This window comes from Xyrauchen texanus, chromosome 3, assembly GCF_025860055.1.
Source record: "Xyrauchen texanus isolate HMW12.3.18 chromosome 3, RBS_HiC_50CHRs, whole genome shotgun sequence".
Taxonomy (NCBI): Eukaryota; Metazoa; Chordata; class Actinopteri; order Cypriniformes; family Catostomidae; genus Xyrauchen; species Xyrauchen texanus.
In genome coordinates this window covers 22,590,641-22,697,656 of record NC_068278.1, presented here as the reverse complement: position 1 = coordinate 22,697,656, position 107,016 = coordinate 22,590,641, and the positions used below count along the sequence as shown (strand labels likewise).

At 37.9% G+C, this 107,016-nt stretch overlaps 1 protein-coding gene across 6 annotated transcripts; it reads right to left on the bottom strand.

Annotated features, from left to right (window-relative positions):
• Positions 1 to 9,102: 9,102 nt before the first annotated feature.
• mef2cb (myocyte enhancer factor 2cb) lies at positions 9,103 to 92,984 on the bottom strand. Of its 6 annotated transcripts, none has more exons than XM_052101828.1 (11): positions 92,821 to 92,984; positions 83,395 to 83,504; positions 54,312 to 54,504; positions 42,908 to 43,111; positions 26,091 to 26,237; positions 24,522 to 24,666; positions 23,428 to 23,502; positions 15,516 to 15,688; positions 13,954 to 14,083; positions 12,449 to 12,584; positions 9,103 to 9,750 (listed from the first exon to the last, which is right to left on the bottom strand). In XM_052101828.1, exons 3-11 carry the CDS (start codon positions 54,363 to 54,365, stop codon positions 9,402 to 9,404), a joined length of 1,413 nt encoding a protein of 470 aa, XP_051957788.1. In that variant the 5' UTR covers positions 54,366 to 54,504; positions 83,395 to 83,504; positions 92,821 to 92,984; the 3' UTR covers positions 9,103 to 9,401. The 6 variants fall into 6 exon arrangements, with proteins under 6 accessions (XP_051957788.1, XP_051957797.1, XP_051957822.1 ...); XM_052101837.1 differs by lacking the exon at positions 92,821 to 92,984 and adding an exon at positions 92,597 to 92,710; XM_052101862.1 differs by lacking the exons at positions 83,395 to 83,504; positions 92,821 to 92,984 and adding an exon at positions 82,298 to 82,653 and having other exon boundaries at positions 9,103 to 9,654; positions 23,455 to 23,502.
• Positions 92,985 to 107,016: the final 14,032 nt, after the last annotated feature.

Below are 107,016 nucleotides of genomic sequence, written 5' to 3'. Positions count from 1 at the left end.
GATTTTCAACGAGGTCACGTCCAATGACGTAGCAAGCCTATCGGTTACTTGCAGCCATATTTAAATACATCAGGGAAATTAGCGCATCAAATATGCAAATCCCCTCAACATAGCCTTTCTTTCTGAGGTCGGAGTAATTTCTCCTCAGCGGCTTCGTGCACGTTCGTTTCTTTTCGGGAAGAATATGTAAGTTGCTGTTTTTTATATTAAAAGGAAGCACCTGTCTTTCTCGTGAAAACTGGACCCTATGCAGTCAAGAAGCGGAGACTGTTTGCCAGGGAAATCGCCCATCATGCATAATGAGACGCCTGCTCCTCCATTCTTACATCTTCACCGCAGTTGGTCCTTGCGTGTGTATTATTTTTAATATTGATGCATATTTAAAAGGTATATTTGAATTTGGTTTGCATTCACGGTGGATACGTTGTCGATATAACCTTTTATTTGGTAAAGGCTTGACTCTTCGGGGAGCGGATTTTATATAGTATTTTATGTTTTATTGTTACGTTTTAACGATTAGAGAATGTTCCTAGGACTTCAGACAAATTTTTATTCTTATTCTTTCGTTAAGATCCGTTATTTGATATATAAATGCTATAAAAATGCACTGTACGTATTCAAAAGCATTATGAGCGCACAAAGAGATTTGAACGTCTCAGACAAAAGGGACAAAAAGCGTTGTGTGTCGTTAGAATATCATTTATTTAAAACATCTCCTCACATTCAGAAATAGTCGGATGAAAACTATTATAAAGGATAAAGTTATTTTTTAATTTATTTTATAAATACAAATAGTGAAATGCATATCATTTGTTAGTCGTCAATACTAACTAAAATTAGTAAAATTACATTTTTGCAGCTTTCACTTGCAGTGTTAACGCTATATGTCCGTTTTGATGAATCACTCGTCTTCAGCCATTTCCCAATTTATACATAATAACTCATAAATTAATATTCTGTGAAAAAGCCTTCCCATAATTTCTTTATTTGTGGTAGTCTGGAAAATTAACTTAAAATCAAGAGAAATATTCTTTAAAAATGAGCTGTCACACGAAAGCTTCTAACTTGCCATTTACACAAACATCATTTACCTTAAAACTTACCTCTAAAAGCACCATAAGTCTCATATATATAAAAATATCCGTTTTCCTATTAATATAGGCTAATTGCGCTCACATGGGATAAAACGACTCTTTTGCGCAAACATCAGCATCGCTCCCTCCAACTCGAAAAGCGTCTGATCTTCATCTTGTGAACCTTTTGCTCAGCTGATCAGGCACCCAGTAGAAGTGGTCAGAGGGGCACGAGTAAAAATTATTACAACACGTGCTGTCATATATGCTCGCATGTTGTCCGCCTTCAACTTCAAATTGCTTGCCATATCTCTTTTTATAAATAGATGTCAAGGAGAGAAATTGGACTTACTTGGACTCTGTATGTTCTCATCTTGGTGACTTGCGGTCCGAACTCCGAAGTTATGCGGCACGTGTGTGTGATGGGCTGCGCCTGTTAGCAACACAGCAGGACCGCGATTACCATACGCCTGCATATTTAAAACCTTTACAGAAAAGACATTCAAACTTTCCCACAGCTTCGTACTAAACTGTGAACGGAGGCAAAGTCTCACCCTATTGACTTGTATAGTATAAGCATGCTATATAAACGAAATTTAAACATTAAACATAAATTGTTATCTTCACGATTGTTGACATGAAATAAATTCTACGCATTTTAACTGTTTTGTCGTTTACACGTCTTGAAGACTTACAAGACTAAAGTTTGATATAAAGTTAGGCCCAAATCACTATAGGCTATTTTGGTATTTTTTAACTGAATTTTCAAGCATTCATGATAAACCCTCAGCCTATAGGCCTACTTGAAAAAATGATAATCGCTTTAAGACTGTTAATATTACGACTGTCTCATGAGCTTTTGTACGATGTTTGTATTCACTCACTCTTTTTCACACATCGTACATTAGCTTAAAAAGACTAACTTTCACTGGATAAAACGACCGACAGCATTTTATTTCTTGTGACCAGTATTTTTACCCATTGTTCTGCTTTAAACCTACAATCATGACAACACTCGTTCTAAGAAGAAAATGACACATTTAATGCCATTCATGATTTCCGAGGTTAAATACAACAGATAGATAGACAGACAGACAGACAGACAGACAGACGATAGATAGATAGATAGATAGACAGACAGACAGACAGACAGACGATAGACAGACAGACAGACAGACAGACAGACGATAGATAGATAGATAGACAGACAGACAGACGATAGATAGATAGATAGATAGACAGACAGACAGACAGACAGACAGACGATAGATAGATAGATAGACAGACAGACAGACAGACAGACAGACAGACAGACAGACGATAGATAGATAGACAGACAGACAGACAGACAGACAGACAGATGATAGATAGATAGATAGACAGACAGACAGACAGACAGACAGACAGACAGACGATAGATAGATAGACAGACAGACAGACAGACGATAGATAGATAGATAGATAGATAGATAGATAGATAGATAGATAGATAGATAGACAGATAGATAGATAGATAGATAGATAGATAGATAGATAGATAGATAGATAGATAGATAGATAGATAGATAGATAGATAGACAGACAAGACAGATAGACAGATAGACAGATAGATCGATAGATAGATAGATAGATAGATAGATAGACAGACAGACAGACAGATAGATAGACAGATAGATAGATAGATAGATAGATAGATAGATAGATAGATAGATAGATAGATAGATAGATATACAGATAGACAGAGTGACAGAGCAGACAGATAGATAGACAGACAGATAGATAGATAGATAGATAGATAGATAGATAGATAGATAGATAGATAGATAGATAGATAGATAGATAGATAGATAGATAGATAGATAGATAGATAGATAGATGTTTTAAATACAATTGTTTAGATCTGGTGGCTATGCAGTGTATTCACAAATATATTCATAAAGGTTTGTTACATTTAGGAATGACAGTGATATTTTTTTCTTTTTCAAATAGGTTGTAAAATTAGCGAGGCTAACTTATCTTTTATTTTGTGTGTATTGTGACATAAAATCCAATAACTATTGATTAAACACTGATTTCTTTAAACGTGTAAGATACTATTTTATTAATAATTTTCATAAAAAAGTATATTCTGTGTGACATTTCGAGCGGTTTAAACGTATTGCCTCAGTTATGAATTCCCTAAAAAATCACTCAACGTGAGACTTATGAAATGATATTTTTTCCTGAAGCATTTTGTAACACGTGGCGGCATCTAGCGGTGAAGTCTAATACTCTGCGGAGAACTGGTGCAGAAAAATAATATTGCGAATTACTGTGAGATGGGCTTGAGCGAGAAGAATTTAATGTGACAACATTACCCATAATTTGAAAAATAATCCAGAACCATTATTATAATTATTGTGCCCCCCCACCCCTCAAATACGAACAAAACAAACCAACGGATGTGCTTTCTCAATAGCAAACTTAATATTTTCAGATGTTTAACGTAAGGTCTAACAATGGTCAATTATAAGCAGACAGAAAATGAAAATAAATAAAATTAATCAATGAAAAAGTTACAAAAAAATACCGGATCAACTATCTGAGATGTTTGCGTTCATTTCGTAGACCCTTCAGTCTTTTCTTCGTCTTCTTCCGTTTGGGGAAATCAAATCCATCCTAATCGCGCGCATAATAACACAACGATATTTCACCAAATATTTATCCACATTTTTGGGGGTATGATGTATATCTTTGTTACGTGGCACCGTGATACTTTTGTCAGCCTCAACTTTTTATTATTTGCAACTATTTTCGCTCTTGTTGTAAAAATATATCACAGGCCTAGTTGACGGGAATTACACACCTGCAAATACAGTATGAACTGCAAATATATGAATGATTTACATTTTATATGTGCCCTCTTTCTTCCTCATAGTGGTTATGATTAAGTCAGAGCTCTCAGTAAATAAGGCAATGTTATGGTTAATAACAAGGTCTTTCATAGACATATTTTCGGGGGGAACATTTTAAAAAAATTCCGGACTAAATACTGCTGAAGTGCGTTTGAATTATGCTATACTGCAGGTCAATAGTCATTTCTTCAAATTGTTTATTACACTGTAATAACAGATTTCAATCATATAACAATGTAATGTAGGCCTATTAATGCGCTATGACCATCAATATAGTTTAAATAATGTCAATCGTTCGACAATTTCAGCTTCATGAAATAACTTCAAAGTAAGTAGACTTGATGATGGTCAAAATGAGCTGCACATGTCCTCCGTAGCTTTTTTTGTACAAGGCCTTTTAATCATTTCATCGAATAAAACGTCTTTGAGATGTTTCTAATATTTTTATGGATTTCATAAAATCCAGATGAAAAATATTAATTTTGTTAATACAAATATGCGACTGCTAATTGTCAATTATTGTCGCCAATGTAGGCTATCCGCAATAACAGTGGCGTATCGCTGATAATAATTAATCAAACATGAATTAAAAACCTACTTCTGATGGGTTTTAAACATAATAAATATTGTTTAACTTAAAACAAGCACTGTTAGGCCTAATTATATTTTGGTGTCTTAAAATTCCGCTATTGTATGTTTTTGATCATTTTCAACATGGCCACCAACAGCTTTAAAACTCAGAATATCCCTCTTCATTTAGCCGATGTCTGGAATCTCATTGGACATGTATGATCTATATTTCTGTTAAGCACCTGCCAGATTTTGTTTGTTATTGTCGTGAAAAAGTTGATGTTCGACATACGTTTACTTCTTACAATATAATGACTCATTTGTGATGGAATTATATATATATATATATAAATGAATCTTTAAAATGCATTTTTTTATGCTTCACTGGCTATTAATAACAACGCATTTATTTATTTTTTGACGTGCTTAGAAAGTACATATTTATTAAACCCTATAATGTTTCAAAAACCTCACAAAATGTATATTTATAGTAGGCAATATTTAGGCTTTCAATATCAAGTCTTTCAATGTCAAATATAAAAGCGTGCTTTTGATTTATTTTATGTGCGTGTGTGTGTGTGTTCAACTACAGGCTACTTTTGAAAGAATTGTGAAAATGTAACTCAGCTAATAGGCCTATCTGTGACACACTGTGTAGCATTTTGAAGGAGAGGAAAATAACCTGTTTAAATGATTAAACGTTCAGATCATCTGTTTGTTGTGACTTGATTCTTGGTCATCTCACACGTTTGAAAATGTTTCTACATGTTAGTTCTGATGTATTTATTATATGCGGTACAAAATATATTTAAATAATAAGTGTGGGCATTTCACTTCTGCAAAGAGCATGCATTGACATATCATTTACATACAGGCATGTAACATCTTCATAACCTCACATTTTAGGGAGACAAAACGATATGTTAAATATATGAATGTGTCCACGCAGAGCTGGTGATCAGAATTTATGTAATGGAATTGGCATCTTTTGTCCAATGGAAATGTTTTATCACTCTGTCTTCAGTACGGATGAAATATTGAATGAATAGCGCGGTGTGGGCAAGTAGACAGAAATACATGAAACGTGTTGTAACAGATTGCAAAGTGTAATATATTCAAAACAAATACAATATAAATGAAAAATATTGTGTGCTGTAAAATTCATGTGTAGCCTATTTAACATCAGATATGAATGTATCGTACGAAATTTGACTGCAATAAAATAAAGGCGATACTGCCCGTCAAAGATGACTTGAAAAATTAAACAAGGGTGACATCTTGTGGCCAATAGGATTCATTGTCTCTTCAATAGCCCCGGCACAAAGGTAAGCGATTCAGTTGTAATGGTTTAACATAATAAATAAATACATAATTTATATTCGGTGAAAATTTTGTTCTTATATATATATATATATATATATATATATATATATATATATATATATATATATATATATATATATATATATATATATATATATATACATAGAGAGAGAGAGAGAGAGAGAGAGAGAGAGAGAGAGAGAGAGAGAGATGAAGCACCTTTGTTGCAATGTTAGTAAACTGATATATTAGCTTAATGTTCATGAACTAACATATTTCCCAGAAAAGATTTGATAAAAGTCCCCTCCTGTTTAGGGAATAATATAATATGAATTGAATATGAGGCAATATTAAAAAGAAGTGGAGAATTGCTTACATCAAGCTGAACTCACACAACAATGTGTATATTTTGCAACCAACAAATGGGCTAATTCCACATCCACATTATAGCATCAATGTCAAACAGTATATGTGTACAACACTACTTTCTGTAAATGGTTTATAGTAAAACATGTGCAGTGAGGTAGGTGAATGCATGATGAATATGACCTAAAATTGAATTCAACCTCAAATGATGACCATCGGATGATGAATTGATGATTTCTCTGGCATATCATTCACCTGCCTATAACTAAACACCATGTGCTACAAAGCCTTGAGTGTGTTAGTGTATTTGAAGATCATTATAATAATAGCAAATGATGATCACATCTGTGATGCATTATTTTTTAAGGATTTTTAAGGTACTGACATTTGTTCAAACTGATCTGATCTCAGGCCTTGGTGAAGCCTTAAAAGAAAAGACATATTTTGCTATAATAACAACAACACATTGTAAAAATATATCTGATACTGATGAATCAGGTGTGATGTAATTCAGTAAATTGTAGCCTACAACATGCTCACAAAATATATTGAGGAGAGGGACAGACCACAATAAAAATCACAACAGGACGTCTGTGTAACTAAGAAAGCCAGTAACTTTACTGAATTCTCTGCAAAATACAATTTTTTTTTTTTTTTTGTCCCAGCAGGAGAAACATTTTTATTTTTTTTAATCCATACATTAATTTTTACTACATACAGCTGAATCAAGTCCCTTGAGATACAGAGATGTGGTTTTAATTTAATGACATCTTGTCTTCAAGTGGCGACAAAGTCCAGCTTGTGCCGCTGAAAGCCTCTTTCTCCTGGTTAAAAACAAAATAAAACCAAAAAGACACACGTTTCTTTCAAACTTACCCATTGTAGGTTTATACAAGCTACATTTGTTACTACAGAATTTTTCAGCATTTTTTTATTTTTTTTTTTATTTTGTTATTTATGTACTTAATGGAAACAGTACTAGAGAGAGAGACAAAGTGTGTGTGTGTGTGTGAGCGAGAGAGAGAGAGAGAGAGAGAGAGAGAGAGAGAGAGAGAGAGAGAGAGCGAGAGAAGAAATCAAAATAAATAAAAAAGAACCGGAGAGCCATATATGGACTTTGAAATCTATATCACAAACAAAGTCATTTTTTTCACAATACTGTACACATTTTAGGGATGATCACTCCAGATTCTCAACAAAACCAACTCATTGAAAGGTAATCTGAGGCACTGGGAGGTTGAGTCAGAGGTACCAGCCACTAGCATGAACAACTTGTGAAGAAACACAATGGTCTCAAATCCAGAAAGGATAATGGGTTGGCAGACATAACATCACTTTTCTTCTTTGGTAGAAAAAAACAGACTAACAAATGTCATGTCAATATCACAGAATGTACAATGATAGATTAATATCAATTTAACAAAACTAGCCACAATCCACTAAATGATGATACAAGATTACACAAGCAGTCATGAGGTAATTATGACTGTGCTGTCTTATATTTGAATTTTTCAGTGCAACGTCAATCAATGTGACACTGGAAATAATAATTTGAAAAACAGAGAGGTTGTGAGAAGATCTAGACAAATATCTTGTGCTTATTAAAAGTCCAAAAAAAGGAGCCATGGGGCATATTCATGAGTCCGTCTAAAAGAGGAACTTGAAACTGACGTTCTAAACATATTTGCTCCTGAAAGACTCAGTCCGGTGGAGAGAGAAAAAAAAAGTAGAAGAAAAAATACAATTAACATGTGCAACTGCACATAATCCCACACTGGGGAGAAAGAAAAAAAGTTATGACCATAATTATTTATCATATATATTCATATATTAGAAAGCTATACACAAGCAATGTTAATTTCACAGATTAAAAAAAAAAGATTCTTAATATTATTATTCAATATACTTAGAAATACACGTTTAAAAACAAAACCTCTACAAAGAGAAAGAGAGAGAGACGGAGAGTGAGAGAGAGAGAGAAAACATTGAGCAAAGCAAGGGTTCACCATCTCATATTTCATGGGTTAGGGTTGAAAAGCCCAATATTTCTCATCATTACTATCATTTCTCATATAAGCAAAGCTATCAAAACATATTCTGGCTCTTATAAACTACAAAAAGCCACAAAATGCTTTGCATTGTATTCCTTTTAATATGAAAATATAAGCAAGTATATCATACATTTTTTTTCCTCTTTTTCTTCTTTTAATACTGAACAACAAATGAAGTTTTAAATTTCATCAGAATGAAGTAACATGGCTCTTAATTTAAAGTCCTTCATCTACTCAACACCTCTCTCTGTTCTGCTATTGATTCTTTCCTTCCTTCAGCAGGAGAGTTTTCTTTTTCCCTTTGGAGGTCCTGAAACACCCACTCCCCCATAACTTAACACAGGAACCTGCACATACTGTATATCTATACAATCCCTCAAAATTCTTGCATAACAGTTTTGCTTGTGTGAAATCAACAATATTTATCAACCTTAACCCATCCCCATTGTCCCTGCCTTTTCTCTATGTACAATAAGTTGAACCTGCAACATGACATTGTCACCCATAACATACATTTAGCGAAGGGGCCCTCTGAAGAGAGTGGCACTAAAAAAGGAATCTGTACATACTGTTCTGGTACAAGAACTCAAGTGCTAAGCTGTCACTTCTGCGATACACTCTCTGCTGTACGTGTCCTGTGGCTAAATATCACTGAGGCAAGTTTAAGTACTTTTACAAAAGAAAATCCAAGAGTACCTGACACTTTTTGTTGGTATGTTACTCTGCATACATGTACACCTACACAAGTGTAAATATATATGCATATATGGTAATTCGTTACATTTTATTCCACAAAATGCACAAGTTATGCATATTAACCCCACCCACTAAGCCCTCCCCAACCCTGTTGTACTAGAGATCTTCTTCCCTTTTCCCTCCCATAGACCCATCAATCACAATATGTATATGAGACACACTCTGACATAAAAAAAAAGTTACAGGTAATTTAGAGAGCAATTCTTCCCCTCTCTACAGCAAAACAGAGAATAGGTGGGAGTAATGATTGTGACTCGTCAGCGGCAGAAAGAAAAAGAGAGTGAGGTGGTGCCATGGAACCACATCGGGGAGGTCAAGATCAAGGACGGGGCTTTCCACGGGTGTCGCATCTCATGTGGCCCACCCTTCTAAAAAAGGCGGACTCGCTTGATGGATGGGCTGTCTTGCTCGTCTAGGCCGGGTCGGCCCAATCCCAAGGGCGAATGGAAGTCGGGACGGTGCTCATCGCGATCGCTGCCCTCATGCGAGCTGCCACAGCTGCTGAGACTGTCAGCCGGGGAGCGGCCCGAGTCCTGTAGCCCCTGTGGGTGTGGGCCCTGGTGCTGCTGGTGGGACGGTAGCGGGCAGTAGCCGGCGGGCGTGCCGCTGCTGGAGCGATCTCTAGGAGGAGAAACAGGTTCGGACTTGATGTGCAGGCTTTGAGTAGAGGGCAGGGAGAGATTTGAACCCTGACATAAGTGAGTGCTAGAGCAATTTCTGTAGGAAGGAAAGGAAATGAAGGGGATTACGGATCATAAGGAGTGCTTGTGCACTCCTGTACACAGGTGGCAAAGATACTCACAACCAAATCACTGACATTTATCTTGTATACTAAAGTGTGGATATCGCAGAATGAGAATTATATTTGAAAATATGTAGCAAAATATGTACAAATTCAGAGACTGATTTTAAAGGTCCACTCAGTCAAATTTGTGTTCATGTTGCACTAGTGGCGTACATGCAGCATAACGCAAAATCAGAAGTGGTTGGTTACCAATGTGATTGTAAAAATTTGCTATTAGCAGTCAACCATGATTACTTTTTTCATGAGAGGATTATTAATTTAAAGCAAGTAATATTCAACCATTTTATCTCAACATGGCTGCACTCATGAAAGTGTGCCCAACACCATATGTAACCATATGCTTTTTCTATAAGACTGAACTGACTAGAGTATTCATCTCATGTTAATGCATATAATTTTAAAGCATATTCTTTCAAAAATACTATTCCATTAGCTTCTGTTGAATGTCTGGCGTAATAGCATTGGGAGACCACAAGGGGGTGATATAATATTTACTGAAGCAGGTCGCAAAGTACATGTATCGCAACATAGGATGGGTATTTTAGAACTCCTTGTACAGGATGCCTACACAGAAAAGTTACAAATATTTTTGTACTTCAAGAATGAAAGTGATGTTGATGAGTTTGCAGATTAGTGTATAAAACTGGTTTAATGGCACAGACTGAACTATATATCCACTTCGCTAGCTAATTTAACTTTGACATCAACACCATAGATGTCTATATAGCAAAGTTCAGAGACAAAATGTACAAGATGGCTGCGCGCTAGTTTCTCTGGCACATAAGGTGAATAGCTATCAGACAGTGACTAATGGTGAGTTTACACTACACGATTTTAAACCCGATTCTCGCTCACCAACAGTTTTGCAGGAATCGCCGTCAAAAGCCTTAAATCGTGGGCAAATCGGATATCGCTCCCGTGAGCAACGTGATTTGAGAGAAGCGCTGAGATATGTTAAATATCTGGACCAGTCTGCGATTCCAAATCACGCAACGTGAAACGTGTTTTGACTGAATACAACAGCAGCTTTGACCTACAGCCAATGAGAGAGCAAGAAACGAGGCACGGGAAGTTTCAGTGGGAGGAGTTCTGATGTACCTGCAATAGAACATCAACTAGCATGGCTGGGGTATCAAGAAAGTCTCATTGGACCGAAGAAATGGAGGGAAAATTAGTGGAACATTGGCAGGAGCACCAGTGCCTATTTGATGTTTCATCTGAACTGTACCACAACCGGTCGGAGAAGAGAAGTGTTGGAGGGAAATTGCCAATTCTCTTGGACAGTCAGGTAAGAAAATAGGTAGATTTTACAATAGGATGTACTTTTTCATATTGTAACCAATAAAATATATGATTAAACACATATACATCATATTCTGAAATGCATAACATATGATCATGTATTTGTTATTTGTATCTCGTTTAACTTTGCGTGTCTTTGAAAGTCATGTAGTGTGTAGGAGCCATATGGTAATTAGATATTAATATAATATTTTAAGGTAGGAAGTTAGTGTATTCTTGAATGTTTTTCTCATTTGTTCATTATAATGTGTTCAAATGCCATACTCTTATCCTTACAGTATTTTACGCATTCAATTATGTTAAATTGAATGCTAGCCTACTTCACTAATTTCATTCATTATTGTCTATCAACCTCAAATAATCAAATGTGATGACAAAAATGATGAAAAATATGAACGAAAAATAAAACCTAAAAATAACCATTAGAGAACATTCTGCATTTGTGATTTTAAGGTTGAACCACAAAAACTCCCTGCAGTGTTCTTGGAATGTTAGTTTATGGTTACACAAATACAACCTGAAAATAACCATTAGAGAACATTCTGCATAAGTGCTTTTAGGGGTCCACATAAACACCTGTCTTCAGTGTCCTGGGAAGTTAGTTTATGGTTTTAAAATATAACCAAAGGAGAATTGGTTCCCAAAAATTAACCAAACGGGAACCATCTCCTAATGTTTGGGGAATGTTCTGTGTTTGCTGGGTCCTTGTCACAGACTATTCACCTTAGGCTTGCTCACTTTATTTTTATTCTCTGTAAAGCAGATCTTTGTCTGTGAAAATTAGGCATATTACACAAATAAATTATTGAAAAAACAATTGTTGATTTATAAACATATTACTGCTAAGTTTAGTTGACTGTGAGTTATGAATTCTGACTTTTACTGGGAAGAAAATATAGAAATTGGACCTTTAAAATGTTAATTGAATACCACTGTCCTATTTGAACTTGTTTAATAAGGCCTAATTAATCACACACACACACACACACACACACACACACACACACACACACACACACACACACACACACACACACACACTTTTTGATGTTCCACTCTAGAAATTTTACTTTAATCCAGGAGGCACCATTGTAATCACCGGGAAAATCTTCCGATTAGCGATGCATGAAAAAAGCATCAATCCCAAGCCTAGCAATTAAAAATATACTACTGAGTGCACCTTAACAAGAGAGGTTTATTTTTAGTACAGTGACAAAGAAAGGTAAGATTAAGAGAAAGTTGCATGTAATAAACGATAAAGGATAAGAATAGGTTATTCAGTGAGTCTTTGCATGTATTTAGACTTACCCCAGTTGACTGAGAGCAGAGTGATGCATGTTCTGTATCTGATGTTGTTGCCATCCACTCATTGAGCCCAGATGCAGAGTGTTAGCACTGTTAAAGCCAGATATAGAGGACAGATCCGCACTGCTCAGAGAATATTCTAGAAGAAAACACATGATCACAGTTAACATTTGCATCCTAAACCTGTTTGACTTCATGGTACCCCACTGACCAAGACAATATTCACAGCCCCCCCCCCCCACCCCCACCCCTCTCTCAAAAGAATTGTTTGAATTTTTCACCAGTGAGAAATGTGTTGCCAGTTTACGTCGTAATCCCTGATTTCTTAACAGTTTATAGTTATTAAGTGACTAAATTATTTTTATCTAACTTCTTTTAAATAATTTCAAGTCATCTTGTGGCCCTCTTGTGGGCACTGTTGTGAACTACGGTCAGAATTTGTGTTGATCTTATGGATAACAATGTATCCGTCTGCTGTAGAGATAGAAACATTACATACAGACTAGACAATAAATCAGTGAGATCCCACATACTGTAGATATAGTCTCTGTTTAACAAATATATAAAAACATAATAGAAATACTATAAGTAATTAGACATAATTACAATTATAAAGTTAAAAAAAAAAAAAAATAAAAAATGGATTACTATAGTTTACAATGATGAGTCATAGACGGACCAGTCTTGGAGAATGCACAATAAATGAATTCATGCGTAATTAAATGTGTAACCTTTTATTATTAATATGTAATATTTTTATTATTAATATATACAACCTTTTATTAATATTTGTATGATTATTTATTATATATTTAGAATTCACAAATTCATTTGTATTATAAATAAACATTCCATTTACTGAATTTATGAAGATAAAACATAATGCAGTTTTTCATAGGAAAGCTTTCTAAACATTCTGAATAAGGCATGAAATAATAAATGGTGTTAATTTATTGTATAGTGTTAGTATATTCCAGCACAATAGAGCTGATCAGCCATGACGTCAATTTGTAGACGAACCTGGAAGGCTAATTCACCATGGGTTCCCTCTAGATTTTCCTATGGGTTTTTATAATGGGGTTTTTTAACTTATGAGTAAAATAAGGCCTGTGGCATACATTACTTGACAACATGTAGACGCTTTGTTCTACAACACAAATTACACACAGTCATACCTCAAACATGAATTTTGAAGCCGCCATGTGTTTTTAGTTTTTTAAGATGCAATTCAATACTGCTTCAAAATTAATGTTTTAGGAATGACTGTGTGTTGTTGTAAGCAATGTTTACCACAGACCTTATTTTACTCATAAGTTCAAAACCCCTGTTATAAACACCCATAGGAATATCCCAAAGGAATCCATCGCGAATTCTCTTGTGGTTTTTGGACTACAACCTGAACAGCTCTATGTAGGTGAATGTTGTCTCAGGGGTTATTCTGAATATGTTTATTTTTATTCATATTATATATATATATATATTTTAATGACAAATAGATTTCGACCTACCAGTACCATATGAGGTGGAAATGGCTGAGGGGTAGCCACCCATTCCCTGCCCTGGTAGAGTTGGTGTCGCTACAGAAACCACAGGAGTTGCCAGTGACTGCGCAGACTGAGAGTTGTTTATTCTCTGATTCTATAAGTGGAAGATCAGAGAAGAGTAAAACATGAATGCATATGACTTGTCAATTTAGCAGGACAGAAAATATCTTTGTGTGCATCTCAAACAATGCAAAGTGAATGAGCACAACTCCCCAAAATTATGAAAGAGGAAATAATCACTTGACATGAAGCACCACTGAACCCTCTCAACCTATGATTTACAATCTCTCACAGGGCACTTGGTCGCTATAGAAACTCAAGGTCTCCTTGGCAACAGAGGGGTTGGAGGATTTGTTTTACTTTTTCGTCTTGCTTGTATGAATGCTGAAAGATGTGACAATTTTGGGTTTATTTTTTCGGTTATGAAAAAATTGAAAAACAGTGGGGGTGGATTTCGCTGGCAGTGCAATGACTTAGATGACCAATAGATGTCACTATGGAACTGTGTAGCGTTCCTCTTCTTTTCTTTTCATTTCGTTGAAGCATTTCTACAGGTCACATGTGCATATGAGTATTAATGAAATAATATTGGATGCACTATTGACATTTATACTTTTATATACTGTATTGCTCTTTATGAAGATGAATATTTACCATCTAGAGTTAGACACCACACACACGGTGTCACCATTTTATTTTAAAAACTTGATTCTTTAAAATAAATTAACAAGGCTTAGAATCGAATTTTAAGAAATGTATAAAATGATGGAATTTTAGCATTTTATTTTCTGACACTGGTCACTTGTAAAAAAAAAAAAAATTATAAATTTGGCAGCCTTTTTTAACTGAATTGTCTTCCAGTGGATTTAAAGTGCATTCAATCTATACTTTTGATCAGTTTGATCAGTTCGAACCTGTGACCTTATTGTTGCTTGCACTATGTTCTACCAGCCGAACTACAGGAAAAATTGACTTATAATATGTCTATGAGGATGATGTCTATCAGCCTATGTCACTGGTTTAAGTGACAGTCTCACTTACCAATAGAAGGTCAACATCCTCAGACTGATGGCAGTAAAGGGAGGGGGATAAATCCAGAATTAGAGTAATTTGCTGACAGTTGCAGTGAGTGAAGCTGATGGTGTGTGATGTGTGTGGCACTATGACACTATAATAACCTATTGGCAAGCACTTTCCCAAACCCAACCAAAGCTGAGGAGAGTATTCAGGATGTTTCTAACATGAGTCTAACCTTGGCTTATCAACTCATGACTATTGGAGAAGCAAGGAGAGGAGAATCACTAGGGCTCAGGCATCATGTCTGTGACCAAAGGCCGCAGAACTGTTATGGCCAGTAGTCATAGCCACTTGTATTTACAAAGAGCAATACTTTTAATGAGATGTGCTATACATTTTGCCAAGGGAAGAGGGTCATTATAAATTCTCGTTCTCATTCTCAGCTCAATCTACACGAAATGCTCTCCGCGGACCATGTCAATGAAGAGAACAAAATGTGATGGACTTACATTTGAAGGCATGTTGTTCTTGGCGCCAGGTGGGATGAGCACACGCAGGTCAGGCTTACGGCTGTTCATGCCCAGGTTAACCGGAGGAGGGGACTTGGCCTGCATGCTCTTGTTCATGCCTCCAGAGGACACCAGCAGTCCAGGAGAGTTACGGTGGTTTCCATAGCCATTTCCTAATGAGAAACAGAGAGAAAGAGAACAAAGGATTAGAAACAACAGTGCCAAATTCATTACATAAGGCTTTCACCATGCCACATGATTTAAGTAAGCTTCATTTCCCTCTCTCGCCTCCACCAGAATGCACCATTTCCAGTATCATCTATTGTGAAACTTCCATTGAAGTTCAGCTTTTTGTTTTTAAACATGAGTTTTGAACAGACTCATGTCAATTACTTAAAGTTAATTAGAAAAAAAAAACTATTTCAGCTAAGCTGTGTTTGAGGAAGTGGCCATAGGCTCTTGCACCTGCATTTGTAATTATGTAAGACCCCGGTCCAAGGTATGAAGGCTTATGTTGAGCATCCTGTAAATAGTTGTTGTTGGTAATTAGTAGGGTTGAAGTTGTGTTTACAGTTCTGACTTGAGATACCCATGCTGTTTTGTGTTCAATTACAGTGTTTCACTTTTATAAGTCACCATCAATGAGATAAGTGGAGTGGTGGTGGTGTAGTGGGCTAAATCACATAACTGCTAATCAGAAGGTCGCTGGTTTGATCCCCACAGCCACAACCATTGCGTCCTTGAGCAAGGCACTTAACTCCAGGTTGCTCCAGGGGGATTGTCCCTGTAATAAGTGCTCTGTAAGTCACTTTGGATAAAAGCGTCTGCCAAATGCATAAATGTAAATGTAAATAAGTGTTCCTTTTAACTAAGGTGGTCTAAACACGTGGTCATTGTAAAAGCGCAGAAACTATAACTCTGATAGTATCTGAAAGAAGATGTTTGAGACAGCCAAATTACCCATTATGTTCAGCTGCAGCAGGACTATGAATTTAAGTTGAAGAATACTGATTTAACCTAAAAAGAGTGCAGCAAATCTCATGGTGTATTTTAATTAACATGAATAGGTTGCTTTGGATTTACTCAATATAAATGAGCTGTTTTAACCCAACAATATGCCATACCCATAATATGTATTTATATATACATTTTTTAAGAAAACAAAAAACAAAAAACAAAATAATAATAAAAAAACTATATATATATATATATATATATATATATATATATATATATATATATATATATATATATATATATATATATATATATATATATATTTATTTATTTATTTAATTTATTTTTGTGTATACCATACAATTATATATAATATTAAATATTTTACATGCAGCTTTTTTGATTTCATATTAATGGAGAGACTAAATGGGATTTTTGTACTTAAAACAAATATTTGTCATACCACAGAACCATTTAATGAACTATTGCAGGCAAAAAAGTGACTGAAAATGAATTAAGAATAAAAATATCTCTCAGATATACACTTTTCCTTACACATTTATATACATTTTAACTTAATCTTAATGTCTGTGGACATGTTATGCATCAACTAACCATGTGCAGTTAGCTTTAGAGTTAATATTTGGTTTAAGAATTTTTCTGTTTCCTAACAAACTGTTTCAGTATCAAGGCTATTTAAAGAATTTGAGAGATGAGTAGGGAGATAAAGAGAAAGAGAGAGGAGAGAGATGAGGCTCATTCGTTCCTCGTGTGGTTTTGTGGTAAGGAGGCAGGTGTTTGATGAATAAAGACAGGTGGCCTTGGGTGTTTTAAGGGCATTTGTAGTACTGATTTCGAAGAGTGAAACAGTAAAAACATGATATTTTTTAAATGTTTTCTGTACTAGTTCATTTGTGTGCAGACTACCTCTGTTCAAATGAATTCCCTTATTTGAAAGAAGATCCATTACAATGAATTTACAAATTACATATATATAAAAAGTAAATTAAATAAATAAATACAGTAGAATGTACATGGGAGTGAGTAAATGTATTTTGTTTGATATTCCAGTCATTTTAATATCTTATATTTTATATCTGGAGCGCATGAGGAAGGTTGCCAATATCGCATCTCATTTCCCAAGGTAAGCAGTTTCTATTAATGACATAAAATGCATGCCCCTTAACTACTGACAGTCAAGGCTGTCATTTGGCAATCAATGCTAAATACATGTGTGCACATGTGGCTTTCACTTATGACTACCAGAAGTCGATCAGACAAGCGATTTTTATTCATAATCCACAACTGGTAGCCTGACTTCATCATCTCCACAGAAGTAGAGGGTACAATATAATAAAAAAAGAGGATGGATTGAAGTAAAGTCTTTGTTTCACCATACATATAAATTGCCCTCTGTTCTACTCTGGTAACCATAGAAACCTCTGATTTCATGATGTGTGAAAGATTAATTAAAGGGGTGCATACAGTACAGTACATCTAAGCCAATAAAGAAACACACGGACCATTCAGATCACAAGTCAGGGTGTATTTAACAACCAGTTGATAGCGATTAGCAATACCACCGAAGAGTTAAAGTGACCCTAAGAGAGCAGACAGACAGAAAAGATGAGTTCACGTAAGGGCATGTGCTAGACACCGGTGATGAATGAGCCACAGCTGCTTGATTTATGCATCAGAAGAAACATAGCTGGGATTCAGGTGGCCAATAAAAAAAGCATTGCACTCATTTCTCATGCTATTCACTGACACATTTACAGTATAGTGCCTTTTTTATAAGTTTGAGTATGGCATCTCAAAACCAAAACCTGTGCACTAGGCTATTTGTTTCAAGGGATAGTGAAATTCAAATTCTCTCATCATTTACTCACCCTCATGCCATCCTAGATGTGTATGACTTTCTTTCTGGGTGTACTATCCCTTTAAACTAGTAGGTCTCGCGACCTCAGAAGAAGTTACACATACCCATCCTGATAGGGTCGGTAAATACACATAAACAAATGCATAGCACACATGCACATAGTTGTGCATTATTAGTATAGCAAAAAAGAAAAAAAAAACAGGCTTATAAACCTTTAAAGGGGATGAAAAAAACACCCCCTTTAACAATTTCTAATGTTGTCCATTCAACCAATCAAACAGTATTTTGGTGCAAATGCATCTGTCACTGCATAGAAACTAGCCAAATTAGGCAGTTGGCAACATGGACAGGTTGTGTTACAAGCCCTCATCCTATGTGCACAATTAAGCAAGGTAAAATCAGACCCAGGCTAACTTAAATACATGCAACAAGGATAAACATGGTTTATGCCGAACACAATGTGTTTTATGTAGTTAACTATTGGCTACCTAGAGCAAAACCATCATGCTGGGCTTTGGCAGTTCATGGTGATAGTAATACATTTTAATATTTGCTATGTGTTGGGTCATCGCTTGATTTAGAATGCAAACTTGCGTCCTGAAATAAAACCAGTTGAGAACCGCTGCACTATAGGCCAATACAGTGTCCATCCTCTAAAAGTTTTCTGACTAACATTGTTTCCCTTGCAAAAGCCACGCATCTTTTCCCTGTGTGCTTGAGGCCTAGCCATAGCCCTCACAATGGGGAAGTACTAAAATTATAGCTTCCCAGAAACTAGTGGTCCCCTCTTCACACACAAATCGCCTGATGTGTACAGATGATAAAGGACCCAATTCTATTTCTGGGGCTCCAAAGAGGAGGCTTAGCTGTAAATGGGCTTGGCCTAAGTTTCCACTTAACGTTAAAGCAAACTGACCGTCTAGTGTGGTTTAGCACACACTCGCTTTCCCTGCATATTGAACCGTCTCTGATTTCTTATTGTGGTCTAACGGCCTCAGTTAATCATCCTGTTGTCCATGTTTGTTTACTCGTTGTTGAGGTTTCAGCCTGGCCCTGGCTCTAGCAACTGAAAGAATTTCACATGCACAGCTAATTCAATGACTGGTGATAAACTGCTGAGGTGTGGTGAGAGTAGATATCTGCGAGCAGTCAGTTAACAAAAATTTTTTATCATACTGTCTGTGAGACCCAAAACCACCCCTTAAGAGGTAAAAAGTTTGGTCCGCTTTACATTGTCCGATGAGCTGGCCAACCTTCCCATATCTCTTAGCTTAATGCAATGGGTCACACATGCATAAATAAACATAACAGGGGATTTGTGGTTGTCTCGAGAATGGCAGGGTGCTGTGCACACACAAGACCATAAGCAACGGACATAATTAAGTTCATTTTGAAGCACTCTGTGCCAAGCATGGAATCAAAAAGATTTGAAATACACTGTAAGTTTATATATGTGTATATATAGTCCAAATATTTACATACATAAATACAGAGCATAATTACATAATATAAACTGTAAATTAGAGATGTCAGAATGAACACGTTAAAACATGCAAGATTAACAAGTTCATTTTTCTTAATCACGATTAATGCATTTACTGTCAATACAGCATAAACCAGCATAAAACACACACACACACACACACACACACACACACACACACACACACACACACACACACACACACACACACACACACACACACACACACGTTGTGTTTCCATGTTTTATGGGGACTTTCCATAGACATAATGGTTTTTATACTGTACAAACTTTATATTCTATCCCCTAAACCTAACCCTACCCCTAAACCTAACCCTCACAGAAAACTTTCTGCATTTTTACATTTTCAAAAAACATAATTTAGTATGATTTATAAGCTGTTTTCCTCATGGGGACCGACAAAATGTCCCCACAAGGTCAAAAATTTCGGGTTTTACTATCCTTATGGGGACATTTGGTCCCCACAAAGTGATAAATACACGCTCACACACACACACACACACACACACACACAACAAAGCTTCTGTGTCAAAGATAAAATGATGGAGAAAGGACCTCTTAACACAATTTGATGAATAAAATGAACCCAGATGGATCTTGTTATAGAAATAAAGTATTGTTCAGACTATCTAAGGCACGTTGTAATCTCCACAGAAGCAGGCAATTCTTAACTATCACCAAAACGCAGAATGAGACTTTTTTTTTTCTGCAAGCGCTTTTCATGTGGAGTTCAAAGCGGAGCTTGACACACAGTCACATTCTACCAGCAGATTAATATTATGGAGGATTAAGAGATTTAATGTCCATTGCAATGAATATGTAAACTATTAGGAGACTAGTTATTTCAATTAGTCTTTCTCACAGTTAGATTTTGAGAAACATATCATGCTACTTGAATTCGTGCTATTTTAGTGCATTTCCATCTTTATACTGTGGAAGGCTTTGTTTGGAAAATTATAACAAAACATTATTGTTACATATTGTTTTATTTTCTAAGAAGGAACTAAATGGATTTTGACAGGAAAAGAAGTATATACTGTATATATGAGTCAAAATCCAACACTTTCAAAACTACAAAACATTATGCGATTAATTGCGATTGAAATTTTAATCGACTTACAGCACTAATATAAATATGTCTTGATGTGTGAGGTGATTGTTTGCCATTGAATGATGGTTCACTATGGGGTTTTTCTTTTCACATTTAAAGTTTTTGTGCATCTTAGTTTCAACTGATTGCAATCAATCTTAAAAATGTGGTTACCACAATATTGTGTAACTAGGATACAAGTCCACTCAGATACACTTACACTTAGTGTATCTATCTCTCTCTATTAGTGTTTAAATTAATTGTATTATTTAACAAATAGGATGCTATAGTGTTCCTGTAGCTTAAATGATAGAGCAAGGGTTTGATTTCCATGGAACACGTGAACTGATAAAAGGTATTCCTTGTCGCTTTGGTTAAAAGCATCTGCAAAAAGAATACATGTAATACTATAGTTCTTGGAATCAACTAAGGCTGTTCAAAGACAAAAAAGACTGAATATTGATGTTGCATTCTCTGTCAGACTATTAATACTGAGGGCACTTGAGCATTTGACTCTCTTCAACTCTTGTTTCCAGAGTGGCAGCCTACATCAACTCTACACTGTGCCCTCTGTTAGCGTGTGCGCCAGCACAATGGCTTCATTTGATGGCAGTAGACCTTGAATATGGATAGAAGGGCCACATTAACAAGTGGCACTTTTGTGCATCAGAGACAGTGAGAAGAAGGGGTCAGTTGACAGGCCTTCCCCTTCCCCTCATACAATGGCCACAGGGCCAGACGAGGTTACCCAGCTGTGTCTCAGCAACCCAGAAGCCAAGTTCAAAGGAACTACTGTCCTGCTTTAAATATCCATGCCATGCTTCTGTAGTGACCACTAGTTAGTGGTTGAGACACACACACACACACACACACACACACACACACACACACACACACACACACACACACACACACACACTACACACTATGTTAGTGCAGCTATCATTATGAGGACTCTCCATAGGCATAATGATTTTTATACTGTAATAACAACATAATCTATCCCCTAACCCTACCACAACCCCTAAACAATACCTTCACAAAAAACCTTCTGCATTTTTACATTTTTAAAAACATATAGTATGCTTTTTCAAGTGATTTGCATTATGGGGACACTAGAAATGTCCTCATAACCCACATTTATAGCATAATACCCTTGTCATTACCAGTTTGTAAACTTAGAAAATGTCCTCGTAAACCACCCAAATCCGCTCACATACACACACACACACACACACACACACACACGTCCGCATATACCAAGAGACTGCGGCAACCACAAGTCAAAGCAGCACTCTGGCTGTATGCTGCCATAACTATCCCTTTCAAGTGGATTGTGCTTGTATATATAAACACATTTTCCAAAAGGATGGTAACTAGACTACTGCATGGTAAAGTATTCCAAGTATGTTTCACTCCAAACATATGATATTTGTTATCCTGCAAAAGACATAAAGCAGAAGAGCAGACTTAAAGGGAAGGTGTGTGTGCTGTCGTGTTCAGTTTGGATCAGACAATGGGAGCTGAAGCAAACAAGCAGAGTAAAAGGGTCAAATAGTGAAGCGTATACTAGATCTAATATGTTTGTTTACCTCTTAAAAAATAAATAAAAATTGATATTTACAAAGCTTATAGAGACATACTTGAAGGGCATATACGGGGAGTGTGAGCATGTGGTTTTGCCAAATCTCAGACAAATTTGGCACCTTGGTTTTAAGGTATTATACACATTAGAATTGATCTTTAAAGATGCTGTAAGCAAGCATGTTCACATTTAGAGTAATGGGCTTTGGATTTCACGATTGCTAATAAACTGCACTTGGGTTCAACACACATCACCGTCTTCATCGTCTGCCTGTCATTGCCAGCCCAACGTTACACAATTCTAAATTGTGTATATAATAAAATATATCTTGAAAGTTTATTTTCTTATTTAATTTTTATTTTTTTTTGTTCTTGTTTGAAGTGCAAACCTCAATATGTTTACTTATATTTAAGTTTAAATAAACTTAAATATGATAATTTTGAAATAAGGTAAAGAATAAAAAAAATATCTCTTTGAAAACAAGTCTTAATATTTAACACAATTTTAGTGAAGTATATTTATTTTGTTTTATTGATGTTTAGGTTTTATTTTATTTTGTATTTTATTTTGTGTTGCTCCATAACAACTGTGTGGAGGGCAAAATGAGGCAAGTGTTGAAATTAGTCAGTTAGTTAGCAAAAAACTACTATTGCGCAGTAATTATTTTGCAAGACTTAAGGTGAACAAACAAAATCAACTATTTCAATTACTGTGGATGTTTGGTTTTAAACCAGTCCAGTTTAGTTAATGACCATAGTCTGCAAAATAATGACTGTGAATACAACCCCAGCTTTACACAAACATCACAATCTCATGAACATTTGTGAGGCTGATTTGAGCAGGTAGAGAATTTGAGCATTTAGTGGTAGTAAAAGTTTTGATGAAGAGAAAACATACTGTAGTATGAGGGGATGCCGTCCTTACCAGCACTGGTGCCAGCGCCAGTGGAGAGATCAGCGCCCATCAGACCACCTAGCAAGAGAAGAGAAAAACACAGAGAGAGAGTGAGAGAGTGAGTGAGAGAGAGTGAGAGAGAGAGAGAGAGAGAGAGAGAGAGAGAGAGAGAGAGAGAGAGCGAGAGAGAGAGTGAGAGACAGAGATTTTAGTCACTTCATTGAAGCTGACATCCATATCCTACCGCAAAATATTCCTTCTTAAACATGTCAGGTCATTTATTCAGCTCCCTCGAGCCATAGAGATCTTCCTCCCAGCGAGTTTAAGAGCAAAGGAGACCGATATAAGGTGACAGAGATGTGTGTGTGTTTGTCTGAGAGAACAAAACACTGTCCTTTTCCACCTCAGCACACATTTCTGAGGGGGAAGCGATGTGGCCGGCGGGGCTCGGCCGTGGTGTCCAAGAAAAAGTACACATTTTTATTTTTAAGCATGCACAGGAGCAAGTGTGGTCAGAGAAATACGGGCTGGGCCAAAACTCATATTTAGTTAAGCGCTCCTGGAATACAGGGCTGATTACATCAGGAGAAAGCAGTTTTAATGACAGAGCTGTGGGTGAAAGACTCAAACTAATGAACCAAGACAACACAACAATGCCAGTGCCAACATGATCGTGTATGAACATCCGTCACTTAGAAATATAAAAATACAGGAAGAGACAGAAATATAGGTAAAAGCTAAGGAATAGAGAGTATTGGTTTTGTAGTAATACAGTTAAACATGGATATTGTATTGTAATTTGTGCTTGTTTGGATAATTTAGGATGACTTTTAAATTGAAAGACATCATAAAATAATTTTTTAACTCACATAACATGATGTATTTCAGAGTGAAAAAGTGAAAAATGTAGAGCAGCTCTTGATTTTAAATATCAGACTTGATTTGATATTTGAAAATGTTGAAAATTGGGCTATGACATTATTGGTTAATATAAATTTTTTACTGCCAGTTTGGGCATTGTTACATCAGTAGAAATGTGTGTGTTTTATTTACAATGAATACACTGATTATACTCTTGAGTTGTATGTGTTATCTACCTGCACTAGGAGGTCTGTGCGTGACTCCGGGCGACATGCTGTTTCTCTGTAGGCCATGGTGGGCCAAGGGCAGCAGGTTATGGTTACCCGAGTAGATCTGGTTATTCATGGGAATGGACATCTCATAGTTAGAAGAGGGCACAGCCTGGTGTGAGACAGATGAAAGATATGCAATTAATAATTAGTCACATAAACTACAACAATAATGGTTAAAATAAAGAGTTAAACACTAAACACAATACAGAAGAGCAGCAAAAAAATAAAAGAAAAAAGAAACAAAACAAAACAAAACAAAAATGAAAAAAGAAACAGAAGTAAAATGTGAGAATATTGTTGATGGATAATCTTGAATGGTTAGTAACAGATTGAATGTTATGATTATGAGAATATGATAATTAAATATGACCAGGACATTTCCTTGACAGGCTTCAAGACACACTTTATATTTACTATACACATTTCCATGACTTCTTAAGACTGTATTCATTTTCATTTACTTTCAGACCTGGAAAACACAATTTTAAATAATTTGATAAGGAGAGGGCTCTTAAAATCTTTTTGTCTACATGAGCGATCATTTGCATGGTGCCATCCTTCCTGTTTGCACTGCTATACTCTGTAACTGGGAAAATATAACTCAGTCACTGTAACCACAGACTTAACTGCCACCATCTTCACCACTGTCAGAGTCTCTCCACTCCACCCAATGCAACCAAATTCACCCAAGCCACTAAATACACTGTAGAGTTCCTGGACATAGTGTATCAACTGTTCTTTAAGAGAAACAATATCGAATTGATCAATATAAATCTAACATCACAACCCTCAAAGCACTTTGCCTCAAGTTATGTTACCCGAGCTTGTAATGGAAATGCTGAGTTTGCGCACACATTCAGTTGATGAATAAATAGTTTTATTTATCTTAATTCTATCCGTAACATTAGTTATGTGTATGCACCTTGATAGTCTCCAATTAAATGTTTTTGCAATTTTCTTTAAAATAATCAGACTGCAGGTTTAAAGAAGATGTCACGAGTCATCTATTATATTTCTGAACCAGTGGAAGACTTTCCAATGCACATTCAACTGGTGGTTTAAATACACTTTTAAAAATCTTAGTGTCAGCCAAGCCTTATAAATCAGAAATGTAATTATCTCCAATGCATCCAAGCATCATGCCTTTCCTACAGTATTTGAGATCTGTATATGTTACATAGGATCAATGCAAGACTTAATTAAGATTAGAATGAACTTCCACTGTTTCTCCAAATAAGCTTGTTAGCTTTGCTAGCTTCTCCACAGATATGCTAGTTTGCCCTCACCTCTTCTCTCTTCACTGTACTTACAGATATCTTCTGAGTGTTGATCATAAGATCAAACTCTTTGTTAATCTGCTTGTATTTCTCCTCCATACATGGAGTGAGAGCAAGAGCAGACATGAGCTCCGGGCTCTCGTTGTCTTTGTTCTTTGTCCGTGGAGGGCGAACAGTAAGACGGAGCAGAGAGAGACAGAAAAAGAGAGAAAGAGAAGGAAGTGTGAGAGAGCTTGTCTGAGATGTTGGTACTTACACAAAGCCTCTGTCTGCTGATCATATGCAGATCAATGTCGTCGTTGATTTTACGGTACTTGTCCTCTGACTCCGGGCTGTGGCCAACTGAGTCATCTGCGTCGGGGTCAGGGCTGTCACAACCATTTAGACCCTTCTTTCTTAATGTCTGTAAATACAAGTTTGCACACATTTCAAATACCAACCATGAAGACCCTCAGGTGGGTTTGCCATGCATATTGAATTTAGACAAGATTAAATTGAAGTTTTCCAAGAGTTGTCTTGTTAATCATACTAAAAAAATAGTCTTGGTGAGACTTAAAAAGTGTTATTAATACATTGCTACAAATAAAGTAACTCAAAGCTCAAGTTTAATTCTCAAGAAATCTTTCATGTCTTGTTTTTATTTAGACTAGTTTCTTAAGGTCGTGTTACTTATATTTATACAATATAAAATAATCATAAATCTTCCTTGTAAGCTAGTTCAAAGTAGACTGTCCAGAGACAACATGATACACACACAGGAAGGGCCAACCTAAAATGTAAACATATCAACATTTAACCAGGTCTGGGTGCCAAAAAGTAAAAATAAAATCTTCATGTGATTCTAGCAGTGAGGAGTGGCTCTAGTGCTCCTGACCACAGATGACCTATCCCTGGACAACTAGGACTAAAGAGACAACAAAGGAACCAAAATAAAAACAATATATAATAATACAAGTATAGTTTTAAAATAAAACAAAAATTGTCTGATGGAGCACAGAAGTTGTGACACGCTTAAGCAAACAAGCTATGAAAGCAGAACAAAATCGTGGCCTCTCCAATCTGTATTAAAGGAGCAGTTTCACTCTCTGCCACCAGATGGCCACCTTCTAGTGGGAATGGCATCTTCCTCTCAGAGTAGATTCAACCTATGAGAGAGTGTCTGTCAAATGGGAAGAGTTATGATTTTGTACATCTCTTCTTAATTTACATTTGTCACCATTTCACTCATTCACTAGAGTAAAAGATTATGCTGTCCTGAGTCTCCTGTCCAAATAAGCCAATAGCAGTATGTGCTGCAAAATTCTAGTTTCACAAAAAAAAATCTTTTGTGTACATGATAAAATTTAGGTAAATTTGAGATAAAAACCTGAGGCACTTTTACAGCCTCATGCTAAGAATAAAACAAAACAACAAAATGCCTACAACTGTCTTGTGTCATTACCTGTACATTGTGCCTAAAGAGTTTGACATCACATCAAAGTGAGACACTTTCCACAGGATCAACTTTAGATTTAAGAGGGAAATCAGTGTGGCGGGATATTAGCACCTGCTAACATATGTGCAGCTACTGCTCTCACACATACAATAGTTCTTCGCTGCCTTCATTTGCCTGTCTGCATCAATCACACAATTTGCTCTGCTGATGTGACTGCTTGATGAAGATGGGTTTCTCATTCTCTTGTCTTTGGTGTGACATGCTTCTATTAGGTGTTTAGGGATTGTGTGGAGGTAGGTACTGTGAGATGATGTAGACTTTTACATATTAAGTTAATCAAATGCTTTGAAGAAAAGTACATATATTCTGAGTAATTGAAATAGAAAATGAAAGCAAAGCTAGATTTAGATAGATATTGTGTCTCTCTTTCAATCATTAAAACAACAAAACCCCCAAAACGTCATGGCTACAAAGACCAGCTTAACCAGCATGCAATTTCCATGGTGGTCTAGGCTGGTTCATGCTGGTAAGTGGTGAGTAGGTGTTAGTCTAGCTGGTGAAACAGCATAGCCATGCTTTTCTCCATGGAGAAAACCAACTTAATAAGAAATATAATGCTCGTCAGCCAGCTGGCTGCAGCAAAATGTACTGTAGCTGGTGAAGCTTGCTGGCGAGCATTATATTTCTTATTAAGTTGGTTAAGCTAGTTAAAGCAAGTTGAAAAGCCTGGTAGGTTCGCCAGCACACCAGAATACTTTGCTTGGACACCAGCACCCAGAACACAACAATGACCAGCAATGCTCATAAGTGACAGATTTGGAATGCTCTACAAAGACAGCAACTTTGCAAGTCTGCAAGGTGTAGAATACTCTAATAAGTGCAAAAATACATTGCACACACATATATGCATACATCCATACATCCATCTTTTGAAGCCACTTTTCCTAGGGTCACAGGTAGTGCTGGAGCCTTTCCCAGCTGTCTTGGGCTGAAGAGATAGTGTGACTGCTATTAAGACGCCCAGATGAGATATTCTGCTCCTCTCTCGCACCCTAATTTACTTGGAAAGAAACCTGCTCAGTGTTTGCACCACCATAGCAACATTTGTGCCCAGTTATCACTCTAATCAAGCTCTTTCAATGTGTTTTCTACTTTTCATTTTATATAAAAAAGTTTTAATAAATAAATAAGCAGAAAATACTTGGAAAAAAGTGTAACATGTCAGCATATTAAAAGCATTATTCCCTGAATTAAATAAATACAGAGCATACAAAACGAAAATCAATAAATTATTGCATTAAATTATTAAGAATTTTTTTCTTTAAATTTATCATAATTTTTTTGTACAACTTTAAAAGAATTACTACTTTACTTTTAATAAATGTACTTTAAACATTTGTAAACTTCTTTAGTTAAGATTCACACCACATTTATGGGACGTTTTAATCAAAATCAGCAGATACAGTTGGATCAAATTATATAAATCTATGTCATGTTTATGCATTATATATAGGGAATTTGGAAGCACAATATATTATTAGCTACACGAAATTTCGAAATTTTGCGTGGCTGATTGGTTACAAATATTTGCTTGTGGTGGCTAATTAATACTGTAGGCTACCTCCCACACTCACGTTCATTCTCAACATCTGTAATTTTATGTATCTGTGAACAGGATGCTTTATTAAATGCCTATTTTGACAGGTGATGGAGTGGTATTGGAGAAACGGAAATGCTGATGCCCTGACTTTCAGAAAGAAAAAAGAAAAATGCTCCTCTGGGCAAACCTCACCGTTTTGCTTCTATTCCTTGTTAACAATCTATATACTTCTGTTATATTAACGATCACATTCACTGATTGGGATGAATGGGACCACCGATGTGTATTGTACGGTCTGACGTAAACTGACAGTGTGCCATGGCGATCTCAGTGCATTCATATCATTCAGTCTGACAAGTAACAATATTAAAGGACTGTAGCTGGCTTAAGTTTAATCCCTAACCCAAACCCTAAACATAAACCAAACCATAAAGTCTAAACCCTTATCCCAACCCTACACCAATCCATTATATTTGAATAGCAAATCAACTTTGGTGTATCAAGGAAAAAAAGAAAAGTACAAGGTTTGGAATGAAATGAGGTTGATCTAAGTCGCACCTAATTGTACGATCGAAGTCATGATACCTTACGATTTTGCAACATAGTCATGAGACTATGTTGCTTTTTTCCATACATTGAAATCGAATTGTGACTATGGCTAACATTCTGCTTAACATAATTTGTGTCCCACATAAGAAAGAAAGCCATATGGGTTTGGAAAACATATGGCATGAGTAAATTTTGACAGAATTTTCATTTTAAGGGGAACTATTTCTTTCAAATGCAGCCTCCATAGGCAGCTCAATACGTTTTGGAACAGAGCAAATGTGTTGCTCCATACTCTCTGTGTCTTGGGTGGTAGTTCAAAAAACTTGGTCACTTAAAAAAATTATTTCACTCAAATAATAAGTTGCCCCCTAACTAGCAGAACTCAGGTAATGACTTGGTAACGTGGTGGGGGTGGGGGAGAGATTATGGTATAGCAGAATTGGCGTTGATCTGAGGCAGTGGAGTGTGAAGAGGCAGAGAAGCGTGTTGATGGGAGGTCATGCTGGCTGAGTGAGCGCTCAAGCAGGGATCGGCAGTTTTAGACTCAGCTTGCAGCCGCTGTGAACCCCCTGAAGGTCGGCCACTATGCCAGTCATTCCACACATGTGCACCTGTCAGAGTGTCTGCATCTGTCACCAGCCCTCAATCTCTAACACACACACACACACACACACACACACACACACACACACACACACACACACACACACACACACACACACACACACACACACACACACACACACATATGTTGTGTTTCCATGTTTTATGGGGACTTTCCATAGACATAATGGTTTTTATACTGTACAAACTTTATATTCTATCCCCTAAACCTAACCCTACCCCTAAACCTAACCCTCACAGAAAACTTTCTGCATTTTTACATTTTCAAAAAACATAATTTAGTATGATTTATAAGCTGTTTTCCTCATGGGGACCGACAAAATGTCCCCACAAGGTCAAAAATTTCGGGTTTTACTATCCTTATGGGGACATTTGGTCCCCACAAAGTGATAAATACATGCTCACACACACACACACACACACACACACACACACACACACACACACACACACACACACACACACACACACACACACACACACACACACACACACACACTTGTTGTGTTTCCATGTTTTATGGGGACTTTCCATAGACATAATGGTTTTTATACTGTACAAACTTTATATTCTATCCCCTAACCCTAACCCTACCCCTAAACCTAACCCTCACAGAAAACTTTCTGCATTTTTACCTTTTCAAAAAACATAATTTAGTGTGATTTATAAGCTGTTTTCCTCATGGGGACCAACAAAATGTCCCCACAAGGTCAAAAATTTCGGGTTTTACTATCCTTATTTGGTCCCCACAAAGTGATAAATACACGCTCACACACACACACACACACACACACACACACACACACACACACACACACACACACACACACACACACACACACACACACACACACACACACACACACACACACACACACACACACACACACACACATGCTGGTGCAGCTATCCTTATGACGACTCTCCATAGATTATTTTAATACTGTAATAACAACAGATTCTATCCCCAAACCCTAAACCTAACCCTCACAAAAACGTTCTGCATTTTTACATTTTTAATAAAATATCGTTTAGTATGATTTTTTAAGTGATTTGAATTATGGGGACACTAGAAATGTCTTCATAAACCACATTTGTAGCATAATACCTTTGCAATTACCAGTTTGTAACCAAAACAAATGTCCTCGTAAACCTCTCAACCCCCCCGGATTGAATCCAGAAGACAGCCATAAATGGATCACCAAACTTGTTTTACCTCTTTATGATGCTTTTCATATTTCTTATGCTCTTTATTTCTAAAGGTAAAAAACACACAGCCAATTCAATTGATTTCCCAAGAAACATAGTCTGCGACTTTCCAAGTTTCCAGTTTTCAAGTCTAAAAATAAGATAGAATAGACAACACTTTGTACTTAAACCAAGCAGCGAGAACATTCTGACATCTTAATAGCTTCAGCAGATGAAAGCTGTGTATTCTTCCATCCAAAACATTATCGATGAGGAGTAATCAATCTAGCAAAGTGGAAAATGGCCAGGCGGGGGTTGGTGGAGAGGGCTGGTTGATAAAAAGATAAAATGCACTGAGAAAGTCAATGGAGAGCTGAGAGGGAAAGAGGTTGGGAAGTTGTAGTGGTTAAGAAAATGGAAGAGATACAGGGGAGGCAAGGAAGGGTGACAGATAGAAAGTAAAAGAAGATCACCTTCAATGGTACGCTCCTAATTAGACTCCTTCACACCTATCTTCTCTCCTGGCTCATTCTGTCAGATCTCCTCTCTAGGCTAAAGTCTAAATAATGGAGTGATATCAACTATGGTTGCAAATTCAGCTGTAATCCTGTCAAAGAAACTCTAGCTCGAGTAGCCAAAAAAGATTCCCTGCTGTCCATAAGACTGATCATTTTAGTGTCCTGTCTCTGGCCTCTCCTCTGTCTGACAAGTGTCTAGTGATACCAGGCCAGACTCGAGAGGGACACTGACATAGATAGACTGTCAGTATTTAGGGGTTATTTTCAAGAGGGTTTCTCCAGCATCCAACTTTGGGATGGAGCTGGCAGGGAGGTCTGGAGAGAAGCCCACACTGAATGTTCTACTTATCGAGACCAGAAGATAGAACAGACAATATTTATTTATATGATATCCACAAGCCTATCAAATACAAAATCCAGCACCTTCTTTAATTGGACAGGGCAATTGAGGTGCGCAAACACTCTCTCCATGCAGAACACATCAAAAGTACATGCGCTGATATTTGTAATGCTGTAATTGACTGAACTTTGCACTCTTGAGGTACTCTGAGGTACAATAGAAACATTTACATTTGATTTCATTAGCTCAGGTTAGTGGATCACAAAAAAAAGACAATTTCACACAAAACTCTATTTTGGGCTTTCACTAACTTTCCTTGCTGAGCACATGTACTAGTGTTTTTTCCACTTATTACTCTCGCACAAATCCACTATGAAGCCACAAACTCAGAGGTGGTCCCATTATGCCTACAAAGATGACATCATGTGCAGCCACGCCTTCACCATGTGTGCACTGCAAGTGTTTGATGTTTGGGCGCTCATGTGTTCTTTAAGTGGGTTGATTATTGAATACAGTTGTACACACTCTTTGCTTCAACTGTCTTGGTGACAGACATGTGCATTCAGTAGGGTTGGGAATCAAGAACAATAAAAAAAATGGAATAACTGAAAGAATTTTATAATTTTTATTTCCGTGAACGGAAACATCAGCATTCTTCCACAATTGTGAATGGAACATGATATAAAACATGTGATACACATGACAAAAAGTGTCTTATATTCTGTCAGCTGTGCACGAGAATCAACAAAACGTTCTATTTGTTGTTCCCACAATTAAAAAGCTTGTACCTTTTCATGCTTTTTTCCAATTTCTTTGAAGACCTTTTTATGCCCATAAACACCAACCAATCAATAAACAAAAATGGAAAACGGTACAGTACAGGGATCAAATTTAGCTAGCCTCCTATCAACACATTATTTTTAAGAAAGGAAACATCGGTGAACATATTTGGTTATTTATTCCAATTTTGTTTATGAAATACAAGGTCAACAACCAATAACACAAGGTCAATAACCGACAGTATGTTTCATCTCATTCCAAGCCTTGATGTTTCTCTATCTTCTATTGTACACAAGAGTGAAAAATCATGGGTTAGCTTTAGGGATTGTTTAAGGGGTTAGACTTTAGGTTACGTTAAGGTTTGGGTTAGTGCTTTAACTTTAGAAAAATATTTGTTTATAATAGTCACTTATAACATTGTTTGCTGGTTTATCTATTTTTCTCTACGAGAGTAAAAGTGAAATGTTTTGTACGAGTCCACTCATACAATTTCTTACGATTTCACAATCTTGTACTAATAATTAAGACTTGTCATGTGATTGAGTTAAGCTGTGGAGTGAATACAATACAAATTGCTTTACAAACATTGGCCATTCTTTCATATTTACTAAAAGAATAATTTATAGAATTGTTACAGAATCTAAATCATTAACTGAAATCGAAATTGGAACAAGAAATGTTGAAAAGTCTGAGCCTTTTTCAATACTACGGACCACAGAGTCTCTCGCTTCTATTGAACATGAGAGCAGAACTTCAGGGAGAGAGCCAGTCTGTCTTGACCTTATTGGAAGCAGATGGTTAGAGTAGATACAGGGAAGCCTCCATTTCATTAAGCATGGTTTGAACATGCTACAGTCGTGTACAGTATTGACACAGAGATGCAGATGACAAGGGACATGGGCTCCATATGTGATTGACTCTGTGTATGTGTACAGCATTATGTTAGTGTGAGGTGGAGTATCACAGAAGACTATCCTTATTTAAACTGTGCCATCAGGCCATTTAGGCTTTGGAATTGAGCACCTCTAAAACCAAGTCCTCTTTACTGTAATTTGCTTGCACTATGATTAAACATATAAGAGACGAAATATAGGCCCTCAATCCCATGGTTAACATAAAGTGTGTCATCTCATATTCTCTCTCCATGGCTGTATTAGTAAGAAAGACAGTTAAGTCATTCATTTGACCTAATGGACCATCCCATACATGCACACAATGGCACTCAGTCAAGCTACACAAAGGGGTACTCATTCCATGGGCATCTTTCCATTTGAAACACGTTGGTTATGTCTTTTTTACTTCTAGATGGACAGAAGGACACCCAACATGCACACACTAATATTCTCATATGGAGAAAGGGCTTTGATTCTGTTTTTTGGACACGATGAGTTAGAATGCGAACACACATGCAATACAGACACAACACACATCAGTTATCAGCCTTTGTCTATGGGGGTTCTTATCAAGCAGCTGCATTACAGGAAGGGGCAGAGGGTATTGAGGAACAATGCACAGGCACCTGACCTCTCTGGCATGACCTTGTGTTTCCACACCCTTCAGGCCCTGTGGGAGGGGACACTGCTATCTACACCCACATACAGAAATAGATCGCTCTTTTTCCACTGACAGTATGAGGGACAACCAAAGAGGACAGTCTTGCTTCTTTTATATGAAACTCTGGGGTTATGCCGATTTAAAATCAGTCTATGCCTTTCATATCCTCATTAGACAGATTATATGGACAAGCTAGAGATGAACTTTGATTCTTTATCTATAAGCACAATAATAAAAGGTTTAATAAGAAGACAAATTTGTTGAATCAGAAAACTTGGTAACCCGGTATACTGTAAATAGATCAAGATTAATAAAACTTTCAAAAATGTTCTTTTTTCATTAACTAATGTTAAAGTATAGAAACCTATTGTAAAGTTACACTTCTACACAATACAATTTGCTTAGTTGTTATGCTGTGGCTATATTCTAATGATGACTAATGCATATTTGGTGGCTTAACACCACTACTGTCTTGAACTTATTGAAAGTTATGTATTTAGTGGAGAGCCCCCATTATATTAACTTTTACTTCAATAACATGGAAGCTTTGGAAAAGTCATCCAAGTTTTCTCTTAATTTTCATTTAGTAGTTTCATCAAACAAGCCTTTGACTTCTCAGTCAGAGCAAGGGAAAAAAAATTTGTATAGAGTCATTAAAAATATATAAATAATACCAGCTTTTATCTCTGGGATCAAATGTTTAGTGGCACCCCCAGGTCTGGCGGTGGAGGGGGTGGACCGCAATCCATGGGCAGCAGTTCATCGGAGGCCTCCTCACAAGCTGTTGAATAAATAGTCTCGCTTACTCACCCTGCCACTCCACGCCTATTCTTCTCCATTTGCTTCGCCAGCGCAATAAGCCAAGCGCTAAATTTAGAAACACAGCACACTATTTTTAGACCACTACCATTTTTTTTTAGACATTTATTAGGGGAAGGATACTAAAAAAAAACCCACACACACAGACCCACACCACACACACACACAAACTGAGGGAGGAAGGGGGAGAGGGAGGGGGCTCCTTATTTGGACACATCTGAAATGCACTAGTTTTTAATGTGTTGCTGTACACGATTTGCAGCTGTTTCCAATCAGAGGGAAGTGTAGAGAAAACACAAGAGATTTAGATAGATAGATAGAGAGAGAGAGACAGAAAAAAAGAGAGAGAGAGAGAGAGAGAGGGTCAGAACATATGTTCTTATTTTTTTCCTCATTGACATCCAGCAGCTATGAGGCAAAAGTTGAACAAGTTGTTGGAAGGCTGTGGGGTCAACTATGATCTAGACTGGATCTAGGGGTGGTGCTCTCCACCAACTGAGTGATGTGATCTTCTATGAAGGCTTAGGAAAGCACATAAAGCAAAATTGTACAGTTATTTTTCAACATGTCAAGGATCTGTAGAAATTGTCTGGCTTGTTTGTGCTGTGAAGACGTCTATACATGGTCTACAAAAAGTCAATCAACCTCTAATATTTGAGTCTTTAACAAAGCAAATTATAAATACACCATAAAGATACCGTTTCTTATAAAGCCTGTATATATTTTACTGTATGTTTTTTAATACCTAATGTATTCATTACTCATTATAATCATTGTAATCCATTACATCTTTTCATAAATAATTATAATTAGAGTTATAAAACATTATAATATTTAATTATATGTGGTTGCAGCTTTAAATAGTATACTGCAGTATAACGCATGACATAACACATAATTTGTAGCATGACATGCTATTAGTGCATTATAACACATTAATTACACCTTTATAATACAGAAGTGATTAACCGAGTAACCGCTGACTGAATATTTTTATAGTGTTTTAGTTGTATTATATGTTTAATATTCTTTTTATTTACTTTGTATAATATATAATACATGTATATGTATTATAACTGTGCTTATAATTACACTCACCTAAAGGATTATTAGGAACACCAGTTCAATTTCTCATTAATGCAATTATCTAATCAACCAATCACATGGCAGTTGCTTCAATGCATTTAGGGGTGTGGTCCTGGTCAAGACAATCTCCTGAACTCCAAACTGAATGTCAGAATGGGAAAGAAAGGTGATTTAAGCAATTTTGAGTGTGGCATGGTTGTTGGTGCCAGACGGGTCGGTCTGAGTATTTCACAATCTGCTCAGTTACTGGGATTTTCACGCACAACCATTTCTAGGGTTTACAAAGAATGGTGTGAAAAGGGAAAAACATCCAGTATGCGGCAGTCCTGTGGGCGAAAATACCTAGTTGATGCTAGAGGTCAGAGGAGAATGGGCCGACTGATTCAAGCTGATAGAAGAGCAACTTTGCCTGAAATAACCACTTGTTACAACCGAGGTATGCAGCAAAGCATTTGTGAAGCCACAACACGCACAACCTTGAGGCGGATGGGCTACAACAGCAGAAGACCCCACCGGTACCACTCATCTCCACTACAAATAGGAAAAAGAGGCTACAATTTGCAAGAGCTCACCAAAATTGGACAGTTGAAGACTGGAAAAATGTTGCCTAGTCTGATGAGTCTCGATTTCTGTTGAGACATTCAGATGGTAGAGTCAGAATTTGGCGTAAACAGAATGAGAACATGGATCCATCATGCCTTGTTACCACTGTGCAGGCTGGTGGTGGTGGTGTAATGGTGTGGGGGATGTTTTCTTGGCACACTTTAGGCCCCTTAGTGCCAATTGGGCATCGTTTAAATGCCACGGCCTACCTCAGCATTGTTTCTGACCATGTCCATCCCTTTATGGCCACCATGTACCCATCCTCTGATGGCTACTTCCAGTAGGATAATGCACCATGGCACAAAGCTTTCAAATTGGTTTCTTGAATATGAAAATGAGTTCACTGTACTAAAATGGCCCCCACAGTCACCAGATCTCAACCCAATAGAGCATCTTTGGGATGTGGTGGAACGGGAGCTTCGTGCCCTGGATGTGCATCCCACAAATCTCCATCAACTGCAAGATGCTATCCTATCAATATGGGCCAACATTTCTAAAGAATGCTTTCAGCACCTTGTTGAATCAATGCCATGTAGAATTAAGGCAGTTCTGAAGGCGAAAGGGGGTCAAACACAGTATTAGTATGGTGTTCCTAATAATCCTTTAGGTGAGTGTATTTGATTAGGTATATTACAGTTTAAGGCATTATGAGTTAACTGCGATGCACAAGCTTTGCCTTTATCATAAATTATATATACAGGCTTCATAGCAAGTGTTACCAGAATAATCTTGACTTTTACTGTATCTCTGAATATTGTGTTTCTGTTTGAATTATAGTATATAGTATTATAACATTAAGGCAATCAAGGCTTAATAAATGAATTTTATAAAAGTCTTCAGTACTCCTTTGGCATTCTGTCGGCGATATACGCATTGTTATCCACAATCACTTCACTGAGGACTTGCCTCAAAATGTCTCAAGGTTTATTTGCTTAAATTAATCCCAAAATCTGGCAAAAACATCCAGCCTGAATGATGGGCTCATACATTATGGCTAGTTACCATAAAATTATTGACTCTTCGCGTGAGCATTAAAAGCGTCTATGTGTGTGCGGTGGTGGATTATGGTGGTATACACAAATATTTCTCTCTATCTGATCTGTGCTTTTTTGTAAGTGGACACAGTTATGTCAGTGTGTTATGTCATAGTAAGCCTTTGTATGTTAAATAAATGGTCACTGAGAACCAGCTCTGAAAGAAAACTGCTTTAGGCTAATGTTCTCTCTGATCTCTGATTACTCAAACTCTAAAAGAAAGCAAGTGTTTTCAAAAGTCAACTGAGGGAGTATTTTACTGAAAAAGCCTGCTAATGTGCAAAGCTTTTAATTCACTCTTTACTGCTTCTTGGAAGAGAAATTAAAATGGAATTCTGTTAATTAGTGTACCTCATCCACATTAAGCATTCTCTAAGACATTTAATGAACCTGAGTTGACCTTCATTTTTTTTTTCTCTCTCTCTCTCTCCCTCTACTTTAGACACATGCAAGTTGAGGGAAGGCTGACGCCTGCAACCCTTCTCACACATCTCAGCACAAGGCAACACATATGAGGGTGAAACATCGTGAGGGAGCTTTGCGGAATCTCATTAACCAAGCAGGTAGTCATTAACAGTGTGACCTTTGGAAATAATCACATGCCTCCCTCCCTGTTGTTCTCTCTTAGTTTGTCTCCCTGTGCCTACAGCTACTGTAAACGCGTTCCTTTCTGTCGCACTTTCATTCAGAAGTTGTGGTGGTGTCAAAAGAGAGAAGATTAAAAGGATCTTCAGATAAAGTGAATCTACGATAGGATGGGTTTGGAAAACTCTCAAGTGTTTGTGTCCTTTTCACAGTCCTAATCCATATGATACGTAAGTGTTGACAAAAGTTTACCTGGCAGCCACAACGTGCTTCCTGTTTGTCGTCCTCATGTTAATCTATCAAATTTTTTGATCTTATTCAAAAAAAAATTCAACAACATATGCTAACCTTTAGTTTTTACTAATTGGTAGGGCTGTTAATTGATTAAATATTTTATCTGATTTATCACACAATTTTCTGTTATTTATCACAATTAATCTTGGTGTTTTCAGGCAATGCAACGAGTATGTCTCCCACACCTGGCTCACCGCTTGCGCGTGAAGTCTCCATTCTCCATACAATAACTCCAGTGTTTATTATGCCCAGGACATGCATCGCGGATAATGAATAAGCATGCAATGCTCTACACAATCTGTTTCTGTGCTAGGTTATGCAGTCGAGTCGAACGTGTACCTCCTGGAAATGTATGTGTGCCAAATTTAGCCACAGGAAGTTTCAGTTGGTGAAAAAAAACCCTGTTACATATTATGTAACATTGTTTACACTTGGCCTAAAATAACCCATATAGTACCATATTTACACACAGTACTTTGTAATTATGCTTACTTATTTATGTACAGAGTCATGCACTTTAACATTACATTTAAACTTTACTTAACATGTTTTAATGAGGAGGAGAAACTTTTACTAAAACGCATTATTTGTAAAGTGATTAATTGAAAACTTTTCATTACATACGCAGCTAAATTTGATAAATAATTAATCCAGAGTAGGCCGCGATTTGACACATGAGCTGAACTCAGTAATTGCATTTTCATGTCACATTTACTTTTTATGACACTATCGGTTAGGTTACGTTTTAGGTTAGGTTAAGGAGGTAGGTTTTGTTGAATTAAAACCCGAACATCAATATAAAAAACTCACTTTTAGTGTCACTGAGTGGACATTTCACTTTGTAACTGCCACAATGCATGTAAGAAGCCACAAAATGCCACCACAGTCACATCAAATTCATGAAATCAGGCTTGTACAACTTTTACTATGGCAACATTAAATGAAGAAAGGCACATCAGCATTCATTTTGAATAAAAAAAACTCAGGAAAGCTGAGATAAAAAATAGACATAAATGCAAAGAAAGTACCAGGGAGAGTGGAGTAGGTTAGAAAAGCCTCTAGCCTCTCATAAACAGCTAAAGAGGCTGGGCAAGCCTCTCACTGCCTCTCTCCCAACAACGCTAATTATCAACCAAAGACATGCTAATTACATGGAGCTTTATTGCTAATGTAGCAGGCTGCTCTTCAAGACGCCCACACGCTGCGCCCAGCTCCCCTGCCTCTCCTTATCCTCCCACTGCACCCCACAGGCACTCCAGGCAAAGAGAGGAAAGATTGCTTGCATTTGTATTTGTGTGTTTTATACGGATGTGTGTCTGTGTGTTTTCTGCTCATTTAAACAATGCTAAATTTGTACGTATAGTCACATCTGATGTCTATATCCTACATGTATGTCTAATGTGTATCTTTCTCACACTTACACACACTCAAATCCTTAAAGACTCTAGAAGCTCAAAGCTGAACTATGGCACTGGTACCCCAATGTCAAGCCCCCCTCTGGCTCACCCGAAGGCCTCGTCCCCATCCTGCCATCACAACAGGAAGTCTGCTTTGTTCCTCTTTACCTCCCACCGCCCACATCCCCTGGCCGTGATGTAACCTAGCAGCAGAAAAACGCGGCCCTGCAGGAGCTCAACACTTCACTGCCGACAAATCAAGTTAGGATGGCATTTTAGCCACCCTTGAATCGATTACTCTAACGTGAAATCTGGCAAGTTGAAAAAAAAGCTACACTAAAGCTGTTGCCTGATGATGGAAGCAAGGTGTTCTTTTTTATTCTCATTCCACTTCCATGTTTTTGAGCACTGATTCTCCCAGTGTGCTTTCTGCTCTAGCATGGTAGAGTGAGCCATGATGTTTAGGACCTGCTTTTTAAGTGGAGTGAAGCACTCGGAAGTTCTTTCAAAAATTGAGACCCAGTGTGTTTTATAATTTTTCAATGCGAAAGTCCTGTGCATCATGTTAAGTGAATTGTTTTTTTTTTTACACACCCTTATGTTGTTACAAACCCATTTGACTTTCTTTCTTCCAAGGAACACACACACAAAAATGTAAACCAAAAAAATCTTATAAACGGATTTGGTTCAAGTCCAAAATGCAGAATGATAGCCTCAGTCAACATTCACTTTCATTGCATCTTTGTTCCAAATAATGAAAGAGACTGATACAAAATCCAGCAATATTTCCAGTGCAATTGTACAGTTTGATTATAGCTCAACTTCATCCATCATGCATGTTAACACTGTCTTAATCATACCATAACTGGCCTCGGCGTTGTGCGCATGTAGATGAACAAAATGGGTCTCCATACTTTGCTTTAAATAACCATGAAACACCATCAGTTACGTGACAGTTATGGGTGCTTCATATCAATATTGATAGGCTATAAACTTCATTTACCATGATGATTCAGATAGATCGCAAATTATTGCTTTGAACATTGACGTGTTTCAAGAGTACTGCATCTATAGCCAACATTTGGAAAGTGATCATTTTTATAAACTTTGCAAGTTCACTTGTAATGATAATCATGTATCATTTCATATTGCTGCGCTGCTCAGTGTTTCTCGTTATTACTCAATGCCTGAGCTTATAGAAGAGACAAACACATTGCATGCACACCTAATGACAGATGGATAACGGACCTTCCAAAAATCCATCTTTGGATTTGAGATGGTATTTCCTAGTGCAAAAAAACCCTAAATAAACTGCTGGAATATAAATCATGTGAGGAGATGGAGTACTGCTTGCCACAAAAACATTGTTATATGTTATGCATATGGATGTGCACACATGGAACTTGCTGAATATGTAAATATAAAAATATATTAAGATGAAGAATTACTAAGCAAATAAAAATAAGTGTACATGTAGCTAAAATGTAGACAAGACTTGGACAAGAGAATTAGAGTGAATGAGACTTGTGACAATATGTCAGAATAAAATGAATCAATCTACAATCAAATGAGTGTCTTAAAATAAAAAAAGCTTGTTGGATTACACTTATAGTAAATTGTGAACAACCCACTTCATAAATGTAATTTTAATTTGAACTTTGTTGATGAATGTGGACCTGTTCTTACAATGTTGCATGGATCATGAATGGGCACACAAATAAACCCTAAAATATCAATAAATACAATGAATTTGACAACATTTTCACATATTGTTATTTGGAAATAATTAAAACAGCACATTTAATAATTTTTGATAAATAGAGTAAGGGGCAGATTCACTAAACAGTTGCGCCACTTTTGCGTGGAGTATTTCAGTGCAGATACCTGCGTATTCAATAACCAACCACAATAATATTTAGTGTGTGCAATCAGCGCTGATATTGCGCTGTGTCTTTAAAATTTTAAATGAATTCATTGTCATTCTGTTCCATGCAAACACGCCTCCTTTCTATGTAAATTAGGCTCCTTAAAGATTGTGCTTCATTCACAAAACTCTGTGCCACCATCAAATGAAAGTAGTCTGTAAAATGAATTTTATTTAAAAGAGATGTTTGTAAACATTTTCAACCGATCGTTTCAATCAACCGATCAAATACTCATCAAATGATGTTGAAGAGTGTTACAACCTGACAAATATCCAGATGCACGGTGTCATCAAGGGCACGTTCTGCATGTATAAGAGATGATTCATGGTTCATGAGTCTGGATCAAAGTGATATACTGCTATATTGCGCTGAGAATCAGAACGCATGATCAGAATTGTGCATACAAATTGCGTTGCATTTTGTGGGTGTGTTTGCACCGTTGTCTGATCTGCATAATACCTTTAGTGAATCGGGCACTTTTTAGTAAATCTGCCTCAAAGTGTTCTGTTTAGCTTATTATGTGTCATCATCACACATAAAACACCTTTAATTACTATACATCTTTAGGTAGATTTGACCCAAAATAACACAACAAAAAGCTATTGTAACACACTTTAAATGTTGGGTCAAAGGGCAAAATCATTTATTACATTCTAAAATGCACAATCGATCACATTTGACTTTTTTAAAAGTGTAAGATTGTCATGCTAGTGTATGTAGATCTGTCTGTCTGATAACTCACCTCCACAATATCAGAGTTGGTCCTGCTCTCATGTGGCTCATTGTATTCGGTGTATTTGAGCAACACTTTGTCCATGTCTGTGCTGGCGTACTGGAACAGCTTGTTGGTACTGTTGAAAATGATGAGGGCGATCTCACAGTCACACAGCACGCTCAGCTCATAGGCTTTCTTCATAAGGCCAAACTTTCTCTTTGTGAATGTCACCTAAAGCAAGATAGAAGAGGAAAAATATGTTAAATAAAGGTCATTGCCTGAAATGACAGTGTAACACAAAGAAATAGCTTGTGGCGTAAAAACAGAGATGGATTACTCTGTGTGTTAGAGAGTGTGTGTTGGCTCAGGTGGTTGATTATTTAAAATATTCCTGACTCTTGAGTTGTCCTAAATACAGTGTTCTTTGGAAAATCAATGATCCTTTCTTTCCCTTTGTGCTCTTTTAAATTATCTGAAAAAAACAGACAATAGTGTAATAAGACTCTTTCCTCTCATAAATCAACAAAGATGACACAGTGATATTTTACAGATTCTGTATTTTAAGCATAAGTAAAATACTTTATTCACTTTTGTTGTTATTCCTAGATTCATAAGAAGAAAAATACCGTTGATATTTGAAATATCTCATGCATGCCCTGCAATAGATTTTTTATGTAAAAATAATAATGTAACAGTAACTCTGTCTGCCCCTCTAATACAAAAGTTCAGCTGTATAATTAGGCTTTTCTATCACAATAAAGGTTAAGCAAATTGGAGGGTAAAAGTCTGTATTACTTGAGGAAATAAGCTCTATGGGAGGCTAATTCTCTTTGCCTGGTGCTTCTGCGTGCAATTATTATTATTTTGTTTAGAATACGCACAGACATACAAACATATGCACACACAAACACACAAAGATCATCACTGCTATGGAGTGTTTGAGAGGCTGTTAATGACTTCTCAGTGCATGTTCTCATCTAAATTAGCAGCATTAAAAATAAGAAGCATCTCTGTCTGACCTCATAGTTTTCATGTCTCTTGAGCACTTTAAGCAGTGCCGGAGAAACCACACACACAGACCAGCTCATGACAAAAACAACACAGAGGAACCTTGAGGCCAAACCACTAAAGTCTTTACCTTTGGCTATTGAGTGAAACCAAATGTCCCTATGCACCTTTTAATTTGATACATGTTCCCGGGCAATCTATACATTATTTATTACATAGTTAAAATGCATAATTTTACAAAATACTGTATATTGTGTATGTGGTAATCACTAAAGCAATTAGCTAAGGAAGAAAATTAGCATGTATTAGCATAAGGTATTACATTCTTTGATGCTGCTAATTTGTTTCTGACGTTGTCATGGTGAAACAATTTAGCTTCTCTGCTATGTTAAATGCAAAATGATGATTGAGTCCTAGTTACATAAAAGGGTAGAGTCTGTTCTTGTTTCAAAATCTTTTTATCTAAATAATGAGTTTTAATAAAAAAATTATGGAATAGTCACAGACCAAAGTGTAGCCTTATAAAACATGAAGGGAAAGAACATTTAAGATAAGTTAGTTAAAAAAGTGAGTAGATGAAGTGAAGTTTCAGTATTTCATTTCATGTCACCACCTGGTTGTCCCTGCTAAATAAAGAAAAAATAAAACTGGTTTAGCTGGTTTCTCAGCCTCTCCAAGTTGGTCTCCAGCTGGACAATAAGGTGGTCTACCGTGAAAAGTGCCTGACCAGACTGTGAGACCAGCTAAGAACAGAAAAGCATCTTAGGCTAATCTTAGCTTAGGTCATTTTCTTTTTCATTATGTATTCATTATGTATTATTTTCACAAGTTGAATAGGATCTTAAAGAACACATCTTATGTTTTGTATAGCTCCTTTTGTGAAATGTGTGAAATAAAGCCAAAGTGAGACTTTTGACAACCTGAGAAAGCTTCTATGCTTTGGCTTAGCAGTTTTGAGAGGTTCTAGAGATTTGGCAAATGTGATAAGGTGTCAAAAGGATACGCCAAAAGCCTGTCATCTGGTTTGTTTGACCTCTAGCATGTCAACAGGTTGAGATGGGAGGAAAACTGAACAGTATGTTTGCTTAACAGACTAAGAATTTTGGCATATCTCAAAAACAAATAACATTGTCCATCATGAATTCACACATCAGAAAAAAATGCATAGTGATTTGCACTGGGCCGCTTACAGGAAAGGGGAACTAGAATCACACAGGCTCAGATATGAAGATATAAGGACCTTAAATAAATCCCTGTGGTCAAGCTACCAACTATGGGCAGTGACATCAACAACCACAGTCACACACAAACACCACATACTAAAGATACTTTACAGATCGTTCATGCTGGTCTCTTTGTAAAACTGCATGGTCATTTCCTCAAGTTAGACTTACCATATACTTTCACTTTGCTATGTATCTAAAAATGTTTAGGTACTGTAAAACCCTGTTTAATTTAAAAATGCTATTTTTACCTTCTGATGCATGGTGTCCACTAAAGTGGACAGATCTTTAAAAGTAATTTTAAACTATTCAGGATATGATGTTACATCCAAACAGCCATTTCTGATTGATTTTGACCATTACCTATACTTCTATATGACTGTCCTCTTTGTGTCTATTATTATTATTTGTATTATTATTAATTATGACAACATAAATTCAACACAGCTGACACATGTCTTTGGATCTCTGGAATCATCTCTTGTAATAAACACATGTGTAACTCTCTCAAAATATAATAATAAAAAAGGGAATTATTATATTCTTGTTTTGGAGTAAAAATTATTTTGAATATATTATTGTATTTATATTTTTTTATATAATTTGTTATAAATATTAATAATATTGATTTAATAATTAAATAACTAATAAAACAATGATTCAAAAATACTATATATTTTCTTCTGTTTGATTTAATCATTCACACATCAGAGGGTTAACAATGGATCTTACAAATTTATATTAGTCATAGTAATTCAGTATTGCTCAAGTCAAGTCTTTACACAACACACATCGTTTCTAAGCAGCTTCACATAAAATGATGCTTTAATATTTTTATATTTTTTTATATATATATATATATATATATATATATATATATATATATATATATATATATATATATACTGTATATTATTTGTCTTTAGAGCCCCAGTGAGCAAGCCAAAGGCGACTGTGGCAAGGAACACAAAACTCCATAAGATGTAGTAAATGGAGAAAAACAACCTTGGGGGAAACCAAGCTCACTGGTTAGTGATTCCAATAAAACAGTCTTTCAGACACTGGCCTACAAGATAGTAGAGGCAAGTAAAGAAATGATAGAAATGTCTCAGCTTAATGTCTCTTCTAATCTGATGATTAAGAACGTTACAATCCTACGAGCCTATCGGGATGCTATACTCTGATCACTATTACCCCAAATCACAGAAGTTCTAGCAAATGATTTTACCCACTCTTTCTTTCCTAAACCACAAAAGTTCTCCACATATAAAACATGCTGATGAAATGTGATCACAAGGGCCTTGAGTGTGATGTTCTTCCTTCTTCTCCTGCTCCCTACCTGCCTCCACAATCTTAATTCTTGTTATCTGTGAAGCTCACGAGCCTTCAGCAAGCCAGCGTGTTAATTGCAGAAAATGTCAGTTACAACACCTCCTCGATGTGGTGAGAGCCACAAAAACGGAGAACCATGCTTCCATTACAATCCTGATTTAGTTTCTTCGAACCCTGAACCTGTTGACCGCACAGTGTCAAGCACTTTTCACGTGGACACAGTCTTGACATGCATGACAAAAAAACTGGCATGTACTGTATGTAGACATAAATGTGTTATTCTGCAAGTAACAGTGAGGTGGGTTTAAACTACTGTTCAAAGCTCTGTATCCTAAATAAATAATCTAGAATAGTTTACTCAGAAATAAAAACCCCTTATGTGGTTTTCAACCCATATGACTTTCTACCGCGGAACACAAAATGTGAATTTTAAGGGTGAGTAGGGTGAGTTAATGAAGACAGAATTTTCTTTTTTGGTTGAACTTTTCCTTTAATGTGTTGTCCCATGAGCTAATCAGTACTCAAAATCACTTTCTACTATCAAATAAAGAATTAAAAAAGTCTAATAGCCTGATTTCCAGCCTTAACTTTGTATGTATGTGTGTGCATTTGCATGTGTGTGTGAGGGGGAGTTGGAGGAGGGAGGTCAGGAAGCACATTTGTATGCATTTCCTCTCATAACAGGAAGTGCCAGACAGCTTCCCCTTAACAATGGCTTCGCTTCTGCTTCCCGCCTCCAGAGCATTTCTTCCCCCGGGGAGTTCCTCTAGAGGACAGAGACAGGGAGGATGAATGTCCATTTGTCACCATCTACCCCTGCACCCTGATTCATTTGACCCAAATCCCCTAAATCTACCCACTTACACTCTATGCAATGGGAATGCTTATGGTGTACTGTAGTCTGGCAGTAAGGTTTGTATTGACAGTAAGGATATTTACATGATGTTAATATGCTGAACAAAACAAATGTTCTCTGCTTCCACTCTTGGAGTCCACTGGACATTTCCCTAAGATCCCTAAGAGATAAGAATAAATAGTACTGCTGTCTATTCCATATCAACATACAAGGGCTTTGGTATTTTTTTTTAATAAAATATAACTACTGTTTATGGCATTTTACAGTAAACTGACTGTCACAACATATGTTTAAGAGTCATGTGACATTAAGCATCAGATTCAAAACCTGATTGAGCATCACTAGCTGCAACAAAGATAATGATTTGAAGGTATGAAAAATTTAAATGAGAACGGTACTGAATAATGCAAAGAAATAACAATTAGCATAAGCAGAACAAAATAATTTTAAGAAGATCAATTCTAAGAGGAGAAATTCGGAGAAGTTAGAATTCGTGGAAGCAAAGGAATTTTTTTGAGAAGATGTTGGTGGAGAAGCAGAAGACAATGGGGAAGATTAAAAGATGAAAAAAAGAAAAAATGTGTTTCGTAAGGAGACAGGCTCAGAGGTAACGATCACAATAGAAAGGTGGGAATCGTGGAGAGGAGAGCAAGGGGTGATGGGATACCCAGAGGGCCTCATTATTTTCTTGCTGTTAATTTTACTCAAACTCTTTTGCACCTTTCTGTTGTTGATTGGAGAGACGCCTCTGTTGTCATGGGTGGCTGAATCAAGCTCCATCTCCATGCCATCACACCATCATGAGGCAAAGATGAAACGAAAGGTAACAGAAGCCTACAGAATGTGTGGTTGTCTACTTTGCCAAGTCAGTAAGAGGGGTGAAAACCACATCAAGTGCATGGAGTGCCAAGTAAAGTAAAGTATGTACACTTCTGAATAAACTTTGATCACATTTGGTTCAGTGAACTTTCACACTTAATATTTCTAATGCAGAAGCAATAAGTGACAACTGGCCATTGCATTAAACCTTTCTGAAGAAAATCATCTTTGCTAATGTCCTCTTTATACAGTAGGTTACAGCCCATGTTTGTACCTCAAAAATATGCTACATCAAAATTAATTGGATTAAATAAATATTTCTAATCATTAAATATGATTAAATTAACCTGATTACAATAGTTTATGCCAGAAAGTGAGTTTTAAGGATTAGATTAAGTAGAAATATATATTTTAAGGTCATAATTGCATTTTACCGTTTTTTTTTAATTGTAGTAAAGTCACTTTTCCCGTACTGTCCTTTACAAGTTAATAAAATTACACTTAATTAAAAAGTTTTTTATTTTCTCTGTCCCATTTTATATTAGGTGTCTTTAACTACTATGTACTACTCATATTAAAATATGAGTATGTGCACTTATTGTGCAACTACATGTTGTTCTGCAAAATTCTCACAAAATTCACATTTGCTGCTACTGAGGTTGAGGTACAGATAGGTTTAAGGTTAGGGGGTTAGGCTAAGGATTGGGGTAGGGTTGGGTTTAGGATTAGGGGTAAGGTTAACAGTGTAACTACAGATGTAATTAAATTCACATACTTTAAATGTTAGTACAATTCAACAATATGCATGCACATAAGTATATTGCATCAAATGCAAAAAATAGATAAAAAATAAAATTAAAATAAAAAGTTCATTGTAGTTAAAGGAAATATATATATTTTTTGTCACAAACACCAGTAGCTCTCAATCAGGGAGCCAGGACCCATTAGGGAGCCTCAGCAAACCAAGGGGGTCACATGATCACTTAAATTATTTTTAATATGTTATGTTATAATAAAAACATTTATTTAAATGTTAGAAACAAAATCTCTAAAAATCTATAATTCTTTGGCAATAAAATATGTAAACAAATCATATCTTAAAGGTAAAAGAGCCAATTGTCATTTAGATACAGACATCGCCTGTCAATCAACTTGAAAACGTGCATGCAGATTAGCTATACAAGCAAAGAACAATAATGATTCCTATAAAGAAGAACAATTAATGATTCCAGTGTTGTCAGATTTTACTGCTGATGTGAAATATTCTTTTTGATTGTAATCTTGACCAACCGTTTTTTAAGATAGGAGCTGCTCTTAAAAAATAGCTGCCCGAGAGCGTCCCAAAGATGGCTGCCAGTGGGCTGACTTTGAGAAAGAGTTTTCTCAAACTAATTTCATTTTCAATATCTACAAGTGGTTTTATCTTAACATATTTAGTCAGGTTTGAGTTTATTCTCCCTGCAAAACAAGGCAAGTCAGTGACAACACAACTTATCCACCCAATGCATAATGGTTTAACCCCTCATGCATCCCTTACCACCAAGTGCCACCTCTGCCCTACCCTTCTGGGTACCGGCCTCTACTGTACTCCATATAAGCCAGTTTCCACTGAATCCACAAAAGTTATGAAACGACTAACTATAACTGACTACCTATAATTTGTTTTAAATAATTATAATTTGGTTTGTGTTCAATGTGTATTCAGCAGCGTGAAAATTAGTCCGTAAGCATGCGCTTGTTAGCAATGTGGCTAACACTTTCATGATACAGGGGGTCCTTTCATATGATGTGCCCAGGAAAGTGTTTGAGTGGCTGGGGGGAAGAAAGCCAGGCTCCTCACACTGATGCCCTCTGTCTGAGCTTCTGGGCAGCCAGTCAATGCCGGGGAGGCCTGCTGGAGGTGCCTGTGCGCAGCACAAGTGTTTTCAGGAGGTGGGCTAGGGAGCCAAAGTGGCCGCCCAAGGCGACTGAGGCCTTGTGCCCATAAGCATGGCGCCAGAGGCAGGGTGGGCCACAGAGAAGCTGCCAATCTGGAAGAGGTGATATCAGCAAGGAAATGATGGGAGACAACAGCCGGGCCAAAGATATCTTAGAGAATTCAGACTTTAAATGCATTTTTTTAAAACAGCACCCCCATTTTTCATTTAAGCAATTTGTGGCCATACTATAAAATAGGAACAATGTAACATTTTGTGGCTTAGGACAAATATTTACCTTTTCATTCTGCCCTATCCAACCATCATGGTTCATCTTTGTCAAGGAACCAATAAGTTAGCTTGGTTAGCTATAAAAAAGTGATGATATAAAAGTTGGATGTATTTGCTAGAATAGAGTGAAAACATCTAAAGAATGTTGTGCTTAAGGTAACACCATTGAAGCAGTCTGTTGTTTATTTGGCTTTTGGTATGGAAAGATTTCCTTAAGAGGAAGTGAAAATATGCACAGCCCCAGCCACGTCGTCAACACATTAAGAGCTGGAGGGGAGAGAAAAATCAAAATGGAAAAGAAACAACCCTTTGTAAGTCAAAGGTCCTCCATTCTTGTCTTGTGATGCTTGTCTTCATGCTTCTCTTGCAGTACAAAGACGTGGGTTGTTTGCAACAGCCTCAAATGAATGGCAGAGAGGACAAGAGTCAATAACAACCACTGTGCCAGCTGTCGAACATGGCATGTGCACTATAAATAGAGTACAATTTATGTTTTCAGTAAAGTATCTACTATCTGCTGACCAAAACTTCTAGGTAGAATTTATGAACTTATTTTTATCACGGTTCAAGATCACAGTAGGTTTTGGCACTGCTTATATGTAAATGAATAGCTCACCCAAAAAGGAAAACCCTGTCATTTACTTACCCTCATGTTAATACCCATGTAAACCCCTATGCAGCAATTTTTTTTCTCCCACCACAGAACACAAGACATTTTTAAAGAATCCTTACACTGTAATTGCATACAAGTTTGTATTGCCTGGGCTGTCAAGCTACAAAAAGGACAAACGCATTACAAAATCCCCCATAAAAGTTATCCATACGACTTGTGTGCTCCATCCCATGTCTTCGAAGCCATATTGGCTTTTATGGACTCTGTTTTTGTCCTTTTAGGAGCTTGAGAGGCCATGGTCACTAAAGAATTGCATATAATTTGTGTATATGCCTAACATTTACAGCAAAATAAAACATTATTGTAAAGACTTAATTTCAAACTTTCAATTTCAAACTAGTCAAAAGTAAATTAATTTATTTGATACTCTCTGTGCTCTCCCTTTCTCCGTTTCTAACCCAAGACCTGGAAATCTGTGGCATTGACTCTCATCAGGTGTCCTTCCTGTATCAATCTCAGATCTTGAAGTCTGGTTGAGGGGAAGTGAGATAGAAACAGAGAGAGAAAGAAGGAGAGGAGAACACTGATAACACCAAGACAGGATGCTCTCTGTGCAATTCGATAGCCTAGCCAAAAACATCCTGACCCCCCCACCCCCCACCTCCATTTCTTTTCCTTTTTCCTTTTCGTCTGCCCTCATCATTAGTAAAAGAAACAGTGATTGTATTTGAACATGCAAAGTAGTATACAAATGTATATGCAGTAGTAAAACAACATTTTTTAAATGATAAGTGCATACGAACTCACCAGAGGAAAACAGATGATACATTTTCCTTTTCATAAACACAAACCTTGAAAATTCATACAATATACAGTATCTATTTTAATCTTGTTAACCTCACAACTTGTTTTTTCTTTCAAAATAAATAGAAAAAGAGAAGAGGGAAGTTTCTGGGTTGAGATCTACCTTGACTCATTCTTTCAGTGTTTAGCATGAGAGCTCACATGCATGTGAGCCTCTGGTTTCCTCAAGGGGGAGAACTTACTCAACCCACAAGTACTGGCTGACTAATGTTACTGTGCCCCTTCCGTCTGCTCCGCCTGACATACCCATTACTTTCCTCTCCTGCGTTTTTGCTTTTTCTCCTCCACTTCTCCACAGGCCGGCACACTATCTTCAATTATTGATCAACCCACCCAAGGTCCAGACAGCAGCCATTAACTGCACCAGTATGGTGTCACTCAGTCATATCAACTGTTAGTCAAGCTCTTTTCCTAAAAGACTGAGGAACTACAATTGTCTGTTTCTGTGACAAAGTGTCATCCTGTGAAAGGATGTGAGGACTCTGGTTGACTGTACAGAGAGTCGAGTTACAACACAAATTAAGGTGAGACATGAAAAGACAGAGAGAAGCACCTTCAAGGTTATTCTCTGTCAAACTGTGAGTGCTTTCCAGTTGTGCTGTTTTTCTGACAGGTCATTTTTTAAAGGCATCTATAAACTATATTTTCTCCAAAAGGGGACAAATGTAAATGTCAGGCCTAAAGAGGGTTTATTGATTTAGCAGTAAAACAAGCTTCTGTGTAACTCGCACCGATACAATCAATACAACTACAGTATCTGCAATATGTGGCTGTTTTTGTGTGTTCATGACTTGATTCTGTTTCTTGGCCAGGGAGGTAAAACTAACTAACAGCATTTTTATTTCTAAATTGTAATTGTATTTAAAAAAAAGACAGAGATAAGATGTTCTTTAAGAAGTAAATGTATGTGAAAAAGTTGGCTAAGAACGACTAAACAAAATAAAATGCTAAATTAATAGTGATTGAACTGTACCGGCAAGGAGGATTAATCAGATAGTTTTACCATTTAGAGATGATCATTTTATAGGGTTAGTCCCCCTTGTCAGTTCTAAAATCTAGCAACAATCAAATGCATTAAAAAATACTATTTTAAAAAACTATTTTAAAAAAATAAATGTTCAGTGAAAGTTAGGATTCAATTTTGTGTAAATGTAGTTTTCCTTTAATTTCAGAAATTTTGTGTACATCTCATTTGGTGTAATTAAAATGTATCATGCATATATCAGCATTATCTGCCACCCAGCTCGGTAGATATTGGTCTCTGCATTTCTCATTGAAAAACCCATATCGGTCAACCACTAAAAAATATTTGATCATTTTAGTGCCATAACTCCATGAAAATAATAATTTGGTGAATTACTAACATAAAAAATATAGCCTATTGAATTATTTATATATCAACATTATCGGCATACCAGCTCTGTAGATATCGGTATCAACACTGGTAATTGAAAAACCCACATCGGTCAAAGCGATACAAATTATTTCATTATTTTAGTGCCATGACTACATAAAAATAATAATTTGGTGAATACCAACATAGAAAAAGATATTGTATTATGCATATATTGGCATTATCGGCCACCCAACTCTGTGGATATCGGCATGGGTCACTGAAAAACCCATATTGGTCACCCAATAATAATTATAAAATGTATTTTATTATTTTAGTGGCATAAATTAATCAACATATTTATTTTGTGAAATACCACCACAGGAAAAAAACAGTAAAAAAAAAAAAATATTATTAAAATATAGCATTATGATGGAACTAAAGTGTTTGCCTTACGTGTTCAATGAGAGATGTCACAAGGCAGGATCTCAACAACCTCTACCTGAAAGCTGAATTTAACTACTAGCTAAGGCAAAAGGGCCTCTTGAGGGCCATCTTCTACATCTGCGTTGACTCTACCTACAGTCCTAATCATGTAGCATCACCCCACCATTGCCATATCCATTCGCCTCGTGTTTGTGTTCTCCACCCACCCTGCCCCATACTGAAGTAATATTCCACTGCCAGAAGCAAAAGGTGGAGGCATGCCAGGTTGACGCCAACAATTAGAGTGAGCACACCTCCTATTTGGTCTATTTTGGCTTAAAATAACACACGTTGGTGTCCCTTAAGCTTCTGTCAAGAAAGCTGTCTAAATCTAATTTAAGGTGGTGAACAGAAAGCCTTTAAAGGTGAACTGTGCAAAAGTAATGTTGGCTTATAAAAACAGGTTTCCTGATCTTCAGTTGGTTGGACCGATAGTCCCGTCCCAAATTCGCATCACTGGTTGTTCCAATGTTGCTGTGTTGGGCTGGTTGGGATGCTCAAAAAAAAAGAAAAAAAAATTGATAGTGCCACAGATCCAGTGTTAAAAATGTCAGGAAACTGACCTACAAATGGCTCATTTATAGTTGACTGGATATTAAGCAGGGATAGAAGAAAGTATTTTAACATCCAAAATATGTATAACACACTTAAACGTAACATTTCTGGACCATTCTTGTCCGCGTGACTCACCTGTCTGTTGCGTTCATCCATAATCCGTGTGATCTGAATCTTTTTTCTCCCCATTGTCCCCGTCTTTTCTTCACTCTCTTTTTCACCAATGAACTTTATGCTTTTTGTCCCTCTTTTTTGTCTTGCACTTCTTCAAACTAGACTTTCTTCTCTCGACTTGCTCCACTCAATTCAAAGATTCCAGTAGCTGTACCTGTAAAAGACAGAGAGAGGTAGGCATTAAGTCAGATGAAATATGGCAAAAACTGCAGCTTTAAAAACACGGAAAGGCAGAGCCGAAGCCACATGGGACAACAAATAAAGACAAAAGAATTTGTCGACATTCCGAGGCAGCGCTGTTTTCTGCCATCAATATCATGCAAATCAGATTCCTGTGCTTCAGCTGCGACTATGAGTGTAGACAGCACTGTCATGCTCTCTTTACAGTCACAGAGAATTTGACAGTGTTTTGGAAGTGCCACTAACTTAACAGCTCTAATCACTTGCAGTGTAACGTTTACTGCCAACTGAACAACAAGCAGCTCTGCTTTCCTAAAAAAAAATACTGGCGTAACATCAGGTAGAAATGTCACTAACTTGTTTTTGTAGAATCGGAACTGAACGAACAGATTGGAATTTCCTTTCTAGCTGAAACTATAAGGATCAGCTCATTGAAGACAACAAGACTAAGGTACAGTGGCAGTTGCTCCAATATATCAGGCTGTACTGTAGAGCATGATTTATTTAAAAAGATGATCCAGGTATCAGAAGATCTAAGGAAGAACCTCAATACAAACCTAAGCCACCCTGATTTACTTCTCGTCAAAGACACTGCACGAGCCAATCTGGAATATGATCACGTCATCACGTCGCAGCTTTGCTCTGCTCTCAGGGACAGAGGGAAAGAGGGTCTTTATCAGGCCCTCATGCTGAGCTCTTTCTGCTTTTGAAAGGCTGCCCTCAACCGAGAAGCTAACCTAGGCTTTCTATAAAGTGCTCGTAGCTTAGATCCACACAGTGTGAGAGCTAGCGATCACAGAACACACGTGTGTGTGTGTGTGTGTGTGTGTGTGGCTGTGTTTGTGTGCATGTGCGCACCTCTTTGGTGCAGTAAAGTAGGCCAACCCGATTCATCTCTGGGAAGAGCGGCAGAAGTGTTGTTGTGTTTTATTCTGACAGTAGAGGTGATAACGTCCCTCGTTATGCAAATGAACGTCCCATTATTTAAGCTCAGTGTAATGCAGTAAAGCTGTCAGTGGTGTCACATTAAAAGCCTTCCATCGCTTTCGCTTTATTCTCCGTCTCTTTTTTCTTCTTCTTTTTGCTTGTTTCTGAACCAGATTTCACCTGCCACGACGAGCAAGAAACATTGATGTAGATATACCTAAATGATATGCTACTCTGTCTGTTCTCAAGTCTATCTGCACTTCCATCCTTCTCTCATTTATCAATAATCAGGTGTTTATGGGTGGAGTAAGGTTTCAAGTGGTTGAGAGACTTTTCCATTTCATACGCGTAAAACCACAAGCAAACTCTAATTCCATTGGCTCAAATCCATCTTCATATTACACGGTGTGGCTAATTGACAAAATTCCACACAAAATTGTTGAATTCCTTTATGGCTGTTGAAATTAATTTGCCAAATACATATATTCTGTGTTACAAATACATTCTTGTGGTGCTATTGATATGTTTACTCAATTGTGCTCAATTGTCGCTAATAATAACTGCAATTAAGTTTATAGTCTATTAGCATCCAAACAACAGTGCTCGTGCTTCAAATGGAGCTGTTAGTGAGGCTGTTAGCGAGCACGTCTTAACACGTAAGTGACGAAATTTGACATGGCTTGATGATTGTTTAGAGGGCCATTGTAAAAGACATAAAACAAGGAGCAAAACAACTCGACTACAAGCTGGTGATAATGACGGTTCGCCTGTGTAAATATTTACCCATCGTGCAGCCAGCAGAACGTGGCATCAACGAGTGCGGTTTCGCGGGGTCACATTTTAAAGCTGATTAAGTAGTTAGCTCAATCAAAACAGGGACTACGGCTCTCACAGGAGCTTCCTCATTGATAATGACAGGTATGTAATCCCTGACATTCTACAGTCTCAAAAGCGAACCTGCTGTGCTTTATGTAATTTTAAATTTATATTTGAACATATATACAAAGAATATAATTCTATAATCATGATAACCTTGCTGCAAAATCAGTAAATATAAATGTAATGTAATAATACCCACCCTTAAGCACTGGGGCAACTGGAATCTACCAAAGCACAATCTCTCTCTCTGTCATCCCACTCCTTTAGATATACACATGCTCATACTCATCTACTTTCAGATTACCACAGATGAGCACAATCCAATTTACACCAGTAAAGACAAACTACAGTACAGACAAGCTGTGGTTGATCAGAAGCCAGAGGTGTTTTACATATAAAAACAGTCCTGTTGCCGCCATACATGCACTTACATAAACTTCTGCAATACACAAGCAAATAACACGAATAATGGGCAAGGCTGTGGTTGACACTCAAGTGTTACTGAACTGTAGCCCTGACAAAAGCATGAAAGCAAATAGTATGTGTGTGTTTGAGATTGAATATGTGTGTTTGTGAGGGTTTTAGTGTTTAGTATGAGCCCTCATGCCAGAGAGGGAGAGAGTGAGGCAGAGACTACTAACAGGCTTTCTCTGCCATGCTGAGCCAATTCACTAATCCATAGCCAAAGCATATGGTGAGGGTGAGAGAGAGAGAGAGAGAGAGAAGGCCAAGAAAGATCCCTCCCCACTAAGTGAACCTCAAGACAGGCTTATTATGACTGGCAGAAGAAAGCATGGAAGAAGGGTCCCCATCAAAGGTTGAAGGGTCACAGAGGTATATGGAGAGAAAGATAATAGATCTAGATCCTTAAACTAGGGATGTGTAAAACTACAATATTCTAAAAATTCACTACATTTTAAAATATGTTATTTAGGGATGTAGTACCTAATATCGTACAGTATTAATAACTACTCTGTCTTTAGGAAGCCCTATATAATTAGGGTTCACCTTAGAACAATTTGACATGTTGTGTAGGGGGTGTTTCCATAAGATGTGTTCTTATATTAAAAGCCAGACAGAATCGTAAATAATGTGTTTTTAAAAGGACACCGTGGGAGGGATTCACTAAGAAAGAATTGTGCTCTGCTGTTTCACTGGTTCAGCACCCGACTGACTTAAGGACAAATGCAGATCAGGCAACGGCTGTGCTGAACACAATATGCACAGTGCAACTGTCACTTTTGTAAATGCTTTACAGTCTACACTATAATGAGAATTATTTACAAAGGAGGCATGTTCGCATGGAAATATACGAAAATGAGTTATCTAAATATTGAAGACGCAGTGCGATTTCAGTGCTGATTGTATCTGCTTTAACTAGATTGCGGGTGGTTAGTAAATAAGACACAGTTTGTTGTGCTGAAATACTAAGCACAAAAGTGGCACAATTTCTCAGTGAATTGGCTCCAGTGTCTTAAAAAATACTAGTTAGAAGAGGAACACTAAAAAAACTAACCAAGCGTAATGCAACACCCAAACATGTCCTTCTGCGTGTCTATAGCAGTGGTGCTTTAAAGGGGATTAATTTAAAGACACAACTTTTCCAATAGGATTTTACTATGCAAACTGTCTAAAAGCTAAATCAAAGCACACTGTCAGCATGCTAATTAATGTATTGACACTAAAAATATATATAAAACTAAATAAATAAAATAAAATCTAGACAAACTAGTCAACCTCACTAATAGACTTGTCTGTTGTTGGATGATGAGTTGAGTTGTCAACCTTCATGACCCATCCCTACACTAAAGCCTTTTGATTTTATATATATTGGGCTCAAAGCAACAGCACAAAAAGCAAATAAAGAACAAAGAAAACAAAGAGAGAAAGAGAGAGAGATGTGAGCAGGTCTCTCTCGAGGAAAGGGAGGAGAGTGTGCCCATCTGCTAACCATGCCTCTCTTCCTCTGCCACAGATGAGAACAAGAGCACAAAGGTGGTGGGGAATAAGAAAAAGCACTGGGGAAAGAGAGAAAGGTGGGGATGCCTGCACTGGCACATCATGAGGTGCTGTGTGTTTTCTCTCATCTTCCTTTTTCTTTCTCCCTTAAAAAACTGGAACTGCGAGGCCAATAAGTAAGTACATAAACAGGCGGAATTCTGGGTCGTCACGTTCCCTAGTGTTATATAAAAAATATATATATATATATATTTTGCATGCGATTGTATTGTCAAAGTCCTAATAAAGTGAATATGACTCTTCGTGCTCAGCGATATCGTTTGTAAGAGAAGAAAAACAAAGCAACTTTTATTTCTCTAAGGGGTCTCGTGTTGAGAATGAAAAATGATTAAGATGCAAATATCATGAATTACATTTGTAAAAAGTACAGAAACTGTATCTGATAATGAAACACTTGTGAAGAGGATGCATGGAAAATTTGATGAGATATACAACTCAAGCAAGTTTCAGTCTCATTGAGTCTTGACACAATCTGTGCGATATGGAGCAGTTGAAGTACAGCCCTGCTGAACTCTAACCAAATTTAGGTAATCTGTACATTATATTTACAATCAGATATGAGCTGATTTTTCAAAAAAAATAGAACTCAGCACAATGTTACCACCCTTCGTATGTTCTCTTCTTTTCCATCCCTTTTACTTTCTTGCTTCTTTTTTTTTTTTTATCAACGCACATCTGCAAGACATTTGGTACAAGTGTGTTTTTTGAAAAAAGGGTAGTATCCTCTATCCTCATATGGAAATGTGGTATTTCCGTATGGAGTTGTGTCTTTCAAAAACATATTACAGGGCAGAAACTAAACATTTTAGGACATGCATAATACATTAAATAAACCCTCACTCCTTTAAAATAAACTTCCATTTCCTTAAAGAGGGAAAAAACTATTTTTAATACGTCTTCCAAACAATTTGAATACAAGGGCATGCTTTTGGACTGTCTTGAATTCTAAACAATTATTCACATTTACATCCTAAGAACTTACATGTTGTAATCCTTGAAACTAAATTAATAATGTTATATACACCCAAAGGTTTCTCTTTAATGCACATATTTATGGTGGTGTGGCTTTTTTATTTAGAGAAGATGAGAGGCAGGGAGGCCATAGCGAGGAGAGGACTGAAGGACTAAGCTGAAAAGTGGATATAAATCTCAGGCATGGAAAAGACACAGGATGTTCGACCTGTACCTGAGATCAGGATCAGTGTGGCAGGAGCCCAAAAATGTAATTTCAGTCATCATTTACTCAACCCGATGTTGTTTCAAACCTGTATGACTTAAATTTTTTCCATGGAACACAAAAGATGTAAGGCAAAATGACAGCCTGAATCTCAATCAAGGCCTGTACTAAAATGGGCCAATGGGGGTGTTTTGATCTTTAGAGTGGGCAAGTGGTAGTCTCTTCTTCGGACAAGAAAATTCTAGAGGGGCAATGCCTCTCCCCCTTACACCTGTCATGGTCTCCAAAAATGTGTCCACGGACTGCGGACAGTGACGCTTTCTGCCTGTCAATCATTTTGCGTGTTTTCATAGTATTTTAGTTGCAGCCAGTGGCACCTGCAGCTGTAGCCATATGCACTGTGTGTACCATGAGCACTCTGACTGACCTAAGAAATATTTACTTTCAGAATATTTCACCAATCATGAAATGCGTCCCGTATTTCTGTTGGATGTTAAAAAGAACTAGTAAGTTTTGCTTTTTTAGAACGAAAAGACTGTCTGAACGGTTGCTGGAAGAAATGCTTTACCAGTAGTTACATGAACGTTACTCATACTCAAGAAAATAAAACAAATGCTTATCTCAAAGTCACCAGAATCGAATGCTTTAGTGTTGTTTTTTGCACACACAAAAAATCTCCTGGAGGAGCATGCCCCCGGACCATCATAGATATAATTTATTACCCCCCACAGATTTATGTGCATACCCTCATATTAAATCCTGAAGTTGCCCCTGGTTGCAGCAAACTATTGAGGCATAATGCATTTTATGCCATGTTGTTCATAACAGTTGTCAGTTGAGGGTGCTATTTTTTAACAAGCGTTTCTGCTATCAATCGTAAAGGTAATTTTGGTAAATTTGGAGTGCAGGGTTTTAGAAAGAGGGGGCATGGCTAATCCAACAGCTCAGTCTTGTGGAAGTATAATGGCTGAAATTGCTAACAGCACCTTTAAGTTGTATTTTAAATTTTCATTTTGGGGTCTCCCAAAATCAGTGCTAGCCTAAAGTGTTGGCATACATTAAAAATATAGCTGTGCTTGCAGATGGATTTTGATTATTGTTTTATGTTTGACACACACACACACACACACACACACACACGTTGTGTTTCCATGTTTTATGGGGACTTTCCATAGACATAATGGTTTTTATACTGTACAAACTTTATATTCTATCCCCTAAACCTAACCCTCACAGAAAACTTTCTGCATTTTTACCTTGTCAAAAAACATAATTAAGTATGATTTATAAGCTGTTTTCCTCATGGGGACCGACAAAATGTCCCCACAAGGTCAAAAATTTCGGGTTTTACTATAAATACACGCTCACACATACACACACACACACACACACACACACACACACACACACACACACACACACACACACACACACACACACACACACACACACACACACACATTATACACTCACCTAAAGGATTATTAGGAACACCATACTAATACTGTGTTTGACCCCCTTTCGCCTTCAGAACGGCCTTAATTCTACGTGGCATTGATTCAACAAGGTGCTGAAAGCATTCTTTAGAAATGTTGGCCCATATTGATAGGATAGCATCTTGCAGTTGATGGAGATTTGTGGGATGCACATCCAGGGCACGAGCTCCTGTTCCACCACATCCCAAAGATGCTATATTGGGTTGAGATCTGGTGACTGTGGGGGCCATTTTAGTACAGTGAACTCATTGTCATGTTCAAGAAACCAATTTGAAATGATTCGAGCTCTGTGACATGGTGCATTATCCTGCTGGAAGTAGCCATCAGAGGATGGGTACATGGCGGCCATAAAGGGATGGACATGGTCAGAAACAATGCTCAGGTAGGCCGTGGCATTTAAACGATGCCCAATTGGCACTAAGGGGCCTAAAGTATGCCAAGAAAACATCCCCCACACCATTACACCACCACCACCAGCCTGCACAGTGGTAACAAGGCATGATGGATCCATGTTCTCATTCTGTTTATGCCAAATTCTGACTCTACCATCTGAATGTCTCAACAGAAATCGAGACTCATCAGACCAGGCAACATTTTTCCAGTCTTCAACTGTCCAATTTTGGTGAGCTCTTGCAAATTGTAGCCTCTTTTTCCTATTTGTAGTGGAGATGAGTGGTACCCGGTGGGGTCTTCTGCTGTTGTAGCCCATCCGCCTCAAGGTTGTGCGTGTTGTGGCTTCACAAATGCATAGCTGGAAATACCTCGGTTGTAACGAGTGGTTATTTCAGGCAAAGTTGCTCTTCTATCAGCTTGAACCAGTCGGCCCATTCTCCTCTGACCTCTAGCATCAACAAGGCATTTTCGCCCACAGGAATGCCGCATACTGGATGTTTTTCCCTTTTCACACCATTCTTTGTAAACCCTAGAAATGGTTGTGCGTGAAAATCCCAGTAACTGAGCAGATTGTGAAATACTCAGACCGACCCGTCTGGCACCAACAACAATGCCACGCTCAAAACTGCTTAAATCACCTTTCTTTCCCATTCTGACATTCAGTTTGGAGTTCAGGAGATTGTCTTGACCAGGACCACACCCCTAAATGCATTGAAGCAACTGCCATGTGATTGGTTGATTAGATAATTTTATTAATGAGAAATTGAACAGGTGTTCCTAATAATCCTTTAGGTGAGTGTATATTAGTGCTGTCAGTCATTTTAAATTTGTAATTGCGATTAATCACAGATTTTTAAAAAGTGATGAAATTTGACTCTAAATATTCTTTTTTTCCTGTCAAAATACATTTATTTCCATCTTAGAAAAAAAAAAATTATACAATGTGTATTGAAGCAAATCCGATGCACTGCATTCTGCATAACCTGTTAATGGCGATAGTACCTAAGCTAATATTTGGTTGTTATATAACTGAAGAAAAGTGGTTAGTATAGTTATGGTGCACATCTGATTTGCATTCCACTTAAATTCCTACTGACTGTAAGTTGAATGTTATCAAAACACTTACAGCCAAGTACAGAGAAACTAAAAGCAACAGTAAGGCACACAGTCTCATTACTTTAAGGATTCATCAGTGTCTCTCTGGGTTCCTCGACACTCATCCATACCCTCAAGACCCCCCAAAATATGACTGGATAGAGAGGCAGGAAACATATGCATAAAGACATGGCATGGTGGAAGGATGTGACATCAGCAGCCATAGACAATCAAAGGTGTAAAGGTGCTTCCTTTCCTAAACTGTTCCAGTGTGCACAAAATGGGAACCAAAAACTCCTGCACTTCCTTCTCCAGGCCAAAAAAGGAGCAAAAAGAAGTAAAGAACAGAGAAAAAAAAAAGAGTTGAGGGCTCGAGCCACCACAGCTGATTGTAAACAAACTGCCCTCACTGATGCAAGCACTGACCAAAAAGGCTTGTGGTTTTTATTGTTGCAAGCACTTGGCCAAAATGATGACCAAAACTGTACTAACTACTTTTTAAATATGATGAAAGAAAAATCACTGCATCTACACCTATATTAGATTCAAGCTCTGCTTATTTTTCAATATATTTAAATATAAGTGATGCATTTCTTTATTTTATCACCATAAACTCACTTCAGCCAGAAGAAGAAAAAAAAAGATGATAAGAGACATTTTCAAAATGTGAGAATTTATTAGCAAATGTGTAGAATTTATGATGAACTGCATTTATGTAATGGCAGTGATTAGTGAAAATCTCTTTTCAGGTGCTAGATTAGGGCACTGGGTGGAGGAATTTATTTATGTGACACAGGGTGCTCTTTCGGGGCTCTCTGCAGCAATACTTTATTAATTAAATATTGCTACATGTACCTTAAATAACATGCCATCACATATTATTCCTCCTAAGTCCAACTTTCTTTGATGAACAGCAAAAATGTTGACATGGGCACCAGATAACACAAAATATAGCATGCTTATGTCAGGTTTGTTATTTTTGGTTTGAGTCAAGTTTTAAATCACCTTCACTCTTTCTATTTCATCTAATTTCTTTAATATGTTGGCTTGACTAAGTATGTTGGCTTTTTCGAAAATCACTAAACCAAAACCAAAATTAGATATATATTCTCTATAAAAAGAGAACTGTTTTAACCAATTGCATCAGTGTTGACTTTACTCTGTGCGCGCGACATGTGTGTGTGTGTTTATTGCCTTGTATTAAAGATGCATTTTGGGCAATCCAATCGCAATCACGTAGTTGGTAATTAGCATCTCTTGACCACTTGTATTGGAATTTCAAGTGGAAGGTCACTGTTTTCATGACTGCATACAATCATTACATCAGTGCATTGTGCAGTGTAAAGTGCAGTGTAACTGCATTTTAAAAAAGGACAAAAAAGCATAAGAACTAAAAGAATGATGAAAGATCCATCTTTTAAACTTTCAGACAAGGCTTTGTCAGGCCAACATCAAAGTGTGTCTTGATACTGTTACCTATCTAGCTCAACTCTTGAGTTCTGAGAGTGAAATAATAAAAAAAGTAAATTCTTTATCATTTTCCAATAACACAGACATATCTTGATACAACAGACAAAGACTCTGTTAAAAAAAGAACAGTTGTATTGCTCTTTAGTATGGCGGCACGTGACATAGTGCCACAGTGGAAAATGGGATGAAAGGGTGTTAACAGCAGTTACATCCTTCACAAACTCAGTAAATAGTGAGGGTGGCCCACTAAAGCCAGAACTGTGGAAAGTGAGAGTTGTCTTTCAATTAGCGATTGGTTATTGGCCCAAGGAAAGCATGAAACAACAAACTGTGTCAACTCTAAATGAAAGAGGTGCGATGAAGCCAGCTGCTCAGCTGAAAGATACACACTGAGAGAATCAAGTATTGACTGATCACTGTCCAATTCTGGCTGGACAGGTGTTACCAAAAAATAAGGCAAAAATGATAGCCCCTGGAGTGGCTTACCCTGCTTACAAGAACAACATAGCTGGTCACCGTCATATGATTTGGTTGTATGCTGGTTCCCTTTATAGTTTAACTAGCTTAAATAGCAATACTCTTTAGCCAGCCAGCTACATTAGCAAGGTTTTACTGGTGAAAAACATGGCTATGCTGGTTCACCAGCTAGACCAGCACCAGACAAGCAAAACCCAGCATAAAACAGCCTGTGCCAGCATGGGAATTTATGGTGATCTCAGCTAGTATTTTCAGCCCAGGTGTTTCAGGTCTCCTTGTGAAGAGGGCAATGGCCCTACACTGGGCATGCAATGGAGATTGCGTGGGCTGTTTTAGGTGGTTTTAAGGGTCAAAATTCTGAAGATGTTAGCTTGAAGTAGTCCTTAGACTTCTGGGTGAGTTCTTGGTATAGTGGAACTGAGTTAAACAAAGAAAGGAGAACTGAAATAAGGCCTACGCTTGTGTCTTGAGCATGAGAGAGAGAGAGAGAGAGAGAGAGAGAGAGAGAGAGAGAGAGAGAGAGAGAGAAGGACAAACAGACTTGTTTGCAGAACTGACAATTTATGTAATTAATTCGAATCATCATCTACATTTCTAATATGGTTTGAATAACTGTATTTCTCAGCATTAGGGGAACCGGACCAGACCCAGGTGTAACCTCTACTCTGATGCACAATGCTTGAGTCCAAAATGGAAACAGGATTAGTTGTTTACACTACACCCTTGATAATCCCACAGAAACATTTTTTTTTTTCCATGAAGAAAAACACACCAAATTAAAGAGCAAGGAAGAATAAAACCCCAGAGGCCCTGAACTTGTAAACCAAGAGGCCCTGAACTTGTCACTACAAAAAGACAAGGTCTGACATCTTCACCCAAACACATTATAAGCTGAGAATGACAATGTCTCTTGATGTTATCCATGTGGTGTTGAGGGTTGGGGGTATGTGACTGCAGACAAAGTCATGTGACATCCCCGCAACACCAGACAGTATACCCGGCTGACCCTCTGATTTTTTTTCATTGCACATTTTCCTCGTACCCTCTTCTCCCTCTGTACCAAGATATTTTAATCAGACTTATTAAAAGCTTTGTTCATTTAGAAATCTCAGATGACGATTTGTTTCACTGTACCCTACAGCGGTCCTGTGAAAAGAGAATTAAATTTGATCTTCTGACAGCAATTATTAAACGCTCCCTCCTGGCTTCAATTAAGCCCAGAGGCTAACACAGCTCACCAGGCAAGAGTGAGGGCCAAGATACTTCCTTTGCCACTTTATCTCTCTCTCTCTCTCTCTCTCTCTCTCTCTCTATCTTTAGATTTTTCATTTGCAACTCTGCTAAATCTTATTGCAATGATTTACAGAGATTGTGGGTTTTTTGGTTCCTTCTTGCAGTGGCTTTACGAGATGCTGGGTGAAGTGGGGGTGGGGGGTGGTGGGATTGGGCGTGGGGGGTTGTTGAGGGGGTAAAGTGGAAAAGGGAAGTTAAGCAACATTTCTTCTGTGTCTATGTCTATGATCGATCAGCAGTGATTGCACTAAAGTTCTCTTTATGAGTAATGTTTCAGTAATGATGGTAAAACATTCTGGTACCATATGTTTCTTTCACATTCACTGTATTTAAAAAGAAACAAAAATGGTTAAAAAGCTGACAGCTATGATAATATCATCAAAACAAAAAGTAATCTGAAGTGTAATGGAATTTTCATAGAGTGGGGTCCAAAAGTTTAAATCCACCTTGATAATCTGGGATTCAAAATCGTATTTAAATCTGAGAAAATTTTAAGCAATAAAAAAAAAGAAAGAAAAGAAATGGAAGCGCAGCGTAGTTCTAGCGGGAAGACTAGCAGCTGTACATCATCACATCATTAGCTGGGTAACTCCTAGCCAATCGCATGTAAGCCATTGCTTTATAAGTCTTCTCACAATCTATCACATTGCTGTTTCAGTGTGCTAACACGGCAACCTCCATCACCCCACCACCACCAGTTGAGCCCCGTCCCGCACGGGGGTAGGCTACACGCCCCTGCCTACTATCTCCGGCGGGATATGATGGTTCCGAGTACAACTCCCTCGGACTGCTAGACAGGGCCTACGCCAAAGAGAGACATTACTTTTCTGATTAACATTCATCAAATAAATGGCATCTTAAACCTCACTCAAGCCTGCGTGTCTCCCCGATAGAAATCCTTTTATGATATGTAATAATTTTTACTTGCTCTGACAAATTAACTTGCTTACATTGAAGCACAAAAGATGCAGTTGGAACATTTTCAAATCATTCTGGGATAGATCATCAGGTTTTGCAAACATTTGTGAAGTTCATGCCATCTCAAGCAGATGTTCTCATGTTAGTTTATACATTTTAAATAATTTACATTTGTACTCAAATTGTTATTCTAAAATTATAATATGTTATTTAAAATATGCATTAAATTAGTAAAATGCTAAATCAAAACATTTTGATGGGGCAGTGGTGGCTCAGTGGTTGAGTTCAGGTTACTGACCAGAAGGTCGGGTTCAGCCCCAGCACCACCAAATCCAGTTGGGCCTGAATAAGTGCACGTAAGTGCTTTGGATAAGCGCTGCCAAATGCATAAATGTAATGTAAATTTAACTCTGTAATGTGACAATACAAGCTTTTGACTGATCTTTGACCTGCTCTGTAAGCAAATGACATGACTGAGAACTGCAGGGGCAAAGTTGCAAACTGACAAAGCAATTTTTCCAAATTACTGTTAACTGCACCTACACTGACCAGAGAAATGATTCAATCCCTGCCCTAACATGCTCTAAAACACATTGCATTTTTTGACCTCCTTGAGGTGATCTAAACTCATCTACACTGATCACAATACACATTTTAGATCTTTCAGGGAGAACATAGTTTGAAGTAAAAACCCACTCAACGAAGATGTTCTTCATATGTTGACTGAGTCTTTTTCCCCACATTTTTTCTCTCTCAGCAGTCCCAAAGCTCTGCGAGGAAACCGAGTAACCCAGATCGGGCATAAGAGGAGAGAGAGACTGGCCCAGACACTATCTCAAATCTCATGCTGCAAAATATTTTGCTATTATTCCCCATCCCCCAACTCAGTTTTCCAAAGTGATGTCACAGTTCAGTTTCATCTGATTGTTGAAAGCATTGCTGTGTTGTTGACATAATTAAATGGGAATCATTAAACTGTCATTATTGCAGTTAGGGTTTGTCTAAACACGAATACACAAATGAGTGGGTGATGCAAGTATCTCTTTCTTCCTCTCCCTACTCTTTAACGCTTCCTTTTTGACACTCTCCCTCTATTTCTTTCCCTCACTTCCCTTAATGCAGGACACAAACAAAATCAGTTACAATTTCTCAACTGCAACCTCAGTGCATACATTAAGTATTTTATATGTAAGCAATATCACACAAGTGCTGTTGTACTGAATGTAGGATGTAGGATTAATAAAATGTTCTCATATATGCCCAGATGTTCAACAACACTTCTAGCTTTGGCCATTGGGGGACAGTAGTTCCCATCTTCCTGGTGTAAGGTACCTGTAAACCCCTTTTGGCATCTTCAACTAGGAGCAGACGGACCAGGCGGCCACAGGCCCAGTCTCTCATTACAGCCCCAGCATGCCGAGTCATACCCACCCCCATGTTTGTAGTGGTGAGAAGAACCACAAGGGGCTGGCACAAGTTACTCCAGTACCGGCTCAGCCCAACCTCATCAAAGCATGCACTCCTAATTTGTCTCAGAAAGCAACCAATTAAGATGCGTTAAGGGACAGGGGAAGGGAGGGAGAGAGGGAAGGGTAGACGGGGCAAACCAGTGAAAAGATAGCATTTGATTAAAGAGTCAGCGCAGCTGCAGTAAATCAAAACGGCCCGGACTTTCAAAGAAAAACCTCAATCATGGACGGGAGGTTTAGAGTGTGGAGCTAGTATGATCTGATAAAGAGCACTGCTGGCTAATCCTTGATGAGAGAAACAACAACAACAAAACCTAGAAGAAAAGTGCAAGTAAATGTTACATTTTTAATTTTTGTATTGAATGGTGGAAGGCATTTACTGGTAGTGTGCTAAAGCATCAAAACATTTCATATTGAAACAGGAAGTTTGGACAGGACATCCTTTTTATTTTTAAGGATGCTCCGATACCAATACTGGAGACAGGCTACTCCATGGCTCATACAGGGCAGTGGTGGCTCAGTGGTTAAGGCTCTGAGTTACTGACCAGAAGGTCAGGGGTTCAAGCCCCAACACCACCAAGACACCACTGTTGGGCCCTTGAGCAAGGCCCTTGAACCTATCTGTTCCAGGGGCGCTGTATCATGACTGACTCTGCACTCTGACCCCAGCTTAGCTGGGATATGTGAAAAATAAATAATTTCACCATGTATATGCAGAAATGTATGTAAAATGTGTGACAATTGATCAATTTATATTTTATATTTTTATATACAAGGAAAAACCTGTCATGAGCATCGAGCTCTCTGTTTGATGCAGATGACAGCGAACAGAGTGCAAATCCTTTGTAGTGCGAGGCACATACAGAGTACATACTTAATTTATTAAATAGCAGACTTTTGCAGTTTAATAATCACTTTGAGTCACATAGTGACAGGCTTTTTCGGACTGAAAAGCTACTGTCATCACACAGAAACACTTCAAAATATATGTAAAAATAAAAAATTGTAAGAAATATATCACTAATGTAAAGTAATGTAATATTCACTATACTACTACTACTACAACTACTACTACTACTACTACTACTAGTCAATGGTAATTGTATTTTAATCATGTAATTAATTCATTAATTAATCTGTGATTCTCTGTTATGCAGCACTTTATTTGACAAAACATAAACCCAAAACTGTATTTTGGATTGTGCTGTAGGGTTCTGTATATAAGCACTTCTTTTGATAAAAAAAATAATACATTATTTTGAAAATTAATAGTTATATTTTAATTTGATTAAAGTTTTAATTCATTCATTTAAACACCATTTTGATGATAAAATTTAAATAATCTGTTGATATGGAGTTCAGAAAATAATCAAACAAAAAAACAGGTTTTGGACTTGGTATCAGACTTTGGTATCGGCGAATATCAGACAGAAAGTATCGGTACTCTTACTCGTTCTCCAAAAAATTGTATTTGTACATCCCTCCTTAAATAAATAAAAATAGCCAGTAGGCATTAATGACGTCACAGCCATGAGCCATGATCTACGATCTACTACTTGGTATTTAGTTGCAGGTTAGGGGGAGGAAAATTCTCATTCTAGAGAGCATTTGATGGGGACAAAAAACAAGTGCTTGATGAGGCATGAATATTTTTGGTCTGCTTCCCTGAAAGAGAAATACTATTTCAAATATTTTAATTATTCACATTTCTGTGAAAAGGTTAAATTCGGTTTAGTAGTACACTTGTGTATACTGTAGATGGCCTCCAAGCATCCACACATGGACTAAAAGCCCCAAAACTCTTATTTTGATTTCATAGGATTTTTAAGCTCACACACCTGATGACTGAACGTGACTTCATAAACAACCCGTTCTCACTCCAAAGGCGTCAAATACTGCCGCTTGCACAAGAAACCAGCACGTCAATCTACAGAAGCCAAATGCACCCTCTAGCGGCTGTATCCGACGCATGCAGAGGGCAGTCTATAAGGGAGGTTTCACTGGCAATTTTAGGATAGTATTGCGTGTTTTTAACCGCAATATGTTTTATTATACTTATTAATATGTTAGTGTGGGTATATTACACGATCATGTCGATTATTTAGATCCCCTAACCCAACCCAATTCCTGAACCTAACCAATTATCAGCGATAATTGGTTGGGTTTAGGGGTGGGGTTGGGTAAATGTAATATCAATAATTTTAATTTACTATGCACCCATCCCCACCATTATGCCTAAACCTAAACAATTCTTAACAATATTAAAGACATAACAAGCAGATAAAAGTAGTCACAATCATTTATTTAAAATAAAAGTGATACAAAAGCACTATTATAATTCCAAACCATACGATAGCATTGTGCGAGAAACAGAGTGAAACTGAAGGTTTTAATCGCTGAAAATCTCCCCCCTCCATGAAGACAGTGCCATCCAATATCGGTAATTGGTAATAAAAGATACATCCAAACTTGAGCTCATCATAATTGGATGCAAGACATGTGAGAACCAATGCTGTTTGACGTTGCGCTGACACCTTCTCCTGGTGGCGATTTTGGAATATGTTACTAGAACGAGTCGAGAGCTGTGTACGGCAGACACCAGGAGACCATGAAAAAACGTACACCCACGCCGTCCTGTGAGCTATTTTTAGTTGACACTCAACACAACTGTGCCTAACACAGCTATCTTAAAATAATCAATAAAGGTAAGTTTCCTTTTAAAGGGATTTTTTAACTATATTTTTTCTAAAACATATTTCATCCTCAAAGTGACATATGCATCACAGGCATTTTAAATGTCCTGCCATGCACCGCTGCAATTCATCTCAGTCTCTCCCTTGTGTAAGCAACAAAATTGTACCTTTTTTTTTATTCACCTTTCAAATCCTCCAAAACGTCTTTTTTACATGAGTATCCATGTGTAACGTGATGTGAGTGCATGTTTTAATTTATTTATTTTTATAAGCTTTACCTAGTTGTTTAGTGGCGAGCCAGGGTTGCATGCATTTGCATAACTTCCTTTACTGTGTGTTTCTTGTGTCTTGCAGCTGTGACGGGCCTGTTTTTATGTGATCAGACAACAGTGACAGCGAAAGTTTTCCGATATGCTAGTCAAACAAAACAAAAAAAGAAAAAGAAAAAAATTCTCTACTTACCGCAAGACTAAAACTAATTTGAGATGCATTTCATGTTATTTTTTCAGGCATTTATATAAAAAACAATCACTCTAATTGCTGTTATTCTGACAGTAATTGTTCACTCTCACTAAATAATGACAGTTTCTTGATTTGAGCTGATAATGATGGAAAGGAAAACAAGGAAAAGCCAGTGCTTACAGCAAGCTCTGTATTAACCAGGTCAGCATGTGTGTTTTCGATCATGATCCAGAGGCTTATCTATACCATCACATTTTTAGGAGGGGGGGTTGGGAAAGTGCAGGCTGCAGAACGTTGCGATTGGGAGTGAAGATTTTTCTCAAGGCTCCAGCCACTCTGCAGCACAGGGACTTGCCCAGCGTTCTCCCTCGGCTCCCGATCCAGCTGCAGTGTTCACATAACCCCAGCTGTCCCCCTCAGTTTATGATAGCATAACTTGTCTCTCCCTTTCCTCCCTCCCCCCTTCCCTTGCGTTTGCACCCTTGGACTTTTCCACTCCCGTCTGCACTGCTGGGCACATTTCGCTCCTTTCTCTCCACATACGTTGTTTTTCTTTATCCACATTGTAGATTTTTTTCTGATTTTTTCTCTCTCCACCCATGAGAAAAGTCCTATGGCTGTTTGACCCTGAGATGGGATGAGAATGCCCACCCCTCCTCCACCAGTCCTCCCCTTTCTCATTCTGGCGCCGACAATAGTGACTCTCCTACTCTCTTTTCTCCACTATCCTCCTATCCTATCCTCCACTCTCATTGGGTGTGCTCCCAGCTCCGGCATTAGGCAGACATTTTTGCTGAGCATTATTCCAAATAAACAACTCATTACACATGTAATTAACCAAGGGGGCTAGCCAAGCATCGGAAGCTAATCCACACTAGTATTCCCAGTCCCTCTCCATTCAGATTCCGCTGGAGGGAAGCTCTGAGAAAAGTGGACTGTGTTCAGGAGACGGAAGAGAGGGAGGGGAAGTGAAAAAGGATTATATATACATATATATATCCCTATCCCTTATTCTCTTTCTCTCATTTTCTCTGTCATTCTCCATGGATTGTGCTCGGCTCTTCCTTGTTTTCTCGATCCTCTTAGAAGTGGGTCATCGACGGCTGCCTAGCAGCATTTTGAAGAACATGAAAAAAAGGTCTGCACTCTCCTTGGCGAAAAGAGTTGTACACTTTTTTGAGTGACCTCCTTATCCAATTAACCTGTCATAAACACATTAAAACAACACATCCAATTCAGGGATAGAGGGATAAAGGCTAACTACTGCTTTATTAACACAAGAGGACAACAGTTTCTTCACCTGTGCACAGAAGCTTGGCAAGGGCAGTTCCTCTTTCTCGCTGAAGATGATAAATCTAATAAGATTAGACATTCTCTATTAACAGGCCTACAGTGCACAGTGCTTTTAATCTGACCAGGGAAACAATAACCAAAGGATAAAAGCTAGCAGCAACCATCCTGATATAATGAAATTATGTCCATTGTCTGTCTAACACTCTGGTGGGACCCACACATGCAGTGCTGTTGAAAGAGATAATCACATTATAATTGGATAGAAACATATTTTAGAGATCTGTTTCCTTGTTATGCTGTGGTTTATACTGCAAATGTAACTCTGTGTCCTGTACAGGCACAATATGACAATGCTGCAAAGCTACAAGTGACAAAAGCAATCTCTTTCATGTTAATTCAGACTGATCGCACTGTGAATTTGGCAACAGTAGGTCAAAAGTTTTGTTGCTAAAATTGGTCTGTGCTTACCAAAATTAAAATCACTGTTCCCCAGTGGACTAAGCTGGAAGTGTTGTTCAATATACATATTGGCATGTGTGAGCTCCAATTTCCAGGAGAAATGTCCATAGAGTTGCGCAAGAAGCTGGTTTCCATGGGACCATAAGCTGTCATTAATTGCACTAGAGGGAAATGTGTTGAATTGATGCAAAAATGTCTGATGGGGATGGAACTTGTCAGTAATTCAGCTGAATGGGGTTGATTTCAGGGTATGTGAACTTTCAGAAGCAATATACACATTTCTTGTGTGATCTTGTTGGTTAATTCTTGTTTTTCGTGTGCAGTAACAGCAAACATTTTGTCAGTCTCTTGGTTTCTATTCATGCGGCATTGTGATAGGTAGCCTCGCCCCTACTAAAAACTAATTGGACCAAAATCCACACCTCATGTATATTAAACATCAAACACAGAAAGAAGACTGTTGTTGAAACATCAGATATTGTATGACCTCAAGTTCCACAAGAAAAACAATGAAAAGTATGCCGTCTGGAGATTCCTCATGAAAGTCATGCAAATAAAAGACATATGTTCCTATTTTTACGGTCTTTAGCTGTAAAATGCGTTGTGAGTGAGCGCGCAAATTAGGGATGGGTATTTATACAGATTTCCAGATTCGATATCGATTCAAAACGGTATATTTGAGCTATAATGTCCCTTTTGCTTATGAAAGAAAATATCTTCCAGCACATATTGTTAATTATACAGGGGAGCTCCAAACTAGGTACATTACGGAAATTAATTTGACTAACTATTAGACCTGTCGCGATTATTAAATTATCGCTTAATCGTGGTTATTTTAAGGGAATATAAAAATGGCATGGACACCATGCCATTTGTGTGTCATTCACACCCAGCAGAGGCTCGTGTCAAACCCCCGCAAAATATATAAACAAATATAAGCAAATATAAACATTGATAGTGAAAGCAAAGCCCTCCAGCTTCACTTTAAATGATCGTGTAATGGCAAACATTCCAGGTCATAGCGGGTTCATAGATGCAGTGTTAATGACATGCAGTGACACAGAGGAGGAGATGCACGCTTACTGTGATCAAATGATGAAACAAATTCTCAAAGTTTTTGCTTCATGAGAAATAAGAGCTCATGGGTTTAATGAAAGAGCATGTCAAAGTGAAGAAATAAGGACAGAACTATTTTAATATTGCATAATATTAAATAGTATAATATAATATTAAATAATATTATATAATATTAAATATATATATTTGATATATTATTTTATGACATTTTTATTTGTATTTTGTTTTGATCCAAAACAACTAAATGCAATTTGTAAATGTAATGTAAATGTACAATTTACCAAAAAGAGAGACATATTTTTAATATTTTTATATTGAATTTGATTTGTATATTGATTGTAATTGATTGATGTCATTCATATGTTTTTAAAGCCTTAAAATGAAATAATAAATCCCCATATTTATTTTATTTATATATTTGAGTTAAATATGTAAAAATTACTTCTTAAGATTTATGAAGCACACACACACTTTGAGAAATATGACATATGGAAGTGAAAAGATCTAAAAAAAAACAATAAATCATCATAGCCCTAAAACAGACAATAAATAATCACAATTGATATTTTATTAGCTTTTCATAATTTTGGTCACCTTTGGCTTTTTAAAAATAAACAAATAAGATATTATAGATAATATATTATTTTTGTTACATGTTTATTGTTTATTTGAATAAGTTTTACTATTAACACATATTTACATTGATTTGATGAACATGTATTTAAACCGTACCGTCTCTTTAACAAACACAGTATTTCTGTAAAGAGTGTCTGTAGATAAACACATGTTAACAAGGGACTCAAATGGCTTCATCTTATCTGTGCCATGTATGATTAGAATTAAATGCTTATGTTTATTATTTATTTATTTATTTAGATCAACAGCTGACTGCAAAGAACAGAAAGGGTATTAAAAGATACATTATTAAATTACATATTACGTTGGTAACGTGGATCTCGTCTTTGGACACACATAGAACAAATTTTACTCTTAACATGAAGTGAAAGGATCTCGCTGTTGAATATTCCAACACTATACCACACAATTGCTGGTGAGTGAAATGTAATAATTTACCAGCCAGCTGCCAAATACATACATTTTAGTCACATAGCGTGAAATTTGGTTGCTAATGCCTCTCATTGTATCAACGGGTTGCACCAGAATTTTGTTGAGCGTAAAGTAAAACATTGATTTTGGGATTTAAGAAGCGATATCAAGGTTGTTAAAATTAAGATCACGATGCATCGGAAAATCTAAATTTTTACCACCTCAGCGCAAATACAGAGATACCTCCAGAAAATTTGAATTTGTTGTGTAGCACAACATTTTTGTTTTCAGTGTGGATTTCAAAATTTCTTGTCACTGGAATCTTGTCGCATCACAAGTAATTCGGCACTTCTCTAGGAAGCCTCAGAAAAGGACATCTTTAAAAGCACAACTGTAACTGTAGACTATTTGTCTCTTTGGTTTTAAAGTTGTTCTAGTCTAACCAAGGTGGTGGATCGTTCTTTCCAGTTTACAGGTGCTAACTAGAGTCCACAGGTCCACACAACCCCTCTAGAGAGACACTAGCAGGAAACTGGAGCGAGCTAGCAGCAATGTTTGCTGAGTCAAACTTAATTATGCCACATCATTAATTCAAAATCTGAACAGTGTTAGCAACAGTACTAGACACATCGCAATGTGTTAAGCGAACAGCTCTTTATGCTGATTAATTGAATAAAAAATAGATACTTCCTAAAGAAAAAACAGTTTGTCAATTGAACTTAAATACTTATTTCATAAGTAAAGCACCTTAACATTTTCACTCTACACACCCTTAAACTAAAACTTGAAATATCTTTACCTAGTGTTGTTACATATATGTGTTACTTCTATAGGAGATGGGGGAACTTCACTGTTCACAAACAGCTTAAGTTTGTAATGAGGAAATATAATTAGCACTTCACTTCTAAAAATATTCCATGATGTGGACATCGCCCTATTAGATTACACTCCATGCCTACGCAGTATTTTGTCTCTCTTCTCTTCACACACTACCTTCTCTTTGCCAAGTGTGAAGGCCATAAACCAGTTTTAAAGCTCATTCTTAAAGCACTCAAGCCTAATGTACAGTGCTGTGACCGAATAAAAAGTAATTGTGCTTTTTTACCATTTAATACGTTTACCAATGCCTGTTAAAACAGCCTAGATCAAAGGCTGTATAGAGAGAGAAACAGAGCAAGGACTATGACATGGATATTAGGTGGTGGGGGGACAGAGTCTCGGCAGGTAGCTCCCTTTGCTTCCTCTTCTATTTATATAACCCGTGAGCCACTCTGATCCAAAAATAAGACAGTGACCAATTTTAACATGAACAATACTGTAGGCTCAAAATCGTAGCCCCTGGCATATATATGCGCAGCACACACACACACACACACACACACACACACACACACACACACACACACACACACACACACACACACACACACACACACACACAGGCAAACAAACACAGGCAAAAAAGTCAATCTCATGGCTGAGCTATTTCTGTTGGAACAGTACCGTTTAGGAAGTGTGGGCCACGGGCCAGCAAGCATCTTAATGACACGCCTGCATCACGCGGTCTCTTGTCACAGGAGCTCCCGCCATTGTTAGGGTTGAGCGCAAGCACGCGCACACACACACACACAAGGTTATTTGTTTTTCCAGAGGGGCTGTAACACAGCAGCTGCAGGTGAAAGAGCCACCTCCGCACTTCACTATACAAAGAAGACCGGACAACACCCTCCCTCCACAGTTCACCCTGCAATGCCCAGCAAACCTTGAAATTTCAAATGAAGTGCTTATTAGTTATGCATATAACTCTGTGTCACACATTTCCTCTCTCTTTTTCTTTCTTTCTCTCTTTCATTCTCTTCTTTTCCAGACGAAGCTTCTGTAATCAAATTAATGACATCATTGTCTGTACTTCAGAGAAACTACAGGAATGAAAGTTAACACATTGTCCCATGGAAAAGAGGGGGGAAAAACATTGAGAGAGTGAGAAAAAAAAAGAAAAGAGATATCTCATAAGTCATTAGCCTGATCTTTTTCCATTGTCCAATATAAGACAAAGCAAAAAATGGACAAAGAAACGGAAAGACCCAGACATCACATACACTTGGAGAAAAAAAATGTTAACCTAATAAAATTGTTTCATGAGGTAACATCTAAATGAACTAGCTTGATTCAACTTAAAATATATACATATATACATTTTATATATATATATATATATATATATATATATATATATATATATATATTATTTAACATTACAGAATCAACCAGAATACATTAGCTTACACCAACAACACTAATTGTAAAGGTTAGATCAGGTATACAAATAGCAGGTTACCACTTTTCATAGTGAAGACATTAAACATTTACTTGTGACTAAAGATTGGGTAATTCACACGAAATACTTAAAGACAGTTGACATGTCCTGTGGTGTGACATGCTATAGTCCATCTAAAAATATTTGAAATATAAATTGAAAGAATTTTTCTACTTCTACTAAACATTAATTTGTTCCACTGAATTTAAATCTAGAACTAGTGCAGGCAAAAAGTGATTAAAGTTTAAAAGATTGATATTGATAAAAAGATAAAAAGTCAGTTGACACATTTGAAAGGGGAAAAAGAAATGCTCGGAAATAAAAAAATCTGAACGATACTCTCATTAGTCTAAACCTGTACAATAATTGTGCTCGGCATTGATTTGAGAATAAAACTGATTGAAGACAGAGCAGACAGCCAATTGCTGAAACTGGCTAATCTGATTGGTTGTTTTGGAGGTGGATGACATACTGTTGAAGGCCCTGTGCAAACGCCACCACAAACATAAAGGCATTAAGTGTCACAATGCCAAGCACAGAGACACATCTCCTCTTCCATTTCACTACTTTTCTTTTTCTTTCTCTGCCTCGAATGTAGAGTGTCCAGCACGGTGCACATTTTTCGGAGCTTCAGCCTCCGATGCTGACAGGCCATTGTTGAGAAAGGCGCAGATGACTGCAGAAAGACACATGTGTGTAGCTTGGCAGGACACCGCTCGTGAAAGCTGCTTTTGCGAGCGCCAGAGCTGTGCTGAGGAGCTGTCTTTGCAAGCCTGGCTGAATGAAATACCTCATCCTCACACTAATGAAAATAACTCTTATTTCCCCCACTCGTTTTATGTTGAAATGCTTTTGAAACACGTCTGTCAATTGTCTCGCAATGGAGATGTTTGGCCTGTGTTTACTACTAAATGCACAAAAAAGTGTATAAAAAAATCTTCGGAACATGTCAAGAGTGCCTCTGTCTTCAAAGTCCATTGTAAGTGCAGGAATTGCTAAAAATATATGCCTTGCCACACGGCACTGTGCTTCGAGCAGCTCCTGCGACAGAGACGTCAGGGTTATGAATGTTATGTGAAGCTGGGGCACAGAGGCCCTTCTGTTCCCCCTCTCACCGGAGAACCTTACAGAATGACTGGGCTATGCTGCCCTACTGACAAAGATAAATTACATTTGCTGGAAAATATTTCAGCATTTTTTCCTCTCCCCTCCCTTCTCGACTCGTCTCCCATTTTTTTTTTGGGGGGGTGGGGGGTTCAGCGTTTTTTTGGCCCACGTCCACCACTGTGCCATGGGTCCCTCTGCCACAAAGTGAGATGCACACACTGTGCCACTCTTTATCACTGAACAACTCTCCGTCTACAGTGTCTAAGCACAGACTCTGCACATTAAAGAAAAGTGATATGCCACCAAGACTGCTGAAATCGCTTGGCTGATTGGGAGTAAAACTTGACCTGATGTGTTTTTATGGTTTATTTGGGTAACAGACAGCATGAAGTCTATGAACTTTGCCTTTTTTAGACTACATATTTTTACTAAGGCCAACTCTCACCGAACTGCAAAAAAAAAAAAAAAAAAGAGAGAGAGAGAGAGAATATAAAAACTGTGTTTATATGAACATGACAAGATAAAATGTGTTACGCCCATGAAGGGATGAACCCTTTTCTAAATAGATGACTGTTTCTCATACTTTTCAACTGTTCTGTAGACTCTTATCTTGCTTAAAACTCTTTATACTTCCCTTCGAAGATACTGACCCAAATGGAGGTGTTTGGATGTCTATTGGAGTTTAAGGGAAGGAAGGCCAGAAGTCTCTTTGCTAGACCACCCAGAGCAGAGAGTGTCTATGGTGAAGAGGAGAGTTTATGAGAAACAGGAGTCACCTTTACCCATCTGATCTTTTCTGAACAGCACCTCTTTTATGTTCACAGTGTGATATGTTGCACACTGACATGTCTGTCATCACAGACTCCTTTATTGACTTTCTCAGCATTCTATCATCTGCTCATGCACTAACACACACTAAAATAGAGTTTTTCTCATATCATGCAAATGCACAAACATACACAACTCTTCAAACTATTTCCGGCCACATACAGGCTGACTTTTTCTGCATACATAATAATTACACACCGCTCTGCATATACCACGTAAGCCCACATCAGATCTTTAGAACAGAGAACAAATGCTGTAAAATTCAATTTTATGCAGAAATATTCTAAAATATGTTTTACAATACAATTAAACATCAAAGGCAGAACTATTCCTCTGTGATCATGCAGCACTCTGGTGAATTAACTCCATACACTACCTTCCACTTTACAGAGAGAAAGAAACTTGCCAAGCGTCACTGCTAATTACGAAATAGAGACAGAAGCAAAGTTAAATTCATTATGCAGAACTCAGCACAGACTAATATGAGCTGGGTACATTCATAATACCAGATATTATAACCTCTTTGAGGGTAAAAAAATATACTGATCTGAAGCTGGTTTATTTGCTTTATTAAACACATTTTTAACCTAGTAAATGAAGCCGAGAGCGTATGGAAAAACTGAAATGAGAAAATGTTTGACTTCATTAACTCAAAATTAACACACTGCTGTGTAATAAAATGGGCTGATATAACCTCTTTTTTATTATTATTCCTCAAGAGTTGCAATGAAAATGAAGACTTTTTTCTCTCACTGTGAGCACTCAAAACTTAGTAGAATACTTTTGGTTGATACACTTACTGTATAATTTATAATGACTTATTTTAGTCAAATAAATTACAAGATTAATGTCAACTATTTACTAAGAATTTTAAAATATGAATTGCTATGAGATATTCTATACAATGCCTCACAGCACACTACAAAATACACTGCTTTCTTAAACTGTGGGCACAGAAACAATAACTCATATATCGACACATTTTGCCAATATGCCATCTGCAACTAATAATAACAAATATTTTTGTTTAAGAGGATCAACTCTGCAAACCATGTACAAACATTTAAAGCCATTATTAAGTACGCCAATTTTTTCCACTTCGGAGTGGCATACAAAGTCTGCCTGTCAATGCCCCTGAAAATCGGCTCAAGTACCTCAGCGAATCAGAGTGACACATGGAGAGCTGATCCCTCTTTAAGAGAAGTGTAAGGCCATGTTGTCACTGTTGGTTTTGTGAATCGACAGAAGCCCAATCCCCGGTGATTTCCTAGAGACGACAGGTCTGAGGAGGACCGCTCGTCTTTGTGTGTGCATATGTGCAGGTCTATGAGAGGACTCTCTGAGTGTAATCATGAAAGTCCACATGCAAGTGTGTGTTCATTTTCCTCTTGTGCAGATTAACTAAACACTAAATCCCATGACAGCAACAGGTGAGACACACACAAACACAAAATACATACAGTACGCACACATACAGGAGCTTCATTGATTGTGTTTGCCTGTTCCGACACTATAGTCTGAAAGAGAGTGCACTTGAGGTTGAAGTGACAAAAATACAATATGGACAGAGAAATGCTATGTGCATTTGAAATTTTGAAGTGCTACTTAAATATTAACAAGAGAACTTGTAACCTGTCATATTCGTTCACAGTTCAATACAGGAATTCAACAGAAAAATCTTTGTTGAGATAAAAAAAAAAAGTGCCAAAAAGCTTTTCGCCTCTAAATTAAACAATCACTTTCATTCATTATATCTGGGTCTGTCTTCCCCTTTACTTGTAGAACTATGCCAATTCTCATATTTTTGCAACTACTGGCTTAATAAGTCACATCAAAATGTAATTAGGTTTTGACAGCTCCTTCCACAAACTCTTGAAAAACTCTTGAAAAACAAAAATGGTAGCTGACACTAATTCACACAGTATAACTCAGTATCAGAAGCTTAATTTATTACAAGTGCTACATTAATCTATATAAAATGTATTTGTCTTGAAGTACTCTTTATTAGATTTAAAATCAACCTCACAATTCTACCTCTATAGTTTCAATGGCATTTAATTGGCAATACAATTAAATAAAATAAAATACAACTAACACATAACTGCTATGTCCTGTGAAGTCTTGTGCATACTTAAGTATGGCTTTATTATAATATATATATATATATATATATATATATATATATATATATATATATATATATATATATAGAGCTTTTTTCTGCTGAGATTTGTTTTGTTTATTTATTTGTGTCTCTATTTGTAAAAGTTAATTCACTAATACAAATTTAGGCTGTAGCGCTTGATCTAAATTCATACATTCATTTTCCCCCCATTTTTTTTTTATAAAACTAATGAAAGTTGATAATAATCGGACGCCTGTTATGTTATTTCATCTATGCATTTATCGGACATCCATATATTGCCGCTCAGCTCTTTTTTACTACATGCATTCCAACCATAAGCATACAAAGGTATAGTATAAGTCTTATCATGAACTCTCAGATTTGTTTCAAACTGCTTTTAAGTATGTTGGTTTACTGTGCGCAGATTTTGGCACTTTGAAAGAGAAAAACTAAACCACGGGCCTCTGTTTAAAATAAAGTCTCGCCATTAGTAGCATAGTTTCTCATGTTAAAAGGGCATATACTACATGTTAGTATTAATAGAAATAACATGTGCAAGTCATTGAAATAACATGCGTTTGTCATGTCAACTTTTTAACGGAGTCTGTAGCCTAACATTCTCCCTCGTGGACTCGGGAAATAACGGCGATATCAACTCAACGCATTATTGTTTGCCTAACACAATCACATAAAAGCACAATGTAGCTACAAACAGAATAATAAAAGCTGATATCAGTGTCACTTACTTCATGGTTTGTATGATGTGCGCCCGGTGAAGTTTGTCCTGCGTGACGGAAGGTGTTGAGCAGCCGGGGTGGACTTCACCGCTTCACACTTATTAAAATCCACCAAAAATCACTAGAACGATAAAAAGTGTCGTTTTATAAATATGTGTTTGTCTAATGAAGTGTTTCAGATGGTGAGGTTATAGCGCTTGATGTCGGTCGTCCACGGTGAGGAATGATTAAGCCGTTATTGCGACTGATGATGTTGAGCTGTGTGCGAGCCTCTCTCTCTCTCTCTCTCTCTCTCTCTCTCGCTCTCTTTCTCTCTCTCTCTCTGTGCGTCTCTGTCGCTCTATCTCTCGGTCGCTGTCTCGCTCTCTCTCTCTGCCCCCACCCCCCACACACACCCCTTTAGGGCAAATAATGGGGTTATATCACCCCAGTGTTTTAATGAAAGAGACACCTTGGTTACTATCGCAAAACCTCCCCATGCCAAAGACCACCTTAAGAATATTTAGAAATAATAATTGAATTCATGTTGGAGGCCTGACAAAGGAATAAAAGCACCAAATTGCATCATATTGCTGTTTTTTTTCTTTCAGTTCCCCAATTTGATTTCCAAAGATGACATTTACATCTGAATTTCCGAATGCAGATATTCCATGGCTTCACAAAACTTTTGCTTTAGAGTTAAACTTAAGTGCAATTTGAGCCACTGTCAGACAACCAGAGGTAGAGGTAAAACATGAAATCAGTTAATGATTTAAACAAACCTGCTAATCTGCTTGACAGACTGTAACTAGACCCAGTGGTGTCAGCTTCGGGATCCCACTTCTGGGTCACAAGACACTGATCTTGAATTTCATTTTTATTGGTAATTTCAATATCCAGATCGTTACATCTTTGGTTCCACCAGCTATGTGAGACCACGTGCTATGTTTCACCAGATTCTCTGATTCACCATGTATTTGACAGTTACTCACATTTTGACAGTCCACTCACTGTACAACCAATCTAAAACATTTTCAGCATTATGAACAGAGCACAGCAGGCTGCAATGTCATTTTTAACCTTTACACCCAATTGAAAAAGCATAGCATATAGCATTCAATACACACCACATTTACAATTCCTTCAGTTTGTCTTGATCTAGCTTGTGCTTTGTCTTGATTTCACCAGGAAGGCCCTCTTAGGTTTCAGTGTGCAGTTTTGGTTGTCTAGTTGGCACCTGGTTAAGAGACACAAAAAGAGAGAGAGAAATTATTTCTGTGTTAATAGCCATTTCTAGGCACAGTGTTCAGGATACACTTCATAGCTGGGGGAACTACAAAAGGAATAATGAAATATATAAACACTGTTAAATATATAAACACTGAGTTGCTTCTTGCATATTCATGTGGTAGGTAAACTAGATAAAGAACAGAAAGAAGAACAGAAACAACAGAAACTTTACTGTACTGTATATCATTGATGTTGCCCTGTTTGACTGCACAAGCCATTTGTAGATTTAACTACAAATTATCCTTTGCTTTTGATATCTCTTTTCTCTTATACTACTACTACTATAACTACTACTAATACTAAAAATAATAATAATTCCTTACATGTATATAGCACTTTTTCAAGGCATTCAAAGTGCTTTACGTAGTATAGAACTCTCATCAACCACCACCAGTGGATTATGAAGAAAATAGGCATTACAAATATTAGCATTCTCTTTGTACATATTTTCCTTGGCATTTCCTGCCATTCTCTTTCTCTTTCCCTCCTTTTTTTCTTTGCCTGGGTCTAACCATTATTTGCACAGTTTTTTTTATTTATCTCAGGTTCTGTCATCAATCTTCAAAGACTATTTTGGTTAGGTTAAAACTTAAACAGATTGATGCATTCCTAGACACAGTGTTTATACACGAAGTAAGAAATTTGGTATTTTGCTACTAACATAAATGTAGGGAATATAGAATACATTGCTACCAACGAATTTGATAATTTCACTAAATCAATTAAGTCTGCTAAGCATTGTGCTTCATAACTAAGGGGGGCCCTACAAAAGTTCTCCCACATATAGATGAGTAATTACATATTGTTAAGATATTAAGCCTGTGATCTCGGGTGCATTTTTGGGCTGCTGCCTGTCATTTTTCACACTCAAAATTCAAGAGGTCACCAAGCACACATACTGTGGACTAACTGCAAACAATTTGTACATTTTTTCAGAAATCACCCCAAATTAAAAAAGACTCAAATTATTCATAAATAAGATTGTATGTGTTTATAATCAGATATGATATGTTAAATATGATAAACCGAAACATGTTGTCCTAAATTTGTAAATATGTAATTCTTGTTCTGTTCAGTCTACCTCACTTTGAAAAGTCTTATTTCATTCCACTAGATGGTAGAAAGCACTAGAATTTTTTTCTCTCTCTATCAGATTCCATCACAATATAAAGATCTGAAATGTAAGTGGAACTGTAACGCATTTTAGCCCTCACAGATATGCTCATCCATAGGTATTCAGTCTAATTTTCATCAAAGAGGAGTATCTCCTATTTGATTTCATCAAAATATCTCAGCCTCTGAGTGGACTAGAAGCTCAGTCTAAGTGTCATTAGAATACTGAGATATCCCCCATTTTCAATGATATATATATATATATATATATATATATATATATATATATATATATATATATATATATATATATATATATATATATATATATCTTGTTTTCCATCACTTCCAGATCAACAACCTGGTTTCTATTAACTTCAAAACAGCATAGAAAGTGTCCAGTAATCATTATGCCATTTCGTACACACTTACGAGTAAAAGTGTGTTTTCAGTAAAAGTTAATTTTGAGGTTTTGGCCTCATCTGTTCATGTTCATAACGAGCAGCTGTAAGGAGATGAAGGATAAATACACTATGTTAGTGGCTGACATCGACCCCACCTACCTTGTTTTCTTTTAGGGAGCCCAGTACTTACCCACTTGTTTCTTATTATCTTTAGTCAGACATGAGAAGTGTTTGGGGAGGAAAGAGGTACAAGGCTTCTATTTCATTTTATTTTAAGAGCATGATAAACATCAACAAATTTTCTTTGGCAAACAGGAACAAGCAAGGCTGTTTGTGTACAGTATGTGTGTGTGCAAGTGTGCGTGTGGAATCGGTTGCTGATCATGCTCGTTGAAAACAATCTGGCTGTCACTGCCGATAACATTGTCAAGTGCTCAAACAGCAGCACTGAGCTTTCACAGAGCAGGAGAACACAGGGGGTGAATCTGGTCTCCAAAGGTCTGGCCAGATCATATGTAGATTTGTCTCTTTCCCTCCTCATTTTCTCATTTTAACTCACTACTTCCCTCTGCTTGTCTCTCTGCCATCTTAAATTTCACTAATTTCCTTGCTACCCTCTCCTTAACTTTGAAGTATTAGATAGGCAGACAGATAGATAGACAGACAGGCAAAGGGAAAAACAGATTTACTAACTGGGGTGTTTTATACAGTACACAGAGTAATACTGCATAAGAGTCTTGAAATGAGTCTACAGATTGCTTTGGGGGGCAACAAAATGGCTCTTTTGTTAGTTTGTGCCTCAGTTTTTCTATTTTAAAATTAAAACTTACATTGCATGAAAAACATGAGAGCATAATAACTATGATCTACACTACACAATTCTAACTGCACATAACTGTATAAGACGAAACTCTTTGCACCTTTAATCCTAGCATTCACTAATTTCTAAATGATCCTACAAGCTAAATCAATTTGATTAATGCAAATACTATGATAAATAATGCCCGACTAATCAGCATTACAGCAGCCAGTTAGGATCAGAGAAAAATCAGTTCAGCTATGGTTTTAAATGGAAACCGAGTTCACACTACCAGAATTCATCACCCATCCACTCTGACCATTCACAGTCCTACACAAACTTTCTATGAACCCGAAGTAATAATGAAAAGTTCAACTTTCACTTTCCAAGTGTACATTAAACTTCTAAAAAGTGCTTAGCTGATGCAATCATCATGATTTTAGTCTTCTTTTCGTTAAATTTAAATAGCACCTGAGCACGCTAACACATATTGTGGTTGGAAGAAAACTGGTTGTGAAGTGTTGACTCGTGTGGGGACAAATCTGGTAATTTGCATGTTCTGTTGGGCAAACAGCGCGTGAATGCTACACCTTTGATTCATTATAGATGAACCACAAGCAGCACAACACGGTTAAGCCTTTGTGCACGATGCTGCTGCTCTGGTTTCAGTATTAAAGCGGTGTGCTGGAAAAAGCCACCCCAGTTCCAGTTACCCTGCACTCTACTGAAGTCTTTATGTCCCCTGTCAATACACCTGTACTCTGTCCCACTTGCTAATGGAGGCCTAAATAGGAGTAAGTGTCAAATGACCGTAAAAGTTGAAAACTATATTTGCTTATGTTCTGTACTTATATAAGCATGGCTTAAAGGGCAGATTCTCAGTACACATCTCTGAGTGACTGAGTGCAACTGTAATACTCATCTCTGCCAGCAGGGGCGCACCAAGGCCTTATCACGGCTAAAAAACTATACTATAACTGAAAGGTAAATGATTGAAAATATGCTGTATGTATTAAACAGTAACAAGCATATGTTATAGGGTTAGTTCACCCATTAATGAAAATTCAATCTGGTCCAAATCTGAATCACTTTCTTCCATTAAAAAAAGAGAGAGAGAGAGAGAGAGAGAGAGAGAGAGAGATAGAGAGAGAGATATGTGTAAGTGCTCTTCAGTTATTTAAACACTGTGGTCTTATTAAGATGTAGTTCTGTTTTTACGCAACCTCTGCTTTGGCATTATTGTATTGTTTACATTCATGCCAATAAAGCCCCTTTGAATTGAATTGATTTGAGATAGAGAGAGAATTTATTGAATAATTTCATCTAATGAAAGTGGAGTGGGCTTGTAACAACATGAGGGTGAGTAAATGACAGATTTTTAATTTCTAAGAGAATGAACCCTTAAAGAATATGACTCAAAGGAACACATGCGTTTAAAGTTGCATTTTTGTGTATAAGAACTAATGCAAAAATTCCTCAGTTAGTTGGATCATGGTTTTGCCTTTCATATATGTCACCCTTCAGCTCAAAGTTCCCTTTGTCTGTCTAATACTAAAAGCTGGAAAAACAAAAATAAAAAAATACAACTATAATGATTTTTCCTCCTTTGAACAGCTGGAAACTAACTCACTCATAACCTCTGCAAAATTTGTACAGTTATTTCATTGTTTCGACACTCATTTTTTTCAGGACGGCGGCACTAAAAAAGATGCCAACATCACATTTTTCTGTCTCCGGACTCAGAGTGCCAACCGGTGTTTCCTGAGCTAGTGCAGAAGTTGGGCTGTAACAGCTGTTGGGCATTATGGACAGGCAATAGAAAAATCTACCTATATTTTCTCATGCTTATGCCAAACCAGCCATATAATAGTTGCAGGTCTACATTATTTGTGCAGGGGGTAGTTAAATACCCATAAAATAATGTGTTATGGGTTTGCCCCCAAAATAAAATATGAAAAATAAATAAATCTCATTGGACACCAAATACATCATACCTTTCCTTATACTCTCTCTATTATTGGTCTCTGTTGTTCCCTATTTTACTCAGAATCGAAACTATGAGCAAAGCTGCCCAGCCACACTTATGCATACTTCTAATGGTAAAGAAATCAAACTCTCTCTTTGTTCTTTCCATTGCTCTTTCTCTTCTCCGACAGTAGCACAAAGACCTGGACCGCTGTTTTCTTGAACTGAGAAGACCCTCTCTATGCAACATGAATTGCAGAATTGACTTGCTCTTAGAACCACACAACAAAGAAAAGGTTGTGCTTTTATAACAAGCCTTACATTTACAAAGCACTGACAAATAAAATCGGGGTTCTCAATTGTTGTGTCATGATACAATAATGGTTTGCAGGTTTGCTCTGATAGGTTCATGGATATCAGAGAAACAAAAACAAAGGCAAATAATAAAATTCAACCATTTATATAATAGAGCACAGTAAGGTTCGCATAATAAATAGGCTTATCAACTTTTACAAGGGAGGAGGAAATGCTCCCCATATCTTTCGTTGTTGACGTCAAATGCTGTTTTTTTGGTGCAAATTCATCTGTCACTTGGTCAAATCTAGCCAAATTATGCAGAAGCCAATAGAGACAGGTTGTTGAAATGCCTTCATCCTTGAAACCATGAATAATTAAGCAAAAAAAAAGGTTCACTTGAAACAAGTATAAACTTGGTTTGTGCCAACTGCAATGTGTTCTGTATGGTAATCCTTGGCTTAATAAATATAAGAAATACAAATTGTTATATATAAATTAATAATGTATTTCTATGTTTGAATTTAAGGACTTTTTTTGTTTGCTTACTTTAACATGATAAATGAATATTTTACCATTTTGGGGCATGCAATCTTTGTCCTGGAGCAAAACCATTTGAGAACCACTGCCGTAAAGTTTTATACAGTAAAATGCATGTGACTTTTTAAATGTTTTGTCAGTATGAGCCATTTCACAAAAATACTGGATCACATGTCGGCAAAATGTTTGCAGGAAAAGTCATTAATAACCTATCCAGGTAATATCAAACAATATATAACATCATCTGAAGTTTTTTGCATGTCAGAAAACTGCTCTCCCACGGATGCCTACAGAAGCTTCACACTGGAGAATATAGAAGCATAGGAGCACTTTGCACCGACTCTTGACGAGTGATGCTGGGTGTACACATACCCGCACAGCGCTTCTCTGTTGAACGGATGCCGTCTAAACCTCTTTGTGCCTGCAATACCACCCCAGACTCATTCTTATTCAAACAAGATGAGACTGGAGGCAGGCAACAGAGATTAGCCTGAGATCAAAAGGCGGTGAAGCACTCGTGTTTTGTAGATTCAGATGGGCCCCATTCTACATGTGAGATCCGCGGAGGTACGAAGTGCTGCACAGATGACACCCTCTCCAAGGGGCAGATAGAAGTAATATGAGAGAGAGAGAATAAAGAAAAAATTATAGAGGGCCAAGACTACAGGCCCAGTGTGAAATACTGGAATTAGATTATGAAAAAGAGAAAGGAGAAAAGAGAGAAGAAAAACTAAACCGTTACCACAAGCAATTACAGCGGAACAAAGATAATTCTGCCTTTTTTCACTGCTGGAGAGATGTAACCGTTTCCATGTGTTTAATATGTCAACGTTTGCTGTGAATTGTTTTAATATGAAATACTCCTCTGACAGACAATAATATGGAGCTATGTAACCTAAGAACATAGCATCTGGATCTCCAATATGCAACATAAGGCTGGTAACTACTGCGACGCCTGCGTGCCAACTGTGATTAATATAAATAAACATGGGGGGGGGGGGGGGGGGGTCATTTCTCATTTACGTATATATTTCGTAGTTAATGCGGACTTAATTGCTGCATCAGTACGCAAACAGGTCCGTCTTTGTCACACACTTAACGGCAAGTGGTAGTGGTACTTCAGTTCTAAGCTAAAGCCAGATCACTCATGCCTGTAGATGCTGTGATAAATAAGAGGAAATCCGCACAAGGAAGATTGCCATATTTGTGTAATTTCCGGTTAATTATTGATTTAGCAAATAATGCGAGTCTGCGGGAGTTAGGAGAAGGGGGCTAGGGATACACAAACACACACGCACACACACACACACACACACACACACACACACACACACACACACACACACACATGTTGTGTTTCCATGTTTTATGGGGACTTTCCATAGACATAATGGTTTTTATACTGTACAAACTTTATATTCTATCCCCTAAACCTAACCCTACCCCTAAACCTAACCCTCACAGAAAACTTTCTGCATTTTTACATTTTCAAAAAACATAATTTAGTATGATTTATAAGCTGTTTTCCTCATGGGGACCGACAAAATGTCCCCACAAGGTCAAAAATTTCGGGTTTTACTATCCTTATGGGGACATTTGGTCCCCACAAAGTGATAAATACACGCTCACACATACACACACACACACACACACACACACACACACACAAACAGACAAACTGAATCCTGACATAGCCAATGGCGAATAGACAGAGAAGTGTTCAAACAGAAAAGGGTGCCTCCTCTACAAAGTGCACCACCTTTCCTGTGAGAAAACAATGCTCATTTCCAACCACAATTCAGATCAAAGATTCATATTTATTTATTTATTTATTTTGGTAGCGAGAAAGTTTTTCAAATGACAAACATGGGAGCTTTGGTAAACTGGGTCAGAGCTGCCTTTGCTGTGTCTCCATGGGGTTGGGGGGTTGGGGGGGGTGCAGAATGTCACACCCTGAACACCCAGGAAGAGAGGGATTCGATGGCAGAAAGCTTGTTTCCTTAAAAATATGCTGCCTCAGAAATATTGTTCTCAGAATGTAATAAACTATGCTAGAGGAGGAAGCTGATTGAATTGAGATTTTATTCTCTAAGGACTGAATTAACCCTAGACTGCATGACCCAAAAAACCTACAGTACACAAATGCATAAATAGGGTACAAAATGATACCTATTGGTTTCAATGGACTTTTTGCAAGAAAACTTATACTGTTTATATCTGTATCTTCAAAAATGTACACATTTATTTCTTTACATTGCTTTTAATGTTTAATTCATGTTAATTTGTTCAATAAAATGCTATATTCTTTTAAATAATTGCAACTTTTCCTGTAAAGACTTCTGATCCTTTATCACAAACACATTCCAAACATCTAACAGTGCAGACAGCTTTCTCCACTGGAACGTTCAAAATCTCATCTGCTTATTAAAACAACAAACAACTAAACAATACTCCAGCACAACCTGGGGTGCATTTCCCAAAACCATAGTTCGCAAAGAACATTTGCAAACAGCAAAGCAAAGTTGGAACTACAGCTCTTTCCCTGTGGTGAAAGAAAGAATTTCTTGTTAGTTTGCTGTGTGGACATCATTTAATTTCACTGAGGCTTCTATATATTTTATTCCATGTATCTTTTATTCTGTTAATACTTTGACCATATTTACATGCATTCAAGAAAACAATTAATTTCAGGGTTTTGCAGAAAGTGGCGTTCTGAAACGTCAAGTAAACGCAAGTGAGCCATTTAAGGGATTTATGAATAAACGCTTTATCACACATGGCTTCTGTCATAGAATATGGCTTTTATGTGTTTATGTTAATGCATACGTGCATTACTATGTTTTTGAAGAGTGCGCATGTGTGTATGAGCTCAAGTGCATCAGGGAAACACCAAAATCTGATGTAGAGGGAAAGCCACTATTGCAGCACAATGCAACTGTCGCATTATAAAGTGCATGCCGCTTTCGTGTCTTTAGCTGCTTTCTCGCATTAAACAGCTTTCTGGTGTACATGTAAATGAACATTTATAATTTAATCATTGCATATGAATTAAGTTATGATTCAACGTGAATTTTCTTGATAAAAAAATATGATCGTGCCTGGTGACATGTGCATGTAAAATTACAAAAAATAGCATTTTAGCTTAGCGCAAAGCTAACAATTTACACAAGTTTTATTTCTATTTCTTCTGCTCTGAACTTACTTCAAATTTCTCTGTCTGCTCGTATGAATGTAGCACATCATGAGAAAGTGTTTCACTGCTGTTCAAATGCACTTTGGATCTCATCATTTATATGTATAAATGTTTTACATCTGAAAGGACTAAATATTATAATAATACAAATGACAATAAAATGCAAAGTAATCTCTTCAGTAATCAAAATACTTTTTGAATGTAACTTTATTTTAAATACCAATGATTTAAATCGTAACTGTAGTGGAATACAGTTACTTATATTTTGTATTTTAAATACTTATTCCCGTTACATGTATTTCATTACTCTTCAACCCTGTCCCTACATTCCTCCCAAGCTCTAAAGTTCTCATTTGCAAACTGTTAAGACCACACCTGGTAGTATAAGATCACAAATTCCCTTGTTTCAAACTTAAACTAGCAATGTCAAACTTACAATAAGGCCAGATTGATACAAACGGATATTGATTCAGTAGTGGCCGCAAGCTCTGAAGTGAGTAAATCTAATACAAACACTGTGCAGAGGCTAGGTATTTTCCCCCCATGCTTCACTTCCAACCAAGCAAAAAGTTGCTGGATTCAATTACTCTAAACAGGAGTAATAATGAAGTCTGACTTTGAGGATTTAGGACAACATAAAAGCACATCATTTTATGATTACAGAGTCCTGTGTCTGTGATATATTTTACATTATGCCAAGGTCTATTCCTTAATAATACAAATAATTTTACCTGAAATGACTGTTTCAGACCACTCAAACTTCACAGCTCATCCTGCATTCTGAAATTCCCTACAGAAGGACAAGGCTTCAAAAACATATACTTTTTTGGCACAGACAGTCGGTACATACTGTTCCCTGGTCACTGTGCAGTTCTTGATTTTTCCACAGACACACTGTTTTGGCTCATCACAAGAGGGGAAGGAGAAAGGGAAGAGCTTGGAGGGGAAAACTCACCGGTGCCGATATCGTGCTTCCCCAGGAAGTTACACCCTGCAGGTCCAGCTTTGGGAAAGGTTAATCAAACGCTTATTAAAATTAATAATATTTATTTTTTTTTTTAAATGCCCTGCATTAATAAAGCCAGACCAGCTGGCCTTGAACTAAAACCCTGATGTGGGATGTGTTGCCCACAGAAATGAGTCACTTGCTTCCTAAACACACACCCCCCATGAAAAAAGTCACCCTTAAGATTTCTGGTCCCGCAGCAAAAGTATTTGGCAGTGCCTGATCTCCACCTGTTCCTGTCTCTCCAGGCTTAGAGGTATATTTAGGTTGCAGAGATATCAATGACACCCAGACCTATGTCATTGCTGGAATGTCTGTCTTGACATGATGTCCCCAACTGTCATCAAGAAAAGAACATCAAACAAAATGGGACATGCCAGATCGATCGATCTATCTATCTATCTATCTATCTATCTATCTATCTATCTATCTATCTATCTATCTATCTATCTATCTATCTGTCTGTCTGTCTGTCTGTCTGTCTGTCTGTCTGTCTGTCTGTCTGTCTGTCTGTCTGTCCATCATCCATTCATCCACCCGCTCATCCACCCACTCACCCACTCATCCATCCATCCATCCATCCATCATTCTATATATCATCCATTCATCCACCGACTCACCTACCCATTCACCCACTCACCCACCCATCCACAAGCTCATCGATCATCCATCCATCCATCTATATATCTATCATGTGGAATGAAAGCATATATTGTACATTCCTGTATGTGCCATTGATTGGCTGTATTTTTTACGGATCAAACTCACACCATGACATCATTATATGGTCAGGGTCACAACATGCATTTTCAAGCTTAATATATAACAATTCAATTATGAATGATATTTTAACCTGAAATAGTACAACTGAGGGAAGACATTAGAACATTTATTCCCGGTAGATCATGGAATTCCATTCTCTCTGTGACATCACATTTGTATTGACCCTGTTAACAATATCTGGGGATATCTGACCTTTAATGGGAAAGGGTTTTGGTATGAAGGAATGAGTTCATCATACATAGATATAGTTAACATATCTTAATGGGAGTTTAATTGGTGTGGGACACAAAAATATGAGATAAAGCAGTAAAAGTGTTTGCTTACTGTAAAACCACTTTAACAGGATGTAGCCTAGGCCAGCAGTCACAAGGGAGGAGGAAGCTATTGAGGGGAAAAAAGTGTAATTATTGCTTTCTGTAAAGAGCACTAAAAAACAAACACATAATTTGTCTATAATAGCATTTATTATTGGCCCACCCCACCTCTACATACTAAGTTACAATACCTACCCTCTAGATGTGGGGGAAACATTTATATTTCAAAATGTATTAGAATATTTAATTAGTGGCGGCCTAACATTTTAAGTCTAAGGCTGTTACAGGAAAACATAATGAATTTAATGAATACACAATGAGTATGACACTGTAACACTGTAACTAAATCTCCTTCAAGGTTGTAATTAATAATGCATATTAATTAATGTAGAATATTATAAACAAAAGATAACATATGAACTATTATTGCAACTTTATTATTGAAAACTGAAAGTTTACTGATATCACCAGTGATATTAATAAATGTTAGGGTTGATTTTGCTCATGTTGAATTCATGTGATGTCCCTAGAAAAGAGAAATGTATGTTTTTATATTTTAGCCAATTGGATTACCGCATATCCGAATTTAACATGTTATCGCCAGCCTAGTTTAAACTTTAATTAACCTTTTGAAAGCAATCGAAATATAAGAAAACTCATGAAAACTTGCAGAAATAGCCCTTAGCTATAGTATAGGAGACAGATCCTGCCAGAGATGAAAAAAAAAGTAAATTCTGACATTATTTATAACAGTTGTAACTTTTTTTCTCAAAATTACATTATTTCTTATAATAAACAAATGTGACTATTTCTCACAATTACGACATTAAGAAATAGTCACAATATTCCAAAATTTTTTTGGGGAAAAGGAGATTGCACCATTCAAAGCAAGCGTGTAAGAAGCCAAAACATAATGTGGTATTAGGTTAAGAAGATTTTATTTTTTTTGTTTGACCAAAAAAAATTAAAATAAAATAAATAAGCAAACTTAGAACAAACTAACAATATAAGTCTCTCACTTGTGTTATTTGTAAGGATGTGCACTGACGGGCCAAAAGAAAAGTTGACGTTCGGATTTAAATAAGCAGATACTGCTTATTTAATACTATGATACTCTTAAGCCAATTGCAGTGATTAATATGTTTCAGTTGCAAACAGTTCTTTTAGCCCTAACTGATGCAGTGTGTAGCTTCTTATTTCTTAAACAACCATGTCAGAAGGTGTATCCTGTGGTCTCGGAAAAGATGTTACTGTGTTTGAGAAAGGGCAAATTATTGGCTTGGATCAAGCAAAGAAAACAACTAACAAGATTGCTGAAATCACTGGAATTGGGTTAAGAACTGTCAAACGCATTATTAAAACCTGGAAGGATAGTGGTGAACCATCTGCTTTGCGGAAGAAATTTGGTAAAAAAAATATTGAATGATCGTGATCGGAGATCACTAAAATGCATGGTGAAGTCACATTGTAAAAATCTTAAGTAGAACTCACAGCTATGCTTAATAGTGAAAGTAAAAGCATTTCCACACACACAATGCGACAAGTATTTACAGGATTGGGACTAAACAGTTGTGGCCACAAAAAGCAACTTCTTAGTGAGGCTAATTGGAATAAACAACAAGTTTTCAAAGGAGTATATAGATTGGACTGTGGACCAATGGAAAAAGGTAATGTGGTTTGATGAGTCAGGTCTAGGCTCATCAATAAAATGAAGTCAGCTGTGTACCTGAATGTACTGAATGACCAGATTATCCCATAAATTGATATTTTTCCCCCTGTCGGCTCCGATCAAACCGAACAGAAGGGTCACGAATTGGTGTAAGCCAAACAGTGTGGATAAGGCCGTTTTCTCATGGGATATTGGCATTAAGGGTATCTGCCAATAACCCTTTTTCTAATCCAGTGTCAAGTAAAAGAAAATCGTGCTCAACCTATTGAGCTGTCCATCAATACGAGGCATTGGATATAATCCACACAGAACTGGACCAAGCCATTGTTCTTTGGCACTAGAAAGACCGGGCTGGCCCAATCACTGTGGGATTCTTCTATTACTACCATATCGAACTTTAATTCTTCCCGTTTGTTATGTATACCCTGTCTTGTTTTTCCGTTGCCCTTTGTTTGTCATTTTTGTCACTTTTGTAGTTCCTTAGTTTTCACTTTTGGCACCCTTGTAACTCCATAGTCTTGTTTTCCCTCGTGTTCACTGTTCATTGTTTTCACCTGCCCTTGTTAATTTGTCATTTGCTTCTGTTAATCACCTTGTCATCTAGTTTGTGTTCTGGTTGTTCATTGGCCCCTTTGTCCCACATTCTTGTATTTAAACCCTGTTTGTTCAGTCTCTGTCAGTTGTTGTTTGGTATGGTTGTATGTTGTTATGTTGTCAGCCTGGTATGTCTCCCCTGCCCGTGTTTGTTTCCCCATTGAGGGTTTTTCCTTTCTGTTGGTTTTTTAAATAAAGTTTAACTGCATTTGGATCCGCACCTCCTCGTCTGCCTGATTCATTACAGAACGACTGACCCACCATGGATCCAGCAGTACTACGCGCCAGATACCACCTGCTCTGCCTGAGGCAAGAGGACCGTCCTATTGAGGCCCACGTCCGCGACTTCCTTAAACTGCCGGCTGTTGCGGACTTCTCGGACACCTCCCTGGTTGTCTTCTTCAGGGAAAACCTGAGTGGCTGGCTGAAGGAGCGGCTGCCGCCGGCATCACGCGGCTGGACTCTCCGCGACTTCCTGGAGTTAACCTTGCTGTTGTGCGGCTCCCCGTTCACGCCTGCCCCGGTCTGCGAGCCAGAGCCCACGCCTGCCCCGGTCTGCGAGCCAGAGCCCACGCCTGCCCCGGTCTGCAAGCCAGAGCCCACGCCTGCCCCGGTCTGCGAGCCCGAGCCCTCGTCAGCCACGGTCAGCGAGCCTGAGCCCGAGCCCTCGTCAGCCACGGCCTGCGAGCCTGAGGCCACGATGACCAGGAACAGCTTTCCAGCCTCGCCAGTCGCATCAGCCCGGAGGAAGAAGAGAAGGGGAAAAGTCTCTGCTCACCAGCCTCCGCCTGCCGCGGCCCCGTGCCCTAAACCCCCCCGTGGCTCTGCCTTCAGCGCCCAGCAAACCCAAGCCGGCAAGTACCACGACAGTCCCCGAGCCAGCGCCTGTAGCCTCAGATGTCAGTGAGCCAGTGCCGATAGCCTCAAACGTCAATGAGCCAGTGCTGATAGCCTCAAACGTCAATGAGCCAGTGCCTGTAGCCTCCGATGTCCCTGAGCCAGCGCCTGTAGCCTCCGATGTCCCTGAGCCAGCGCCTGTAGCCTCCGATGTCCCTGAGCCAGCGCCTGTAGCCTCGAGCATCCCTGAGCCAGCGCCTGTAGCCGTAACCATCCAAGAGCCAGCGCCAGTAGCCGTAACCATCCAAGAGCCAGTGCCAGTAGCCATGACCGTCCAAGAGCCAGTGCCAGTAGCCATGACCGTCCAAGAGCCAGTGCCAGTAGCCATGACCGTCCAAGAGCCAGTGCCAGTGGCCGTGACCGTTCAAGAGCCAGCGCCAGTGGCCGTGACCGTCCAAGAGCAAGCGCCAGTAGCCAGGACCGTCCAAGAGCCAGCGCCAGTGGTCGTGCCCGTCCTAGAGCCAGCGCCTCTCGAGCCTTCCAGGGCTCCTCCTCCCGAGACTTCCAGGGCTCCGCCTCCCAAGTCTCTCAAGTCTCTCGAGTCTTCTAGGGCTCCTCCTCCCGAGCTTTCCAGAGCTCCGCCTTCCGAGTTACCCGAGCTTTCCAGAGCTCCGCCTTCCGAGTTACCCGAGCTTTCCAGAGCTCCGCCTTCCGAGTTACCCGAGCTTTCCAGAGCTCCGCCTTCCGGGCTATCCAGAGCTCCACCTTCCGGGCTTTCCAGAGCTCCGCCTTCCGGGCTTTCCAGAGCTCCGCCTTCCGAGCCTCCCGAGCTTTCCAGAGCTCCGCCTCTCGAGCCTTCCAGGGCTCCGCCTCTCCAGTCTCTCGAGCCTCCTAGGGCTCCGCCTCTCCAGCCTCTCGAGCCTCCTAGGGCTCCAACTCTCCAGCCTCTCAAGCCTTCCAGGGCTCCGCCCCTCAAGCCTCTCGAGCCTTCCAGGGCTCCGCCCCTCAAGCCTCTCGAGCCTGTCAGGGCTCCACCTCCCAGGCCTCTCGAGCCACCCAGGGCTCCGCCTCTCGAGCCTTCCAGGGCTCCACCCCTCAAGCCTCTCGAGCCTGCCAGGGCTCCGCCCCTCAAGCCTCTTGAGCCACCCAGGGCTCCGCCTCTCGAGCTTTCCAGGGCTCCGTCTCTCCAGTCTCTCGAGCCTCCTAGGGCTCCGCCTCGCAAGCCTTCCAGGGCTCCGCCCCTCAAGCCTCTCGAGCCTTCCAGGGCTCCGCCCCTCAAGCCTCTTGAGCTACCCAGGGCTCCGCCTCTCGAGCTTTCCAGGGCTCCGCCCCTAAAGCCTCTCGAGCCTTCCAGGGTTCCGCCCCCCGAGCCTCCTACGGCTCTGTTCCCAGAGACCCCAGAGCCTTCTAGGACTCCTCCTCTGAAACCTCCTACGGCACTACCCCCTTCGGCCCCACCTCCAGAGACTTCTAGGTCTCCGCCTCTTCAGCCTCTTACGGCGCCACCTTCCTCGGCCACGCCTCCTGAGCCTTCCTCGGCTCAACCTCCAGAGCCTCCCACGGCTCCGCCTCCAGAATGTCCCGAGCCTCCCACGGCTCCGCCTCCCGAGCCTCCTTCAGCTCAGCCTCCTGCGGCTCTTCTCCTCGAGCCTCCCTCGGCTCTGCCTCCAGAGCCTCCGACGGCTCCACCTCCAGAGCCTCTTAAGCCTCCTACGGCTCCGCCTCCAGAACCTCCCACGGCTCTGCCTCCCGAGCCTTCTGTGGCTCTGCCTCCCGAGCCCTTTGAGGGGGGGCTCTGTTATGTATACCCTGTCTTGTTTTTCCGTTGCCCTTTGTTTGTCATTTTTGTCACTTTTGTAGTTCCTTAGTTTTCACTTTTGGCACCCTTGTAACTCCATAGTCTTGTTTTCCCTCGTGTTCACTGTTCATTGTTTTCACCTGCCCTTGTTAATTTGTCATTTGCTTCTGTTAATCACCTTGTCATCTAGTTTGTGTTCTGGTTGTTCATTGGCCCCTTTGTCCCACATTCTTGTATTTAAACCCTGTCTGTTTGTACAGTCTCTGTCAGTCGTTGTTTGGTTTGGTTGTATGTTGTCTCCCTGGTATGTCTCCCTGGTATGTCTCCCTGGTATGTCTCCCTGGTATGTCTCCCTGGTATGTCTCCCTGGTATGTCTCCCTGGTATGTCTCCCTGGTATGTCTCCCTGGTATGTCTCCCTGGTATGTCTCCCTGGTATGTCTCCCCTGCACGTGTTTTTCTAGTTTTGTGTTTGTTTCCCCATTGAGGGTTTTTCCTTTCTGTTGGTTTTTTAAATAAAGTTTAACTGCATTTGGATCCGCACCTCCTCGTCTGCCTGATTCATTACACCGTTACACCTGTTTCTTGTGTTCGGGTAAGAGGTAGGGATGACTGCGTACTACTACCCCAGGGGTTGCCTCTATGTGGTGTTCATTGAGATTCGTGTGATCAGAGAGTGGCGAGAACACATCAGAGAATAATTTTTTCAACCTGCGTGAGTTGTGGTGGTGAGAGATGGTCTCCACAAGTGACCAGTGCAATTGATTGGCTTTTAAATTAATCTCTGGAACCACTGTCGCTGATGTCATGGGGACCGCCACTCTCAATGGTTTTAGGAGGTTGAGGTGGTATATCTGACGTGCCCTGCCCCTATCCGTTCGCTTAGCCTCAAAGTCGAGTTCCCCAATGTACCCAATTGTAGGATATTTGGTACTGATACATTTAGAAGGGAACCATTAAAGTGCCCTCATTCTCACACCACTATATGTAAGGTTATTTGGTATGCTACATTTAGAAGGGAATTTAGAGTCTTGAAATATGTGAGCTATGAACTAAATTAAACTGTCCTTATTGTACATTATAATGAAATGAAATGTGTAATTAATTAGTCACGTTCGACAACCATTATAAATTAGATAAATGACAAATAACTAGATTATTTGTCTGAATAAAATTGTACACCATTAAAATCGTAATACAACGTCTCCTTGCTATTCTAAACATAAATCTAATCTAACACATATTACATGAGACAGGTTGGTGAAAAGAGTGACAGAATGTCAATACAGTGAAATTGAACTTTATGGAGTCTGTTGACAATGCCTGAAGAACCATTTAATCTTAATTGAGTCTACATCGATTTGCTATCGGATTACCCAAAGTATTTAGTAAATACATCAGCACTTTGAGCACAATATTGGAGATGTACTTGCGTGTAGTGGTGTTTCCTTGCGTTCTTTGTGTTGCTTGGTTCTTGGTTGAAAGATCGTTCCGTCTATGTTTTGGACCTCTGTAAGATCGGATAGTTATTGTCTGTATGAATGATGAGGTTGGCTTTGAAGCGAGGCCTTCTCATGGACCATAGAGTGTGAGAAGCTTCCTCGGGACTTCGAGTTCAGAGCTTCCTTGGACCTCACATGGCATGGTTCCGAAGAGATCCAGAGAAGCCCAAGAGGGAAGAGTCAGAGCGAAGTCTGCAGAAGGGAATAGACGAGAGACGATGAGAGAGAAGAGAGCAGAGAGAAATTTTTTAACTGAAATGGTCCGCATCCCCAAAGGTGTCCTGTGGCAATCAGAAGTGACTTTTCAGAGTCACATGGTCAACTGGGTTGTCTTTTCCGACAGTTGATTTTATGGTCCTTTGTTTCAGATTCTTTTAAATCTCCCGCTCAAAAATAGTGCATGTTTTAATCATTAAATGTATATCTCGCAAATGGTACAAGAGGCATGACATTCGTTGTCATCAGCTTTCTCTATGTAACCAAGCAAACCTTTACATACTAAACATGACATTCTTTCATATATATTATAAGTGTAGGTTACAAATCATACTGGTTAATTCCTTGGTTATACAATACTTATAAAACCTTACACACATTTTAAAGAGGTACATCAGTCTCTAATCTTTAATTTGTCAGTTATACAAGTTACCACAGTTCAAAGCAATTGTCAGAATTACCTAGCAAGCCTAGGTATTGTATAAATAGTGGATTTAAATGCATTCTGTACATTTTAGAAGGTTAAATCGGTTAAATCGGACCACCCACTGGGTGCTCGGCCAATCGCCTGCCCCCGCCATCCGCACAAAGTGCTCCAGGATAGCCTCCAGATCATCTTGGGGCCCCATCTTGACAAGTGGAACATGGGGAGGGTGGTCGCGGGGTCGCAGCGGCAGCCCCCTTCCGGGACAACAAGCTCCGGAGCACCTGCCAGTCCTCCGCTTGTGCCTGGAGGAGCGCAATGAACCAGCGAAAAATGGTGAAATCTAACTCAAAAAGGAATTTTATTTTTACAATATACAAAACTCGCTTTTCAGCTTCATAAACTCACGCGCACACACACACACACAGCTTTGTGTGTCCCCCTCTCTCCCCCCACTGGCATCTGGCTCGCTCTTAAATCCGTCTCCAACTCTCACTGCAAAGACAAACAGCTGTTAGAGAGAATCATTGACAGGTGATGATCCTTACTGTTCTCATCTCCCAATCTGGCTGTCCATTCACAAGCACATGCCCCCACCACCACACTAATATTTAATTCAACACAAAGTATTATGAGCAAAGTAATACAAACAACATTTGCTTAATGAGGCTGTGGTTTAATTTTTAACTGTTTTCTACTGCATTTATTTGGTGGTCATTGCAATAATCAAAATCTTCTGGCCATTATAATATTTTGAATATTCCAATCAACATATGCCAAAACAAATGTTCCAATATGTACTTCTCAGCTAACTTTCAGCAACTGTGTTTCTGTGTACTGAGTGGCGTGGGCAAGTTCGAGTCAGCATTCTCCTTAACACACGGTCGCACTGTGTGGGTCCTGCCCAGGAGACCAGAGTTGAGCTCACGTTTAACATACATATACATCCATCCATCCATACATACATACATACACATACAAACATGTGTGTCCACACGCTAAGCACATCACACAATTCCATGTTCCATATTAAAATTCAACTCCATTCTGTAACACACTGATGACCTCTGAGCCTGAATAGATCTGATGAAGTAGAGAAAAGGGAAAAGAAGTGGAAAGGGGGAAGGAGAGAGTCGAAGACAGAGAACTGGAGAGAGGTAGGAGTCTGCACACCTCTTTCCAAAAACAATATTTTGACTGAAAGGTTAGTCATCTGGATCTTCTGAAGGCAGGATTACAGCTTGTGCCTCTTTTCCACCTATTACCACTCTGGTTGCCACAGACACAGCCACTGGCTTGCATGGAGACCCTCTATGATGACAACCACCCTGCTACTACATGAACAGCTCTCAAAACTACAATGGGTTATTTAAGCATGCTTTAAAATAAACTACTTGTGATACCTGGAAAATGTATCATTCAAGACCAATGTTATTGCTCATACATGCCTTCATTATTGAATCACAAAATAAACTGCATATATGAAAAAAAATAGCTTGCTTTAAATTTGTTTCATTTGAAAATGCAGTAAATCTTCACATAAATCTCTGTCTCCTCAGCACTGACTGAGCTCGAACCTGAATGCTCTGACTGGTGTCCGTGGCATCCTGAATGCGCACTCAACCTTTCCCTCTCTCTCACTCCCTCACTCCCTCACTCACTCACTCACTCACTCACTCACTCTATCCTTCACTCCGAGCATGCCCTGAGCACTCTGTAAGTGGCAGCTTTTCTCTTCTAATTAGATGGAAGGAACTCACCTAAAGGTAAGTGCAATTGGGGCAAGACCCCGCACTGCCCTTTCATTCAAAGTTATTTCTGTACTATATATCTGATTCACAATCCAGGATTCACTACAAATAATACAGTTATGGAATTGTAGTTCACATAGATCATTCAAAACAACTGGAGAACATCTTATACAGTATTTCAAACAAACATTAATTGGTATGAGTATTTTTTTTAATACTTTCTCTTAACTTAGGTTAATGTGCAGTGACAACTAAAAGGAATTCATAGATTGATTCTCCTGAAAAGTGTCAACACTGGCTCTTTTAAATATTACTTTGTTTACTTGAGCATCCTGATGAGCCCAACAGCAAAACTGGCCACGTCCACACAAATATGTTTTCGTTTGAAAACACATTTTTGTCTCTACGTTATGATCTTCCATCCACATTGAGACTAACTATTTGACAGTGAAAACTAAGCTTTTTGAAAATGCTCTCCGAAGTGGATACATTTGAAAGCACCATCTTCGCATTGCAGTGTGGACAGGGGAAATGGCGATATTTGAAAACTATTACGTATTTGTTGTCATGTGATGCAGTCATATGATCCATTAAACCCAAAACAATCAAGATGGCATCCCATGATAAATGTTGCTTTGTAAAACCTTCTTATTGCATTTCTTTATAGGCGACAGAAAGTATACTCAGAATTGCGGTCCGGCAATGGAACACATGGACAATTGCATTTCAGACCATACATGGAACAGTGATTTTTTACATGCGCAGTATGGGGATTTAAGTGTTTTAATTCGTTTTAGTGCAGACCAGTTCATTAATTTTTGGAGGGGTGATGAAAAGACCGCAATCTCACCCAAGGCAAGCATGTGATGTGCTGCATATATCAGCTACTTACATATGTACATCCCTCTGTTTCTCTCCAGAACGCTCTTTTAGCAGCTCTGTCTCCACTTGTGGAAAAGCGTGTGACAAGTAGCACTGATGAAGTGTGAGGAGAGGGGTCTTCTTGGGTCCGTTTCATGGCGTATTTGGCTGCGCCTTGCAGCTGATGATTTAGGTGTCATAATAGATGTTCCCATAATAGCTCTTAATCCAACGGACACTTCCAGAGCAGTATCCCTCACAATGCTCTTTTATTCCATATAGAGTGAGTCAATCGGCAGCCTCAGGCATCCTTTTTAAAGTGACAACTAGTCCAATCAAACAGCCTTCTCAGTATCAGTGATTTAAAGGGCTTGTCAAACATATTAGAAGCTAAGTAAAGAGTAAAATTGGCAAACTGTTTGATAAAGTGAATCCCTCTCACTAAAGCTCCCGTGGGTAAAATGGGCTGATTTAATTTTTTTCCCCAGAGTTCTTCACTTATTTTTCATGCTTTGATTTTGGCAATTGTCACTTAAAATATGCAAAAAAATTATTATTTGGGTTGAAAGCTAAGGAAAACCTAAACAAAGATGATGTCCAGGTCTCTTCTTTGGTATTAATATAGCTCTTGTTGGTGTGAATTGTCATGGTAAGTGTTCTTGGCCTCTTTTAAAGTTTAGACAAGTAGTTAGGTAAACTGGACACTGTTTGGCTCCAATTGTATGGTATTTCTCCAACAAACATGATGCAACATTATATAACTACTTGGAAAATGTTTCAGAAGTAAAAGTTAAGTGAATGAACCTATTCAGCATCTAGCACATGGCACTACAATGGGAAAGAAAGATTGTCATACTATAATGTTATAGCCAACATCAGAAACACATAAGAAGGGATGTCTGAAAGAACATTCATCTCAAGACAGTTATGTATATTGTATAATTACCATCATCTCAATATAAGTATGTTTCTGATCCATGTCATCTATGGTAATATTTGTAAATGAAAGAGATTCCAAAAACCCCAACCCCTTAGACAGCACTTCATGAAAATAAAAGAGAAATTCCAACCTTTAGTGGTATCTAGTAACTTGGATCCATTTCTGTGACCATGAATAAAACAATCACACAATTTTGAGCAACAACTTCTATTTTAAAATGGGAAAAGTTAAAAGATTTTGAAATAACTCGAAATCTATCTGGAATGCAATTATATGGTTCATTGTTTGTATTGTGGAAACTGATGTTCAAAGGAACACTAAATGGGTAACATTGTTTCAGTGTTATTCTATGGTACATACAATATTTCTAAGGTTACATATCACTGAAAGTCTGCTTTATGCTGGTAAATAAGCAAAAGTTGAGTTGTTTGGTGTGATATTACAGCCTTTGACAGGTACAGTGTAATTACAAGGCCAACCCATGACATATTTGCAGGGAAAGCAGGTAGGTGATGTCCCAATTAGGGTGAAATGACCAGCTAAGTGACATCTCGAAAATGCATCTCATCCTTGGCGTACGTCCTAAGAGTGGGCTTCGTTATATCGCCTATACAAGACAGAATTGAATGGCAATGTCATAAGGCTCTCCAAAAGTCCATGGCTTGTTAAAATGCAGATAATAATGTTGTTACATGCCTTGCTTGCTAAGGGTCTTTTTCTGATGCAACTCCAAGACTTCTGCGAATCTCAATTTAATGGGTCCAACAGTGGTTCAAATTAATGTAACATTTAAGGTCACATTCTTAGCATCCAACTTGGCACCCTGGTTAAATTGAATGCATGTCAGTCGATGATGCTAAAGAGGAGCCTGACATGTAGACATTGTCCTGAAGAGGTTCTTCAGGAGAGAGCTTAGTAATCAAGTAAGTGAAGCATTGAGGATGGCCATTCTTCTGCAAAAAAACACATGCTTCTCAGTGAGCTGGAAATATAAGGTCATTACCAGATGGCCAGCAATCAAATGAAAAACACACCTACTGTTAAAGCTCATTGTGGTTTCCATTTGCATCTCCACTAAATCTGTGGAATGAAGTTTGTGTTGATCATTACTTTGATTAAAATTTGGAATAGTAGTTTTTAATCTGTGTTTAGCATGGACTATTGCAAGTAGCTAATGATGCTAATGCTAGCACAGTTTCATTTGTGGACATGACTAGCGATACCTACAGGGAAAAACATAGCAAGTATATACTGTGAGTGGCACGGATATCTTCCCAGATAGTGGTTTGATCTACAGGGATTTCCCAAACTCTTTCCAAACTCATCTCAATGGTGGATGTATGTCTTACACTTTTAACATCATACCAAGACACAATGAGTTTGGTTTATTTACTTGTATTACACTTTGGAGCGAAGCAGCTATTTGTTTAAGTCTACAACTCACTCTAGCTTCAATCAGGCCTGCAACAGTGAACTGGGTATTTATTTATTGTTTATTTACTTGCCGGCTTTAATTTAATTACTCAATTCTTCATCAAATCATTGAAAGAACACTTTAAACTGTGTTTTCAGTGTAACAGTTGAACAGTGTTTCAAATATCAGCTTTTGTTTGTGACCTGAGATTAAAGAATAACATTGGAGATACATACATTTACTTTTTCATATAAACTTTATTTCCATTTGAAATTTATAATTTTTATCTGATATATTGTTACAGCAGTACACTTAAGTTTGATTATTGTGTGATCTAATTTGTTTTATTCAGTTATATTAATTAGTTTTTCATTGGGTTTTTGTTGAGAAGAGTCTAAATGTGTTACATTTTCATTTCTATGTAATTCATTTGACCAATTGAGTTTCCCAGTAATCCTCATATCTAAATTTAAGGAGTATTAGTTGAACATTGTGTAAAAAGAACTCAGGGTAGCTCCCTGTTAATAGGTCTAGGGGGTGTGTTTATTCAGAGACTATTTAGCAGAGACGGGCCACTTCTATTAAAATGAATGAGAGAAATTGGAACAGTCATGGAATGTAGACACCCTTACAGGTAAAAGAACCAATAACCTTTTAGATACAGACGTCACCTCAACACATGAACGTGCATACGCATTAGCTACACATCCGTGAAAATGGCTTTTTCTAGCACGATCTGAGGTAAAGAAGCACAATTTATGAAACAAGTGGTGTCATATTTTACTTATGATTTATTTGAAATAAGTTCTTTGATCATAAATCCCAACTGTTTTAAAGATTTTCTTTGGTTGAATAAAATGTTTCACTCAGAAGTACATAGGATTACATAAGTAAAATGGTTGCTAACAGCATTTCACATTAACGTCCACATTTTAAATGCATCATTTAAGTGCAAATATAACACCTTCTTCATTTGCTCTTACAATTCACACTCATTGACAACTAACATCAAGTGTTATTTTAATGTATTGAAAGAGTAGTGT

Bases quoted from the DNA above. Each gene is read 5' to 3' on its own strand.
- mef2cb (XM_052101828.1), bottom strand. From the start codon at position 54,365: ATGGGGAGAAAAAAGATTCAGATCACACGGATTATGGATGAACGCAAC. The intron at 26,238-42,907 runs GTGAGTTATCAG...TTGTATTTACAG, and splicing joins CCAACTCTGATATTGTGGAG to ACATTAAGAAAGAAGGGTCT. The intron at 14,084-15,515 runs GTAAGTCCATCA...TTCCACTTATAG, and splicing joins AGAACAACATGCCTTCAAAT to AATCAGAGAATAAACAACTC.